Source organism: Abramis brama, assembly GCF_963993115.1.
Source record: "Abramis brama genome assembly, chromosome: 16".
Lineage (NCBI taxonomy): Eukaryota > Metazoa > Chordata > Actinopteri > Cypriniformes > Leuciscidae > Abramis > Abramis brama.
Window position 1 is genome coordinate 33,823,694 of NC_139978.1, and position 144,179 is coordinate 33,967,872.

The 144,179-nt window shown below is 37.0% G+C and overlaps 6 protein-coding genes and 1 long non-coding RNA gene across 8 annotated transcripts in view; 6 read left to right on the forward strand and 1 right to left on the reverse strand.

The window, feature by feature from the left end:
• The first annotated feature begins 1,248 nt into the window (after positions 1 to 1,248).
• Positions 1,249 to 14,050, forward strand: ppp2r2aa (protein phosphatase 2, regulatory subunit B, alpha a). 2 transcript variants are annotated; one of them, XM_084087189.1, is made up of 10 exons: positions 1,249 to 1,497; positions 1,858 to 2,030; positions 3,381 to 3,478; positions 6,900 to 7,065; positions 7,414 to 7,526; positions 7,608 to 7,785; positions 8,633 to 8,797; positions 8,880 to 9,049; positions 11,447 to 11,538; positions 12,731 to 14,050. In XM_084087189.1, exons 2-10 carry the CDS (start codon positions 1,910 to 1,912, stop codon positions 13,008 to 13,010), a joined length of 1,383 nt encoding a protein of 460 aa, XP_083943315.1. In that variant the 5' UTR covers positions 1,249 to 1,497; positions 1,858 to 1,909; the 3' UTR covers positions 13,011 to 14,050. The 2 variants fall into 2 exon arrangements, with proteins under 2 accessions (XP_083943315.1, XP_083943316.1); XM_084087190.1 differs by having other exon boundaries at positions 1,959 to 2,030.
• A 983-nt stretch (positions 14,051 to 15,033) lies between these two features.
• On the forward strand, positions 15,034 to 29,256 carry bnip3la (BCL2 interacting protein 3 like a). The gene is made up of 6 exons (XM_084086643.1): positions 15,034 to 15,146; positions 19,606 to 19,864; positions 20,622 to 20,703; positions 20,819 to 20,925; positions 22,114 to 22,269; positions 26,491 to 29,256. Exons 1-6 carry the CDS (start codon positions 15,092 to 15,094, stop codon positions 26,537 to 26,539), a joined length of 708 nt encoding a protein of 235 aa, XP_083942769.1. The 5' UTR covers positions 15,034 to 15,091; the 3' UTR covers positions 26,540 to 29,256.
• A 4,784-nt stretch (positions 29,257 to 34,040) lies between these two features.
• On the forward strand, positions 34,041 to 63,061 carry dpysl2a (dihydropyrimidinase like 2a). Its single transcript, XM_084138451.1, has 14 exons — positions 34,041 to 34,375; positions 48,208 to 48,296; positions 48,405 to 48,589; positions 51,235 to 51,399; positions 52,739 to 52,800; positions 53,057 to 53,137; positions 53,600 to 53,668; positions 54,112 to 54,232; positions 55,760 to 55,916; positions 56,823 to 56,964; positions 57,777 to 57,947; positions 59,891 to 60,070; positions 60,188 to 60,353; positions 61,137 to 63,061. The coding sequence occupies exons 1-14, from the start codon at positions 34,334 to 34,336 to the stop codon at positions 61,226 to 61,228; spliced, it is 1,722 nt and encodes a 573-aa protein (XP_083994577.1). The 5' UTR covers positions 34,041 to 34,333; the 3' UTR covers positions 61,229 to 63,061.
• Positions 63,062 to 66,186: 3,125 nt separating this feature from the next.
• LOC311066437 lies at positions 66,187 to 67,776 on the forward strand. The gene is made up of 2 exons (XR_014603076.1): positions 66,187 to 66,597; positions 67,372 to 67,776. It is a non-coding gene; the product is annotated as an uncharacterized lncRNA (long non-coding RNA).
• A 12,552-nt stretch (positions 67,777 to 80,328) lies between these two features.
• On the reverse strand, positions 80,329 to 106,244 carry adra1aa (adrenoceptor alpha 1Aa). Its single transcript, XM_084138452.1, has 3 exons — positions 106,027 to 106,244; positions 96,666 to 98,388; positions 80,329 to 82,882 (listed from the first exon to the last, which is right to left on the reverse strand). The coding sequence occupies exons 2-3, from the start codon at positions 97,588 to 97,590 to the stop codon at positions 82,371 to 82,373; spliced, it is 1,437 nt and encodes a 478-aa protein (XP_083994578.1). The 5' UTR covers positions 97,591 to 98,388; positions 106,027 to 106,244; the 3' UTR covers positions 80,329 to 82,370.
• Positions 106,245 to 124,112: 17,868 nt separating this feature from the next.
• tmem230b (transmembrane protein 230b) lies at positions 124,113 to 130,100 on the forward strand. Its single transcript, XM_084138715.1, has 4 exons — positions 124,113 to 124,345; positions 124,530 to 124,610; positions 125,886 to 126,011; positions 129,112 to 130,100. Exons 2-4 carry the CDS (start codon positions 124,530 to 124,532, stop codon positions 129,250 to 129,252), a joined length of 348 nt encoding a protein of 115 aa, XP_083994841.1. The 5' UTR covers positions 124,113 to 124,345; the 3' UTR covers positions 129,253 to 130,100.
• Positions 130,101 to 131,232: 1,132 nt separating this feature from the next.
• Positions 131,233 to 144,179, forward strand: part of igsf9b (immunoglobulin superfamily, member 9b) — a 43,606-nt gene continuing 30,659 nt past the window's right edge. Inside the window, exons 1-2 of the mRNA XM_084087191.1 lie at positions 131,233 to 131,742; positions 142,764 to 142,858. Of these exons, the coding sequence (XP_083943317.1) occupies positions 142,798 to 142,858 (61 nt within the window). The 5' untranslated portion in view covers positions 131,233 to 131,742; positions 142,764 to 142,797. The remainder of the gene's footprint in view (positions 131,743 to 142,763; positions 142,859 to 144,179) is intronic.

Sequence of the window (144,179 nt, forward strand, 5' to 3'; positions counted from 1 at the left end):
TTCCTGGAAGATGATGTCATCAAGTAGGCTAACTGGTTTTCTTAGCTGAAAGGATTTTACAAAAGATACGAGTTAAAGATACAAACATTCCTAAAAATAAAAATAAATAAAAAACATGTAAATAGAGAAAACTTTCAGTCGAGAAAGGAAAAATAAAGACACAACTGGAATATTTCTTAATAAATAACCAATATGTTTCATCTCAGAAATGCAGCACCCAGAGACAATCTGCCAAAACAGTTGAAAATCTATATAAATTCATACTTTAAAGTGTTTCAATGTTTCAAAAGTCATATAAAATCTGGACCTATCATCACACCACTTGAAGAGACTTTTGCGTTTGGATCTAGCATAAATTACACACATGAATACTAAATTCCAGAGGGAACTGATTATCATTATTATTAGGGGTGGAGAAATCAATACGGTCACGGTTCCGAATTAAGTTCTCTTTCACAGTTTATTGCTCTTGAATGGTCAAATACACACACAATTATGTCAAAATGCACATGGTGTGGAGTTTTCATGTAAACACAGTCTGTTATGACCTACGCGAAAGTAAACAGTTAGGAGCAAATCGGATGTGTAACAGTATATTAGGTCCGTGCATTTGTTCTTAAAGGGACAGCAGCCTCATAAACAGTTGCCATCCGTTTCATTAAAGGATAGTTCACCCAAAAATGAAAATTCTGCCATTATTACTCACCCTCATTTAGTTCCAAACCCGTAAGACCTTCGTTCATCTTCGTTCAACTCAAATTAAGATATTTTTGATGAAATCCGAGAGCTCAAGAATCGAATCGTGAGATACCAAAAGATTCCCACATTATTATTATTATTATTATTTTCTTTATAACTCAACTATTAGAATATCGAAAAACCTTCCGTTTCAAAGTGTCATCACGACTTGAAGGTCCAGTTCATCCAAACAACTGTGGGGGCCATATTGATTTCCATAGTATTTTCCCCCCTACTATGGAAGTCAATCGTTCAACACAACTGTTTGATTACCCATATTCTTCAAAATATGGTATGTTCAGCAGAAGAAAGAAATTCATACAGGTTTGGAACAACTCAATATTATCTATATCTATGATGACAAACCACTGATCTATATAATGTCATTCTATATAGATCAGTGTGACAGACTTTTCATTTAGGGTGAACTGTCCCTTTAAGTATTTATCAAAATATCAAAAGTTTTTGGATGGTGGCCGCGCGAGGTCGCTGTCGGGCTTCGCCTTCTTTGCGTGAGTCGTGACGTCACCGGATCACGCACAACCAGCGCGTGTGTGCGGAATGATAGAAGAGCTAAACACGCTTCTGTACGGAGGGAATTATGAAATCAAACCGTATTCCAGCACTGTGTTAAGAAAACAAACATTCTCTTGTTAAAATATCTTTATGAAGTAACCGAGTCAGAGGAAAAGACGCTTGAAATCAACATCGAAAAATAAACAGGCCCAGGACTGATTCAGATCCAGCCCAGCATGGACGGTATATATAAGCAACTTTAATTTCGCTATATTAAATATGATTCATGCAGTCACGTAATGTTATGCGGTGTGTTGCGTCGCTTAGAAAGTAAAGCTGATATTCCGACACATTTTGTGGTCTGCAATGCTTGGAGATTGTGAAATGTGTGTATGTTGATTGTGATTTAAATCTGCTCTTGAATTGCGAGTCATGGTGAAGCAGAAATAAGGTCCCACCTCTGTGTCTGATGCATGTGTAGATCGTCAGATGTTTGATGCTGCTGTGCTCAGATGTTTGGCACACACTGCTGGACACTGTCCTGATCAACAGCTCGTTCTCAAATCCATGTGAACTCACTGGATATGTCTGTGTTTCATGAAGATTTCTCGATCAGAACTGTTTGTTGAAGTGGACACAGATAAGGGGGGTTTTAATGTGGTCCTCGTGTTGGACATACAGTGTGAATTTGTCTTCGGTTCCAGGAGATGGAGACGGCCAGAGCCGCTGGTGTCTGTCCCAGGTCAAAGGAGCCGTAGATGATGATGTAGCTGAAGGTAAGACACATCCCTGACACCACAAGAAAACCACAACCCCAAAACACCACAGTTACTGCTGTAAAACAATAATAAATTAACATAGGATCTTCAAAGCTGCTTCTCAGTATCATTTCTTGTGACAGTGCTGGATATTATCCCAGTTAACAAATCTGTAGTTTTGTAATGAAGTTGTTATTATTTTTCTATATCTTTTACCATCTTTGGTACTGAATTTTATTAAAAGAAATTTGATATATCATATTATATCATAAACTTGACGACCAAAGACAGTAAAAGATAAAGAAAAGTAATAACGAATTTATTAGTGCTTTCAAATCGATTAATCGCATCTAACATAAAAGTTTTTGTATACATAATATATGCGTGTGCATAAGTATTATTATATTTTTATATATATGTGTGTGTATATGTACCGGTATGTATATATACAGACACATGTCATGCACACACACACACATATAATATAATAGATATATACATAATATATATACACACACGCATACATTATGTAAACAAAAATGTTTATGTTAGATGCGATTAATCACGATTAATCGATTTGACAGCACTAGAATTTATACATTTTTCATGAGTATGCATTATGCAAACGGTCAAAAAATGGTCATGGAAACACATGAGCAAATTGTAAAAGAGTGATTCATATCCATGAAATATTTATGGAAATCTGTAAAAACTTGACATTTAAAATGAAATGTAACATGACAAGTGGAAATAATATTATATATATATATATATATATATATATATACAGATAGAGATTTGTATATAATTTTTTATTTACTATAAAATATTCTATCAGCTACAAATGCCCTTTTGAGTGCTATATTTATCAAATAATTTAGAAAGTAATTCTGAATTAAACTTCAAGAGCTCTGAGAACGATGTTCTGTAACAGTTTTGGAAATTTAGTGGCGTTTCAGTTGTGAATTCGGACCGTTCGTGTCAAAATATGTTTCGTTATGTTTATATATATTTTATATATGAGGTTAAATTGTTGTAAACATAAAGGATTTGTTCTCTGGATTGAGTCAGAACATGGCACAGCCCAGCACCACACTGTTGCCCGTCACAATAATACGACAGACAGACAGAAAGAGAGAGAGATTGTTATTCTTGGGGAATGCTGGGATGGGGGGTTGCTGGATGGCACTGCGTGTGCAGATGCCTGAGATGCTTTTAATGCCAGGCTCTGCATGTGCCCGCCCACACACGCACAAATACAAGAGTCACTTATATTCTCAGAAACATTCAGCGAAACAATATGGTCTCATAGTTGATCTGGTCAATTATTCATTATTGTGTGTGTGTGTGTGTGTGTGTGTGTTGCAGCTGACATCATTTCTGCGGTGGAGTTCAATCATTCTGGGGAGCTTTTGGCCACAGGAGACCGGGGCGGAAGAATAGTGATCTTCCAGCAAGAGCAAGAGGTGAGATGGATTACTGGTCATTACGCAGAACAATTAAAGGGTGGAGCATAAATGGGCTTGAAATTGTTATTCAAAATGCAAAAGAAGGCCATATTCAACCCTGGCAACGTACAGAATGTTATTGGTTCTCACGTGCCGACACGCCGTGTTTGAATATGCAATATTAAAAGCTTGATTTATGGATGGATTATTCCTTTAATAATATGCAACTCAGTGGTATTTTAGCGTTACTTGTGTACCATTATTACACGGCTCTGTGGAATACTTGATTCTGATTGGTTAATCGCATCCAGCAATATTTTATCCCCCTATAATAACCGGTAAACACTAATAACACAGGCTCATCTGGGTAACTGAAGTTGGCGCTTTACGCTTGCTAGGAACGGTTGTTCCTTGTGGAAATTTTGCGTTTGGTGAGCTAATAGAATATTAGAATTCAAATCAATATTTTATATTTGTAATAATTTATTTAATTATGTCATATTGCGGATTCACTCTTTCTTACGATTGTTTTGTACACTGTAATGGATTATAATATAACAAAAAAGTACGATTTTAAAACAGTTTCATTTCAAATCAATATCTCTTACCCTCATGATTATTTATGTGGTGAAATACCATCCGTCTAGTTTGAGCTTGCCGCTTGCTAGCAACTGCTTTTTACATGGAAGCTGTGCTTAAAAAGCTGATAATATATTTCAACTCAGATCAATATTTCTTATTCGTAGGCAACGGTTTTATTCAGAGGCTGTTTAACTGATTTATTTTAAAAAGTATCACCTGAATTTATTTCTGTCTAGTATTAACCCTAAACGCATAGTTCATCCAAAAATGAAAATTCTGTCATTAATTACTTACCCTCATGTCGTTCCAAACCTGTAAAATTTTCGTTCATCTTCGAAACACAAATGAAGATCTTTTTGATTAATTTAAACGTGCTGCGTAACACGAGAATGAACCTCATTGGTTCTTGCAGAAGTTCAAACGTGCTGCGTAACACGAGAATGAACCTCATTGGTTCCTGCGGAAGCTCAAACGTGCTGCGTAACACGAGAATGAACCTCATTGGTTCTTGCGGAAGCTCAAACGTGCTGCGTAACACGAGAATGAACCTCATTGGTTCCTGCTGAAGCTTAAACGTGATGCATAACACGAGAATGAACCTCATTGGTTCCTGCTGAAGCTCAAACGTGCTGCGTAACACGAGAATGAACCTCATTGGTTCCTGCTGAAGCTCAAACGTGCTGCGTAACACGAGAATGAACCTCGTTGGTTCCTGCTGAAGCTCAAACGTGCTGCGTAACACGAGAATGAACCTCATTGGTTCCTGCTGAAGCTTAAACGTGATGCATAACACGAGAATGAACCTCATTGGTTCCTGCTGAAGCTCAAACGTGCTGCGTAACACGAGAATGAACCTCGTTGGTTCCTGCTGAAGCTCAAACGTGCTGCGTAACACGAGAATGAACCTCATTGGTTCTTACTGAAGCTTAAACGTGATGCATAACACGAGAATGAACCTCATTGGTTCCTGCTGAAGCTCAAACGTGCTGCGTAACACGAGAATGAATCTCATTGGTTCCTGCTGAAGCTCAAACGTGCTGCGTAACACGAGAATGAACCTCATTGGTTCCTGCTGAAGCTCAAACGTGCTGCGTAACACGAGAATGAACCTCGTTGGTTCTTACTGAAGCTTAAACGTGATGCATAACACGAGAATGAACCTCATTGGTTCTTGCGGAAGCTCAAACGTGCTGCGTAACACGAGAATGAACCTCATTGGTTCTTACTGAAGCTTAAACGTGATGCATAACACGAGAATGAACCTCATTGGTTCTTACTGAAGCTCAAACGTGCTGCGTAACACGAGAATGAACCTCATTGGTTCTTACTGAAGCTCAAACGTGCTGCGTAACACGAGAATGAACCTCGTTGGTTCTTACTGAAGCTTAAACGTGATGCATAACACGAGAATGAACCTCATTGGTTCTTGCGGAAGCTCAAACGTGCTGCGTAACACGAGAATGAACCTCATTGGTTCTTACTGAAGCTTAAACGTGATGCATAACACGAGAATGAACCTCATTGGTTCTTGCGGAAGCTCAAACGTGCTGCGTAACACGAGAATGAACCTCATTGGTTCCTGCTGAAGCTCAAACGTGCTGCGTAACACGAGAATGAACCTCGTTGGTTCCTGCTGAAGCTCAAACGTGCTGCGTAACACGAGAATGAACCTCGTTGGTTCCTGCTGAAGCTCAAACGTGCTGCGTAACACGAGAATGAACCTCGTTGGTTCCTGCTGAAGCTCAAACGTGCTGCGTAACACGAGAATGAACCTCATTGGTTCTTACTGAAGCTTAAACGTGATGCATAACACGAGAATGAACCTCATTGGTTCCTGCGGAAGCTCAAACGTGCTGCGTAACACGAGAATGAACCTCATTGGTTCTTGCGGAAGCTCAAATGTGCTGCGTAACACGAGAATGAACCTCATTGGATCCTGCTGAAGCTCAGACGTGCTGCGTAACACGAGAATGAACCTCATTGGTTCCTGCGGAAGCTCAAACGTGCTGCGTAACACGAGAATGAACCTCATTGGTTCCTGCTGAAGCTCAAACGTGCTGCGTAACACGAGAATGAACCTCATTGGTTCCTGCTGAAGCTCAAACGTGCTGCGTAACACGAGAATGAACCTCATTGGTTCCTGCTGAAGCTCAAACGTGCTGCGTAACACGAGAATGAACCTCATTGGTTCCTGCGGAAGCTCAAACGTGCTGCGTAACACGAGAATGAACCTCATTGGTTCCTGCGGAAGCTCAAACGTGCTGCGTAACACGAGAATGAACCTCATTGGTTCCTGCGGAAGCTCAAACGTGTTGCGTAACACGAGAATTAACCTCATTGGTTCCTGCGGAAGCTCAAACGTGCTGCGTAACACGAGAATGAACCTCATTGGTTCCTGCGGAAGCTCAAACGTGTTGCGTAACACGAGAATGAACCTCATTGGTTCTCGCAGAAGCTCAAACGTGTTGCGTAACACGAGAATGAACCTCATTGGTTCCTGCGGAAGCTCAAACGTGCTGCGTAACACGAGAATGAACCTCATTGGTTCTCGCAGAAGCTCAAACGTGTTGCGTAACACGAGAATGAACCTCATTGGTTCCTGCGGAAGCTCAAACGTGCTGCGTAACACGAGAATGAACCTCATTGGTTCTCGCAGAAGCTCAAACGTGTTGCGTAACACGAGAATGAACCTCATTGGTTCCTGCGGAAGCTCAAACGTGCTGCGTAACACAAGAATGAACCTCATTGGTTCCTGCGGAAGCTCAAACGTGCTGCGTAACACAAGAATGAACCTCAATGGTTCTTACTGAAGCTCAAACGTTTATCCTTTACATGTGGTATTTCTGTGTCCTGTCAGAGTAAGAACCTGCCACAGTGCCATGCGGAGTATAACGTCTACAGCACGTTCCAGAGTCACGAGCCAGAGTTCGACTATCTGAAGAGTCTGGAAATCGAGGAAAAGATCAACAAGATCCGCTGGCTTCCTCAGAAAAATGCTGCACACTTCCTGTTGTCGACAAACGGTGAGCTAACCGATGAAGTGAAGTGTTATTTCAGTATTACTTGGATACTATTATTTATTAATATTTTGAATTAACTTCATTTTAATTTCAAAAGTTGTAACAATTTTGTTACATGCATTTGTCATTTTTATTCCGTTTTTATAATTCTATTTAGTTTTAAAGTCATTTTAGTCCTTCAGGTTGAACTTAAAGTTCATTTCCCAAGATAACATTTCTCATTTTCTTTTAGGTTTTTCATCCAATATTTATATTTTATTTGAGCTTTAGTTCAATTACTGAAAATTGTTTTAGTTTAACACTGGCGCATTTATACATGTAGCCAATGCTTCATTATTTTATTGCATACAGATAAAACCATCAAGCTCTGGAAAATCAGTGAACGAGACAAGAGACCAGAGGGGTATAACCTCAAAGAAGAGGACGGTCGCTACAGGCATCCGTCATCACTCACAACACTACGGGTGTGTTCAGACTCACACACTCTCAGGATTATGTTAATGCGTTAACAAACCCATTGGAGTAACACGCTTTGCTCTGCACAGGTTCCCGTGTTCCAGCCGATGGATTTGATGGTGGAGGCGAGTCCGCGGCGGGTCTACGCCAACGCTCACACCTACCACATCAACTCCATCTCAGTCAACAGCGACAACGAGACGTATCTGTCCGCCGATGACCTCAGGGTCAACCTATGGCACCTGGACTTCACCGACCGAAGCTTCAGTATCCTGTTTATACATTTTTGTTTATTCCCGCACTACTGTCAGTAAGATTTGTTTTTATGTTTTTAAAACAGTAAAAACAGTAATATTGTGAAATATTATTACAATTTAAAATAGCACTTATTCTATTTTAATATATTTTAAAATGTAGTTTATTCCTGTGATCAAAGCTGAATTTTCAGCACCATTACATCGGTCTTCAGTGTCACATGATCCTTCAGAAATCATTCAATTTCTTTATTCTGAAAGATAAGTCTCACCATCTTTGAGAGAAAAAAAGCATAGATAAGTTGCGTCGGTGTGTCACACTTTATTATTGCGGGTCTTAAAAAGTTAAATCAGAGCTGAAAATCTTAAATTCATAAAGGTATGGCATGAAATGCAAAAAAATGTATGTCTTCCTCAGTATTTTTGTTCTGTTTTTTTTTTTAATATATTTATATATATATATTATATATATATATATATTTATATTCTTAACATCTTTGATACATTTACTTGAGGTGTATGTAAAATGAAGTCTTGAACAATTGAACAAAATGAAGTGAGTTTATGCTTAAAACAAGAACAAATGATCAAAAGTTTCCCTTTGAATTGTCGATTTTCTGCAGATATTTGTTCTTGTTTTAAGCAAAACCCATTTAATTTTGATCAATTTCACAGAAAACAAGACTTCATATTTCATGTCATTTTGCATCTCCAGTAAAGGTATCTTGATGAATGTTTCATAGTAGTTAGCAAAGCACTGGTGATTGGGTGATTTACCTCTTCCTTTGAATTGTTTTTCATGTTTTTTCCTCATATTATACACTGTCTTACTGAAGTTTAGCCCTTAACCACTGACTCAGACATTGTTGACATCAAGCCGGCCAACATGGAGGAGCTGACGGAGGTGATCACGGCTTCAGAGTTTCACCCGCTCCAGTGCAACACGTTTGTGTACGGCAGCAGCAAGGGCTCAGTGCGCCTGTGTGACATGCGGGCGTCCGCTCTGTGTGACCAACACTCAAAATGTTAGTCTCTGAAGTTTCACTTGCCTTTCTCTGATCGAGCAGTAAACCCTTCAGAACTCATTTATCGTGTGTTTCTGTGTAGTGTTTGAGGAACCCGAGGACCCCAGCACACGGTCCTTCTTCTCTGAAATCATCTCATCCATCTCAGACGTCAAGTTCAGTCACAGCGGCCGATACATGATGACCAGAGATTATCTGACCCTCAAGATCTGGGACCTTCACATGGAGAGTCGGCCGGTGGAAATATACCAGGTAGGCCTGTAGAGATCGTGAATTTTGTGCTGACGATTAATTGCCATTCCAGAAAATTGTGATTAATGATTTAAATATGTTTTGTTTACGTCACAGTGTAGGCCTAACACATTATATCCTCCTGGGACCCAGGAATAGACTTTTGTCCATTATATTTTAGTGAATTTCTCTGACACCATACATGTCACATGTCACAACCTGGGTGTCCTGTAAAGAGCACATTCAGGACTTTTCAGAGATACCAAATGTTTGGAGGTTTCACTATGAAAACAACTTCTTGGTCTTTAAAAATGTCTGACATTAATTTAGTGATCAAATGTAGCACTCTTATGGAAATATGATAATATATTGTAATTGTAATTATAATTTAAATCGGACTACTTTTCAAATTGTATTTCATAAACCAACATCTCAGGAAAATGTTATCGGGTTTCAAATTAAATGACCACTGTAGAGGATATCAGGACTTAAATCATGTTTATCAGGCATTTTGGGAGACACAACAAGTGAATATGGAAATAAGTTATACATCAATATTCCTATGAAATATTAGATATTATTATTAAAATGGCTAATTATTACTTTTATTATTACTATTATTTTTCATTAAATGTTGCTCCAAGAACACATTAATGTGCAAATTAGATACAGTGTATTGAATGGGAATATTAATTTTATGGCCATTTTACCCACATATTGCATAAAGTAAAATGGTGTATCAATTCATTCCGTTATATCTTTCATAACATAGTTGAGAATTATCTTTATACAAATTTAGTACACATTATACATGTATAATTCTCTGAAGATTAATATAATATAATGTGGTCTGATTAAACACAAACCTTCATTTTGTATGAAGGCAGACTTTTGACTATCTTTGGTACTTAACAACAGTTTTTTTTTTTTTATGTTCTTTGGCAAAATTGTGATTTGAAATTTAAACTGCACAATTATCTCAAAGAGTTGGGATTAGATCGAATAACCAAATGTTGTAATAATGCATATTGCTTTGATGTACTAAAGCAGTCATACAGTTGGAAGAAATAATAGGAATAGTTCACCTAAAAATTATCATGTTCCAAATATTCTATGCAACACTAAATGAGAAATTAAGAATGTCCTGCTTTTATTCATGCAATTAATTTGGACTGGGGATTTTAAATTTAGAAAAGCACTATTAAAGTCGCTTATGGTAAAAATGGTTTAAAAAAAAAACCTAAATTTCATGTTTTTAGAAGTCATACCTTGTTTGAGTATTTAAATATTCCCTAATTATCTTTAAATTCATATTTGGCATCTTAATAAAATGTTGCAATGCCCAGTTTGTGAACCAGTCGTTCTGTTAAATTGGATCTTTGTAAAAGATTAAATGGGTTGATCCAGTTCACAAGACTTTAGTCTGAGAGTGATTCGTTCTCGCATCGTGCCGGTCCAGACTCAATGATCCACTTGCAGCAGTTAAAGACTCCCTGGGTTATTAACGAGTAACAACTTAAATCAAAGATATTTTATGAATTCAGAAGAATTGGAAAACAGCTTATGAACCGATTTTCTAATATGTTTGTTCTTTTTAACCGTGACTCTACATTAATTGTAATTACATGGGAAAAAACAACTAAGACATTCTTTAAAGTTTCACCTTTTCCATGAAAGAGGCTTGAAACTAGTAAATTATCATTTTCTTTTTGTGTGAATTACTCCTCTAAACAAAATACTGATTTAGTAACATTGACCACTAGGTGGCATCAGGAATTTACTTTTAGTTCAAATTTAATATGGTGATTTTGCATTCCTTGAAAATATAATTGTTTCCATAATGAAAGTCTTTTGGCTCAGAATATTCAGCAGTTAATAAAGGAGAAGCCATCAGGATGTAATTGGATTATGAAAAGTTGGCTTATGATGCACTACATTAATGATATATTTCAATTAGTTTTATTATAAATTCTGAGCTCTTGCACATTGTTTTAGAAATAATTAGTTTGCATGTCAGTAGTCATGATTCCAAAATGAATGCATGGTCGACTTTAATGTTAATTAATTTTGTGTCGTTGGCTTATTTTTAAATTGAATTCAATTGGCATTTACACTACGAAAGCAATCCGGTCGATTGTGTTTTCGACTACCTCTGGAAGTGGTTGAAAGTGGACAAGCTCAAAACGTTTTACACCTGTATTGGGCGTCGTCCACTTGATCGACCAAAACGCATCTTAATATCAGGTGTAAACAGGACCTGAATCAATCAAGCTTTCTTTGCTGACATGTCCTTAATCAGAAGCACTGAAGTACCATCAGCGTGTTGTGTGACTTTGATCTCTCTCTCTCTCTCTCTCTCTCTCTCTCTCTCTCTCTCTCTCTCTCTCTCTCTCTCTCTCTCTCTCTCTCTCTCATCAGGTTCATGGTTATCTCAGGAGTAAGCTGTGCTCTCTGTACGAGAACGACTGCATCTTTGATAAGTTTGAGTGCTGCTGGGGGGGCGACGACAGGTGAGGAGATGTTCTGAGATGAGACGTGACTCGGGTGCTGCATCATTATGACGCTCCCACACATTCTTTTAATGACTAAAGCATCTTCGGTTTATGATAAAAGCAAATCCAAAACAAACCTTGAATAGGCATGAGCTGTGTGTTCTCACTGCGGGGTCTTCCCTGCCAGATCACTGTGAACAGTTTATCAGACTCGAGCTTTTATCTTTGACTAACAAATACAGACACACACAATACTGTTTCAGAAACGTCCTGATTTTGAGCTTAAGTACATGAAACTACATTATATAGAATATTTATGATAATTATGGGGGGGGGGTTGCAGATATTAAAGATAACAATTTTATATTTATAAACGTATTACTACCATTGAAACGTTTGGGGTCAGTACTAAGAGGTTGTTGTTTTTGGTTGAAAGAAATTGATACTTTTATTCAGCAATGATGCATTAAATTGATCAAAAACAATGACCATAAAGACATTTATAATGTTACCAAAGATTAAGTAAAGGCTGTAATTTTGAACTTTTTATACATCAAAGAATCTTAATTAAAAAAAAGCAAAAAAAAAAGAAATGTTTCTTGAGCATCAAATCATCATATTAGAATGATTTCTGAAGGATCATGTGACACTGAAGACTGGAGTAATGATGCTGAAAATTCAGCTTTGATCACAGGAATAGATTACATTTAAAAACAAGTTATTTTAAATTTAAATAATATTTCACCATGTAACTTTCTTTTTTTTCTGTATTTTTGATCATATAAATGGTGGGCTGAAGAGGCTTCTTTCAAAAACATTAAAAGATCTTATCGACCCAAACATTCAATGTCAGTAATAACTGCTGAAATGGAGTGAATGAAATGAAACCCTATATTTTACACATTTATTCCATTCACATTTGAAAACAAAAATTGTCACAATATTTTTACCTTAGCTTAGTTATCGAAAAACATGGCTAGATGTTTTTTAACCAAATTTTCACTGTACTTTACTTTGCAGCAATGGCTTTTTGGCTGAGATGTACACACACACACACAAAAATTTGCCCTACATTTAATAGATACATTTTGCTAGTAACAGTTTATTATTATTTTTTGCCATTGCCATACAGACTTTCTTTGTTTTCCTATATATAAAAATAGAGAGAGATCTGCCTAATTACTCTCTTATTTTTCATCTCCATTCTCAGTGAGGTCATGACGGGGTCCTATAACAACTTCTTCCGGATGTTCGATCGGGACGCCCAGCGTGACGCGACCCTCGAGGCCTCGTGGGAGAGCGGCTCCCCCGGCCTCCCGCTCAAGACCTGGCGTGTGTGTGCGGGGAGCAGACGCAAGAGGAACGAGATCGGCGTGGACTGCCTGGACTTCAGCAGAAAGATCCTCTACACCTCCTGGCATCCTCAGGATAACATTGTTGCATTGGCGACAGTCAATAACCTTTACATATTCCAGGAGAAACTGAATTAGGAATTTCAAACTGCTTCGTCCTCATTCCTAGCTCCAGGAGTAAGGCGGGATACATGCTAATCTGGTATCCATGCACAACCTCTCTCCTGAAACTCATAGTCTTAATATTAACCACTGTAGTACACGAAAAACCTTTGGATTCTTCTATTACGTTAATTGATACACTGTAGGCCGGAGAAGGGATTTTTAGTTGTATTACTGTATTTGTTTTGTTTTGTTTTTTTATTTTGCACATTTTGATCTGTCCATTTTAGCTTTAATCAGAAACCCCAAGCACTGCTGGGTTATTTTTCCACGTCTCGAACACGCAACCAAAACCACCCTCAAGCAACCCACAAAATCCTGTTTAATAAGTTTGCATAATCATGATTAACACTGAATCAGTTGTGCAAAACCTCATGCTCTGATCGCTCCCTTCTGGCCTGGTGCAACAGGACGTTTCCTTCACCTAACGCTCAGTCTAATGCCTGACATTTATCCACAAGTGCAATTGACTTGAAGTTGCAGGGTTCCCGAATAGCTACATTATTCCCTACATTAAGTCCCTAATGGGTACAACTAATTGTGGCATTAATTTTATGCAATATATTAGTCTTTGTGGGAAGTGAGACTTTTTATCTCTTTTAATAGGGACACACAAATATTTTAAGTCTTAAGTAATTGTTTGTGCAGATGTGCATGTTTTATAATGTCTTATGATTTTCGGCATCTTACGATGTGTGTCGTTTTATTTGCGGCTTTTTAATACAGAATGGTTCCTATGAGGTAAAGAATGCTCTAGATATTTTTATATAAATTTTCGAAAATTTAAATCATGTCCTTGACAGTATTCAGTGTATTAATGCAGTCATGTGACTGTCTTTGAGCTGTTGATTGATTGGTGCAGAATGATTCTATATAATGGAGTGCGTTTACATGGAAATCAGGCCTGCTGTATATGAACAAACCCAGAACTATGTTCCCTTTATCTTAATAGTTGTAAAACCCAAATGTAAAAATAAAACTTAATTTTAAGACTGAAAAACTAAACTTCTTGGGGTCATTTTTCCAGAAAAGGAGAATCCATTAAAATGTAATTTTATTATAAAGCAGGTAAGAGAAGATTATACAGAGTAGAATCACTTTTCTTTGAACATCTGCCCCATATTTAGGTTAGCAGGAACAAATAGGACATCCAGAAATGAATCTGTGCCTGAGCTATTTTAGGTTTTGGTGATCTGTGAACCGTACTAGCGGGTTTTTAGGTTGTCATTATTGCAGTACATATAGACATTATGTGTTGTCTTTCAATTTAGGGGCAACATCCGTAATACGCATATAAAAATATAGACCGTCACTGAAAGTAAATAACATTATTTTCAGGATTTCAGCATGTTTATATCAGCATTGTACATTTATCTCTATCTATCTGTCTGTCTATCTCTATATGTCTGTGTCTATCTGTCTGTCTATCTCTATATGTCTGTCTATCTCTATATGTCTGTGTCTATCTGTCTGTCTATCTCTATATGTCTGTGTCTATCTGTCTGTCTATCTCTATATGTCTGTGTCTGTCTATCTCTATATGTGTGTATATCTGTCTGTCTATCTCTATATGTCTGTATCTATCTGTCTGTCTGTCTCTGTCTTTCTGTCTACCTGTGTCAGTCTATCTGTATCTGTCTGTCTATATATTTATCTGTCTGTGTTTATATCTGTCCTGTCTGTATCTATCTATATATATGTCTGTCAAACTATATATGTCTATAATTGCATTTGTATCTGTTTGTCTGTCTATTTAACTGTATTTATCTATCTGTCTATTTATGTATCTATCTTTTATGTTTATCTGTATCTGATTGTCTGTCCATCTATGTCTACATCTACTAAATAAATTAAAAATGCACAAAACAGAAGTATAATTTTCTGTTGCCTATACTTCTGTTTTGTGCATTTTTAATTTATTTAGTAGATGTTATTGAAATTAATGTTCTGAATGTGATGACGTCGCGCCTGCGTTCAGGTGGAGCCATTCAGGGGCCGCAGATGAATGAGCACGCGCGCGTTCCCGAGCAGGGGACGCGAGTGACTGGAGAGGCAACATGTCCACCACAGCCGCTGCGCAGCTCAACAACAATGAAGAACAGGGACTCAACGGTAAAACCCCGTCCATGTTTCTGCAGGGAAAAGTCGGGAGGGATCCTAATGTCGCTTTAAATCTGTTTTATGTGCAGGTTTTATTTTTCTATGGAGCTTTAAAACGCTGTTATGCAACATCTATTGTCTCACTTGGCTCAATGGCTGGAATTTCCTCCTTTCTCTTAGGGGAGGGGTTAAAGGGCGGGAGATTAAGATGGCGTCATAACGCGAGAGCGAATGAGAATGAATGATGTGGCGTTACTTGGCAACTCTTAATGATTGATGGAACGTTAGCCAACCGTTAGCTTGATTTTAAGTTCGAGTGCCGTGGAGGCGGGGCTACGTTGATATCAAAACAAAGCGAAGAGGGGTTCTGAGAAAAATGGAGGCGGGGGCGTGTAAATAACTAATGAAACTGTAGGAGAGCTTAATTTATTTCGGCTTAATTTAACTGGCTATGGCGTTAATATTTTACTGTTCATTGTGTGCTCCATTCTGTTTTAGTTTTAGTAGCTGGGTTATTCCAGTTAAGCATTACTTCATACCCCCATCATATGGGTTATTACATATTGAATAAATTATATTTTTATCTTTTTAAAAACTGAAATCTCATTAGTTGGTTTCTTTTATCAGAATACCACAATTAAGTCAACACAAATGTTAATTTGAAATAATTTAGTAAATGTTGTGTTTGCCCGCCCTGTCCTGAAAACGGCAGTCTACATTGAGACATTTTCCTGTGTTGTTTCCCCCTCTTATTTCATCTTTGTGTATTCAAAGCGGTCAGATTTACTGGTCAGATGACCTCAAACCTCAGCACATTTTCTTCATTTTCACATTCATTCTGTACCTCTGAACAATTCCATTGGTTGCACGTGCAACCCATATTTCCTTATTTTGTTTGTTTGTGCATAACAATATATGTTAGTGCAGTTGCATCCTCTAGAACCAAATATTAACTCTTAATTCTTGCACAAGCATTGTAGATTTGAATATAAAGTAGATGAATCTTCATAATGCATTTATGCATATTTCTGCAAATGTTATAGAACGTTAAGAATGTATAAGTGTGCTCAGGCTCAATCAGTGCTTATTTTTGGGGTAATTTCTTTGGAAGAATGCTATTGTTAGATGCTATTAGTTAGCTGAACGCATATTCAAATTCATATTTAATGCATAATATGCATTATTACGTCACTTTACAACTAGTGCAACCCAACCAGTGTCACTGGTTGCACTAGTTGTAAAGTGACGTAATAAAGTAATTTAAGGTCCATCATGTGATTTGACAGGTGACAGTATCTCTGAAACCATCTGGAATCTTTCAAGAAGCCCCAAGGAACATGTCCAAACAAGTCAACATGATGTGTTAAAAAAAAAAAAAATGAAAATGTAATTTTATTACACCTTTAATACACGTTCATGCTCTTGTCGTGTAAATTCACCAATGCACGTTATTCTGAAAAATATATATATATTTTGTGAGATTTTCCTTTTCAGCTAATATCATCAAGCCCTCTCATTTTTCAGCCCCTCATATCAAATCTCACTTTTCACAATCAATTCCTGACGGATAAAATCAAGTCCCGTCCTACAATCATTCTTCTTGAATATTCTATTGCACTCGGAAATTTGTCACATTACAGTGGTAAAATTATTCTGGCTTTGTTTACCTATCCGATTTACACTCATAAACCTAGTGTTTTACCTACCTAGACAGCATGTATACATCCTATGATGCCCAAAATGCTGTCTAGATAGGCAATCCGATAGCTTTTGAGATGCACTCTGTCTTCTCTTACATTCTGTCCTCTCTTAGAGAGCTTTCAGATGGTGCAAACGCATTAAAATGAGTCCTTCTGTTTACTAGTTATCATTTAGTGGTGGTGAATAGTAGGTTTCTCAGCGTCTGTGGCACACAGACAGATCTGGGTTACAGACACAGTGGGGGGATGGGAGAGGGAAATCAGCGAGTGGTTTGATGTGCCAGAGATTACATAATCCTCCCTTCCTCCCGCTCCTGCCCTGCAGTGAATTCCATCGGAGCTGCTCCAGGATCAGTGCAACTAGAGCTGGTGTGTTTATAATATCTGTGCATTCATTTGAATATTTTACCACATCGATAGTCAGCCATTCATCACTTTTTGGCCTAGGATGTGGCCAAGTTAGGTTTTTATATTTTTTTTAGAATGCGAGTTGAGCTCGCCCATGCAAAACTCGTCAACACGTTGTCAAGGTGTTGCTATGCAGTTGTTATGGTGGTTACTACGTGGTACCAGATATGGCTTGTTGGGTCCCTTCTTCAATGCAAGTCTGTGGGAAGTCTGAGGTTTGTTGTGATGCAGTGTGACAACAAGAGCTGGTGGAAAATAGTCTGCCATGGCAACATGCCCATAACTGTGGGGAAATACGAGAGTTCATTGTTGTGGGCTGGCCTCTAGTGAAGGATTTTGTCATAATAAGATGATCAGACAAGCTCATTTAAACAGCATGCTGGCTTATTAGTGCTGCAATGTTGTTGATTATTTCCCTTGATGTTTTAAAAGGTTAGTTGTGATAATGATTAAATTAAAGGGCTAGTTCACCTAAAAATGAACATTCTGTCATTAATTATTCACCCTCATGTCGTTCCAAACCCATAAGACTTTCGTTCATCTTCAAAACACAAATTAAGACCTTTTTAAAGGTAGGGTAGGCATCTAGGCAATTTTTGGAGAGGCTAGCAATAGCTTTGAAAGCATAAGAAAGCATAAGCCACGCCTCCTTCAAAACATCAAGTCAAGTCATCTTCATTTATATAGCGCTTTTAACAATGTAGATTGTTTCAAAGCAGATTTACAGAGATAAACGTATAATTTAAGGTAACAGAGATTGTTTTGGCTTTATAGCGGTTCTTTAATAAAGTTATATTATGAATGCGCACAGCAGAGTTTGCAAAGCGTCATGAGACGAGAGACGGCGTTAAACTACCTCATGTCTCAAAGCACATAACATTACAATAATAATAAACATAAACAACTTAAAGAGCACTGACCTGTCCCACCTGACTGCTGCAGATTCATTTCGACGTTGATAGTGTTGGCACAGAAACACTTTATGGTCTTTTGCATTCCACAGATTATGTAAGGGTTAATGCCCGACGAGGTGTCCATTATCAGGTTTTAATGGACGGTTGCCTCCGCCGAAGTCCATTAATACCTGACAATGGACACCTCGAAGGGCATTAACCCGCTTATACCATGGTCACTTACGAAAGAAAGAAATATTTAATCAATTAATAATACTTTAATGTGTTTTAGAGTAAAAATCGTGAGGGTTTTTATTTATTAAGTCGAGCGCACTATTTAATATCTCCCGTATACAGGCGTTGCCAAGCAACGTGGCCACAGCGAGCCGACCGCAGCAGTTGATCAGTGAGTTTGAGCCAGCGCAATCATTTAGAACTGTCATCAGTTCCTAGGTGTACATTATCACTTTTTAATGGACACCCTGCAGCCAATCAGAATCGAGTATTCACCCAGACCATGGTATAAATATACATATACATACTTAATGATTGCTATCAGGATGTAAAGAGACTTTCAACCAGCATAACAAAAAATCTTTCTGGAACAAATCGCCTACCCTGCCTTTAATGAAATCTGAGAGCTTTCTGTCCCTCCATTGACAGTCTACGCAACTACCCCTTTCAAGCCCCAGAAACATAGTAAAAACATCATATTTTTTTGTAAATAAAGTGGTAAATTATGTTTTTTGCACAAACAAAGAACTCGCGTCACTTCATAAAATTGGTGTTAAACCACTGGAGTCACATGGATTACTTTTATGATGGTTTTACTACGGGTTTGGAACGACATGAGGGTGAGTAATTAATGACAGAATTTTTTTGGGGGGGTGAACTATCCCTTTAATAGAATTTACTTCTATTTTGTTTGGAGCAACAGCAGAAACTTAAAACCAACCACCCATAACACCATAGCAGCCACAAAACAATGCCTAGCAACATCTCATCACTCCATCATGTTATTAAAGCATCATGGGACCCGTCTGTGGATCTCTGTGTTGCCTAGCAACAGTGAGGTTCAAGTGGGACGCATACGTGTCTCATGTTTGCACCAGGTCAACAGAGGATGTGTGTTCTTAGAAGCCACTCTCATATTCACTTTTGAGCAAAATGTGTGTGTTTTTGGCTCACATTTGCTTAAAATGCAGGCATTCTCTCATAGCGTACACTGTCCTGATGTCAATCCCACAATCCCCTGAATGAGTCTGCCTAGAGAATGAATTGAAAACGCCCGCTCAGCTCCACACCAGCGGACACGTACACTAAGGGTTAGAGAGAGGTTAGAAACTCTCATGAAAGACTAAATTATTTCACTGGATTTAAAAAAATCAAATAAAAAAAATCAAACAAAGCTGGAATGCAGGAACTGTGGAAGAGCAGGAGCTGATGCTAATGACTGTTTTGTCTTTTTAGGGTCCTGGGTGGAGCTGGAGATGAACGGAAACACTCAGCAGCAGAACGCCAGCTTGCCCTCGCTGCTTCTGCTGGGGAATGGGAACCAAGGCGAGCCCCAGGCTTCACAGGCCCTGGAGGCCGTGCAGGAGGAAGAGGAGGTCCTAACAGGAGGACTGGAGCACGTGCCTTCCTCCTCCTCCATCCATAACGGAGACATGGAGAAAATCCTGCTGGATGCCCAACACGAGTCCAGCCCTAGCAGTTCATCCTGCAATAGGTATGACAGGTTTGTTCTTCAAACTCAAACAATCAAAATGACTGACAGGAAGAGAATGTTTCTGATTGGCTAAAAATGACTGGACTACTCCCCAGACCAGGGTTATTATAGTGCATTAGCACCCGCCCCCTTTTTTAGCAGCTCTGGTTCCGGAAGTATTTTTTCCATTCATTTTTAAAGAGTCTTCGTTAATGCTTCATAAGCCATGATATATATGCAAAATATGCATATATATTGAAATATTCTGAGAGTGTTGGGAGACCAACTCAATTTACATTTACATTTCGACTCTGATTGGTGGAATGTTCTGTACAGCATCATGGGTAATATAGTTTTTCACCACGAATTCTGCTGTTAAATGCAATGATTTTAAAACTAAGTTGAAATAATGCAGGCTGACATCTTCTTCTGTAGCAAATGCTATCGATAAACAACCCCTTTGCTCACAGTAGGACTGTCTTTGAAGGTTTAGAAGTTATCATTCAAAATCCATTTCCCTATGAAGAAAATTAATGGAATTTTTATTTCTGAAACCTGACTTTTTGCACTCTATTATAGTTCACTAAAACTAAAATATATATATATTTTTTTTAAAAGCTCTGTGTTTTTCCACATGTGCAGAGCTTTGATTTAGCTCTTTTATTCTTAGATCTGCAGCTTTCAATACGGTGTGATTCACTCCACACATGATTCAGGCGTCTGATTTGGTTTGTTTTCTCTGATCTGTATTTTACATTTCTTTGATGTGTGTTTACAGCCCACCACGACCACACAGTCCTGACCAGGATGAGGGGCAGATCATGTTTGATGTGGAGATGCCCAGCGAGAGAGACTGTCAGGTACACCGTAATCTAGAGTCATTACTGAACTACTGTTTAACAGTGATCTAGCGTGATAGTACTGTTATTTAAGGAGCACACCTTAATGAGTGCTGTCTTTTCTCATCTCTTTCAGTCAGATGATGATAGTCTGGAGAGGGACAAAGAGGATGATATCCTCATGAATAAAGGGGAGAGTTGGGTGGCAGACTGGTCCAGTCGACCAGAGAACATTCCCCCGAAGTAAGAACCCATATTAAACCATTTTGTGTCTATGTTCACAGTTTCATCATATGTGACATATTGCCACATGGAAAATGTCTTCATTTCTAAACAAATCCAATATATATACTTATTTTATATTCATAAAACATTCTATTTTTTGTGAAAGTGAAAATTTCTCTTTTATTTTTATCATTTTCAATTTAAAATATTTGATTGATTGATTGATTGATTTTAAATAATGTTTCTTAAAAATAGCTTAATTTCTTATTTATTTATTTTAAAGTCCCCGTGAACCAGAAAACGCTTTGTGACGTATTTCCAAGTGAAACGTATTGAATAGAGGGCGGGGTTTTACTTTAGCGCACGGAAGCAAATTTTCAGATTTTGATTAATGATTATCACAACAAACTATTTTTATGTGTATTATCTTGCATGGATTAATTGTTTACCTTAAGTGTAGTAATGTGCGCTAAGAAAGTAAATAGGGTCAATTTTGATTTCATGACGACTTAAGAAAAATAATTTTCTCAATAAATATTTAGTTTTATTTTATTTATTTTATATTTATTTATTTTAAATATAATGTTAAATATTATAATTATAATGTTATATATTATTATATATTTAAATATTTATTTATTTTAAATGTATTTTTAATTTAAAGAAAATGTTTTTTTATTTTATTTATTTTTTATTTTAAATATATATATTTTTTTTAATATTTTTTTACATTTATTTATTTTAAATGTATTTATTTTATTTAATCCCTCAGTAGGGTACCAAGCTCACAACAAAAGTATTCTGCAGTTTAGATAAAAGTATAATTGTCCTTTTTGACCGCTCAAATGGAATTCCACCTTTTTCTTATTCTATTCTTTTATTCTATTATTTTTTATATTATGTATTAATTAAAATAATTGTATTTCTTATTTATTGAAAAAAATATATTAAAAATGTTATAATAATAATAATTATAATTTAGATTTTTATTCCATTTATTGTTTACTTTAAAGTATCATGTATTAATTAAAATAATTGTATTTATTTAAAATGTATTATTTTATTTGGATATTTAATTATTTAAATAATATTTTCTTATTTTAAATATTTAAATACAGGACACCTCGACACCTCAGTAAGGTGCTAACAATAGTGTTCTGCAGTTTAAGTGAGATTAGTATAATGGTTCTCTTTGACCGCTCACAGGGAATTCCACTTCCGCCACCCGAAGCGTTCTGGATCGGTGTCTCTGAGCATGAGAAAGACAGGTGCTATGAAGAAAGGAGGCGTGTTCTCCGCTGAGTTCCTCAAAATGTTTATGCCCTCGCTGCTGCTCACCCACATCCTGGCTCTGGGACTGGGGTAAGTGCCAACACACACACCATATGTGACCCTGGAGACACAAAACCAGTCTTATGTTGCACGGGTATATTTGTGGCAATAGCCAACAAAACATTGTATGGGTCAAAATTATAGATTTTTCTTTTATCCCAAAAATCATTAGGATATTAAGTAAAGATCATGTTCCATGAAGATATTTTGTAAATTTCCCACCTTAAATATATAAAACATTTATTTTTGTGAATGGATGCAGCACAATCGCCAATAGAAATGGACAAATTTAAAGGCGATTTTCTCAATATTTTCTGCACCCTCAGATTCCAGATTTTCAAATAGTTGTATCTCGGCCAAATATTGTCCTATCCTAACAAACCATACATCAATGGAAAGATTATGTATTCAGCTTTCAGATGATGTATAAATCTCAATTTTAAAAAAATTACCCATAAGACTGGTTTTGTGGTCCAGGGTCACATATACTGCACCATCTCAACCTGTGCGTCTCACAATAATCACTTCAGAGCAACATATGAATATAGCTGCAGTGTTGATGCTTGCTGATACTATTAAGAAATGATATAACTACATGGTCTTACATGTACAAGTAATTTAAGAAGTAAAAAACATTTTGGCAGGTAAAATGTATTTATTTGTACATTAAGCTTTAATGTTCAATGTTCAATTTATTTATAAAGCACATATTAATACAACGAAGGTTGACCACAGTGCTGTACATGGGACAAAGTAAAATAATCATAAAAACACGTTCAAATTCTATAACATTGCCACAGACAATCACAAAATAAAACCTCAAAATCAATGCGGCATTAATAATAACCCGTTACACCACTAACACAGCACTCATGAATGATCAAATGGCAATATGAAAAAATATGCTTTTAAATGTCGTTTAAACTCTCTAAGAGAGGAACATTGCCGGATATAATGAGGTAAACTATTCCACAGCCTGGGAGCAGCGGCCGCAAAGGAGCGGTCTCCTCTCATTTCCCGGTACGTCTGCGGGACCACCAAGAGATTTAATGACTCGGAGCGCAATACTCTCTTTGGTTTCTTCACTTGGATCAGATCAGCTATATATGTTGGGGCAGTGCTATGAAGTGCTTTAAAAACAAATAAAAGTATCTTAAAATTAATCCTGTAGGAAACCGGCAGCCACTGCAGTTCTCTTAATACAGGAGTAACATGCTCATTTTTCCGAGTGCCTGTCAGAAGTCTTGCAGCCTCATTTTGGACCAGCTGTAATCTGTTTAAGCTTTTGTGTTGAACACCATAGTACAGTGCATTACCATGGTCCAATCTTGAAAAAATAAAAGCATGAATTACCTTTTCCAGGTCCTTCCGTGTTACAAAGGGCTTGATTTTAGCGATTAGTCTCAACTGGAAAAAACTAATTTTGGCTACTTCATTTATCTGTTTATCGAATTTCAGTGCACTATCACAAATTATACCTACGTTTTTTACATGAGGCATCCGAAAAGGGGATAGTGTACCCAATTCAATTTTGGATATATCAGCAGACTCAGAAGGGCCAAATAAAATCAGTTCAGTCTTCGATTCATTTAGACACAGAAAATTAGCAGACATCCACCTCTTAATCTCCCCAAGACACTCTACCAGCCTTTCTACAGCAGTAGGGACAGTTGGTTTCAAGGGTAGATACAGCTGGGTGTCGTCTGCGTACACTGAAAAAAATTTGGAGTAGGATTTACTTGAAAAAAGCTAGGCAACTTTTTTCACTCAGAAAATGCTAGTAAATTTACAAAGATTTGCCAAGTAAAAACCTAAACATATTCATCAGTAGCTTTAATTAGAAATCTTTAAGTTAAATTTACTTGGAATATGGAATTAAGTAAATTTTACTTAACCTAGTTAAGTGAAAGTAACACAGAAAAAAAGTAATTTTAACTAGTAAAAGGTTGATTAATATCGATTTAGTTGAAATTTCCTTTGCATTACATTTCACTCAAACAATAATATTGAATTATACCAATCATTTATAGTATGTGCTTTACTTAGATTATCTAAGTAATTTATACTACAGCATGTCAGATGTTAAGCATCATGTGAATGCAAAGACCTCAATACTTGGTAGACAATACACAATGACGGTAACATTTGATGGATCGTTTTTGTGTTTGAATGTGTCATTTTGAGCAGAAAATTTACTCGAAATGTCACAAAATGGCAAGTTACTAATCCTGACAACAAAAGCAATGATAAAACAGTGTAAATACAGCTGGAAACCAGTGAAAAATTAACCTCATTAATTATTCAAGGTCCAGTGCATGATGGGAACCCCAGTATCAGAAAAGCTGAGTAATTTTTACTTAATTTTATTGAGTTGATATTTACGCTTTCATTTCTACTCGCTTGAATTAAGTACTGATATGGAATTTACTTCGTTTTTTTAATTCTTGCCTGAACTAACTTTTTCATGTAAATTACATTGTTGTTTTTTTCAGTAGTATTTACTTCACCAAAAAATCTTTTTTTACAGTGTAGCAATGAAAAAACACGTCATATTTACTCATGATCTGACCTAAAGGAAGCATATAAAGTGAAAAAAAGACTGGTGCTAAAATAGGTCCTTGTGGAATACCACACGATAAAGGCGCTGAGGTCGACGTACATTCTCCCATCTGAACAGAAAAACTTCTGTTTTGGAAATAAGACTTTTTCCAATTTAGGGCATTTCCTCGAATACCTACGTAATTTTCTAAGTGCGAGATTCAAATATTATGGTCAATTGTATCAAACGCTGCTGTAAGATCCAATAGCAGAAGTAAGGTCACATCACCAATGTCTGTGGCCATAAAAATGTCATTAAATACTTTCAATAATGCAGATTCTGTACTATGTTGTTTTTTGAACCCCGACTGAAAAACTTCACCGATAGTATTGTCAGTAAGGAAGGACTCAAGCTGAATAAAGACCAAATCTTTGCTAGATAAGGAAGCTTTGAGATTGGTCTATAATTGCATAGCACACTCTTATCTAGGTTTGATTTCTTCAGCAAAGGATGTACAATGAACAATTCCAGAAACTCTTATTAATTATTGATAATACAAATGGACCAATCAGCTCAAAAACTTTCTTAAATAGCGTTGTAGGCACAATATCTTGAGGAGAGACTGTCGGCTTTAGCTTACAAACAATATCTAAAAGAGTGGATAAGGAAATAGGCTCAAAATCAGACAATCAGAGTTACAGGTGTATCCATAGGCTCATGTGAACACTGTTGTATATTCTTTCGGATGTCTGATATACGTCCGACAAAGAATTCCAAAAGATTTTCACATAAATCCCTAGGTATATCTCCAGGCACCTCTAATCTAGGGTTCTTTAAGTGCACTTATAATGTCAATCAAGGTTTCCTGCACCAGAAAGTCGTAATTTAGTTTTACATGCCCTGACCCTCTGTTTTGGCTACTGCACCTGTACGACTTTTACTTGTTAACCAATCTGAAATGAGCAACAACATCCCCACCAAGATGCCAAATATTGAATATGCGTTATGTAAATGTGGGTGGTCATACACTACCTTTCAAAAGTTTGGGGTGGTAAGATGTTTTTCAAAGAAGTCTCTTCTGCTTACCAAGATTGTATTTATTTGATTAAAAAAATACATTAAAAATGAGAAATATTTTGAAATATGATTACAATTTAAAATAACCCTTTTCTTTTTATAATGTAATTTATTCCTGTGAATTTTCAGCATCATTACTCCAGTCTTCAGTGTCACATGATCCTTCAGAAATCATTCATCAATTTCCTCATCTAAAAAGCATATCTTATTATCATCAATGGTGAAAACAATTGTGCTGCTTCATAGTAATATATTTAGTATATGTATCTATTATATTCAGTTTTATTCCAGTATGCATAATTATATATGTACAATACATTTATATCCAACTAAAAGCTGATGAATTTACTGAATGAACAATATTACTTGGCACTGAAGACTGAATAATGATGCTGAAAATTCAGCTTTGCATCAAAAGAATAAATTACATTTTACAATATATTCAAATAGAAAACAGTTATTTTAAATTGCAATAATATTTCACAATATTATTGTTTTTACTGTATTTTTGATTAAATAAATGCAGCTTTGGTGAGCAGAAATCTTACCGACCTCCAACTTTTGAACGTTAGTTTGTTTGTATTAAATATGTACTGTATTAATATTATATTATACAAATATTATGTTTTTTTTAGGGTCTACATTGGGAAGAGGTTGACTACGCCCTCCACCAGCTCATTTTAAACCGGATCAGACCCCAGTGCCTGGACGCCCCATCATGAGCAGTCGTGGCACAGCGGTGGCCAATCGCGTGATGATTCCTCCTCTCTCTCTCTCTCTCTCTCTCTCTCTCTCTCTCTCTCTCTCTCTCTCTCTCTCTCTCTCTCTCTCTCTCTCTCTCTCTCTCTCTCTCTCTCTCTCTCTCTCTCTCTCTCTCTCTCTCTCTCTCTCTCTCTCTCTCTCTCTCTCTCTCTCTCTCTCTCTCTCTCTCTCTCTCTCTCTCTCTCTCTCTCTCTCTCTCTCTCTCTCTCTCTCTCCTCATTTCCCCTGTCTGTCTTTCTCTTTTCTTTGAATCCACGCCCCTGGTTTCCCATCACCCCCTCTGACCTTTATCAGTGTCGCAATTCCTTGCCCTCTAACGCCGTGGCTTACTGACATGTTTTATATGTTTTTATTTGGACATGTTCTGATTTATTCACTGATGCAAGCTAGAGCCCCAGTTACCACTCCATCACTAAAACCACGGCATATTATCTTTTATTTCTGCATGACGCATTTCATATGCAACTAATATGGAGTCTCTGTGTGCTCCTGGGTGTGGCCAGGAATCTTGGGAAATTGTAGGTACCACTGGACTGATACACAGTATAGTGCCATCTTTATATCGAGTTTATTGACTCCTAATAGGAAATTTAGTGAGGTTTCACACTAGAGAAATCATTCTAGAGAGATAATTCTGTGCATTTGAGTTACTTCCCTTCATGTGCGACAGAATCATAAACGCATGTTAGTCATTTCGATGACTTTTATAGGAGAACGACCGCTTCATGAGACTGTTTGAAGTCATTCTTTACATAATGTGCGCTTGCTGCATTATGTTGGACTGTTACAGTTATTTTCAAGACTTATTTCATGTAGAATGTAAACCTTTATAGGTTTCTCTCAGTTCTGTTGTTGGGAGTTTCTGAATATTCAGTTTGCTCTTCCCTTCCAGAAAGATCCAGTATGACAGATACAAAACTCAAGCAAACTTTATTTCACAGTGTCATTGTTACTCGTTACATGTAGTTACTGTTGTAATAACTATAAATTATGCACAATTACATGCAACTAACCCTAAACCAACCCCTATTCCTAACCCTATAGTAAGTACATGTGGTTAATTATTAATACTCGGTACTTCAATGTATAATTACAGTGTAACACGGACACCTTAAAATAAAGTGTAGCCCAGCAGAGTATAAAAACATAAGAAAATCACAAATTTACATGTTTTTCTAATCAAAAGACCTTAAGCTAAAGAGATCAGCATGGACGTACATCTGTTTAAGAGCCAAACTGGTCCGGTTATAGTTGTTTTTAGAGTTTCTAGGAAAGCTACACACACATACAAACTTACACTCTCTTCTTTGCCTTGATGCATATCCTTCTCGCAGCATTTTCTGACTGTGTATCTCAGTGCCAAAGGGTTTCCACCGCCAAACCCAACACGAGTCCCTCGCACTTCTCGCAGACTCTGCCTGGTTTGAGTGGATTATTTGTCTTCATTTTAACAACACCTTACAAGGCCTTTGATTTTACTGTGAACACCCTGTTGATATTAGTCATAGTGTTTCTAAGGTTGTGTATAATACGCTGTTGTACGTACTTTTATCAAAACAACACATCCACACTCCGTCTACATATTTTTAAGTTTCGTTTTACATATGAAACTACTCGTTTAGAAGACTTACACTTGCCGATATACAGATGAAATCTGTTGTGAACACGTCCGGCTCATATTTCATGCCATGATTATATTCTAATTTATAAAGACCTAAGCCAGGTTTAAGATACTGAGGTATTATTTGCATGACAATTAAGCAAATGTTCTCATTGCCATATTGTGAAAAAAAAAATACATAACTATGTATTACACAAATTTTTATTGTAATACAGTAAAAATGTCATGGAAATAATGTCATAATTTAACACACACATATATATATATATATATCCCCAATTAGGGGAAAAAGATAACCTGGACATTTTCTAGACCGGTATTTCACCCTCACATTATTCTAGTAGCACTTCTACTAAGCAAAGTGTGTTTAAAAGACCTTGAAACCTCATAGTTATAGTCCAGTGAGAGTTCTGCTACTTTAACCAGATAACAGCTCACCCTTTGCATTGAGGCCGTCTGTGTCTGTGTCATTGTGCCACACTTTACTTCTTTACTCTGTTTTCATGCTTTTCATGCTGTCTCGGAGGGGGAGTGGAAATACAAGAGGCCAATTTAGTGTCACTTCAGCCGTGCCTCGAGTTTTGTTGTTTGCACCTTTTCTGAGCCCCATTGCATGCGTGTGTTCAGAGAATCCACGTCAGGACCAGCGGCGGAGGTCAAGTTAGTTTTCCCCTGCGTGGGGCGGAAATGACGACTGTGAATGGAATAGCTGTAGCTCATGTCAGATACGATAAGCTAGCCCTGCCTGGTCTATGTTGGGTGGGATCACCATACGAGATGTTTTACGCACATTATTATGTTTTCTTTCTCTGTTATATCTCTTGTTGTTTTGAATTTTTGCTTTAATCATGAGTATGGATACTGGAGGGCGGGGCCCTCGTGATTGACAGCTCTACAATGTGTTTCGTTTGAATTCCAATCGTGACTGGAGTGATGAAGCAAAGAACATGTAGTTTCTTGTATTTCGCTGGTATTGGAGGAAAACTGAACTGATATTAAAATATAACCCTGACATTCATATTTTCTTTTGTTGTCTTTCCATTGTTGGTTTGTGTCCATGTTGAACATTTCTCATTTGTTTTGCTTTTGCCATGTGACAAGTAAGGAAGTGATATGAAACCCATTAACTTTTCCTACAATATTCATTCATCAAATATTCTTGCACTAATCTACATGTAGAATTAAACAAATAGTCAGTTTGATGCTGCAGAGATTCCCAACTTTTTTTTGTTGTTGTTAATATCAGTAAATGTTCTCGTAAAATGCAAGTAAACTAAATATTTTTTCTTTTTTAGTAATTGTTTGTTTTTATTTTTTACATACACTTCTAGGATTTAATTCATTTTTAGCTTTATATCAATTCACGAAGCCTCTGCGGTTTCTTAACTCACCGTAAGAGTGCTTTAATAAACCAGGAATTGTTGACAGTCTCAAAAGCTTCATATACTGTAGTCCAAATTCAAACCAAATACCATTAAAATCAAAAGGGGACATGATGGTGGCCCCCTAACTGAAACACACTCTTTTTTTTCTTAAATTGTGACTGGTTTATTAGAATGCTGTTCCAGGATTTCTACAGTTCAAACAGTAGACCATGGCGCTAATGCCAAGATCATGGGTTTGATTCCCGGGAACTAATAAAATTGACCTTAAATGCAATGTATATAAAAGCATCTGCCAAATGGATAAATGTGAAAGACCAGCATGTGTCTTTAGCTTTATCATTTAAACCTAATGGCCTAGAAAAAAAATGTTATTAACTTCCGCCAAACTAGATTTTCCATCTCTCGACAACTTTGCATGTTGGTCAAACCATGTAACAGATCAATGAATTAACTAACCAGGAAAGACTGGCTGTATTAGCATGAACACCAAATAGCATTTTATATATGATTGCCAGAATGACTTGATGCATACAAGTCAAATTTGAAGACTATGGTGAACAGTTTCTCTGGATTCACTCTATAGGCTATTTAATGGATTTTTTGCACCTTTTTGTTCACGGATAATCCTTCTAAATTTGCCCAATCTATGCCAAAATTGGCTCAAATCCTATTCAGATCAAGCCTCATAAAAGACACCAAATTAATGTTGGGTGTTCAGTGCGATTCTCCAAAAACACCTTAATGAATTTGTCGGTGAAGGCACAAAACGGCAAATTAGGAAGTACCAGAAATGGTGTCCTAGTAATTAATTTGATTACAGTTCTGAGTTCATGTCAAATGCTGTTATTAAAAATTGAAAATCTACACTTGGCCTTTGAACTACTTTTCCTATGACTACCACTTGGAGGGCTGTAACCAATCCACTCAACGTGGCATTGATGCATTTGTCACTGCATGCAATTCTTAATAAATCAATGGCAAACACATTCAAGCATTTTCCATTTATCCGACGTTTATATTTATCCATATTTCTTGCCATTTCTGAAGGTAAGATAGTAGGCTACCACCATCATTAAGTTCTCGATGGACTGAAAGCTAATTTACTGGTGCACGAGTGTGTGTGTGTGTTTGATGGAATAACTCGCGCGTGAACTGTGAATGCATGTGATTGTTGAGCACTATGAATGTGGGGTTTTGTGTGTTTTATTTGGTGAAAAGTCTCCACAGACAGGCAAGCATGCGACCTGCGCTCTGATTGGTGGTGTCTCCTGTCCTGATGCATGTGTTACAGGTACAGAAAACCGCATGGTATACTGTTACGTGCAAACTTTAAATATGAAAAGCTAACAAATGCTTCAGCGAGAGATACAATCAACATGGCGTTCTTTTTAAAGAGATAGTGCACCCAAAAATGAGAAATCTGTCACTCGCTCTCATGACGTTCATATTTGTTTGACTTTCTTTCTTCTGTAAAACATTAAAGTCTTCACAAAGCTCTTTTCTATTAGACAGCTCAGTGACCACATGCAAACAAAATTATAATAATTAAAGCGAAGATGGCTTAAATATATGGGTCTGTTCCTCACAAAAAGTACAGAAAACATCAGAATTTAGCGCATTTTTGTCTTATTTTTATGGTTTCTCTCTGCCAAAAGAAAAACCTCTCCCCCATATTTCCTTCACTTGCCTTAATTATTGCATGCTGAACTTTTATTTTGTTTATTTGGATGGTTGGTCTAAGCACAACCAGCGTTAGTTCTCATAAGTCACTCACTGTGAATAATTTTCACAACAGATTCAGTAACATTTAGATCTGTATCTGTTGATTAGCTTTACTTAAGTCTGTTTAGTGATTACTGTGATCTTTCCATGTGTTCTGAACCTGTTTTTTTTTTCTCCTAAAATCTGTCCGTAGATGGACACAGAGCTGTAAGCTTTCTTTTGCCAAAGCATTTTTGCCTGCCTTTGTAAAATATAAATTCACGACACTTGTGTATATCATGTCTCGTGTTTTGTTTGCATTAAAAGTAGATAAACGATGAACAGAGTTTTCATGTGATTTCCGAACGTGTTTATATTTCTTAAAATGCAACTGAATCTCATCTGCTAAAAGAGCATTTCGAGGTAATTTATTCTCACTTTAACATTTGTGTAACATCATGTCTGATATTTAATATTAGAATACTGCATATTACACTACGTAACAATGAACTTAGTGGGCTATATTGTCACATGCAGTGTTGGGGAAAGTTACTTTTAAAACAAAGTAATGTTACATGATTGTGTTGCTCCCTGAAAAGTAACTAATTGCGTTACTTACTTTTAGTAAAAAAGTAATATTATGTTACCTTTGCATTACTTTTTCTCTCCTAGGCTGGGTTTGCTTGTTTTTAATTAAATAAAAATGTATTCTAAGGTGACGTAGTTACACTTTACTGCATGTAATAACAGTGAATTATGCATAATTACAAGTAAATAACCCTTAACCAACCCCTGACCCTAACTCTATATTAAGTGCATGTAGTTAATTAATATTACTCTCTACTTATCTGAGTAAGTACAATGTAACTACGTCACCTTAAAATAAAGTGTAAGCAAAACAAAACAAAAAACAGTTCTGTTTTTGGCTAATGTAAAGGCCATTTCACACCAAAAGTGAAATGAATAATGAGTAACTTGCGTTACTTATTTTGAAAAAGCAACTCCGATATTTTGTTGTAAATGTATCAGTAATGCATTACTTTACAAGTTACTTGAAAAAGTAATCAGATTACGGTGTTACTTGTAATGCGTTACACCAAGAACTGGTCACATGACATGCATAGGAATCACGCCCATAAAATAAAAAGTTATTTTGTATTTTTAATCTGAATTGTCGCCTAATCGTATGATAAATCAATAAAGAAGAGTAAATATTGCACATTATTTACACTGATTCTAGGATTTTTTTTTTAAACTAGAGGTGCATAATTTAGATAAATTGTTCCTTACATAGTGCAGGAACAGTATGTTAGTATGCTATTCTAAATATAGTCAGTGATAATTTGCACATTACTGCCTCCTAATGGCTGAAAAGCCAATGGATGGTAAAAATTAAACACTGTGGTCATTGGCAGTAAACAAACATCCTTCCAGATCCACAGATACTACAAGATGCACACTGTGATTTAAGACACTCAGAAGAGCAAGTGGAGGTTTATAACATGCTTGTAGTTTGCATGCTGGAGCTGGTTTCAGCTTGTAAAGCAGCTCACTGGTTGTTCCTTATACACAATCACATTGTCTTATTCTATTCAACAATATGAGATGCTTACAAATAGTGTGTACACTCATTTTGCTCACATTGATAAAGAACGATTAGCCATGCAGTGAGAACTAGGCCATGAAATACCAAATGATCTCACACAAGAGCAGGATCCATTGTGCTGCCGGTGGTCTTCATTTATGGATGACAGGCGTAGAGGACCAGCCTATGCCCAGTTACCCACGGCAACCATAGAAACTCAGTGGGAGGAGCCTGTGGGCTTCCATTCACGTGATTGGCTGCTGGCAGGTGTTCTGAGGTTTCATATGCTGAGGTGGAGGGGCTGTGTGTGAAGGAGAAATGCTTAATTCATTATTTGTCAACATATTCACTTGTTATCATTTTCCCCATAATAGGCTATTTAAATATGAGATCTCTCAAAAGAGAAATCCTTAAAAATCTGACTTATTGACCAGTAGGCCTGACACTTTCAAATTCCTCAATTTATTTTCATTGACATATAAAGTCACACGTATTGTTTAATACAACAAGGTACAAAGAATCAAATAATCTTCACCTGTATTATACATTAATTGTATTATTAGTCCTAATCAAATATATTATATTGCTCAATGGTTTCATCATTTGAAACATCAGACCCATAACTCACTATGCTTTATCCCACTATAATAATAAATGAATCAATAAATTAAGCTGCTAAACATAAAAAAAAACAGCTATATTAAAACTTAAAACAATATATTTCCCAACAGCTTTTATTTTATTTCATAAATTTAATTAGGTCTTTAGGGATAGACCAGGCCAGAAGACTGGTTTGTATAAATGCTAATAGTTTTATTTTATTTGACTTTTGAATTGGGTTGAATTGTTTATCTGAACAGCAAACAAAACTAAACAAAATCTGTGTAGTTTTTATACAAAATGTATAGGCTATTATCCCCCCAAAAAGACTATCAACAGCCAGGGATATGAAACATTTTTATCAGTTCATTTTATACAGAAAATGTAACTCTTCTGAATGCTTTTATGTTTCACACAAGTGTATCATCAAAATAAGTTTGTGATTGTATAGGAATACATAGAAAATCTATAGAAATAGAATTGATTCCTTAACGTGCGTGTGTGTGCGTGCGTGCGCGTGTGTGCGTGCGTGGATCAGGGTGGGGTGTTGCGCTGCGCATGCACGGTGGCTTTGGCCGCGTAAATCTCCATCGGTGTCTGTCTGGAACGTCCTGCCGCTGCGCCGGAACAAGAGAGAAGAGCCCGTCTCCTGAAACCGAGGGGAAACTTCATCATCCACCTTTAGAATCTCTGCAGGATTGTCTGGAAACATCCCACCATCGCATCCGGGTTGTTTAGTGCCGACAGCGGCGGGTGTCATTGAGCTTCTCCAAACGCGCATCGGGAACCATTACGCGTGCGGATCTCCAGCCATCAGCGCAGAGATGTCCGGATACCAGGGCAAAAAGAACATCCCTCGCATCACTGTGAGTACAGATCAACACGAATGATGGTCTGACAGCACTCGCGATTATGAATATGAGGTGATGAGGTGATGAAACGATGACAGCGACTCCTAACAGGAGCGGAGATTCCTATAATGGCATTTCAATGCTGAAATGATCAAGTTAAGCCTAATATGTGCAGTTTGCGGTTTTGTGCTTTCACGGTGGTCCAGTCATGCCAATACCTTTACATCAGATGTTGGATTACTGTCACCTCTCATTTCAGTGTCACACACACACACACACACATTCAGACCCACTTATCAAACGGGGTTCTTTGTGGGTCAGATCCATTGAAGCTCCGCTGGGTCCCACTGGATGAATATTTTACCTTATGGAAAGCTGTCGTGCATGCGTTATAAAACAGCCTCGTTTAAATAGAATATAATGCATTATCCCAAGCCATGAACATTGCAATACTTCAATTTATTACATTCAATCCTATTTTGTTGCTAAAATGTGTCTTATAATGTTGCTATATCATGTCACAAATGAATATACAGTAATTAATCACTGGTGATTTTTTTGTGACTAGTGTCTCTGTATGCATTGAAATCATCCGCCATCAGAAGTATTATTATTTTTTTCAACATTAAAAATGACTGAATGCAAAGCTGTTCAGCCTTCATGCATACATGTATTATTTTAAGATCCTAGGAATATGTCTCATCTACCTAGGAATATCTTATCTTCAGTGAAGCGTTGCATCATTGCAGTTCTTTGGAAATCTTTGTGAATTATGGTTTCGCATGCACTGAAAACTTGAAAAACTAGCTTGTGAAAAGCATGCATACATCCTTCAGGATATATCATAGCCTCAAATCAGAGAATCGAATCAAGCATTATTCACTATTCCAACTGAGCCTTCAAATGTATATATCTATTGCAGAAATGTATCTTACAATATAGGCTATATCTTCAGTGAATGATGACTTTGTCAAAATTCATTAATGTAAAAAGCAGCTTCGGTTTAAATGCCGGAGCAATGGCCTCCTCGTACACCCCCGCTGGTTTGATAGCCGTGGCAAATGCAGAAACCGTCTCCAGAGGAAATGGATGAAAATCCTCTTCTGAAAAGTAGGTCAGTGAATGTAAAGTGTATGTCATGGTATGTGGTGACACTTTCCTCTGTAATACATGTTCCGTTCACCACTGGCCTATCACAGTGCAAAGACAGTGTGCACTGCATTCGATATTCTCTGGGATTGTTTTAGAGGCGGTGATCTGGTTGCAGAAGGCCTGCAGGAACGGACAGATCTGGGACAGGAGGGAGAAAGAGGAAAACTCTGCCTTTGCCGGTAGATCTTGCCTTTAGCTCTTAAACGTCAGCTAAGCTTCAGCCATCTTAAGGGATGGTGATAAGACTGCCAGTGGGTGGCAAACACTGATACTATACTGCACTACACACTCAAAGACTTAAAGGACTAGATCACGTTATGTCATTGTTCCAAATCTGTATGCTGTTCGTTTTTCTGCGGAGTGTTTGAATATTAATACAGCTCTTTTGCATACAATGACAGTTTATACTGAAATCAACTGTCAGGCTCTAACAGGAGCAAAAAAGCACAATACAATAACCTACAACTAGTCCATATGACTGATGTACTATATCTTATGATATTGTTTATCAGCTTTGATGAGGAACAGACCCACATTTTTTCTTCGCAAAGATTTTAAATCTCATTTGCATCCATGTGTTTAGAATCAAAAGCTGCCATGTGCTATTGTAAATTAAAGCCGAATGTGAATGGCACCCCAGTTAATATACGTGGAAATGTGAATGAGATTGTATGGGAATGATCTGCATGAAGATTCTTAACCATGTAAAGCCTGATTTATGAAATAATAGGCAAAGAAAAATCTATTGTTTTGAAACAGAAGAATAGTGAACCTTGAGACAATATATATATATATATATGTATAAAAGTTTGCATATGTGTTTTATGTTTTGTGTCATATCTAATACATCAGGCTTTTATGGATCATATATGATGATATAGTGGGAATATGAAGCTCATACTCGAGGAGTAAAAAACACATAAATTGTGTTGGCCCAAACTGAGCAAAAATATGCAATTTGGTGCAAATGCTGCTGATATTTATAAGGGAAAAAAATAAGATGACATTCTGATGCTTGTAATGTAAATCAGTGAGATATTTATAATAGTACAGCAGATACTTACATAAAATGCAAATATCAGATCTCACTCTATATCTGCCAGTCTTTGTAAGATGATATTTAAATGCTTAGTTTTATGATCAACGCTCTGTAGTTTTAAAACATATAATGCAATACAATATAATGATGATTGAGAGATGAACAAATAAACCTTCATTAAAAGCCTGATGGATCATGTTTCGATACTCACATGATTTTTCTAAAAAAAAAAGATGTATAATCAAGTAAACCTCAGTTTTTACCCTGAAATATTACTTACTATTTGAAAGTTATTCTTATGTTTGCTCTATAAAAAATTATTTAAAAGCAAAAAGACAAGGGCTGAAGGGGGACGTTTTTACAATTATACTAAAATTATACTTCTTATACTTCAATCTCATTTTATCATTGTCCGGCAGTGTCACATCGCCACACCACTCATGACAAACATGGCCTGAGCACTCGATCCTTTCCCTCTGAACACACACACACACACACACACACACACGGCCCACATTCTAGGCATGTTTTCTGCAGCAATCACATTCCCACAGCCCAGACAATGTTCTACTTCGCCTGACTTCATCATCCGCAGCGTATCGAATGTCTGAGGGATCCGCTGGTTTTATGTTGTTCTCTCTCATGCTCTCATTGTCTTGATAAAAGTGCAGTCGTTCATTCCCTTTGACCCCCATTTGAACTGGTGACAGCAGTGAAGCTCACCTTAAAAAACTCAGATGTGTGTCATCAACCCATCATGATAGATGCTCTGAAACTTTAGGTGCATTCACACCATGTCGTAATTTCGAGATTTCAATCAGGTTAAAGCATTCAAGGCCTAGGATTTACAACTTGTAAGCTGGGAATATTCAGAGAGCTCCTACTTGTACCATGTGACCGCTGTACCACCTTACTGCTGCAGATTAATTTAGGCGTTGATTGTGTTGCCATAAAAAAGCTAAACTCGAACAGCTCAGAGTAGAACATCATGTGTTGTCATCTCGAAATTACGGTAATCATGACATGGCGTGAATGCAGCATTTTATTGTTCAATGCTCAGCAGTTCTGATAGCAGTCTTAGTAGTATCAGAGTTGATTGGCCTGGACCCAGAAGACAAGTTATAAAGACTAAATGTTCTATTAATGTTTAAAACGTCCAATGTTTTTTCTTGGTTATGCGAATGTTAAGGGAACGTTCCATTTTATCATTTTGCAAACATAATGGGATTGTTATTTTTCTAACCACACATCTCTTCTGAAACCCCAAGACCGAATGTTAGATTATCTGAGAAACGGGAGACTTAAACAGTTTGCTCTCCATTTAATCTCACAACAACCATCTAAAACACATGATAGCTAGAAATCTCCTTTGTGATGTTTTATGTTTTACATATAAATGTAGTCCTGGGGTCCTATCTTTCACCCAGCGCAATTGACTTTGTACACCGACGCATGTATCATTCCTATTTTGCACCCGACGCACAGCGGACTTTTCCCTCCACAGACGCACGTCGGTAAATTAGGAAATGAACTTGCGCTCCCGGGGGCGGTTCAGCGAAAAGAGGAGGCGTGTTCCGGCACAAACGTTCCCTGGTGCTATTTTGCAGTTTCAGAAAACAATTCCGTCACAGACCAGGAGAAACCTAGTCTAAAGTCAGTGGCGCGTTATTCAGATGCTATTTTAAGGGCGCATGCCTGGCCATAATGTAGTGTGTGCACAACGCCATACACTTTGCTTCTCTCATCTACACAGACGCAGCAGTTGCCATTTTTGCAAACCATACATAATTACAAGGAAAAATATTCCACACGAGGGAAATCATTGTGGTGTCCATGAAGATGTGAAAAAATAGGCATAAATCTAGCTTACACATTTACCCAAATTATCATACGCCTGTTTAATCGAAGCTAATTTGGGTGTGTTTCTCCCATCCCCAATGTAACTTCTCTGTCTTTTACGGCCCTGACAAGAACGGGTGTTTGGTGTTTTAAGCCCCCAACGGCGCCGGAGGCTTGGGTAGGTTTAAGGTTGAGGGTAGGGTTAGCTGCCTCTAAGGAGCCATTGGAGGCTTAAAACACCATCGAGCGACGAGAACGTCGGTCTCCTCGGCTGTGAACCGCTCCTGGCGTGCGCCTGGCAAATGTGAGATGTCGCTCTGATTGGTTTATTTCACGTTACGCCCAAACCACACCTATGAGTAATGAAGCTACTTCAGACCAACCCATTTTAGATTTGTGTCGGCGCAAGAGTCATTTATCCCGCCGGTATAATAGCAACAGCGCCCGAGATCCGCCCACAAAGTTACTTGCGTTTCGTGTTTGATACTTGCGTTCCAGATCGTTAAAATAGGGCCCCTGGTGTGTGTGCTTCAAATGTGTGGTTAGAAAAATCACTGAAGTGAATTGTTGAGTAATAGCACGTAATGATACGTCTTCCTGAGAACAATGTCGGTGCCAATAAACTTGGTTTCAACACCTAATGTGCTTTTAATTGCTGGCAGGTGTCGACAAACTGCTCGCTACAATTTGACACGTGTTTGGTTAAAACTGTGACATTGTTTTGGCCTCAATTGTCATGATAAAGATAATTTTCCATCTTTGACAGCACACTGATCCTGTAGATTACACTGATTGTTAGTTCAGAACCCGAGAACGTCATTCTGGTTTGCAGCTGAACTCACGATTAACCCTCTGGATCAGAAAGACTCCAGATTTCCAGCAATAGCGCAGAGAAGTTGAGCTCCTGGAACACAGCAAACTCAGACTTTTCATTTTCACTCAGAAATTGCAAGTACATTTCACAAATAATTACAAAGAAATTGCAAATTCCACATTGAATTAAAAGTGCACAGACTGAATAATCTGTGCTCCAATAATCAGTGATACAGTGATAGTCAACTTGCTGTTATTTAGGAGGAACTTCTTGACCTGGAAATAGTCTGCTGTGGCTAGTTTGGGTGATATTGTTTTTCTGTGACTGAGATGAACAGAAAAAGGCCACATACACCATTGTCCTAGTGTAAATATTCACGTATGGAGTCAATTTTGTTGTTTGCATGAAGCTCTAGCAATCTCAGTGCTGAATAAGGATACAGAGACCCCTTTAAACCATATGTGCAAGCTATAAACATCAAATAGAAGAAAACAGTTTATACTATTGCTCGTTGTAGCACCTAATGCTGAGAGTGCAATGCATACTTGCATTTTGTTATGCATATTGTTATATGTTTTGTTATTTCAAACACAATGTTCTGCATTCATGTAATTGCGTTAAGTATGATTCTTACCACTCAAAATACTGTATATCATTTCAACCACATATGTGACCCTGGATCACAAAACCAGTCACATGTCGCACGGGTATATTTGTGGCAATAGCCAACAATACATTGTATGGGTCAAAATAATCGATTTTTCTTTTATGCCAAAAATCATTAGAATATTAAGTAAAGATCATGTTCCATGAAGATATTTTGTACATTTCCTACCGTAAATATGTAAAACATTTATTTTTGTGAGTGAATGAAGCACAATCGCCAACATAAATGAACAACTTTAAAGGAGATTTTCTCAATGTTACGATTCCAGATGTTCAAATAGTTGTTCAAATAGTTTCAAATATTGTCCTATCATAACAAACCATACATCAATGGAAAGCTTATTTATTCAGCTTTCAGGTTATGTATTTAATTTTATTTATGTGACTGGTTTTGTGGTCCAGGGTCACATATGATCTATATTCACCAACACTGTCTGGACTTTCTACAAACACAAATGTGGAAAGATAAATTAAAGATGGGCAAACCAGCTTTAACCTGATTAAATAATTTGTCAGTGGACATTTGTGAGGCATTACTGAAATAATTCTACAATGTCTATGGTCTCTGTTATTTATTTTTTTAAAGCCGCAGCAAACGGAGCAGAACAGACCCTCAAAATGTTGTATTTTTTGTGTTTAGACCTCATGCATACATGCATGCATACATGTTATACTTGTGAAGACGTGAAACACAAACCTGATCAGCCACATAAACGCTTCCACTATTGCTAGATGTGACCGTATACCTTCACCAATCTGAGTGTGTTTGACCCACTTCTCTTAGTTCTCAGTGCACATTACTTTCGGAAAGGCAGTTTTTCTGGGAGCCCCCCTGGTTGTCAATTTGAGTAGTGTGTCTTTAGGATAAAAGTATGCACTGGATTTGCTGTAAGTGGGTCGCGGGGATTTGGTCTGGTATGGATGGGCTCTCTGGAAGCCATCATTAACAACCTCTCACGCTCACTGCACTACACACTACGTGGGGGAAAAGAAGAGAAAATGACTAAGTGCTGCTGCATTTGTCTCTTTACTCGAAACAGAGCGGCACTAGGCACTCTTAGCTGTCGGAAATTTAACCATAACAAGCGTTTAGTTCAACATTTTAAGTACACGCACTATTTGCACTGCTTGATCTACTAGAGTAGGGATCTTTTTGCTGTTACGTAATGACCAATTAAGCCCATTCACAGGCTTTACAATGGATTAAAGGAATATTCTGGGTTCAGGATGAGTTCAGTGTGATCAACAGTATTTGTAACCACAGAAAAATATTTTTACTTGTTTTTTTGCAGTTTGAGTAATACACTTTAGTAAGCAGTGTCAGAATCCTCAGGAATTATGAATTGAAATATGAGCACTTGCATTAAAATGTGTGTTATTTGAGCTTGTAAAGTTGTTTTTGGTGGGTCTGCTGTTCTAGATTGGTGTCAGCTTTTGTTTTTTGTGGCTGTTTTTTTGTTGTCAAACGTCATAAACATGTAAATACATGTAGAGATGAGTTTACGTTCTTCTGCAGATTCAAGACAACATTCTTAAAACAAAGTTGCGTAACCTTTCTTCTTGGTATTCTTGCACAGAAAAAAATGTATCAGGATTAGCAGGTTTGGAATTTTACACAGACAAGATCACAGTCTAGTATTAATTAGAGGCCATATACTATGTGATTTTAATGTTTATTTTGTTTGTATAATGTTTATATTTTTTCACTACATTGTACATTGTCCATGTCTTACCATAACTGTGTTTTTTGTTTTTTATTAGAGATGGGTAGAACTATATTGTGTTGTAGACATTATATATATTTACATATCTATTTATTTGTACAATAGTTATATCTGTCCTCCATTTGATGAAAGAATACCTTACAAAAAAAAAAAGTTTGATTGAGATGATGATTGTCTCAGATGTGCCTCATGATAATTGTATGATCTGATTCTTCCCCAAGCCATTTACTCCTTTAAGGGTTAATATGTGAATTGTAGTTTTTTATATTTTATTTAATAGATTTTTCCCACTTACTACAAAAAAAAACTTATTTTGGCAAAAATGAAACATAATAAAGATCTAGTGATGAACATAAGGTCTGATGCTTTATCTTTGCATTTTTTCATAGCTGGGAAATTTAGTTTTCGTCATGCCATTCTGACGCCTCATAAACCTGGCAAATAAGTGCTATTTTCTATCAAACTTCATTGCTAGTCATCAACAGTTCTCAAAATGTGTACACACTAAATTGTAAAGTCAACATTGACAATAACAATTTGTTTCTTCCACTGTTCTTTTACTAATATCTCTTAAATACACCATATCCAATGGTAAATACGCCATTGTTGTACCATGCCTCTTAAAATACAAGATTCTGATATGATTTTAAAGCATTTTAAGCTTAATCTGCAGTCTTGAATCTTAAGTCATGGTATTTCAGATATTATTTATACAATACAATATTTATATCTGTCCTCCATTACACCTTGAAAAACTCTGAGGCCAAAATATTGGTGAATAATTTAAAAAATAATTTGCATATTACAATTATGCATATTTTTCCTTCTTACATATTTATACTATTAATTTGCACCTCAAAACTTGTATGGTAAAAGGTGTATGTTTACTTAATTGTGTTTTTAAAATTGTGCCACAAATATGGTCAGCAGAGCTGAAATAGCTGCCATTAGTGAGGTCGAAACCTGACAGTAAAGAATCAATGGACGGGTCATCTAGCACAGGGTCTGGTTTATACACTATACGTCTGTTTGTTCCTATACTGATCTACTTTACTATTAAAAGCAAATAGCTTCATATTTCACTCGTGTAAAGCTCTGATTCTTTTTAGTAAAGGTGCAGTCAGAGTTCAGCGTGTCATATGTATCAGCGGAGGGTATTTTGGACACAAGGTTTATCCAGATCAGATCTAGGGTCATAAAGGTCATGACATGGAAACCTCCTGTCTTTGCCAAGCACGGATGGACAGCAGCTCTCCAGCTAACAGGGAACCTTCTCAGAACTTCAGCTAATGTTCTGGCAACGTTCTCTCAAAGTTAAAGGCAAGCGTTCTTGCAGTAACATTAATAGAATGTTCATTCAAACTTATCTGGTCTTTAATAATGATCTCAAAACATTATTTATACATGGGTTTTTTTTTTTTTTATGAAATGTTTTAGTTGGACGTTCATCTGACATTTTTTTAATGTTACTTGTTTTAGAATGTTCAGAGAACATTCAAAAGTAACATTTCAAAAAATGTTTGAAGAATGATAAAATGGAACGTTCACATAACCAAGAAAAAAAACATTTTGAACATTCAGAGAACATTCATAAATAACACAAACAATGTGAACCTTAGCAAAACGCTCTTGGAATATATTTTTGTTAGCTGGGTCATTCACTGGACTTCAAGTTTTCCTTGGGTGATGTTGTTGATGCTTCAGCTGTGCCAATTATATCTTTTGATTGAGCATCCAGGAACATAACCATCCATTTAGGTAAATTTGAAATGCTGCCTTTAAATCTATAGTGTTTAATCATATAACTGGTCAGTATTCATTAGAACATGAATGCATTAGAACATTAAACTACTGCTGAATAAGCCGAGCGCTCAGCAGGTCAGCAGATGTAAAGGTCTGTTTTAATGAGCCTTTAGGCTGCAGATTGAGCCAGGGTTTGTCTAGACAGCACTAGTAATGGATTTGTGTAGAAGAGTGACCAACAAACAACTACAGAGCACAAGTCCTGTCACGGTTGAATAAAACGAGTTCATCTTGATCTCAAGCTCTGTATAAACATCACAAATAGCCCACGTGATCGCTGGAGTCCTTCCACTGTGACTAACAAAGTTAAGATGGTTTTGATGTCTGCGAGATGTTTTCGGCTAACAGCATGAGCGAGCGCTTTGTGGCACAGCCGACTATGAGGATACATGAGGTCTGAGCTACTGTGTGTGTCAAAGCAGTGAACAGAGAGGCTTTGAATCAGAGACAGATGAGGCCTCATTTCCGTTTACATGTTTAAGGAAAATTATCATTCTTTCTCGAACCGTATACTCTTTAAGAGTTGATATGCTGTATACATCGATTATGTTAGCTAGCTGATGTGGAAAACTTTTTATTTGGGGGGGGGGGGGGGCATTTGCAAGGTGTGTTCAGGGTACTTTGGTCTGAATAAAACAATTCTCTCTTTTCCACTTACTAACAACAATCAAAAGTACATATAGGCTATATTTTAGCAATAATGGTTGGGCGATATACCGGTAGACAGGATGAACCGGAAGAGATTTGTCATCCGATAGAGGTTATATTTATTTGTGCTGTTGCTTGTAATTAGTTTTTTATTATTATTATTATTTTTATCTTAGTAATAGTTTTTTTCTTGTTTACTTAGATTAGGCTAGTATTCATTTTTTCATTTGATATAGAAATTGGTGTCAAAAGTGGTGAAATATCAATTATATCTGATATCTACTTTGTCAAATTAATATTAGAGTATGTTTTACAAGAAAATACTATTTCAGTTTTTCAACTTCAAAATTTCTTATTTTACTTGCCATTTCTTTGTACTTTTTGTGTAAAAACTACTGTTAGGGTTTACTAAAGACAAACCGTGAAAAATTAGCACTGAAAAGGCGTGGACAGGGTGAATATGCATTTGTAGGATTTTCCCTTTCAAACGCAAAATTTATGAGAGGAGAGTATTTAAATGAATCACGCAAGCTGATTTACGTTTGGGCTAGTCTATTTACTGGTATTTGCACCATGATTTAACGCCCCCAAAAAAGCATGTCTTAAACCAGATGCTGTGTATTTTATTGTTTATCATTTTAACTGTGTTGCTACAGAGAATGATGGGAAATGTAGTTTGTTGTGCCTCTAATAGTAGGTTAGTAAGTTGTATTTTCTATCAAACTTCATTGCTAGTCATCAACAGCACTAAAAATGTGACATACTGTACTAAATTGTAAAGTCAACATTCATTTGTGCTTGTTTCGTAAAATAAAACCATTCTGATATGATTGTAAAGCATATTAAGTTTAAGTGTGGTCAATCATAAATATATTATTTTATCTATAAATCCATATCTTTTTATCAGTCTTTCCAGCAATGTCTTGTTCTCCACAGCACAGGCTCTTTTCTTACAGTAAAATCTTGAACCACGGCTCAACGATAGCTACTCATTAGCAGTAAACCAGTGACAGAATAGGACTTCTATGACAATTATCTCTTCAGGTCATTAATTACAGAGCACAATGCAGCTGAGATCTTCTTAAACCCCCTACAATCCCCATCATGCCTTTGGAAGTCACTATCACGATGGGTTAAATTGGCAATACTGTGGCATTCAATCACTTAATATTGATTGAAAAATAATTGAACTGTGTGTCTGCACAGAAGGAAAGCATGTGGGCTGCAGTCAATCACGGTGTCCTTAAATAACATTTGTGCCCATGATCGCGTGTCACAATCCATTTAGCATGATAAGAATCACTGTGTTTTTCTGATGTGCCTTAGCGATCTTTATGCTTCATCTGTGATTGAACTCCATGTCCAGTGCTTGTCTGTAAAATAAATTAGTGCACGGAGTGGTTTATAACAGGATTGTTATAGTCTCCAGTTGAAGAGATCTGCATCTCATTTAGATTTTTCCTACAGTGACCTTGTCATGCAAAAGCATTTATCAAATCACTTCATTGTCAACAACAGTGGTGACTTTTTACAGCAACATACATCCTCCAAGGTTTATCAATTGCCTTAAAGTGCCCCTATTATGCTTTTTCGAATATTACCTTTCATGTAGTGTGTAATAGAGCTGTTTGTGAATCTAAAAGGTCTGCAATGTTTTAAAGATCAAAGTGCAGATAAATGGAGTTATTGGGCCCTATCTTGCACCCAGCGCAATTGACTTTGTACACCGACGCATGTATCATTCCTATTTTGCACCCGCGCAAAGCGTGCTTTTCCCTCCACAGAAGCACGTCGCTAAACTAGGGAATGAACTTGCGCTCCCTGGGCGGTTCAGCGCAAAAAAGGAGGCGTGTTCCGGCGCAAACGTTCCTTCATGCTATTTTGCAGGTTTAGAAAACAATTGCGCCACTAACCAGGAAAAAATAGTTTAAAGTCAGTGGCGCGTTGCGCATGTTATTCATATGCTATTTTAAGGGCGCATGCTTGGCCATAATCAATGTAGCGTGTGCACAACGCGCATACACTTTGATTCTCTCATCTACACAGAAGCAGCAGTTTTCATTTTTGCAAATCATACATTATTATGATAGATAGATAGATAGATAGATAGATAGATAGATAGATAGATAGATAGATAGATAGATAGATAGATAGATAGATAGATAGATAGATAGACAATTTATTATAAAAGCATACATCTAGCTTACACATTTACCCAAATTATCATACTCCTTTTTAACCGAAGTTAATTTGGGTGGGTTTCTCCATCCCCAACGTCCCTGACGAGAGCGTTGCTCTCCTTGGCTGTGAACCGCTCCTGGCGCGCGTCTGGCAAATCCGCCGTTATAATAGGAATCCGCTTTAGAACAAAGCGCGTCTGCTCTTAAAGGGAATGTGAGATGACGCTCTGATTGGTTTATTTCACGTTACGCCCAAACCACACCTATGAATAATGAAGCTACTTCAGACCAACCCATTTTAGATTTGCGCCTGGCGCAAGAGTCATTTATCCCGCTGGGAAAATAGCAACAGCGCCAAGACCCGCCCACAAAGTTACTTGCGCTTTGAGCTTTGACACTTGCGTTTCAGATCGTTAAAATAGGGCCCATTGTCTTCCAAAAGAAAGAATCGATTCTGAACTGCCTGAAACGAGTCGTCAGTAACTCCAGTCTTACTTCCTACTCAAACCTACATAGGTTTTTTAACAAATTTGCATAATGCCAGTGTGAATTTTGTCCATTCGCTGTAAGCGATCGACCAATCACAACAGACTGGGCATCTGACCAATCAGAGCAGAGTAGACCAATCGCAACAGACTGGGCCATCTGACCAATCAGAGCAGAGTAGACCAATCGCAACAGACTGGGCCATCTGACCAATCAGAGCAGAGTAGACCAATCACAACAGACTGGGCCATCTGACCAATCAGAGCAGAGTAGACCAATCACAACAGACTGAGCCATCTGACCAATCAGAGCAGAGTAGACCAATCACAACAGACTGGATCATCTGACCAATCAGAGCAGAGTAGACCAATCACAACAGACTGGGCCATCTGACCAATCAGAGCAGAGTAGACCAATCACAACAGACTGGGCCATCTGACCAATCAGAGCAGAGTAGACCAATCACAACAGACTGGGCCATCTGACCAATCAGAGCAGAGTAGACCAATCACAACAGACTGGGCCATCTGAACAATCAGAGCAGAGTAGACCAATCACAACAGACTGAGCCATCTGGCCAATCAGAGCAGAGTAGACCAATCACAACAGACTGGATCATCTGACCAATCAGAGCAGAGTAGACCAATCACAACAGACTGGGCCATCTGACCAATCAGATCAGAGTAGACCAATCACAACAGACTGGGCCATCTGACCAATCAGAGCAGAGTAGACCAATCGCAACAGACTGAGCCATCTGACCAATCAGAGCAGAGTAGACCAATCGCAACAGACTGAGCCATCTGACCAATCAGAGCAGAGTAGACCAATCACAACAGACTGAGCCATCTGACCAATCAGAGCAGAGTAGACCAAACAGACTGGGCCATCTGACCAATCAGAGCAGAGTAGACCAATCGCAACAGACTGGGCCATCTGACCAATCAGAGCAGATTAGGATTTCGGAAAGGTGGGGTTTATAGAGACTGAATCCTTGATTGAACCGTTTCAGACACTGTGAGAAAAGAGCTGATGATGCAATGTATATATGAGAGAATTAAAGTGTTTTTTGACCTTGGATGCAGGTAAACCTATTGTAGGAGACCTTCAAAACAAAATTAGGAGCCATTAAAATAACATAATAGGGGCATCCATGTTATCCATGTGTGTATGAAATGCAGGAGTCACTCCTGAACTTACAGTTGTTTTGAGATATATATACTGTATATTAAACTCAGTAAATGAGTGAAACCTGTATTGAGCAGCAGTGGATATGTGGCCTTTAAGAACCGCCAGTGAAGGAGATGTTACTGTGAAATATGCACATGCATTTTTGTTTTATTGTTCATACTATGCAAAACAAAGTGTTTCTGTGCTTAAACTGAGAGCATGTGAGACCTATTGAGTTGCTGTCAAATTATTGTATAAATAGTTAGCATACAGCTGCTGGGAATAAATGCAGTTTTTGTATGACTCTCTGTCTCCCTTTCTCACAGAGTGACCGTCTTCTAATCAAAGGTGCGAAGATAGTGAACGATGATCAGTCTTTCCACGCCGACATCTATATGGAGGATGGAGTCATCAAGCAAGTGTTTTAATTATTATTTAATGTCATTGTTTTTGTAGTCTGAGTATTGACTGACAGTAGAGATGACCTCTGTTGACCTTTGTGACACATATTTTCTCTCTCCAGGCAAATCGGTGAAAACCTCATAGTTCCTGGTGGTGTGAAGATCATCGACGCCCATGGCAGGATGCTGATCCCAGGTGGCATTGACGTTCATACCCGCTTCCAGATGCCCGACCGGGGCATGACAGCGGCTGACGACTTCTACCAGGGCACACGAGCTGCTCTCGCTGGCGGCACCACTATGATCAGTACGTCTAAAAAAATTAATAACAAGACCATAAAATAATTGATATGTGCTTTCCTGCAGCTCAAACAGTAGAGCGCCTGCGCTTGCAACGCCAAGGTCATGGGTTCGATTCCCAGAGAAAGCCAGAACTGATAAATATTTAAAATGTGTACCTTCAAATGCAATGCAAGTTTTTTTGGATAAAAGCGTCTGCCAAATGTAAATATGTAATTTATAAAAAATAAATATGAAATTGTATAATTATATATAAATATTGTTTGCATATATATATATATATATATATATATATATATATATATATATATATACATATATATATAAATATATACATATATATATAAATATATGTACAGTTATATTTATATACTCAGTATACACAATATTATATATATATAATTGTGTTTAAATATATATAATAACAAAAATAAATATAAAATAATAATTTATATGCAATTTAGTTATTAAAATTATGAATCATAATCTCAAGATTTTTTGTATTTAACAGGATTAATTTCTTTTTTTTCTTTTCTTTTTGTAATTTCAGTAATTTGCCCCTAATTATAAAGTTTTGTTTTCAAAATGTAATACAAAATGATTCATATCTAATATGTTTTGGATGATAGTCAAATTTCTACATAAAAAATGTACATTTTATCTGAATTTGATTTATGAATAAATTAGACATAGCAGCTTTATAAACTGATCATATTGCTTTATAAACCGATTAAATAAAAATGCAAAGTTCATTAAATTATGAAAAGTAATATGAAAAATAATCAAATTATTAAAAATGCTTAATTCAGCTTTGGGTGCTGTATGTAACTTTTTTACTCTACTAAAGCATAAAAATACCATAATATGTTTGCAGAGGAAACATGCTAAGTTCACATACTCGTTTTTTCTGAAAAACACTTCTACTGCCAGTTATTATGACCGCCGCTAGCGTAGCTAGCGAAAGCGGTCATATAGGGATTGTCAAAGTTTTTTTTTTTTTTTTTTTTCGTCATCTTACTGAATTTTCCGTCAACGATAACAGGGACAGCGAAACACCGGGGAACATGAAATTTGGTGGGCATGTAGCCCCACTAGACTTTTACGGAAAAATTTAGTTTGGTCCCCGGGGGCCACTCCCCCCCCGCGCTGGGCCCCCCCAAACCCAAAAAATGCAGTTTTTCCTAAATAACTACCTGAACCGTGGCACCGAGGATGAAGAAATTTTGATGGTATGTTGGTCTTAAGGGCCCACATCAACCTAGCCCATAATCACTCATTTGTGATTTGCGCCCCTCCCATAAAAAATGAAAATGCAATATTATTCTGCTTTAATCGCCCCTATCTTCAGTTGAGATGTTCAGAACTGCACCATATTTCATGTGTATGATTAACTTGACATCCTCTGGGGGTATGCTAAGTTTCGTAGAATTTCATCCATGGGGGGGTATAAAATAAATTCATTTATGTGCACATTTAGTGACTGTACACTCATCGGCCTGTAGATGGTGGTGTTGAGCGAAGGGTTGCTGGTTTAGGATGATACTGTCACACACACACATGCAGGAATACAAACAAACGCAAGCATGCACACACACTGACATCCACACGCACAGACACACACCCATACACACATACAAATCCACATGCACAGACACACACACACAAACACACACGCGCACACACATGTACGCACGCATACATACACGCACAGACACACACACACACAGACACACACATACACAAACACACACACATACACACACACACAGACAGACATGCACATACTACTACTTTTTTTAGGTATATAGATAAACACGCAATACAGCCAAATTGCTCCACGTCATTTATTTTTGTGGAAAGCCAGTGCAGGCCTGAGCGGCGGTCATATTTTGTACCGCCATGCGGTACATCTAGTTTTACTTATTATTTTACACGTTCAGCCGTTTTTTGTAAGAGTAATAGTAAACCCAATAGTATTTTGACACGCCTGGTTGCCAGTCGGCAGAAACGCAGCGTATTGCAGCCTTGGAAACAAGCAAACAAACTGGGTCAGAGATTGCAGATTCCACACAACCTAAAAAGCCTTTATATCCATCTAAAAATCTCTATGAACAAGAGCATATTAAAACGCGGATAAATCATTCATTGTCAATTGCGCTCGTTCCTGTCGCGTGTCCTCAAACTGGCAACCCGCGTGATCGTCGAGTCTGAGGAGGAGAGGGCGGGGAAACAACGATCTCTGATATTTTGAATTTGGACTACAGTACCTATTTCCACCACTAGCTGTCATTCTTACAGACAGCACCTTTTAAGCAGCTTTACAGAAGCCAATAGTGTCAGTTCAGTGTTGATTCAGTTCATTTCAATAACAGTCAGCTGCCTCAATTATGAAACATTCGATTCAGCTATAAAGCAGTTCTATTGAAGACTGTTCTCACTATCCAGCTCAAGTTTTGTTCTCATCCAATAGTGTCAGTACAGTCTGGACAAGTTGATCACTGAATATTAAGTGTCTTTTAAACCCCAAAATGTGTGGGACGAGTTAAATGTTGAAGTTTAATATCCTTCCATTTAATTCTATAGTATATACACAAGTTCCCTCGCTTTAAGTATACAGGATCAATATATTTATATTTTGATGTGTATTTTCAGTGGATCATGTGGTTCCGGAGCCGGGCGTTAGTCTGATCGCTGCCTTTAACCAGTGGAGGGAGTGGGCCGACCACAAGTCCTGCTGTGATTACTCTCTCCATGTGGACATCACGGAGTGGCACAAGGGCATGCAGGAGGAGGTCGAGGCGCTGGTCAAAGATCACGGTATGTGTCGATTTGAAAATCATGCTTTCCCCGTTATGGTTGAATCACGGAAGCTACACCAGTTACTTTGCCAAGAGATCTCTTATTTATTATGTATCATACATACGAGAGAAACAGGCATAGATGAATAAGGCCACAGGCGAGGTGGTGGTCTTCATTCAAGATTTCTCTGTTCCTCATTTCTCTATCCTCTCACCCCATCATGCCAGCTGTAATGGTTTATCTATGTTTCTCCTTCCTCTCACCCTGTCATGCCTTTATGTTTCTCTGGGGTGGTACAGTAAGGATTGAGCTTATATACACCACTGAGTGACTTTCAACTTCCTTGTAAGGTATCAAAACATGCTGCTTATGTTTAAAAATGGAACAGTTTCCCACTGTTTGTATACATTAGTGGTACATTTGCATCAGTTGAAACATTCCTTTCCTTGTAAAGAACATGCCAACTGTACACATTTGACGTATCATCATTAGTGGAACATCTCAGTGAACGCTGCATTGCACACATACCTCTAAGCAAAATATATAACTCTCCCAGCTCCCCTCCTTGTGTCCAAAATATGATCCTTAAACACATGTGTACATGCAATCTATAGTCTAACTCATGCATTTTAAACTTCTTAAGATAATACAACTGATTATGAATACTAATAAAGAATAATACAGATACATAATATTAAATGATGAAATTATATTAAAAGATGAAATTTTAGTCTTCAGTATGTTCCTCACACATGCACCTGGTGCAGATACAGTGGATGGGTTTATTATAAATGAGACAATCTCGTTTGCTCAAGACAGAATGTAGCTACTCAGTTGCTTTCTCTCATGACACATTGAAACACAGCTAAAAGTATTTCTAATATGTTGGACCTTTTGAGACATGCCTTCACAAGTACCCGTAAGAGCGGTGATTGGGATGTTTGAGTTGGGAGAGGCGCGACGTGCTAAAGAGGTGTTTGTAATTCAGCTTAAATATGTGCAATGAAAGTGTAAGCAAGATTTTACTATGTTATTACTACAGTTAAAACTCAATTCAAAATTCACCCAGAACGTACAAGGTATTATAATTTATATTAAAAAAGTATTAATTATTAAGTATTAAGTATTAATCCATTTGCAATGTTTTGGGAATTTGTTATGCACTGCTTCTGGGTGAAACCTGGCCCAAAGATTAGGTTTATCCACCTAGTACAGTATTCCCACATGAAAGTGATGATTTAGGCACTTTATGGCTCAAATTACACACATTTTCGAAAGGAAGAATCATTACAAGACTCCGCTCTGCATGTGTGTCCATGTCTGATGATGTCTAACATCCTGGTCTTTTTTCTCCCAGGTGTCAACTCCTTCCTGGTCTACTTGGCTTACAAGGATATTTTTCAGCTAAATGACTCCCAGGTATGACTGTAAAGCATGATCTCTCATGCATATGCCTTTAATTATGCTTATAAAGTTGGATTAAACACTGTTTATTTAATTGATAAAGTCTAAATCTCTGTGTTTTTGGTGCATTGAGAATGCAGTAATGATGAGTTCTACATGCACTGATGTGATTTGAGAGAACATGTTCACCACGTTTCCTGAAGCCGTAGATCCAGAGCAGATGAAAAAACACAGAAAACACACCAAACGTTGTTTCTCCTGTCTGTTATAGATGTATGAAGTGCTCAGTGGGATCAGGGACATTGGAGCCATCGCCCAGGTGCACGCAGAGAACGGTGACATCATTGCTGAGGTGAGCTGAACATATATAAACGAAATATACTAACGGTCACTTCTGCTCACCAAGGCTGCATTTATTCGATCAAAAATAGAGTAAAAACAGTGATATTGTGAAATATTATTACTATTTTAAATTACTGTTTTCTATATGAATATTTTTAAAATGCAATGTGATGGCAATGCCGATTTTTATATTGAATTTGATCTACAGTACTGTATATCACCTCAAAAGAAGGAAAAAATATGTATATTTTTGGGATCATTAAGATTTTTTGAATTGTGACATTTTTAATGACATTTATCATCCTCCCTTCCACATTTCATGCAGATGAAAAGAGATTATATAATATTAAATGTAGTATTTGTAAAAAGTAAAATGTCTGCATTGCTGTAATGATAAATTGGGTTTTATTTTTTGTTTTGTTTTTTGACGTGAAATCCATATAAATCTCTTTTACTGTCTTTTTGCTTTTAGGAGCAGAAGAGGATTCTGGGATTGGGTATCACTGGTCCAGAGGGACACGTTCTGAGCCGCCCAGAGGAGGTAAAACGCTTCAAATGCACCTTGACTATAGTTGAGCTATAATCTAGAGCACATCACACCACACCAAATACACCATCAGAACATTCATACTGCAAAATTACAGCTGTGCACCACATGGATGGAGGTTTTTATCACTTCATTGGCCTTACACGTACATCGAGACCCGAGAAACGCTTCCAAAATAACCTTCAAACATTCTGCACTAAAACACATTTATGGTTTGTTTCCCTTTAGGGATCAGGGGAGTTCAGACTTTCCACTTTCCCACAGTTTTTGCTGCCAAAGTCATTGATCATTGGTATCAGCCTTCCAGAAACCTTTAGCCGAGTCCGTTGGCGCACATAAAGTGCAGTCAGCGTTCAGGAGGTGCTGAGCAGCACTTTACCTCGGCTGCGTCTGTAATTTCAGCTGAAGGTCAGTGAGTGTCGGCCGATGTTTTATAGGTGGAGGCCGAGGCCATCAACCGGGCTGTGACCATCGCCAACCAGACCAACTGCCCGCTCTACATCACCAAAGTGATGAGCAAGAGTGCTGCCGATGTCATCGCCCAGGCTAGGAAAAAAGGTACATCAGATGTTTGATATAAAAGTCCTATGAATTGATCGACATCCGACTCAACCCTTGGATGAGCTTGGAAAAAGCTGTCACATGGGTTTTATTCTCACATTATCAATAGACTCCTACCTAGAGGCCATTTGACACTGACGATGTTCCAAACACTATTGACCTGCCAACCCAGACAACATTTTTAAGCAATTTCCAACACAGATGCTGTGCCAAATAGTAATACTAGTAAGCCTCTGCTGAAAAATATCAGAATAATATATCAGCCTAAGCTTAGCTGGTTTAAGCTCTATCTAGATGGTTTCCTTAAATATACTCAAATGTATTTGAAATACATTCATTTCATGCTAAGTATACTACAAATACATTTAGATATTTATGTACTTAATGTAAATACCCTGCAATTATAATTTCGGTATACTAAATTGATATACTTAAAAGTCTGCTGAATTGGAACAACTAATTTTAACTTAATGCATTTTAGTTATCCGGAAATAGTGCTGAGGTCCAATTAAAGATATACTTAAGTATATTTGATTGTGCTAAAGTGGAACTATTGCGAGTATACTTTAGGTACACTTTAAATATCTTGCATTTAAAGACTGATATTATACAGAGATCATACTATCCTTACTAAACGTGATATAAAAAAATATACAATTTAGGCTTAATATTAAGAAATGTGCATTGTGCAATAAAATACTCCACATAAAGTTGAATTATAATTACATCAGTAAGTCTCAAGCATATGTTAATGGATTTGTAGTATAGGCCTACTTAGTATGAAATAAATATATTTTAAATACATTTTGTTATAGCTTTTTTTTTTCACTAGGGATAAGATCTGGTCTCCCAGTCTGAAATAATTGGCCAAAACCCCTCTAAAATAACCCTGTTAAACCAGGGTTTTAGCTTTAGTTTTTGTAAGGTTTTTTTTTTCCAGCAGAGCAAGTACATTGCCTTATGATGTATCTTTTCAAATATTTTTTTGTAATGAAAATGTCATTTTAAATATTTTAATCAGTATCTATAATAAGTGCAGTGAACAATTAACTGTTAAACTAACTGTTAGCTTAGCATTATGCTAATGTCTGTCAGAAGGGAGTTTTTATTAGTCTTTTTTGACTTGGTTTCCAGTAAGGGATAATGACAATGCTGAAAAATAAAACAACAACAGCTAAAACCAGCCTAAGATGGTTTTCCAGACTGGTCATTGCTGGTATTAAAAGGGTTTTCACACTTCTTTAGCAGGTAAAACCAGCTTGAAGAGCTTAAACCAGCTACGTCCAGCCATCCTGCATTGACTGGTTTTAGCGGTGGGGGTGGGGGTGGGAGAGAGAAGCATGAAGAGGGAAGTTAGCTAGAGGAGAGATGTCCTAGACAACGACTGACAATACTTCGAACGTCAACAAGAAGTGACGTCACCCAACATCGCTTAGAGCACCTTTAAATCTAGTGTGCTCACTGAGCAGCAAACAGCTCTTCAAACCATTGTAGCGACCTTGACCCTGTGCTTTCCCTGCTCAGGTACCGTGGTGTACGGAGAGCCCATCTCAGCCAGCCTGGGGACAGACGGCACTCACTACTGGAGCAAGAACTGGGCCAAAGCTGCAGCCTACATCACATCTCCACCCCTGAGCCCCGACCCCACCACCCCGGACTATCTCAACTCCCTGCTGGCCTGGTGTGTGTCCTAGTGCATTATGGGACATAGATTACAGGGGGTATTTGGATCACAGTGAGTGTGTGAACATTAATGGGCTGATCACTAGAGGGCACCATTATACAAAGAACGGCCGACTGTGAGCTTTTCTCTACACAAACGAAGATAAAATACAAATGATTATGAAATGATTTTTTCATGAAATGAAAGAAACAATAAAACATTGTCTTTAATTAAAATAAAAGTTAACTCAAATAAAAAATGTACATATAAAAAACTTAAATTTATTTTATTTCAGCTAGTTATCAAAATTTCTTATTTTCATTTTAACTTGATGTACTAAAATAACTAAAACTAAAATTGTTATTAAAATGTATAAACATTTTATAGACATTAAAAAACTTTATCTAAAATGAAAATGGAACATATCAAAATCAAATCAAATTCAAAATATGATTAAAAAGCTATAATATTATCTTAACTATATTAAAATAACACTGCGGATAACATGGTACAGCAAAGGTATCTGATGGTTATATCAAATGGGTTTTTGATATAATTCCGCTGACGTGTTTTAACTAACAAATATAATAAAATGTATATGATTTATAAGGTATTTCACATTTTCACCATTTTTAAACAACTTGTTGCATTTACTAGTTCATTTTAAACGGTTGTGTTGTGACAAGAAATCATATTTCTCAATTAATATGCAGTCATAAAATTGCATGCATTATTATAAAATAAGTTGATGCATGTTGATGCAAGTTCACATGGAGTTTAGCAACACACAACAGAACATATTTAAATACCATAGTATTTGCATGGTATTCAAAGGTTCCTCAAAGAATACCTTGGTAATATATTGTCAAAAAAACATTATATTGCCATGTTTGTCGTTGTTTTAACCGGCTGTTCTCTGTGCAGTGGTGATCTGCAGGTGACTGGCAGCGCCCACTGCACCTTCAACACCTCTCAAAGGGCCGTCGGCAAGGATAATTTCACCCTCATCCCGGAGGGAACTAACGGCACTGAGGAGAGAATGTCCATCATCTGGGACAAGTGTGTGGTGAGAGACGCTGTATCTGCTTTATATGTTCATATGGTTTGTTACAGATCCAGATTAAACGGGAATTTGCTGTTCAAAATCATTTGTTACTTTTTATGGGCATATCTTTTTTGATTTATTGCAGCCAAAATGTGTATTTAATAATCAATAGTTTCATCTGATTAGATGAGCCATATTGCACTGTTTTGATTATTATAAATATAATAATAATTATTGTTATTATTATAAGGTAGCAGGGTATTTACAATAGTTTCATCTGTAAAATCAGATTAGATAAGCCATGTTGCATTTTTTAAATGATTATAATCAATATTTTTATAAATAATAAATTATTATAATTATAAGGTACATACATTTTTTTGTATTCATGTTACTTATCAATCAATAGTTTATTCTCTAAAATCTGATTGGATAAGCCATGTGACATTATTTAAAAAATTATTATAATCAATATTTTTATAAATAATAAATTATTATTATTAAAAAAAAAGTTATTTATCAATTATTAGTTTATTCTCTAACATCCGATTGGATGAGCCATGTTGCATTATTTTGATTATTATAATTATTATTATTTGTATAAATAAATATTCTCATTATAAACAATAATACATGCCAGCATAATTTATAATAATAAAAGGTACTTTTTATTGCATTTATTGAAGTGATATTCTGTTTCATGGCGTGCACTGCACAACACACTATACCTATACTTTGGTAAAATAAAAAAAAATCAATGTAACTTTCATTACTGTGTCATTCCCGTAATACGTTTCTGACCTTGTCCTTAAGATGAATGTTCTGCTTCACAGGTGACAGGTAAGATGGATGAAAACCAGTTTGTGTCTGTGACGAGCACCAACGCTGCCAAGATCTTTAACCTGTACCCACGGAAGGGCCGTATCGCCGTGGGCTCTGATGCCGATCTGGTGCTCTGGGACCCCGACACCACCAAAATCATCTCTGCTAAGAGTCACCACCTGGTGAGAAGAGTTTGGGTGGATAATGTTGGTGGACTGAGAAGGAAGCTTTCGGGGTCTGAATTAGGGCTGCACGATACTGAAGAAAAATGCGATATGCGATAACTCATTAAATAATGCGATATTCGATATGCGATACGATAATGCTTAAAGTGTGTAAAATAAAAATATATTTAAAATTATATAACCTACACACGTGTTTCACATAATTTTTTTGACAAGAAAACATCCCTACAACTTCTGAAACCACGGGGTTTAGGGGTTCAGGTTATCCTACATTAGGGTTATTTAACAACAGAAACTTAATAATCAAATGTAAAAATAAACACTTTTTAGTTATCACTGTATGAATTAAATATATACTGATTCTTATTAAAGCTACAAAAGTTATTCAGCCAAGAGCAGTGAGTGATTTTCTCTTTGTTTTTTGTTTATGACCCAAATTATTGCAAGCTGTTGCGATATGCATATGTTTCGATAATTTCGATATATTGTGCAGCCCTAGTCTGAATGTTACATTAGTTACATCATCACAGGCTGTTTGTCTGTCTGAGGGCTCTTTAAATGAACCGTAATGTGGGCGACACCATTAGTTCTGGACCAGCTCTGACTCCCATGATCCTCTGCTCTGAGCTGTTTTAATATTCTGCTGACTCGCTCGCTCTGTCCGCTCATGTTTGTCAGCGAGGCCGATCCTGCGGTCTACACTGATTTCATTTGACTGGAATGAGATGCTGATGCGGTCAGATATGGAGAGAGTGAACTATCATGAGGTCACACTTGCTGTCACTGAGCGCTGGTGACCTCTGAACAGTTTACGGTCGGTGGGATTATTTTTGGAAAGAAATTAATACGTTTACTCAGCAAGGATGCATTAAATTGATCAAAAGCGACATTAATGAATGTTACAAAGGATTTCAAATTAAGATAAATTCGACCGATCAAAAAATCCTGGACAAAATGGTTCACTGTTTCCGCAAACGTATTAACTATTTTCAACATTGATAATAATCAAAAATGTTTCTTGATCCGCATATCATCATATTAGAATGATTTCTGAAGGATCATGTGACACTGAAGACTGGAGTAATGATGCTGAAAATGCAACTTTGATGACAGGAATATATTACAGTTTACAATATATTCACATAGAAAACAGTTATTTTACAAACCAGTTATTTTAAATTGTAATAATATTTCACAATATTACTGTTTTTACTGATCAAATAAAAGCAGCTTTGGTGAGCAGAAGAGACTTCTTTCAAAAACATATACAAATCTTACCAACCCCAATTTTTTTAAGAAATGACTGAATGTGACTGAAAATATTTTTAGTATTGGTCAATATAATATGAATCAATAATACAGATTTAGGAAAAAGTAGTTTTTACATTTATAATTGTTTTTATACAACATTTAAATAGTTTTGCTCAAAAAATCACTTGAAAATATCTGAAATGAGAAAATGTACAGTACATAATCCATTGTTGGTAGATTATATATAATTTGAACATAATTTTGATAAACTCTGTCATGTTGAGAGTGATTTATTCATGAAAATATGATAGAAAAATGTCATGATGCCAGACAGAATAAATGCAGCGGTAACCCTTTATTTTACAGTGTCCTTGTTACAAATTTTACATGTACTTACCATAGTAATAACAGTAAATTATGCATAATTACATGCAACTAACCCTCAACTAATCCTACTCTAACCCTATAGTAAGTACATGTAGTTAATTAATAATTCTCAGTACTTATATATATATAATTACACTGTAACAATGACGCCTTAAAATAAAGTGTAACCCCATAATGTTTTAATATGTAATTACTAAAGGGATGTGCTACAGATTCTGTTGAAAGTACACAGACTAGACAGACATTTGTAGAACGTAGTGTTTAAAGATCTGAGCGCTTTACCCGTGTTCTGTCGTTCTCAGGCGGTGGAATACAACATCTTTGAGGGGACTGAGGTGCGTGGAGCTCCTCTGGTGGTGATCAGCCAGGGGAAGATCGTCCTAGAGGACGGGAATCTGCACACTACTGAGGGTTCTGGACGCTACATCGCCCGTAAACCCTTCCCAGACTACGTCTACAAGAGGATAAAGGCCCGCAGCAGGGTACCTACACATTATATATAAAGAGAGATGCATATACACACATAAAACTCCCAGTTGAACTCATCACAAGTGATTAGAGATCATGATTTGGAGTATTTAAGGCGTCTCTCTTCACAGCTTGCTGAGCTGCGCGGGGTCCCGCGAGGTCTATACGACGGCCCCGTGTGTGAGGTCACTGTGACACCTAAGGTCATGACCCCTATCACTTCTGGTAAGACTTCTCCCATCAAAACTGCTTCTCAACCAGTTCGCAACCTGCACCAGTCTGGATTCAGCCTGTCTGGTGAGAATACAACTAAATATTCTACACTTAATTTACAACAAAGGGACTTTTCATAATGGCATACTACCATTCTACTATTTTTGTAATGTGCAGTATATATAGCATTTCATGTCATGTGCAATATACAGTACAACCAGATCACACTGTATCCCACAATGCATTGCGCTCCACATGATCTTCCATTCATTTCCAGTGTGACGAATAAAGCATTAGCAGCCATTATTCTTTTTGGCTCTTTATTTGATCACACTGCCAGATAATTTGACATTTTTACATTAAATTAGATTGAAAATGCATCTTATTTTTATTTATAAGATACAAACTTAGTAATTAGTATGCTCACATAAAGCACTATATAGCAAATCTCTGATTGTTTATATCCTTGCAAAATGTAAACTGTATTACCTCCCAGCTCTCTATATATAAAGTTGGATATAAAAGTACTGTACGTCCAACTTTATCCGCATGCATACAGAAAACTCACGTAGGGTGATATATACTGTATACTGTATATTTTAAATGCTTGATTGCCGTCACAAAATGTAAACTATATTACCGCCCAGCTCTAATCTGCTGAATGCAACAGTAAGGCATGAAGACATTATATACATTAACATCATGATTTTCTGTAAAGCTGCTTTGAAACAATGTTTTGTGAAAAGCGCTATACAAATAATATTTAAATTTTGATAACTGTTCAACACTCAATTTTTATTGTTGCATACTCCTTGTTTTATGTGTGCTCCATCAAAGCCCTGTGTTTTTTCTTGCTCTGTTTCACAGGGGCTCAAATTGACGACAACGTCCCTCGTCGTCCCACTCAGCGCATAGTGGCGCCCCCCGGTGGCAGGGCCAACATTACCAACCTGGGATAAAATCATTTACTCCACAGAGAAAAAAAAGAAGGGGTGGGGGGGGGGAGGTATGTAAAGAAACTTGGGCTTTTTCTCCGGGACTGATCCAGTCATCTGGACATGCGTCCCAACAAGCACACCTCCACGTCCGTTCATCCACCCCCAAACCTCATCATTCTAGCGTCCTGTTCTTTGAGTGTGTGCTACTTTGATGAATACGTTTCAGGATGACTTGGCCTTATGTTCTGGAATAGTTGGCATATGTTGCAATGTTCGGAAAACACTATACTAGCATACTAATTTTTCAGTATGTATACTGTTCATAGTATGAGTTTTCTGTGTGCGCCGAACGACCTACTACATTTTGCAAAATGTGCAGTATGCAACAGAGCATATTGCACTGTGTACTGTATCCCATAATGCATTGCAACCTTCCATTTCACATGTGACGAATGAACTGGAAATAATAGCATTTGTTTCGTAATTTTCTTCTTTGATCAGTGACTAAATTAGGATTTTTTTATTTTATTTTTACATGCAATTAGATTAAATTGCAAAATAAATAATTTATTTCCGCCTTGATAAATGACGTAAACATGCTTCGAAGAAAGAAAAATTGTGTTTTTTTGCCAAGTGTTTCTGAAACTTTTCCGGCTAACCAAGTAAGCTTCGTTCAAAGAACAGGAACTAGTACTGTATCCGTCATTTGCCTCCATACTTAAATGTTTTTATTCGTTTGCATTCTGGAAAAGAACGGCACAAAACTCTGTATCGTTTAGTATTAAACGTGCTGTTGCCATTTTGATGATTTGTTGTTTTTCCTTGTAGGAAGAGTCGATGAGTTATTTATTGTTTAGGATGCAAACCACATTTGTATTTTACATTTTTGCAAAAGTGTCAACTTTTCCACAAAAGCCTGATTTGTTAAACGTTTTTAGAAATGTTGTTTTAAAATTAACTTAATAGTTTGATTCTTTTTGTATGTATGTCATGATTTCGGTTTCAGGTCAGCGTTACACCGCTCCCTGAAATCCCTGACGTTTGTCTTCCTCACGTTCTTTGCACTTTTTTATTTTCTCGTTATGTAACTGCAGTTCTTGAGACGTTTTAGAGCAACAACAACAAAAAAACTTTTAAAAAAAAAGAGAAAAGCCTAACAGTGGTGTTCTTGGCCGTGGTGCACAGTCATGTGGGGTCTTGGTGTGATTTGAATTCACTCATTTTTCGCTGTAAATGTCAAACTGTCCGTTCCTACTTTGTCCCACTGTTTACACAAAGGGGGTCTCACCAGAAAGAATAGGCCCTACAACAATACAAGTGGAAAATAATAGAAAACCCCCTGGGCGAACAGTATATCGAGAGAGAGCTGCTGTTTTTCACCCTTTCATTTGAGTTTAGGATGAAGGCGGTCACCATAGCAATGGTCCCGATCGCTCGGCATGGATGCTGATTAGATACGACAGCCGTGCCGTGTTGGAGCATTGCCCCCGTTAGCCTCTTCTCACCGGGGATTTTATTCATACCCGTTTCCCGTGACTTCACAGCCACAACCCCTTTACCGTGAGGACATTTTGAAGGTTGCAGTGACTCTGTCTCTCAAACGGATCGTCCGGCATGCGTAAGGTTGATCAGTGTTAGTCTGAATTAAACGTTTGGTCACAATGATTTTCTTACGTTGCAGTTCTGCTTTGTTTTTATAAATCGTCTTGCCTGCCTATTCACCAAGTGATACAGTTCTTGATTAATGTCTGTGAGTGTTATGACAAGCTGAACATTTCTCATGGAAGATATGTACAGAATTCTCCATTCTTCATGTCTTTGATTGTTACAATAAAATGCAGTTGTTGAACAAAACCTGTACAGCTTGTCCATTGTCTAACACATTATTTACATACATGTAATATTTGTACTTCACCTTCCTCATTTATGGTATCAGATACTGAATACTGTAAATACTGAAAAAGTGTGAAGTTAGTAGAGTGCTTATATAAATTCCTGCATACAAAAAGCAGCAGTGACAAAAAGCATACTGATTTTTATAAATTATCCTGTGTTTGCTGTTTTAATTAAAGGGTTAGTTCACCCGAAAATGAAAATTCTGTCAGTAATTACTCACCATCATGTTGTTCCAACCGCGTAAGACCTTCGTTCATCTTCGGAACACAAATTAAGATATTTTTGATGAAATCTGAGTGCTGGATCACTTCTCCATAGGCTGCTAGGTGACCAAAACTTGCTGGCCCAGAAAAGTTATTAAAGAGATCGTTAATATAGTCCAAGTGACTACAGTGGCTCAATCTTAAGTATATCAAGCGACGAAAATACTTTTTGTGCGCAAAAACAAACAAAAATAACGACTTTATTCCACTATTCATTTCCTTCTCTCTGGGCCTCTAGTTGGTTCACGTAGTGTTTTTGCGCAGCGCGTCTGTGTTACACGTCACCACGTAGGCTCACTATTGGCCGACGCTGGTCATGTGTGTGATGCGTGTTGACGTGCAACACAGACGCGCAGCGCAAAAACACTAAGAGGTCCAGAAAGAAGGAAATGCATAATGGAATAAAGTCGTTATTTTTGTTTGTTTTTGCGCACAAAAAGTATTCTCATCCCTTGATATACTTAAGATTGAGCCACTGTAGTCACTTGGACTATATTAACGATCTCTTTAATAACTTTTCTGGGCCAGCAAGTTTCGGTCACCTAGCAGCCTATGGAGAAGTGATCCAGCACTCAGATTTCATCAAAAATATCTTAATTTATGTTCCGAAGATGAAAAGTTTTTAAGAAAAGTCATGTTGTGATCTCTCGTGTGCATTTGTGAGAGATTTTGATACTATTTTCACTCCATATGTTACAATTATGCTGATAGATAGATAGATAGATAGATAGATAGATAGATAGATAGATAGATAGATAGATAGATAGATAGATAGATAGATAGATAGATAGATAGATAGATAGATAGATATCAGTTGCATTTGAAACCGCATTCTCTCTTGAGTAGGTAGGGTGAATTGCCCTAATGTGGGACACCTAAGGTCTAGTGTTTGTAGGTCCCCCATAAATACATGAATGACAGTGAAACTAAGCTGTTGTGTCATGTGATCAAAATCACATGACCTATCAAATGTCCAATCATATTTGAGGGTGGAGCAATCATCAAACAGGAGGCACCTTGTGTGAAGACCATCCGAAGGCCAGTGACATAGAGTTTTAACAAATTTGATATTAAGGAGTTAAATACATTTTAAACAAAGCAATCCTGCTACTTTTTTGCCTAATATGCTTATGAAATGTTTGTCCATCAAAAAATAGTCTAACTTTGTGTGTATAAACTATATATTTTAGTTTAGTGTGTCCCACATTTTTGGGATATTTTATTTAATTTTATCAATCAATAAATTCCACTAGAAACAAACCTTGTTGTATTATTTTAATTTAATACTGTGAAGCTGCTTTGATACAATCTGTATTGTGAAAAGCGCTATACAAATATACTTGACTTGACTTGACTTGACATTAGGAAATGTGGTTTCCAAATCCGGGACAGCATGTTCAGCCTAATGTGGGACAGTACTTAAATGAGTCAAAAATGTGTGGTGGGGCATGGTTTGTGGGACAAACATGGTTATTTACATGGTTTTAGTCTTGTAATGCAATATCACAATACTGTTAATGCAGATTTTTACAGTCATGTGAATTTTTTATTCTTGGAGGGCGGTTTGAAGGCTCTTTTTGTGTGTGTGTGTGTGTGTGTGTGTGTGTGTGTGTGTGTGTGTGTGTGTGTGTGTGTAAAAGGTAGGTAGTTGACTTAAAATGAAAAATAGCTCTGAATTTTAAAACGCAGTAGAAAACCAATAAAGCCATTCCACTTTATTTTATGCATCTGATTAATTCAATGAAATGTATTTCAGATCACAATGGCAAAGGTGAGAAAGACAGGGACAGATTGTCATACGCAGAGAGAGAGGCAGAAACAGGGAAAGGATAAGAGAAAGAAACTTGATCAGTGGAGGCAGGACAGGATGAAAAGAGCCATAGAGGAGTATAGGCAGATGTTGAGGTCCCTCAGCTGAGACTGTTGGCCAGGGCATGGAATGTCCCTAAATCTACTCTCCAGTGAATCTAAAATAAAATAAGATTTTACTATTCTACATGTATCTATGTGATTTTTGGTCTTTTATCATAGATTTTTCAGTATCCCACATTGGGGACACAACTGTCCCACATTAGGAAGCTGCAGATTTTCTCAGACGACTTTTTTTTAAATGGTATTGGGTGTGGATTTAATGTTTAATCGCAATATGTCACAGAAGTCTGAAGTGCAAAAAAATTTCCCACATTAGGGCAATTCACCCTACTTATTTTGAACAAATAATTACTTAATGACCGTTAAAAAGTGTTCGTAGTATGAATGTGTACTAGATACACCATGTGACTTAACGGCGTCAGTTGCGTCACTTCAGTGCCATTCACAAATCATTGTATGCGCACTTCAGAATCTAGCCAAAAGTAGTAGGTCATCCGAGCACTGTTTGACTACTCTTATGAGTAGTACTGTAAATTCGGACATACTTCTTTTGTCACATACTGTTTTTCGCCTACTATAGACCTTAGCCCCGCCCCTTTTCAGCGCTGTGCTCGTTGTCTTTTGTCTTCCGGTCTGTATTTTCACAGCGATCTTGCGTGTTTATTAATGAACGGCTCGTTTTAAAATCTTTCAGGTCGACTGACATTTGTTAAGTCATCTGCTTTAAACATTACAATCCTCATGATAACTTTCGTTAACTTTACATTAAGTAAATCCACTTCAAAAGCTAATTACTCCTGGACAGCAATGCCATAGGAATATACAGAGCGACCGCAAAAACGGAAGTTCAAAGACAATATTCTAAAGATGGCGGCGCCCTCGTTTCTCTGGCGCATAAGGTCTATATAGTAGGGAAGTATGCGATTTTGAATGCAGCCTTCAAGTATAAGGCTGCGTTCGAAACCGCATACTTCCCTACTATTTAGTATGGGAAAAAGAGTAGGCGAGCGAAAAAGTATGTACGAATCCAAAAGAGTAGGCGAGAATTACCTGGGCGACGTACTAATTATCGCGAGATTCGGACTTAAGTGCGTTCGAATATGCCTACTTTCCTACTATATAGTAGGCGAAAACAGTACGTGAAGGAAGCAGTACGTTCGAAACATCGATATTCATAAAAGAGTAGGCGAGAAGTTCCCGGATGGCTTACTGATTCTGGACAGATTTTTGAGTGCTCAACCGATGGATACTCTTCTATCCCAGGAGGCCACGCGAGAGGATACGTCATAAAAAAGAAGAAGAAGGATAGGTCATACTCGAACGTGACGGAAAGGATGACGGACGAGACTGTTTTCAAATGTGAGTTTTACAAATCAAATGATCGCATGTGTTGAACTACTGTACAGTAAACTGTTGAATTGTTGAAGGTGTAAAGACGCTATATATTTGTGATTTTGCTGTAAATCACATTTTATTATGGGATAGGATGAGCAGCTTACATATAGCTAACAGAGAAGCTCCAGTAAGGACACATACGTCTCCAAAGTGGATTTGCATACATTTTAAACCGTATACATCTTAAATACAATTACTAAATGTCTATTTAATATCTGGCAAGAAACTCTTCTATAAGAATTGCAGATTACTACGTCTAATAGACATGAAATAGGCATCTGAGTGATGTGTGCTATTATGTAGAACCAATCTATAAAGTAACTAAACATAAGTTATCTATTTTATTTGTCCATTAGTACTGTTGATAAATTAAGGAACATTTATGTAGGATAAAAGGTTAAAACAACCTCAACATGTAAATGTAGTGTTGAGCTCATAAATCACAGAGGTATGTGAGTCTCATGAAGCTGAATGCTGCCATCAAAGGCTTTGTGACATTACAGAAATGAATAACCACAACTATTTAAATATTAAGTTGTAGTTTATTTAAATTATTGTAATTTCAAACTGAGCTACTACAGCACTTTTCTGATTCTTGATTTCTGTGCATTTGCTGCACAGCTGTTGTGGTGGAGCAGGACCTGCAAGGAAAGATGATGGCGGCATTTGTGGAAAAAAAGCATTTTTGTCTTCTAAAAATAATGACTGCTTTTGTGTTATGTTTGTGCATTTTTGCAGCATCTGAAATGTCAGCAGACTGGTGTGAGTACTGAGGATGAGGAGCCCAGAGCTGAATCCTGGAGATGGTGCCATGGATGAGACCCTCCATCACTCCACCTGCCCTCATGAGACCCTCCACCTGCCCTTACGAGACCCTCCACCTGCCCTCATGAGACCCTCCACCTGCCCTCATGAGACCCTCCATCACTCCACCTGCCCTTATTGCCTCAGATTGTGAAGCACAACACATCACGCAACAACCTCCGGCACGAGGGAACGGCTCACCTCGGGCGGTCAGCTGATTCATCAGAATAAAGCCGCAGAATGGGAACCACTGTGTTGAGACGGGAGAAGGATGTGGGGTTCAGCGCCTGTAGTCTACATACATGATTGTAGTTTGAATAAAGCTTTGTTTCATGTGTTGACTTGTATATGCATTTGTTTATTGTGTGATGGTGACTTTGATTCATTCTTTAACTAATTTATTAATATTTCTCATTGTTGTCAGTAAATAAAATACAATTAATTCATGCTTTATTTATTGTTTGAATGAAAATGTAGGTATGTTCGCTATATACACATCTAGAGTGTATTCATGCATAGCTATTTCAAATGACATACATTACATTTTGTTTGTTTTATTGAATTATATCATTTTCAGTAAAAAGTAATATAATTAATTGGTCAGCATTTATCGTTGTTATTATTGTATGTTTTAGGGTGGGATAGCAATGCAATTCGTTCTGGGGTAATATTAATTTTTAATAATGATACTTAAATTTTTCGAGTATAAAATCAACAGTTTTCTCCAATCTTCGCACAGCAGCCCTTTGTGCAGACATTACAAACGCTGAGGAAAACCGTTCTAGGTAGGGCTGTCGAGTTACTGATGTTATGAGGTATATGTGTATATATATCTATCTATCTATAGGCCTATATATATGTATATATATATATATATATCATTCATGGGTTTGCAAACATGAGATTTTATACACAGGAAAAAACCTATAAGGTTGAATATCTAAATATATATTTTCTTAAATAATTAATTATATAATACATTTAAAAAATGCATTTTCTGTTATTTATAGGCCTGAGGGATGAAACGAGAGTTAAATTTAACAAGAAAAAGAGGAAAACATAAAGCAGTAAGCCACTTTTGCTTATGGATATAAAATAAAGAAATTAACAACATTTAAGAGATGACAATTTTGGGATTTCGTAATAAAAATAAATATCGTTAAGGATAAAACGGTGGGTCACATTTGTAGGGTATAAGAACTTAAATCAACCCTAAATGTACTCACAAAATAAATGGGCAGCAGTTTCTTCAAAAAGTCCACAAAAGGAGCAAGTTTAATCAATATTATGATATTTACAGACAGATTAATTAAACGTGTCGTTCAAATCTTTTAAGTTGTTGCGCTTGTGATAACGCGTCGTAGGTCACATGATAACGTCAACATGGCAGATGTCCGGTTCTCATTCATACTCAACGAGATCTGGCTATAAAGTACCTACTCTTTTAGCGCTCGTTAAGTAAGTACTTATTGAAATTAAGTACCTACTCATTGAGTATGCGGTTTCGAACGCAGCCATAGTATCGACATTATTGGCCACCTGATCACTCTCTGATTGGATGATTGTTCTAATCTCCTCCCACTCCAATCAGAAGGTATGATAATATAATGGCTGCCTCCGAAAACTGATAAATAGTGCCTTCCGAGGTCGGAAGGCATCAGGGAACATCCGAATGCAGTGTTAGTTTCACTTCCAGTCTCCTGAGATCACTGCCTTTGATATCCCACAATCCTGTGCTTTCCATTCTGTTAGAGTTCAGCTAGAAAAATAAAGATGGCGTCTGAAAGTTGCAGCTGGTGGCCGGTTTGTGTGTAAATGTACATTTTTGATCAACGTTTTCCACTTATGATGTAATTTGCGAGAAATTAATTGTAGTCATTAAATATTCACCAGCTCGCTCTATTTTGCTGTAGATCATTAAACCATTACACTGCCTCAGATGTCTGTCCGAAATCATTTTCGTGAGGAACCTCTGTGTGGGCAAACGCTGCCTGCAAAGTCATTACCTGATAAGGCAGCGAGGCAATAAGTCAGCAGCCTTCGTTTTCCTCTATAACCAACTCTCCTGTCATTTTATTTTTATATTTTACTTAATTTATTATTAGGCCTCTTTAGTTGGTGTTGTTTCACCTTTTTCTCCACTTTCACAGTCTTTCTCAACCCTGTTCCTAGAGGTTCACCAACAGTGCACATTTTGAATGTGTCTATTTCTGGTCTTGGACTCTTTACTAACGATCTGATGAGTTGAATCAGGTGTGTTTGGTTGGGAAGAGTTGGAAAATCTGTAGTGTTGGTAAGCCTCCAGTAACGGGTTGAGAAACACTGATCTACGGCACAATGCTGTCAAGTCAACATTGCAATGTCTTTTATAGTCTGGATATTCAGAGCATATACAGTGCTATGCATAAGTTTAGACACCCATGCTAAAGTTGACTAAAAAGAGGAATAAAAAATTTGGAAATTGAACTTAATGCCTTAATTAAAAAAATTAGGAAAAATCCAACCTTTAAGGACACCAATTTTCTTTGTGAATGAATAATGTATCATAAATAAATAAATGTTCTTCCTTAAAATACAGGGTGCATAAGTCTGGACACCCCTATGTTAAATTCCCATAGAGGCAGGCAGATTTTTATTTTTAAAGGCCAGTTACTTCATGGATCCAGGATACTATGCATCCTGATAAAGTTCCCTTGGCCTTTGGAATTAAAATAGCCCCACATCATCACATAGCCTTCACCATACCTAGAGACTGGCATGGTTTTATTTCAGTTAGCCTAATAGCTGGTTTGATTTGCATTGAGAGATGATCTTATGGAAAGTACTCCATGCCAAAGGCCAAGGGAACTTTATCAGGATGCATAGTATCCTGGATCCATGAAGTAACTGGCCTTTAAAAATAAAAATCTGCCTGCCTCTATGGGAATTTAACATAGGGGTGTACTCACTTATGCACCCTGTATTTTAAGGAAGAACATTTATTTATTTACGATACATTATTCATTCACAAAGAAAATTGGTGTCCTTAAAGGTTGGATTTTTCCAAATTTTTTTAATTAAGGCATTAAGTTCAATTTCCAAAAGATGATTTTTTATTCCTCTTTTTAGTCAACTTTAGCATGGGTGTCTAAACTTATGCATAGCACTGTATATACTACAAAAATGTGGTATGCTGAACAGCCAAAGTGTTGAAACTCTGTGTGTTATACTCGCATTAGAACAGTAGGAGGTGTTGTATGTCAGAAAAAGAGCCGTACACTTCCTTCACATCTGGCGTGTGGATCATTATAAAAATACACAACCAATTATGAGTGGATAATCAACACTTAAAAAATAGTCAAATCAATTCAACCTAAATACATTTACACCTACAAAACGAATTTGTATGGGTTAAATCAGGTAGAAATAGCTCTTTGAAGGAAACAATTACAGGCTGCAAATTTTGGCAGTACAGTATCATATGAATACCATATTCATAAATCATGATATTCACATGCTACTTCAAAGAATATGGTACTATAATTTTCTAAAAACCATTGTGTTGTCACAGCACATGTCCAAAGAACATATTACCATTGTTCAAAAAGCTATGATTTTATCATAGTAGCCTAATGACCACTTGTTAGACAAAGTTGTCTTTAAAAATGTGGTAATGAGTACTTTTGGTACATTTTGCTCGTGTGTGCTCAATTGAAGGCACTTTGCAAAGGGAGAGTGAAGGGGCACGAGGGGATTTCAGCCTCCCACATAAGAGGGCATCAGAAATGTGATGCAAATGTACATGAGCTCCCATTTAAAGTTCCTGTCGGGTGATGTTGAGCAGGCGCTGTCTTCCCCCGCAGCTCCAGGACTACAACACTAATGACCCTGACAGGTCTTTAAATTCTCCTCCGCTGTCCTGCAGCAAGAGCCGCTATAGATCATTACATGATGGGCTATTGTCTGATCTTCTGCATACAATATTCATTTATTAGCAGTGGAGGTGGGTGTAAGCCAGGAACTTTTCTTCAAAACGAGGGGCCGCGTTTGCCCCCAGAACTGATGTTTAAGAGCTTTTTTTTACCTTTAATGAGGATCGTTTTGTCCTTGAGCCATTTTTCTAACATTCATGTTGTCCATTTTATACTGAATTGCAATTCATTAAATTCTGTATGTGAACCATGTTCGATTGTTAATTAGTCTACACTGTAAATGATTTATCAAATTTGTAAATAAAAGAGATTTTTATATTGGAGTATATTTTGCAAAATAAAAGTCTCTCTACTTCAAACCTTTACGTTTAATTCAGTGTGTTAGTCTACTAGCTGTTTCTTTGTAATTATCTGTGATTTTTCTGAAATATATAAATAAATCAAAGATTTTTGTAGTACATTTTTATTGTAGTTCTTAAAAAAAAAAAAAAAAAAATACTTTCACTCAAAGTGTTCTACATTTCGGAATTATTTGCACTGTGAAAGAGAAAATTGTTTCAAAGTAAATCCAAAACCTTTTTTAATCTATTTTAAATAATAATGCACCATAACAACCATTAGTAAGTGGGTTTTATATAGGCTAGTTGTGAGGCAGATGCATTATAATGATAAATAATGATGATAATTGTTCAACATTTTTATAGACCACATCTGAGAAGAGAGAGTGACGCTGATTTAGATTTGCATTTTCCAGAAGAAATCTGGTGTACGGTATCCAACACATGTGTGGCCGAACAGTCATTTGCAAGGATAAATCTTTGACTTCAGTAATGTGCATGTTGAGATTGATATATACAAACATACATTTGTACACATAAATCACACCATTCGCAGAGCCCATGATCATCATCATGGAGGTAAATGGTGCCCTGGGGTCTAAACACACAATCCCTCGAGCGAGGGTTGGAATTTTAAGCAGAGATTGTCATGTTGCCATGTTTCTGTGGGCGATGGCTTTCTCATGTGCTCTATGTTTGGAGCGGCTCTCACGAAGGCCTGAATGAAGCGTATCTCAGTCCCGTGAGAACGCCGCGTTACCCAGACCCAGGAAATGTGCAACCTTGGTGTGTCAGACCAATGACAAATTCAAGACAGACTTGCATGAAGAAAAAGATAAGAAAAAAATTCCCTGCTTTCCCTTCAGATATACAGACAGATTTATATTGGGCTGTTTTATTGGTCCCCTTCTTAAGCTACATTTTTATTACCCTTACTAAAGTTAACCATGGTTTTACTACAAATAAAACAAATCAAAAACATAAGGCAGAGTTTAATGGTAACCACAAATTAACAATAGTTTAACCATGGTAGGCCTATTAAAACTGTGGGTAATCAATCTTCCAAAAAAAAAAAAAAACATGGTTAGGCTACTACACTTTTACCATAATAAAGCCATGGATAATTTTTATAAAACGTTTATTTATTTAATCCAAAACACGTAGATTAGAATTCAATTTCTTTTGCATGTCCACATATACAAAGTTGATTTTTCGTGAACTAGTGCATGTGGTGATTTAAAAAAATAAAAAAATAAAACAAATAAAATCACACAAAGATTTCATAAGACTAGTGCATAAGTCGTATGACCCATGCACTTGTTATTAGCGACACCGTTGGCAAGTGAACTGTAGTCAGCAATCTCGTGCTCGCAGTTTCGCACTCGTCCACACGTAACGTACAAGAGACTGAAACGTGATTCAGTGTCCACATATAATCAATCACGGTGAAGTACTTTGTAGTTTTTAGGGTTTTTTTTCGCTTAGAGTAAAAAGAAGTTGGAAATAGCCTACCTTTGCGGCGATATACTTTAACGAACATAAAGACGGCGCGACGTTTAGATGAATATGTAAATGTGCTGCAGGCTTTAGGCTACTCTCAATAACAACATAATGACAGGATAAAAATGACAGCAGTGAAGAAAACATCTGATCGTAGCGATGTGGATGTTTGCACCAGCTCTGCACCGGCATCATGTCGAGAGATGAGGTAATTAAAATTACACTGTTATGATAGATTGATTATAAATAGAATAGCCTATATAGATCTGGCTGTGTGAAACTACAGTTTGAATGAATATTTTTTCTTTGCACGACACCACATGACAGTACAGAACAGCTCTTTTGTCATAATCCTCCTGAACAACATTAATTTCATGCGTCATTGAACAGAATTGATTCTCGCGGGAGCGCTCCTAACTGTCACAATATTTTGATTTTCCCGGCAAAAACGTTCTGAGTTCTTCCTAGGTTGTGCTACAGGCTTTCATAGACACCCTATGAAGTTGGTGAATGTCTCGTTTTTTAAGTTTGTTACAAGCTGTTCGCACATTGGCAATATAAAAAGATTAATACATGAAAACTTTTACATATAGCCTCTTTAACGTCTATGGAACCTGGAAGGTTCTTTGTAATGAAAAAAGGTTATTCAGACTGTTCTTCTCACTAAGAAAACTCTTACTTTTCTAACTTTAGTTAGTGTGTAATGTTGCTGTTTGAGCATAAACAACATCTGCAAAGTTAATGCTCAAAGTTCAAAGCAAAGGGAGATATTTGCTTTTAAAGAAATTGCTTTTTAAGGACATTCCTCCAGGGTTAGTGACATCACCAACAATATAATTTACATAAACCCCGCCCCCTGAACACGATTTATAGATCATCAAGACAGAATATGCTAATCAATGACTAGAAGATAACTATACATCAGCTATACATTCATCAACTAACCATTCAGAGATGTCTTATTGCATCATTGACTCCGTTGACATCATCTGACTCCGGTTTGAACATAAGAGTCTAAAAGTTTTTGAAAATGTCTGAGGTAAAGTGTGAGGTAAAAGGACACAAGCTGTTGAAGCTCCGCCCTCTGTGCCGGGAGCATCAGCTCATTTGCATTTAAAGGGACAAACACAAAAACGGTGCGTTTTTGCTCACCCTCAAAAAGTGACAACTTTAACATGCTATATAAAAATATCTGTGGGGTATTTTGTGCTAAAACTTCACATACACACTCTGGGGACATCAAAGACACATTTTACATCTTGTGAAAAGGGCATTATACCACCCCTTTAACTGAAATGTTCTTTATGGAAGCAACAATGGTTGATCTTAAAATCTTAAAAAGCTTAAATCTTAAAAATAAATCTTAAAAATAAAACTGCTTTTGGAACATTTTTCTAAGAAATGCAATAGCTCAGATCTTCCATGCACATTATTCCAAATATAAAATATACCTAGACAGCAACATGTTGGCCCACATCTGGGCCCACATCTGGGCCTTGTGGAATCCACGTGTACCAGATGTGGGCCGGATCTGGGCCAACACTATGTTGCTGTCTGGGTAGGCTTATATCTCTTTTCATTGAATGTTGTGTTTTACTCATAAGTTGTTATGGAATTTGAATGGGTCTCGAATGACATTTATTGTTGACTTTGGTGCCTTTGGACTTTCATCGAATGCAATGGAGTAATCATAGATGGCCACCATTGAAAGAGGAGTAGACAGGGTTAGTATGACATGGATTAGAAAGTCTCTGTCTGTAATCAAGATCGCGCCGGGCTGTTTGCTGGCTGGCCGTCGGATTTCATCCATGTCATTTGTTCTATATGTATTGGTATGGGCGATTTGGTTGTGTGTGTTAGAAACCACCGCTGTACTCGCCTACGATCGTCAAGTATCTTGATTTACGTCTCTTCTTGATTTACGTCTGTCTTCGGCGGACTGCTGCAGACGCATCCCTATTGAGGATCACTTCTTCAACTCACGGGCTTCTTCTATCTTTCCTCTGATCAGCTGTTACTCGACGGGCTGCTGTCTTCATCGTAAAAAGCGTGTCAGAAAACGAGGAAAGCGCAGTGGACTAAAGAGATGCGGGGGTTCATCGCCACGGTTTATCCCGGTCTTGTTCCAGTCTTTCCGGGCTAATTGACCCCCTTTCGCCAATCATCAAGACAATGCTGCGTCAAGAGAGGTGACGACTTTCGTAACCTTTGCACTTTGGAATATGTCAAACCACCTGCTGTGCTCACGTACACCGATCTACGACATATGAAACTGGCGCTGGTAAACGTGAGATCCATCTGTAACAAATCGTTTATTTTAAACAATGTTTTTACATCTCATGACTTGGACTTCTTATTTTTGACGGAAACCTGGCTCAATTCTGGGTTGGATTCATTGACAGACTTATCTCCAGTTGATTGTGACTATTTCAACTCTCCCAGGTTAGTGGGCCGTGGCGGAGGCGTGGCTACAGTTTTAAAAAAACGCTTTAAATGTAGACTCTTGCCTTCCACGCAATATCGTACATTTGAGTTGCAATTATTTACAATTCAACTACCCGGCCCGGTGACTTGTGCCCTTGTTTATAGACCACCAAAATATAATAAGGACTTTATGCAGGAATTCGGGACTTTTCTGTCTAATATAGTCCCTACTGTGGATAAATTGTTAATCCTGGTTTTAATATCCATGTCTGTTGCCCTTGCCATCACTTGGTGAAGGAATTTCTGCAACTTATTGACTCATTTGACCTCCTTCAGCATTCCAACGGCCTTTCTTGTTCTAACTTATGGCTTTTCAGTATGTAACATTGATATTAAGCAAAGCTGCCTGTCGGATCATATGTCTGTCATGTTTAATATAATAGTTCCATATCTACCTCCTAACGATCAGAAGGATGTGCATTATTCTTGTGTGATAATTCCCTCAACTGTAAAGGAGTTTTCTAATGTCTACACAGAGTCTTTAACGAGGTCTGTTTTTGAAGCTCCATCGCATAGCCTCAACACTGAGGAAATTACTATGTTGTTTAATGGGACATGTACAATTATTCTAGACTCACTTGCACCACTAAAATCAAAGGTTTCTAAACGTAGCTCACGTCCATGGTTCATCCACCATACCCGGCTCTCAGGCAGGAGTGCCGTAAAGCAGAACATAAATGGAAAAAAGATAGGCTACAAGTCTCCTTGGAGATTTTCAAGAACCGCCTGTCTACCTATCAGTGCCCATACACAAAAGAAATGTATTTGAAATATATTTTCAGAATATATTTTTGGAATATATGCAAATATTTGAAATTGGCCCAATAAATATATTTTAGTTAAATATATGTAAATATATTTTGAAATTTAAAAAGTCAACATTTTCACAAACAAACACCACTTTTTCAATTTATTTTTTAGATAGACCACTTCAGCCATGGATGTGGGCATGGGAGAGCAGTGCTCTACTTCACCCACCCACATTTTTCCTACTGGTCGGGGATCGAACCGGCAACCCTTCGGTTACAAGCCCAAAGCCCTAACCAGTAGGCCATGGCTCCCCCTTTACTGACTTTATTGGCCTAAAATGACAATTTTATGTAGGAAATAACACACAGAATGCAGAGTTTTTTCCCCCTATTTTTACAGATTTGAATACAGTTATTTAATAGTGTGTGTATGCAGTGTTAGACACTGAGTTCTATCTATTGTTTAAGTGTACTTCACTGTTGGAGTGTCACTGCTATACGTACTTGCATCATACATATTGTGCATATTTTCAATATTTAAATGACTTCAGGAAAGATGTCAATAAAACAACAATAAATCTAATAATTGCACTTAGTGTTAGATACGTGCCACCTAATATGGCCCAATAGTCCTAGGAAAGCAACTATCTGTCATTTTACATTGCTGTCATTTAAAAGTAAGTACAGTATTTATTATAGCTGTGTGTCATAATACAGTAGTGAAATATGGTAGCCTACTGTTGTGTATAGGGGAAAAGGTAGAGGAATTACTATGATCAAAATACATTTTCAACCCTTCTTTAGCAAGCTAAACATTTTATGACCATATATTTTATCATATATTTTATATTACATGTTATAAATGTAAATATATTTCACACTTAACATCATATATTTTTGTCATATTTCAGAATATATTTCAAAATGATAAATATAAGTGGACAACATCAATGTATTTGGAATATATGCCACATATATTTTTGACACTTTAAAATATATTTACATATATTTCTTTTGTGTATGGGTGTGCTGTCAAAGCAGCTAAAATTGAATATCTCTCAGATTTCACATAATCCATTCACATAATCCAAAAGTACTGTTTAATACTTTGGATAAAGTGATTAACCCTAAGCCTTCTTCACATCCAGATGCTACGGTCCATCCACTTGATAAGTCCTGTTCCAACCTTGTTAAGTGTCTCGATGATGTAAAGTGCTGGATGGCTAAGAATTTTCTCCACTTAAATGAGAGCAAAACTGATGTTGTTGTTTTTGGCCCTCTTAGCTCTTCGCCACTTATCTCTAGATACTTGGGGCCACTCTCCAGAAATGTTCACCCATGCACAAAAAATCTGGGTGTATTTTTTGACTCTGAATTGAATTTTGCAAAACAAGTTAGTGCTGTGGTGAAAACTAGTTTCTACTACTTAAGATTAATAGCTAAAATGAAACCTATGCTCTCATTTAGAGATTTAGAGACGATCTTTCATGCTTTTCATGCTTTCATCCAGACTGGACTATTGTAATGTGGTGTATTTAGGACTCTCTCAGTCATTGGGGAATCGATTGCAGCTGGTTCAAAATGCTGCTGCTAGAATATTGACCGGTATGAGAAAGAGGGACAGAATTACCCTGATTCTAACATCCATTCAATGGCTACCGATCAGATTTCGGATCGACTTCAAGGCCTTATTAATAATTTTTACAATTTTAAATGGTCTCACGCCCTCCTATCTGTGAGATCTTAGTATTCCGCACCAGCCAGTAAAGAATCTGAGATCGGCAGATAAATTATTGCTCCAGGTACCGCGGTCCCGACTCAAGCGAAAAGGTGATTGCGCCTTTTATAGCTTGGCCTTTGACTCTGACCCAGGAGAGTACTAAATATTCATTTTATGTTGTTGTGTTTTGTATTCTCTGTGTTTGGTTTTATCAATGGCTTTGTACAGCACTTTGGGCTGCACTTGAGGCAGTAGAAATGTGCTTTATAAAAAAATAAACTAAAGAAACAATTGGAAATTCTATAAAACTTCTGTTTCATTTTACGGAAGAAAGAAAGTCATATGACCTTTAATATCATGAAGTTGAAAATGATTCATTTTTGCATAAAATATTTCTTTAAGACACTGAGATCTCCTATGACAGAGGCTCAAGTTATGAACATTTTGTCTGATAAACCTGCCCTCACATTTGATGCTGAGTTCCACAGTGATTGTATTAATAGTAGCGTCCCGACTGCGTTTGACCTTTTATGCCTTGGTAATATATTAGATTGAACTAAACTAAATGTACATTCCGAAGTAAAATTTTGGCCTGATGCCACATAGCAACACAGGGATAAAGAGCTTGGGTGACGGTGAATATTACAATAAACGTCTGCTTGAGAGTAAGTGGTCAAATGTGAGGCGCCATTAACAGTACGAGACACCACTCGAAGTGATCTGAGATGCTCTCTGTGTCTCTTCATCTTTAGAAATGCTGTGAACGGTGCTGATAAGATGTTGAAGATATAGGGCTGTTTGAACTAGCCACAATTATACTCCTACAAAAACAGCCTTCCCCAGATGACTCGGTTTATGCTTCCGTAGACAGGATTTTTTTGAGCACTGCCATAAATCAAAAACAGCCATTCTGAGATGCCACAAGACCACAGTGTGCTCACCATATTAGTGCTGAGACAAGCCTCATGATTGCTATTGCTGAAAATCAGAGTTCGTCCTGAATTCAGGCATGAATGACACCTCAAATTGTGCAGCTTGTTGAGAAGTATATTACATCTCAAGGCTTACTTGTGATTTTCAGACAATAAAGCAGGCTAACAATAAAATGAAACAGCAAGGACCCGAGCCATATCTATTGACCAGAATATCAAACTGACTTGTGGATGGACTTTTGACTAAATAACCACATAGCAACCACCCAGAAGACCTTAACAACCACAAAATTCAACCACAAAACGGAATTGTGTTTGTAAAGAATACATATTATGCTGATTTTAAAGGCCAAAAAAAGAAGCAAGACCTGTTCTTCCTGTTGACTATACTATAATAATAATAATAATAATCAAAATATGTTTTTTTAATGAGTATTTAATAGTAATTATTATTATTAATAATAATTATTATTATTCAAATATTTATATTATTTAAATTAAATTATTTAATTTTAAATTAATTGAATTATATAAAAAACAAATTAAATTAGCAAAACAAATGTACAAATTCAATTAAAAATAATTGTATGATTTATTTGAATTTTATTTTACAGATCAACAGTAAAATTGCAATACTAATATGTATAACTGTCTTAATTTCTTTGCCTTCAAACATTAAATCATACAGCTTTTATTCTGGTAAAAAATTGCAGCAACAAAAGATTTACAAACTGTTTTCATCACACATTTGGGAAGATAGTTGGTGTGTGTGTCGCGTTTCCAAATACCCATTATAAATGACTCAGGGAAAAAAATGTGTATAAACATGGAAAAATCACATGCTTGCTAAAATTATATGTGGACTTAAGGGAAAAATTACATGTTGTGAAAAAAACCAAAACAAAAGTACAGTCATAACTATAAAACACATGGTCTTGATATAAGGCTAGCGTCCCATGAGATCCAGGTTTGAACCCAGACTGCATCGTTTCCCGAACATCCCCATCATCTCGTGTACTTTCACAGGCATATAAACCCCCAAAATATTAAAAGTAGACACAGTTCTTATTTATTTCTCATCCTTGATGGTTACAGCATGACACATTTCCATGTAATTGTGAATAGCCGCCCGTCACTAGGGGAATGTGTGTGTCCACTGCAGGAATGTCATAGAAACCATGAAAACATTCTCATGGTGAGTCATTCCGGACGCTATGCTATAAGTGGGACGCTTCATCGGAAGTTATTCCCAAAACGTAATGATTCAGTATGTTTTATTGGATTTTATCCATATTGGAATCACATGATTTTCTTTCATTTGAGAAACAAACACAATAATAGAAGTGCCACTTGTTATAAGGCATTTAAGCAACATAAGTTGGTCCTTTTGAGGTCATTACATATTCATTGTTATCGTCAAGTATCAATATCACATGGAGATTTGTGCATTTTCCAGATCACAGTAATAGAAACACAAATTTTCGGAAGGGTGACTGTTGGTCCCACGGTGAAACACATGGAAAGCCGTGTCTGACACTCGTGGAGCCATCTTTAACGTAGCAGGTGTGCACAGATAATAAGGCGACCATGCAGGAATACCAAAAATACACACTGAGGATCAATTCTCTGTTCACAAAGGTTTCTGTGCATCACAATTAATCATGGTCACATGGGTTTTCTGTAAGACTTTCTGATTATACTCAATGCAAACAACCAATGGCCATTAACTGTATAGTGCAATTTCAGAAACTGAACTGGTGAGCGAGCATTCGAAAATATTCTTTTCTTTTTTACATATATAGAAACACTCATCAAACATTGGTAAAATAACTGCAGTCAATAATAATAATAATAATAATAAAAATTGCTGGTATTTATCATCACAGACCCATGCAGAATGATGTCCACCATAATTTCCGAGCAAACAAACACGTGCACTGCCTCCTTTTAAAGGAATAGTTAACTCAAACATGACTTTTCTGTCAGTATTTGTTCATGCTCATGTCAATCCAAGCTTAAAAGCATAAAACAATGTGCCCATGTTTGTCAAACTCTAAAAAAAAGACAATAAAAGCAGCATAAAATAGTCCGTAAGACTTGTGCGTTATATATTCAACATCTTCTGAAGAACATGATAGCTTACTGAGTTTAACCCTATAAAGCCTACTGTATCATAAATGTCTAAGGCCTCTTAATCATCAGCATGATCAAAACTGCTGTAAAACCTGTTGCACACAATCTACTACATGGCTTCTGTCGTCTGATTGATCGTTTGTACTTTTTGGCAAGAAGAAGGCTTTTTTGTATAGCCTACATTTAAAAACGTTCCCCTTTTGTGTCTTTTTGCTGTGAAATTACTGATTATTTTTTTTTTTTTATCAAGTAAACATAAGAATATCTTTAATATTGTTGGTAATATTTCAAGATGAACACTTGCTGGACTGAAGCAACTCAGGTTTACTTGATTATCCATACATTTTCCTTTAGAAAAATCATGTTCAAATGTGTCTCAAATATGATCCATCAGGCTTTTAAGGAAGGTTTATTTGTTGTTTTGCATATGTTTTAAAACTAAACGGAGATTGATCATAAAACTAAACATTTAAATATCATCTTTCTAAGACATTACTGGCAGATATAGAGTGATGACTGATATTTATATGCATTTTATGTAAGTATCTGCTGTACTGTTATAAAGATCTCACTGATTTACATTACAAGCATCAGAATTTCATGTTTTTGGTTATATAAATATCAGCATCTGCACCAAATTGCATATTTTTGCTCAGTTTGAGCCTCTGAATATTAAGAAAATTACTTATTATGAGCTCAATATTCTCAGTATTAGCCATAAAAGCCTGATGTATCAAATATGATACAAAACATAAAACACATGCAAACTTTTTTTTCCCCGATTGTGTTCAATAAACTGTTCCATTGCAGTAATTAAATTTGTTCTGACTATTATTTCATAATTCAGGCTTTACAGGGTTAAGACATTATGCATTTCCCTCCGTTGAAGCTGCGAAACCTCATGCGTTTTAATCCACTGACTGTCAATTGACAGGTCTCGAACAGCATGAGGGTGAGTAAATAAAGACAGTTTACATTTAATGGTAAACTGTCCCTTTAATAAGCATCAACAGTGTTGCATCAGCTTTCAATATTCCCCGCGCAGATCGTTTCAACCCAAAGCGTCTGGCTTTTCTTCATCAGTTTGTGTTCTCGAGTCTGAGACTCAAGTGGCATCACAGTCAGAGTGAGTCTCCTTAAAGAGATTTCCCCAGCGTGCCGCTCATTCACACCGCATCCCCGTCCTCACACAGCGAGAGCTGATGGATTTTGATGACGGGAAGCGAGTTGTGCGCTGGCGGCTCGGGCTGTGGTGAATCCATTACCACCGTGCAACACGTCCTCAGCAGGTTCTTACCACACATTCCCGCCACTTTGGCTCCCACGCTGACCCCGGTCGTTCCCACCGACGAGGTCCGGGACGGGGCCTGCCACTCCCTGGAGGAGGGGCTGCGGGACAGCACTATAGAAGAAGACGGGCTCAGATGGGACGGATTGTCACGGCTCGACAGGCCGAGGATCTGAGACTGGCCGTGCCGAGGACTGGTCTGGTACAGCGGGTGGGACGGCGTCGATCTCTTGCGGAGGCAGCGCGCACCCAACACACTCAGGAAGGCTTTCTTAAACTCCTGACTGGAGCAGGGGTAGATGATGGGGTTGATGCAGCTGTTGAAATAGCCCAGCCAGAACGTTATCTTGAAGACTGTTTCCGAGGGTCTGTACGTTGGGAAGATGGAACCTAGACAGACGAAGAAGGAATTTTACATCATTAAATGTTTTCTTGATATTTTCAATAATCGTTTATAAGTTACTGTGATGCAAAGCTGAATTTTCGGCATCACTACTTCAGTCTTCAGTGTCACATGATCATTCAGAAATCATTATAATATGATGATTTGCTGCTCAAGAAACATTTCTGATTATTATCAATATTGCTGCTTCGTATCTTTGTGAAAACTGTTGATCTTTTTTTTTTTTTCAGGATTCTTTGATAAACAGAGAAGTTCAAAAGAACAGCATTTATTTGAAATAGAAATCTTTTGGAACATTATTAAAGGGGTCATATAATGGTACATGCACTTTTACAAGTTGATTGTACTGAAATGTGTGTTGGCAGTGCCTGTACACAACCATCACAAAATGATAAAAATCCATCCAGTGTTTTTTTTTTTAAATCTCCCTATATGTTCTCAAATCAAGCCGTTCGATTTTGTGACGTCACAAAATCGACGCCCCTCCCACGATTGTTGATTGACAGCAGCGTTTCAACACAGACCCGCCCTCGCTCGTGAGCGAGCTGTCAATCATAGTCCGCGCGTCATTGTTGATAGCTGGAGCACTGTCTATGAGCAGAATGGCGTCTAAGCGATTGTGGTGTTCTGTTCTTGGGTGTAATAAGGAACACAGCAGTCATTTTGATGTTCCTAAATCCGAACCTCTGAAGACGCAGTGGCTGAGTTTTGTTTTCGAAGGGAATATTCCCCACGATCAACGTCAATGCTTTCATGTTTGCGCAAATCATTTCACACACCAGACTGCTTTACAAACGAGGTCAGTATAAAGCTGGTTTGCTAAGAAGCTGCTCCTGAAAAAAGGATCGGTACCAACTATTCGTGTTCCTGCTGCACCTCCAGAAGAAGTGAGTGTAACGTTTAATTAACCTTTATATTAATATTTATATTAATCTTTGCAAATCGCTAGCACGCTTCACGATGAATGCGGCTAAGGTTTACACTCAGGGTACATTATGGCATGTTTTCTATGTATGACGTTCTCAATATAATTCATAATCCCACGTTTATAATGAACAACGCGTTATGGTTATTGTGTTACGGTGTGCGCACAGAACAGAGGGGCGGGGTGAGCAAAGCTCATTATCATTTAAAGACACATGCACTAAAACGGCGTGCTGAAAACAGAGCTGTTTTTGACCAGGTAAAATGAGTGTTTTCTTACAATACTAATGAGAATTTTTAATTAAAGTGTATTACAAACTTTTCATTTAGACCTTAAAGAATCATAATAACTTGTAGAAAAATGGCATTATATGACCCCTTTAATGTCTTTACCATCACTTTTGAACAATTTAATGCATCCTTACTGAATAAAAGTGTTCATTTCTTTAAAAACAAAATCATACTCTACCCAAACTTTTGAACAGTAGTGTACAATCAGTGTGTTTACATGAACAATAAAACAATCTGATAACTGTTAATCTGATAACAATGATCAACCATCATTGTAAGTCAATTAATTTTTCCATTATCTGACATATTTCTAAGTGATACGTATTCATCAGTATTTATCGATCATGGATTGATTATGTGTCTCAATATGGTAGATGGAGAGGAGACATCAGTTGAAATGTAAATGCCTATGAAAGAACAGTTTCAGGTGTTTCCATGTCTCTACACTGTCTGCATAATAATCTGAACACAACCAGTAAAATTCATCTGGATTCGGATCATAATGGATTACCAATCGATAAATTAAATAAGGCTCTTAAAAGGTTTCAGCTGTTTCACTCTCTGTGAAAAAGATGGGAACGATTAATGGGACCTGAAATGAATAGATAAGGAGCAGAAAATGAGAAAGGTTATGTCTGGAAACGAGAAAAACGTGTGAATGCTTCTGAAAGCATCTTTCTCACCACCACCGTCTCCGTCCGTGTGACAGGACAGATAACTACGTCATGCGTCACAATGCCGGCCAAGTCTTTTTATAGAATCTGATCTGATCTCTCGCTGGAACGTTCCTCTGTTAATCAAGGTTAATAGTTTTATTCAAATTGCCTTCATAAATCCGGCTCAATATGATCAGAGAAGGACCCTTCAGAGGAAAGGAATTGTTCAGTGGACACAGGCACAGAAAAGAGAATTTACATGGGTATATATTTAACCGTTCACACCCCCAATGGATTTTTCTAATGCAATGTCGGCCGTACATTAAAAGAATTAAAGTGTCTAGCAAAGCCACTTGGCCTAGAGACGAGGCATCTGTCTTCAGAGCGTCTCGTAACACACTTTAAGAGCGAGTCTAGAGGGGCTTTTACGCACACAGAAGATAAAGGAGAGCCAGAGACTGTTAGACGGGGCCATGGGGAGAGTCTCTGAACGCCACAATTTAATCATTACTATCTGCAGGCTAAACAAGAGGAAGAGCTTAAACTGAGCTTCAGTCATCTACATTTCAGTGACTGTCCACCAGTGCCGTAACGTTACATCTTTCACCTCGAAATTAAGTTTATTTATTTTGCATAAAGAAAATTAAGCCTACTTTTATAGGACCATTAACACTTTTGGGTTTGTGAAATTATTTGACAATTAAGCCATTTTAAACAAATTCATAAATTGAAAAATGTATAATCATATTAATTATATAATAAATAAATATATTTATAATATTTACTTAAATTATAAATAAATGTACATTTTATTCATTAAAAATATTTATTTTATTATTATTAAAAATTAATATGAAATGTAACCTGGTGCTTAAAGAATATTTTGCATCATGTTTGAAAAAAAAGGTCAGAAGACAATTTGTATTAAAAAAGGATGAAAATGAATGATCCTTAAAATGCCCCATACATAGATAGATAGATAGATAGATAGATAGATAGATAGATAGATATTACCATACTTAGAATTTAATTTTACTTTAGTCTCTTTAAAAATATTTATATATATATATATACATATTAGTCTTGTGAGATTCGTCCAGCTACTGATGGTCCTCGCAATTGTTGTTCAGGAGTCACAGTGTGTTTTAATGTACAAAGAGAGAAGAAAATATAAAAATGGAAAAATTAAATGACTGATGTTCTATCCCGAGTGATGCTTGTGGAAATATAAATAGTGGATCTGACTAAATGATGCGTCAAATTGAAGGAAGTCAAAATGAGAAAACAAAAGCGATTTTGTCCGAGCCCATAATGATAATGACTGAAACGCAAACGCTTTCTCCTGGGAAAGTGTGTTTCCTCGAGTCAGACCCTGAGACTTTCTGTGCGACTGTGGCTCTCGTAAAAAGCCTGAGCAATGAAAGTGGTTGTTTATCAGGTCAGATTCCATCAAAAGTTATGTCCTCAGCGCACTGAGGTGTGGTTTAAAGCTCTTTACGAGGCGTAGAGGATGGAAAGAAACAACCTTTCATCTGATGCTAAATCAAGCCACCAGGTCCTGCTGAAGCATCACATTTCATATGCATAACAGCACTGTCCTTGACTGCTGGAACGACTGTTAGTCATCATTAGAAAGGGCCGCTGGGTTTATCTGGTGCTGTCAAACATTTCTGTGAACAACACACAAAGACCTCTGACACGGCCGCATGTTGCAATCAGTGCAGGAATTGACTGGGATTGACTGAGGAAACTGTGCCATTTCTGTCTGGACATTTCTGCAGTTTTTCGCAATAATAAGACTCAAGAGCCCCTTTCACACAGAGATTCCGGAAAATACACGGATAAAGTGACCCGGGTTCATTTACATGGTTCGAATTACGTGGGAGCCAGTGGGAGCTGAGCTCCCATAGAGAGAGGATGAGCTCCCATGAAAGCAGTAAAATCATACACCTGTGGGGGTCTCTAAAAATCATCAGCACCATTATTATTATTATTATACAAATAAAGCACTTTTTCCTTCAGACTACTGTAGCGTGACTTAAAAGATAGGACAAGATGGAACACATGGATCTCGCGGGATCTCGGATCGTCGTCACACTACATCCTTATGCTTCGCTTTCTGCCAGGACTTTTACTGACTTTTCTCATCTCACAGAAGTGACGTCAATGTCCGATCTAGCAGTAGCATAACCCATCAGGCAAGTGTTATGCCCACGTGTTAAAAAATAGTCGGGTTTAAATCGGGCTCGGGCTCATAATTACAGTTAATGTGTCGGGCCGGGCCGGGCTCAGACATAACGTGCACATGCACGCGCTCAGGTAGGGTCGGGCTTGATTTTTTGGGCCCGATCTTAACTCTTAGTAGGTTCAAAGTCTCTGTGCGTGTGTATGTGCGTCTCATGGCAATGCATATCCCATGTTGACTGCTTTAAAATGCAATGTTTGAGAGATGCTTCTGGTGTTACATCTAATATTAGGGCTGGGAATCACTGGGTACTTCACGATACGATATGATACGCGATACATTGTTCACGATACCGATAATATCACGATATGGCGATACTGCGATAATCGATATATTATCAGTAATAACTCACAATATATCATGTTTTAAGAAATAAAAAGTTTTTTTTTAATTAGGAAAATGAATCTCCATTTCGTTTTTGGATGAAACACAATAACAAAAACAACTTGTGTCTTATCAGTTGCAACAAAACAGTCACAGACACTATTTTTGTTTTGCTGCAGATGATTTTTTTTCACTCGGGAGAAATCGAGTGGAATCGGTGATGCTCGCATGGTCGCGGCTCGTAGCGTGTGAGAGGAATTACAAGCCGAGCCGAGCACGTTACAAGCACCTCCCGACCTCCCGATAATTTTTAAACATGTTTTTTCACCAGCTGTCCCCTATTGCCAAATCATACACAGCCACGTCGATGGGGCTATACCTCAGTGGCAGCAACCATGCAGCGTGCGCATACACTGTCACACACACACACACACTTTTCTCTCTCTCTCTCTCTCTCCCATTCGCAACATGACGGTTTAGCGCGAAAGCCCACGTGATTGCTGCCGGCTCGGGATAAAATTCATGCAGGACAGTCGTGCCTTGTACCAGCTGCTTTGACGCAATTATCAGTTAAACTGATCTCACGACCTCCCGAGTGTCCGAACTCGCACCGTGTACGCCCGCCCTAACGGCTTTTAATATCGATACTTGGCAAGAGCGCATCGAGAATCGATCGCGGGAGAAAATATCGCGAGATATCGCCATATCAATATTTTGGCGCACCCCTATCTAATATGTTGTATAGTCAAGTGTTTTATGGATATTCATAACATTGCTTCTATGTAATGTGGTGTAGGCTACAGGCTACCTGGTCATATTGCTGTTGGTTATGTTTAACGTGATGATTGCGTGCTGCGCGAATAGAGTATACGATTATTATAAATATACGTACTGTCGGCTAATAATAATTGTGCCCTCCCATGCATTTCATATGCCCCCCTTAAGACTGAGGTCTGGCGACGGCACTGCACACACCGCGCCTGCTCATAGGCTACTTTTTTTTCTTTTTTTTAAAGAGACCCCCACAAGATGAAATCATAATTCGAACCCTGTTCGTTTAATTTTGGTTCATTCACACTGCCAGTGATTTTCCAGCAATGTCTCAGCAGCGTCTTAAGTTTGCTTATGAGCTGCGATTTCTCTTTCGAGAAACAACGCTTGTGCATTTTTTTTCTCTGATTCGATCATAAACTTGCGCTTTACGTACCGTTTCACTAGCTGGCGAACGATCCCGGCTTCAGCGCCATCACTACGACACGGCATTATTACGGCTTTTGTTCACACAGCGCGCAATCCGGGACTGAACACGGTAATGTTACTAGGTCCCCAACCCGGCATTGATGCCGGCATCAATCCCGGGTCGTGTTTGCGTTTGGCAATTTCCCGGCAATTTGCCGGGATCATCGCGCTGTGTGAAAGGGGCTTTGGACTGAAGTCATCGGGCCCATGTATTTTTTTAGAAAAATCATGTTCAAATGTGAGTATCAAATATGATCCATCAGGCTTTTGAGAAACGCTTATTTGTACATCATTGTATTGCATTGCATTATACAGTGAGGAAAATAAGTATTTGAACACCCTGCTATTTTGCAAGTTCTCCCACTTAGAAATCATGGAGGGGTCTGAAATTGTCATCGTAGGTGCATGTCCACTGTGAGAGACATAATCTAAAAAAAAAATCCAGAAATCACAATGTATGATTTTTTAACTATTTATTTGTATGATACAGCTGCAAATAAGTATTTGAACACCTGAGAAAATCAATGTTAATATTTGGTACAGTAGCCTTTGTTTGCAATTACAGAGGTCAAACGTTTCCTGTAGTTTTTCACCAGGTTTGCACACACTGCAGGAGGGATTTTGGCCCACTCCTCCACACAGATCTTCTCTAGATCAGTCAGGTTTCTGGGCTGTCGCTGAGAAACACGGAGTTTGAGCTCCCTCCAAAGATTCTCTATTGGGTTTAGGTCTGGAGACTGGCTAGGCCACGCCAGAACCTTGATATGCTTCTTACAGAGCCACTCCTTGGTTATCCTGGCTGTGTGCTTCGGGTCATTGTCATGTTGGAAGACCCAGCCTCGACCCATCTTCAATGCTCTAACTGAGGGAAGGAGGTTGTTCCCCAAAATCTCGCAATACATGGCCCCGGTCATCCTCTCCTTAATCCAGTGCAGTCGCCCTGTCCCATGTGCAGAAAAACACCCCCAAAGCATGATGCTACCACCCCCATGCTTCACAGTAGGGATGGTGTTCTTGGGATGGTACTCATCATTCTTCTTCCTCCAAACACGTTTAGTGGGATTATGACCAAAAAGTTCTATTTTGGTCTCATCTGACCACATGACTTTCTCCCATGACTCCTCTGGATCATCCAAATGGTCATTGGCAAACTTAAGACGGGCCTTGACATGTGCTGGTTTAAGCAGGGGAACCTTCCGTGCCATGAATGATTTCAAACCATGACGTCTTAGTGTATTACCAACAGTAACCTTGGAAACGGTGGTCCCAGCTCTTTTCAGGTCACTGACCAGCTCCTCCCGTGTAGTTCTGGGCTGATTTCTCACCTTTCTTAGGATCATTGAGACCCCACGAGGTGAGATCTTGCATGGAGCCCCAGTCCGAGGGAGATTGACAGTCATGTTTAGCTTCTTCCATTTTCTAATGATTGCTCCAACAGTGGACCTTTTTTCACCAAGCTGCTTGGCAATTTCCCCGTAGACCTTTCCAGACTTGTGGAGGTGTACAATTTTGTCTCTAGTGTCTTTGGACAGCTCTTTGGTCTTGGCCATGTTAGTAGTTGGATTCTTACTGATTGTATGGGGTGGACAGGTGTCTTTATGCAGCTAACGACCTCAAACAGGTGCATCTAATTTAGGATAATAAATGGAGTGGAGGTGGACATTTTAAAGGCAGACTAACAGGTCTTTGAGGGTCAGAATTCTAGCTGATAGACAGGTGTTCAAATACTTATTTGCAGCTGTATCATACAAATAAATAGTTAAAAAATCATATATTGTGATTTCTGGATTTTTTTTTTTTAGATTATGTCTCTCACAGTGGACATGCACCTACGATGACAATTTCAGACCCCTCCATGATTTCCAAGTGGGAGAACTTGCAAAATAGCAGGGTGTTCAAATACTTATTTTCCTCACTGTACATTTTAAAACTACAGAGCTTTTGATTTTTTTTTTATAAAATGATCACTGACTATAATTTCATATGTCAGGCTTTACAGGGTTAAACTATTACCCTCTAAATATGTGGTTACAGCCTTGCAAAGTACCAGTTGCTATCATTACTAACCTAAAAGCACTACATGATTTACTTCAGTAAGTTTGTAATATGCTTCAATCATTTCAATAGATAACCAAGTCAATTCTGATGGTTTTATTCACATTTGAAATGATAAAGGGTTGAAGGTCAGTGCAATAACAGCCTTATGAAAGTGTTGTAACGACTGAGACAATCAGACACATAACTATTTGTTACATTTAACAAATAAGCTTCAAAGCCCACTCTTAGGAATGAAACGTCCCCCCAAAAGAGACAAGAGAGCAGGAAAGGTTTCAGTCGCCAGGGTGAAGATCATATAAGATCTTTATTGCTGTGAAAAATGTGGTCAAGACCTAGGCCATAGGTGTAACAATAACCAGCTGGAGTGCCCTTGAGAGCCACCAGAGGGCACTCCACACCTGACTCTCATGTTCACTCACAGACTACATCTCCCATCATTCTCTGCCTGGACTCATCAGCACTCATTATCACATTCACCTGTATCTCATCTTCTTGTTTAGTTCACCCCATATAAGCCTGGTTCACCCCATCACTCACTGCGAAGTTTTGTTAAGTGTTACACTGCATTTCTGAGCGTTTCCCTGGTTTTCTTGTTTCTTGGTTTTTGATATCTTGCCCTGTTCCCTGGATTACTCTCTTGCCTCTGGTCCCTGCCTGTTTGTTTGTTTTGTTTTGACTGCCTGCCTGTGTATGACCCTAGCCTGTACATTGGATTACGCCTCTGGATTGCCCCAGCCAATAAAGCTGCATTTGGATCTAACCTTTGTGTCTCGGAGCGGTTCGTAACAATAGGAAAGACCTACAGACCTTAAAACAGACTTTCCTGCATTAATTTATCGACGAACATGCATCCCAGAACATTTTGTGAATGATTTACTGTCTTGTGTAATGTCTTTTAATACTATTATTTTTTTGATACTGTGTATTTTACAGTAGAATCAATGGTAAATGTAACCTCACTTATACCATGTTTGGTCTCTATAAATTGGTACTTTGAAGATCGAAATGATAATGTATACGATATGTTGTTAGCTGCACAACATATTAGTATTACAAGAATCTTTCATATTGTCTTCATCAGCAACCAATCCAGCTGCACATGCAAATGAGCACGATTGAAACAAAAGATCCATAAATTGCCAACAGAGGAATTTTCCCGCTTGGACATTCCACCTTTCTCATTGGTCAAGCAAACCCGGAGAGGTGGGACCTTTCTCAGGCTTTATTAGAGACAAATTCACAGTGACCCTCTCTTCTTTTCCTGGTTTCTACTGCTGCTTCTTCGGGTTGATGTCTGCTGGGAATTTCTTCATTCCAACTCAGAAGAAAACTGCAACTTTACCATCACTGAATGGACAACCATCAACTCTTCCGACTTTCTCCCTTCTCCTGGTTGCTCTGCGTGGCTTCCCAGGGCCAGCAGGCCACAATCTGCACTCCAGCCATGTGCTCATGGAGAGAGAGAAAACCTTCAACCAGAACAGAGTCAAACAAACCATTCAAGTTCATCACCATTTTTTTTCTTCAACACGGAAGAAATCGTTTGAAACTCATGGAACCATCAAAATCCTTCTTCAGGAACTTCACGAAATGCTTTCACTGCAAAGGCCATGCAAGTATACATTTAATGAGGTGCTCTGAAAATAATATGCTGATGGATCTTTTCCATAGTCCCATTTCCTGCTTCCGGTTTCATACTGTCACTTACCATTTTTGTGTGTATGTGTGTTTAGATTAGTTATGTTTGTAATTTAGTTAATAAAACTTGTGCACAATACATATTTGGTTCTGATTCTCTGCTTGCAATAAAGTTTATTTTACGATTTACATTTTGACTACAGGCTCTTAGTAGTACTGTACAGTAAGAAAGACATATCCCTTCCCCAGAAATGAACATTTCTTAGAATTAATAAACAATTAACACTGAGTGTTCACGGGTTGATTGATTGTAATATTAATTTTACTACATTAAATTAATTCAGTTAACAGATCAAAATATTCATAATTAATTATTACAAGTTATGATTGATTATTAAAATTTATTTTGAGCTAATTTGCTACAGTGTATATCACTGCACCACACCACAATAGTCAATCAATATTTTGTATTCTGTGCCATGAAAAAAAGTCTCAAATTTTTATTGCGATTTTTTTTCCATCCATTATTATATAAACAAACTAGTGAGCTTAATAAGGCCAATTTACACAATCATAATGAAATACTGATCAATTGTAAAAAATAAAATAACTTAAAAATATTTTTATGATCTCACATCCTCAAATAAATATGATGTTTGAAAGATGCCACAGAGAAAGTGGAATTGTCATAATTGTATTATTTAAAAAATTCACACTTTTTGTATTCCTGAAGTTAAATCTGTCATATAATGTGACTTATTTTAGCACCCTGTTCATTATATCAGTATAAGTCATGGATACACAAATGCCACTGTTTGAGATTGATCCGACTGCTCTCAAAAACTTGTAGACATAAAATGTTTGCCTGTGCTTTTCTTAATGTCAAGCCACCGCTGCTCTTTAATATTAGCTCTAATGTAATATTAACCACAGTAGATACTGATGCCCATTATTTATTAAAGTCTCACAGATCCCTACTGCATTTTATGTATCCACTGTGCAAATGCTTCCAAAAATACAGGATGACTGAGCTCATTTTCAATTTCATTTTTTCAGCCTGAGCAGTTTAGTACCTCCCGCCTCATTCCCCGTGGTTCCTTGTCAGGGCAAATGATCAGAGAAAAGAGAGAGTTTAAGCCATGTGAGAATTTCAGACATGAATTCAATGTTAAAGATTGACTCATGCTGTCTGACGTAGGTTTAACTGGATATATACGGCAAATAGAGCACAAGTCTAGGAGTCTCTAAGAGAGCTTGTTCACACACTAACAAACCCTGAAACAGACTCGGCTACAGGTGATAAAAACATGCAGGGGTGCGTTTCCAAAAAGCATCGTTAGCCAATAGCCATGGTCGCAAGTTCTGTCGTTGCCAACGTAGGCTGCGTTTAACTCCACTTTTAGACATACACTCACAAACTTCTCCTCAGGGAATCCCCACCGCCATTTTGAAGTGTGTTCAACTTCGTCAAATGGCCGAGGGAAGTGTATTTGGACCGACCGAGCGAGTCTACTCAACATGTGCACTTCAGGCAGATCCATAGACCACAATTCAACATGATTGTAACTTCACTGCAGATCAGGCTTAATTTCCACCCCAACACTCTAGAGCATGATACTGGAGTCATTTTGACATTTAAGCGCATAATACTTGTAGCTACCTGTAGCTGCTGGCTGTTATAGTTTATTGTATTGTTATCATTTTTGTTTGTGTAATTTTTTATATTTTCTCCAACAGCAAAAGCATACAGGCCTATAGAATTGTCCGTCAAATAAATTCATAAGGAAAAAAAGGTAAATAATAAATCATAAATACTTATTATTTGTCACATTTGTGCAAATTCTAAGTGAATTTGTTTTCAAAGCATATATATATATATATATATATATATATATATATATATATATATATAAACACACACACAGTATATATAAGTTTTAAATGAAATAACTTTTTTTAGGGATGCATAGTAAAATTTGACACGATTATGTCACAATTTAAAATTTGTATATATATATATACTCTCATATATGACTCTCATAAAGACTCCTAACCCTTGATAAAAATCCATAACTATTGTGCATGCACAATTATTATATGGTAGACTGTTTACCATGGTGATTTTTCCCTGGCTGCTATATATATGTCATTGTGTTCATGCAGTATTATCACACTGACTTTAATGCAGTGGATGTTCTTGAGACACAGCCAGGCTTAAAAGGAAGAATGTCTGTCCGAAGGGCAAATCCGTCATCCTAATACCCACGTTTGTCAGCAAAATCCCCCCGATAATATACTATACAGTATGTCTCCACCTCACAGCAACTACATGAAATCTTTCTGCCCCGGGCGTCCAGTGGATTCTGTGATGAAAATAGCATGTAATTACTTTACTGGGAAAACAATTAACTTGTTGTTTTTAATTATCACAGATTAAACTGCGACTTCATCATGAATGCAAAATGTCTCTCTGCTCCACCGTGAGATGCTATACATGCAAAAATAGAGTCGCATCGATCACCGTAACATTAAACGAAACAACTTTCCTATTGAACGCAGTGTGTTAGATTTCACTGCTACAAATGTGGTTGCAGAGCGAGAGCGCGGACTGAGTCATGCTTATAAGGTCATTGAATCCCCTGAGCTTCATTAAACACTCTATTATATGCAATTTAATGCCAGTTAATTAGCAAGCATTTCAGAATCGTGCAAATCATGTTTCTTACAAATCGACATGCAGATTCATAATCATTTTTGTGTGCTTTTGAGTTAACAGACTCCCACAGATTCATAAAACTATGCTTATTTGTTTGCATTGGCTTTCCAGTAATACCATTTACTGGATTCTTTGTTTTTTTCCTGACCGACTCTATTTTGTGGTTTAACTCGGACTGACCTTGAACCGAAAGGTCTGACAAGAGCCCCATTGCAGGGGTGGGAAATATAATAACAGCGCTAAAATTCATATCTGGGGAACTCGAGAAGCTCTGCAGTGCATTAAGAGAATTACTGATTGTTCTGACTCTCTGTGAAACTCATTTCTGGAGCCAAACATATTGCGTGAACATTCGTGACCCTGTTGTCTGAGAGAACGATCGAAAATGAAGGTTTAAACAAACATCTTTTAAACCACTGGCATAACAAACACTTCAGCTGCACTATAAGATTTGTGGAGCCACAAGCGAGTTGATTCTTTCGACCTGTATACAGGCTAAAATTGAGAGATTAACCATGAGCATGCATGCTAAATATTTTCCTGATCTTCTCCATTCTCCACATGGCAGCATTTTACCCACTTGAGGCAATTATTTTCCCATCTTCTAGCACTTGGAAAAAGTGCATCTCTGTGCATCTGAATCTCAGACAGGAAACCTAAAAAATGTCCCTGTGCATATCTGTTAACTTACTTCTGTCAAGAAAAATCACACGTACAGACCAGATATTTCACACAATGCAAAGAGAATCTCAGCTCAGGGGTATCTAAAACTCAATCTTATCTTAATTCAAACCACACTGTCCACTGACAAAGTCCTTTTTGAGGTAAGTTGGTTCACTTGGTGGCCATCTTGGAAACGCAGTGCACAGTATAACTCCTATCAATCTGAACGGGGAAATGTCGACATCTCTTAAACTTTGCCCTGCTTACATTTCAATAACACAATTCAAAATCGGCAATACAATCAGGCAAAAATGATTTCATTATTCTTCCGGATAATACACATGCACGTTCTAGATCAAAAAGAACAGGCCGTCGTGCTTTTGCCAAACAGTCTCTTTTAAAGGTCATTCTAAAAATATGGTTTCACAAATAGTGAAGAACAATTGCATATAAATTGCCTCATTAAATAATTTCACTCTATATTGTTTCGCACATTGTGATAAAAGCAAAACTGTGAAAAGAGAAAAACAAAATAATTATAATATCAATTATTTTAAAAGAAAATTGTCACTTTTTTTCAATGACTTTATCAATGTTAAAAACGTGTTTTGAAAAAATACAAAAGCTGTGGAAAAATACTTACAATGTCAAAGTTCAGAAGAAGGAAATAATGGGCTGTTTAAACGGTGCACATGGTGGTTTTTGCACAAATGTTACTAATTTATGTTTAATTTAATTTGCATATGGTTTATTTAAACATGTCATTGGTGTGACAATGTTAGTAAGAAAAATTCTAATTGGGAAAAAGAAGATTTAAAAGTCATCATGTCAAAAATCATGTTTATTTTGTAGAATGATCCTTAACTGAAAGATAGGACTTCCTTTTTTTACAGGAAAAAATCTTTTATTTTTGTGTCAAAGACATTTTTGGCTTAGATTTTCCTCAGTCAGAGATATTTACACTTCCCAAAAACTGGTATTTGCCTATAATCAAATGTAAAAAATGAGACACTTACTGATTGGAAGAACCAGGAAAAACGGAAGCCAACAAAGGATAAAGCATCCAACAACGATGCCCAGGGTCTTAGCGGCCTTTTTTTCCCGTGAGAACTTGAGCAGACGCAGTGTGAAGTTTGTCCGGTTGCGCAAAGCCTCGTCCTCGGACACCGTCGCGTTCCCTCTGTGTATCCGCAAGGTTACGGCCTCGGCGGCGTGATCAGACTTTTCCGTTTTCTGTCCACTAATCAGTCCTCGAGTCTCCCTCCTTGCGACCACGTACACGCGGCAATACATTGACAGAATCACCACCATTGGAAGGTAGAAGGACCCCAATGCGGAGAAGATGGCGTAGCCGGGTTCCTCGGTTATCTTGCATATGGATTCGTCCTCTGGCGCCGGTTCCTTCCAGCCGAAAAGAGGTCCAATGGAGATGGTGATTGATAGAGCCCACAGAACAATGAGTGCAAGCAATGCCCGTCGCTCCGTCATGATGGACGGGTACTGCAAAGGATAGCTAACACCAATATAGCGGTCCACCGAGATCACGCACAAGCTCATGATGGACGCCGTACAGCACAGGACGTCCATGGCCGCCCAGACATCACAAAAAGTCCGTCCGAAGACCCAACGACCCAGCATCTCAAAGACTGTGGAGAAGGGAAGAACCGTGGTGCTTAGCAGAAGGTCCGCGACCGCCAAGTTCACGATGAAGTAATGCGTAACCGTGTGTAGATTACGGTGGCATGCCACAGAGAGGATAACCAGGATGTTGCCCAGAATGCCAAAAACGATGAAGATCGCCAACACCGTTCCCAGAACGACGGCTTTCGTGACGTTCAGCTCCGGGGCGAGAACTTGGCTGCAGTTGCTACAGTTCTCAGATAATGACTCCGGGGTCATGTTGTCTTTGAGGGGAACCATCTGTTCAAGACTTCCAGGCATTTAATAACGGTCTGATTGTGAGCCACGTGGCATCCAGATCAGTTTGCACCTTAATATCGGATTCTCTCCAAAAACAACAGTGCTACTGCATTGGCCGTGGTACAAGAAAATCAAGGCATTTCCAGTAGAGCTGTGAGGGAACGTAGTGAAATTTAAACTGTCTCATTTCTCATTTCTCAATGCCCTAGATGGGCTTTTAATGATTCGTGGAAAATCGCTGTGGGTGAAAAAACAAACATGGGGGAACTAAACATATTATGCTGAGGAGAACATCAGATTCTTTTGTCATGAAGTCATAAATTCGAAGGATGTTTTGACATGTTCATAACCATGCGCAGCTGCAACATCTTACAGAACAATGAAAATGACACAAATGGCATTGTGCTTTCCAGACATCAGGTTTGATGCATGAGCGATCTGTTTTAGATGTGCATCAATGCATCGATGTGTGAAGGTGTCAAAACGCTCTGCAAACATCCACGTCGCTTTCATAAAGCACTGTAAATGTGAAGAAAGGCTTCTCATCTTTTTTGCGCACATCTGCGATGGTTGGAAACAGTCCGCATGGTTCTGGCGGTCACTCGTAGATTCACACTGAAAGTCTGGCTGGCGTTGTCACTGAGGTTGCAAAGCGGAAACCAAGGACAAAGCTAAAAGCTCTTTGGCATGTGCCGAGAAGATATTTTTAGCTGAAGAGCAGTTCTTGGTGAGTCACACAAATTTTAGGTGAACAGCTTCAATCAGAATAGATTTGGTCGTAAAGCATCCATGCTGGTTCGGTTTGAACACTGTTGAACCCTGAAAAACAGAGAGAGAAAGTTTTATCAGTAAAGTGAATCCATTTATCAGACAGGGAACTTTTAAGCCATTACTCATGCATTATAATGAAGTGTGCAATCTTTTGGCATAAAATTATGAACCAGTTCCAGTGGATGATATATAGATTCATTAATTCATATTTCTCTGATAAAGGACCTGCAAATGGATTTCTCTCCATGAGAGATCTTCATCAAAACAAATGCTTTTATTTATATATTTCTCCTGAAATTATTCATGATGTCAAATGCAAAATCAAATTGGATAAAATAAAATGAATGGTCACTGTTTAATAGAATAGATGATCAGCCCACGTTTTCGTAGGCAGTACAAGACAAATAACGTATATTGACAAAGCAGTTTAAATAGGGCATATTTAATTCATAACATTCACAATGCAAACTTCTCGTTTCAGCCCATCCAGATATTTTTATTGAAACTAAACTGCAAAGACAGTTCAAAATTATGTGTTAAACAATGAGCTCATTAAGATATGAACACCCACATTTACATACTGTATTAACATCTGTTTAATATTCAGTGACTTGGCCCATCGTGAACAACAAGCGTGCATTAGTGCAATCATAATAAAGGTAATTAGTACCAAACAGCCTGAGAAAGATAAAATGAAAATATGCCAAGGTGCATTTAATGTTGCAGTCATGATGCATTTCTGTAGGCAAACCCAGAAGTTAGCAATAGCATCAACCTGGTTCCCTTGACAAAAAGCCAATAGGATTTTTCCATTGACCTTTTGATAATAAGCTTTGAGACCAGGAAATTGTTTGATTCATCAAGATAATCTTCACAAATGAACAACTTTTGAAGCCTAAATACAATCACCAGAGGTAAAAAATAAATAAAAATGTGACTATAAAAAATTGCACCATGGTTCAACATCACCATAAGCTTCCAACAACTTTTTCCATCAATATTTAAAATCTACAAGTTGGAGAGTTTTGAGTTAAAATAGTTTGCAAGATCGCACGTATTTAAACACAACAAGGCTGTGAAAATGTAAAAAAGCGAGTTTCAGATTGTCTCTGAGGGAAGGAAACCACAGATGCAGAAAACAACCTTTCACAGGGGTTTTAACAAGATTGTGTCCTGTGAGACTCTGGCCAGTTCAGAGCGAACTGAAACAGCAACACATTTTTTTTTTTTTCTTTTTTTTTTTTTTGTACATTACAGTTGAGGAGAAAAAAGCCTGCGCCCACTGGGCAAAAACACAGACCGACTCAAAATCAGAGAACGTTTTTATGTTTGGCGTTTTCATGCTCTCTAATTCCCACTTTAATCAAGCCAATTCTTGCTGCTTGCCATAAGACACAGAAAAAGCCTAGTAAGTTAAGAAAACATATTTAATAACATTCAAATATTTCATGATTTCAGGCAAATCCCTCAGCTGCACAACCAAATCTGTTTTCTTTTATTTTTCTGTCTGTTGACAAAGATGTATTGCTTTGTTTCATTTGAGAGATTTCTAACTTCCTGACCTTTAGAATTTAAAATATTATGTTCTGTTCTGTCATTCTTCCTCCTTTAACCAGTGTTCTGCCAAAACACATGAGCAGAATCAGACAGACAGGAAAGTTAATATTTTTTGCCATCTCCATTTATAATGTTGTCAGAGTAAATTCAGCTGTGCAAAGCTGTGACAGTAGAGTCTGCACACATGCGGCAAACTGATCATAAACCGTGCACATGCTTCATTAAAAAAAAAACTGATCTTTTTCATTACTATGCTATTATTTTTCCAGATTGACACTAATTACTTCTAATGAGATCGCCTACCATCCGTTTGTGACTCTATCAATTAACTTTGAGAGGAGAAATGCACACAAGCTTAACACTCCTACTCAGGCGCTCGCGTTTCCGACATTAGTCAGAATATTGATCTGATTTCCAGCCTAATGAGGCACAGAGGTGACTCTCGCTGCTGGCTGGACGCTGCTGAGGTGTCAGGACACAAAAATACTCCTGCTGTTCTCGACTGTGAACTGCCTTTTAGAAAACACACGCTGTGCTGAAACACAAACACTACATTGTTTTCTTTTGTATTCTATTTTGAAATGGTCAAACTATTGCACTTTAAAGCAAACCTATTAAAACATTCTATTTCTTCTATAAGACATAATGAGGCATTTTTCATTTATAAGCCACAGCAAAGTAAATTGGAAATTAATTAATCAATTTGAAAATGACCAGCATTGAAGTCTGTAACTGCATTTATTGATACTACCGTTCAAAAGTTTGGGGTCAGTAAGATCTTTTTTTTAAAGAAAATAATACTTTTATTCAGCAAAAATGCATTCAATTGATCAAAAGTGAGAGTAAAGACATTTATAATGTTTCTATTTCAAATGAATGCTGTTCTTTTGAACTTTCCATTCACCAAAGAATCCTGAAAAACAGTCACAGTTTCCACAAAGATATGAAGTAGCACAACTGTTTTCAACATTGATAATAATTAGAAATGTTTCTTGAGCAGCAAATCATCATATCAGAATGATTTCTGAAGGATCATGTGACACTGAAGACTGGAGTAATGATGCTGAAAATTTAATGTGTTTTAATGGGGTTTTTTTTCAAGCAGCAGTTAATTCTGTCATACTCATTTATACTAAGATATACTTGTCAGACAATTCAATGAATTAATATTTTTGTGAATGTTATAATAAATGTTAAAGTTATGGTTTATTTGTGCTCTGTTATTCCAGAATTTGTTTTAACAAAAAAGCTTTTGTCATGTTAAGTTGTGTTGAAGTTGACTTAACTCATAATTTTAAGGCAACCGTGTAAACTTCTTAGTTAATTGTTACAACAAACTATATGTAGTTAAGATTAAGTTGAGTGAACTTAAAATAGTTTGTTCATATAATAATAAATTAAGTTGAGTGAACTTAAATTTGTAAGTTAACTTAATCCCTTTGATTGCTTGAATAAGTTGATACAATATTCAATCTTAAGTTATGACAACAAAACAACGTTAAGTTGAAAAATAATCTTTGATTCAAATAACAAAATAATAGTTGAAACAACAAAATCACTTGTTGTAAAAACTCACATTTTTAGTTTCAATGAACTCAAAATATAATAAATGTTAAAGTTATGGTTTATTTGTGCTCTGTTATTCCAGAATTTGTTTTAACAAAAAAGCTTTTGTCATGTTAAGTTGTGTTGAAGTTGACTTAACTCATAATTTTAAGGCAACCGTGTAAACTTCTTAGTTAATTGTTACAACAAACTATATGTAGTTAAGATTAAGTTGAGTGAACTTAAAATAGTTTGTTCATATAATAATAAATTAAGTTGAGTGAACTTAAATTTGTAAGTTAACTTAATCCCTTTGATTGCTTGAATAAGTTGATACAATATTCAATCTTAAGTTATGACAACAAAACAATGTTAAGTTGAAAAATAATCTTTGATTCAAATAACAAAATAATAGTTGAAACAACAAAATCACTTGTTGTAAAAACTCACATTTTTAGTTTCAATGAACTCAAAATTTTAAGGCAACCAGGTAACTTACTTTTTTTAGTCAAACTAACAAATCATTTTTTACAGTGATTAAAAGTATACATGTATACTACAAATGTCTTAAACCTTGGCAGTCAGATCAAATAGTGAGTTGTTTAAAATCATGGATTCTACTTCTGATCTGTTCGTCGTCACACTGGAAATGGAAGCTCTAGTCGAGCGCATTGCATTGTGGGATACAACATGCACTGCACATTTTGGCACATCGAGGTATTCTATGCATACAGAAAAGTCATATGCTAATGTACGCATTTAGATCAGGATTTCACTTCTCAGTGTATGTTGTGCTCTGAAAAGATTATTATTTCTCCCACTCTCCTGGACTCATTTCAGCAGAACTTCACTGTCAGAGAGCGTTATTGCATTTTGATGAAAGACTAAAGAAAACAAACAAACGAATCAAATGCATGGATGAATCACGCACAACAATGAATTCATGTTGCCTAAAAAATATGTTTTTAACACAAATCCCCTTGCATTATCTCCCTTCCTCTTCTTTGTGCATGCCAGCATTCATTTCCTCTGTTCATAAATGCAACTGCCTTATAATCCACACAGGCGAGAGAAACAGAATCCCTTCCTTTTTAACAGACCCAGCGTGATAATAATAGTCAGAGGAATGAGATTGTGGAATGCAGCGTTCATTCAACGGCCTCTCCGTCTCTGATCTCCCCATCACAACATCATACGGCGTCTGACATTTGGGCCTCACCGGAGTGCCGAGTGGAGCTCCACGCTGACAGACCAGCTGTTCAGAGCCTCATCTGGATGGCTTCGAGCTGCCATGCTGCACTGCACACCAGCCCTCCTGCCTGCGCTACACCGTCCTCTCCTGAGCCGCTATCAGTTCACTTATACATATTAATGAGCATCGCTCAATCCCATCGACAAGACTCCTAGATTTAACCTATAGTGAGGGACGCGATTAAAGCACTTGTTGTTTTAGTCCGCCATGCAAACCGTAAATAAAACTGACAGCCAGATGATTCCCACTAACGTCAGTAAGAAACCTTGAGCTTCGCCAGACTGGCACCCATATGGTGGAGCACAACAATCGATTCGACAACACAGCTCATCACCTCAGCTAGCAAAAGAACATCAGCGAGTACTAAAACACATCATTCTTTAATGTAATCTCTCTCCATCTCAATTTATTTATAAAGTAAACACAACAATAGTTGACCGCTGTGCTGAACAACATCAACTAAAAAAGCTGAAATAAGAGAATAAAATCATGAAACACTATACAGGAGTAAACACAACGCAAACACATAAATGATGCATAGACCAGCCCCATTACACTTATTGACAGATTATTGATTTAACCCATAAAAAAATTTGGTTTGTTTGTATAAATTAATGTGTTTAGGTTGATTCAGCGATGTTAAATAATATTTTTTGATTTTAGTTCATTTAGAATTTAAGCATTTCTTTTAATCTGCAGAACACAAATGATATTTTGATATTATTTTGTTTAATACTATATATTTCTTTATTATTTTATATTATATTTTAAAGGTTTAACTGGTTTTGTCCATGCACTGGAAGTCAGTGAGGTCCAGAAAATCAAAAAAGGACATAAAGGAAGTGAAATTAATATCACTCAAATCAAAACAGTGATCAATGCGTTCATACATATAAACAACACATAATACATATAAATGTAATGTTTAATTCAATGTGTTATTTGCTGTATTAAAGTGTTTTTTCACTACTCAAACCTCAGTTTTTCCGTGATTTCAACATGATCAACATCTTTGTTGATCCTGGAACAACAATCCAATCAACCAATCAGATTTGAGGGACAAGTTTACAGGTTATATTAGGTTTAGGCTTCTCTAGTGAATCTACATGACTGATATTTCACCTATCATTTCCCTCTGATTTTAGGGATAACTTATGTTAAGTTTAGGGGTAGGGACAGGGTTAAGACTATACATATTTGGGACAGGAATGTTGTTCCAGGATCAACAAAATTTCAGTGATCACAGAATCATCAACATTTGCAAAGTCACGGTGACCGTTCTGACACATGACTGAATATTCCTCACACAAATCAAGCGCACGAATTCTTCAGAAGACATGGACTATAGCATGGAGTACCCCCTCCCCCCCCCCCCCCCTTCAAAAAAAGTGCACGTTTCAGATGTCTCAGCTGTCTCATTAGTAGAGACTCAAAGACCTGAAATGGGTGTGTCAGACAAAGTAGATCCTCCAAATGTGTTGGTGGGGGGGAACCAGGACAAGAGAACCACAGAAGAGTCTCTACCATTCATTAACAGATTGTGAAGAAATCAGGGCCTGCGGGTGGTCCGAGAGTCTCACTCATCATGGAAACAGTCGATCCGTTGAGTTTGAGCTCAGTGGTCCCTCCACGGCTGTATGCCACACTCACTCCGACTGAGATTAAATCACAATTATTGGTCTTTTTTGCCTAGTACTTATCACAGGCCTGCAGGGGTGAGCAATAACCGGAGCCGCAGCGCTCTCTCTGTAATCGCCAATGCCACTGGTGAAATGAATGGATACGGTTGCCTGCTTTTACATAAAGAAAGGCAAATATTTAGGCTTCGCCGCTGAAAGGTAATGCCAGTCGAAGCGTACTAATGTACAGGCTTCAAAAAGACAGAAATGAGTCCCGTCACTGGCTCTGTGTTTATGTAGCATCAAAGCGTGAGGGTGAAGAGGGCACGCGGGCAGTGCCACATCTCTGCCGACTGACAGAGCTCAGGCTCTCTACAACACGTTATTCTTTCCTATCTGTCATGAGCGAGAAATAGCGGAATTATTCAAATTGAAGGCGGTCTATGGAAATTTGGCAACTACTTTGCAAATATGTATATTTAAGAATGTTATCTAATTATAAACGTTTTTAAATGTCTTATAATGAAATATAAGTTTCTTGTCATTTATAATCATCTTGTTTTTGCTTCACTGGCTTATTTAAATTGTGTGTGTGTGTGTGTGTGTGTGTACATTATTAGGACAAAATGTCTGAAATACTTGTCCTTGTGGGGGCATTTTTTGGTCTCCTTGAGGAAAACAGCTTATAAATCATACTAAGTGATGTTTTTTGAAAAAATGGTGAATTGCAGAGTTTTCTGTTCCCATAAAACATGAAAACACAATGTGTGTGTGTGTGTGTGTGTGTGTGTATTGTTTTAATATGGGCAGTCAATGTGAAACATTAAGAGGCGTCTATGTCTGCATATTAATTAAGAGACATGGAATATTTGTACTTTTGAAAATGTATTGTTACACTGAAGTACCAAAATAAACCAGCAGAGTAAAAATGTGATTAAAATTAGAGAAACTTTCAAAATATATATATGAGCAGGACCTTAAAAATGATTAAAAAATATATATATTAATGTAAATCTTAACCTAAAATTTTAATATTGCAACAAAAAGCGTATCTTATTATAAAACAAGAATTGTTTACTACTAATAAAATCAGAAACTCATTAGAACACAATGTAATTAGAATTGGTCTATTTAAGCGTTAACCATCTGCTCCATGATTAGAGCAACAACTGTTCAGCATATAGTTGCAATTCTGACTAGTCTATAAATGAAAAGCTGCAGCATCTTTGCATTTATGTTTGTTTATCCTTCTTTTCAGAATATGCACACCACCACATTTTCAGATTTTTGAGAAGACAGTCTAACGAGATATTCTGCTTTACAATCAAACCATTTTTGCCCGTTAATGCAACACAACACGAGTATCCTTTTCATGTTGCCCGTCATGCATAAATCATTCTGACAGCTGGAGAGGACGCAGAAATCTCTGGAACACAGCTGATCGATGCATTACATCAGTATGCACCAAATACATCCGTTAAACAAGCAAACACACTCAATCCCTCATTTTAAAGAGCGTAATCTGAAAGCGACAGCATATTTTGTGAAGTTATCAGAAGCAACCTGTAGACTCACTCCAGCGCACATCTGCCTCCGTTACATCACACGAAGTTTGTGAACGAAAAAAAAAAAAAAAAAACCTTTTATTCTGTGATGCATAATGATTGCCTGTTCAATACAGTCTAGCAGTTGTACGACTGAATGGACACTCACCTCAGCAGCGTGTCAGCGAACGCGAGGACTCGATCCGGAGGTGTTTGAGTAGATGGACGCGCAGCGCGTCTCCGGTTCGTCGTTCCACACTCTCCTGTCATCGCTGTGCAAACATCTGCAGAGCTCAAGTTCAGCGAGTCAAGTGCAGTTCTGTGTTTCCACACGCATGTTTGAGCGCAAGGGTCTTCGGGACATCAGTATTTCTCAGAGGAGGTGACAGTGAGTGAGTCATGGCGCCGCGCCGCCTCCTTTACGCACAAACTTTGCTGCGCTCGTAGCTCGTGGATGTGGACGTGGCTATTGGCCAGCACTGGAACATCACATCAAAGACGAGTGAATCAGCTTCTGACGCGATATATGGTTAAAATAGTCTCCGACGTAGAAATGAAAATAGACATGAGAAGGGTGGTTTCCCAAAACTTGTTGGATCAAACTCCACAAGGTTCATGAACTGTTCTTACTGTGATCCTAATTAAGTGAGACATGTTTCACTCCAACATAAAAAGAAAATTATATTTCAATAAAGTTAATCAGGACAGGGTGAGAAATGTGCTTAAATGTCATAGAAGTGCAACAAAATCATCATGTTTTTTTTCTTAATGTAGGCTAGATATGGAATGAAATATAACCCAGACATTTTTGTGAGAGTCGCCCGTGAAAACTCGCCCTTCTGTTTTCCCAAACGGTTACTTCTCTGGGACATAAAAGGACAAATTTTGTAGAGTGTCCTGCTCCTGTCCATAAAATAGATGCTGATTTATACTGCCATACTGAAAAAACACCATAAACGTATCAGAACTGGTCCAAATGACTGACTTGTTGTTCACTGATAATCAATACCTCAGTAACTGTGTGTGTGTGTGTGTCTGTGTGTGAATTATATATATATGTTCACTGTTCACTATTAAGAATTTGTTGTAAGAGTTCTGCATTTCAAACAATCAGTTTTAGAGATTATGCATGTAGTGTATACTCATCTGTAAAAGTTTTCAATTCACAGTGTTGCTTTTCAATGCCCAAATCTCTCCAAATCAACTTTACAAAGACTATAGCTTTACAAAACCCCAGCAAGCAAACTTTTATGCAAACATTCATGTTCAAACTAATTTTCATCTAGAAAATATAAAAAAATTAGGAAGAAACCAACACAAACTGACTGTGTGACTGGCATTTAAACAAATGTACATACAAAGATTTCTACATTAAGAAATCGATCTCACTGCCAGCTGTGGAGGTGTCATTGTATTTAATGTGACCATTTATAAATCCGCCTACAAAGATTTATTGTATTGAATCTTGCCTTTTGGATCAATATTTCAAGGAAGGCATTCTAAAACCATAAATAATTGATGTCTGTTAAAACATTTAAATCTAAACCTTTGACTCTTAAAAACATTCCTGGAACAAAGTGCTTGTGTTGGGACATGAATATGAGTATTTTGCATACCCATTTATAGCTCAAAAAAGAAACTGAAAAACTCGCTGTCACAATGCTATAATGCTATGTTGTGCGGTTGCTATAGTGTGTTTTGGTACATGTTTACTGACCCAATTATAAAAAAATATGATATTTTGGCCTCTAGATTTAGATTTATAAAGTCCCTCCTATGGGACTTTTTGGCCTATGAGACTTCGGAAGAGCCTTCGTGCCCGGAGCGCACCTGTGATGTAGACAGCTCACTTGTTTTTAGAACAGAGCTTTATAGTGACTAATGGAGTGGGTGGACAGTTATCAGCATCTGTGGCTCAGGTACACAACCACTGCTTTTCTCTCACAGTGATGAACATTTCAGAATGACTGCCTGGTCATGCGTATACAGTATATACTTATCGTTTCACTGAGTGATTTTTAGACCTGTACACTGATACATCTACTGACTTCTGTTATTGAAGTGTTTACTAAGAAAAGTATTACTATAACTATTGCTACTTAGATTTTTTTTAAACATTAAATTCTGGACAAATTGTAAGGAAAAACCGCACATCCTTCACCGAAAAGGCAAAAATGCATTGCGATAAATGAAATCCATTCAAGATGCCAGCTAGAATCAAGAGAAAGTATTATAAATATATTGCAGTAAATACTAACATACATGAGATGAAATACATGAGAATTGTTCCGTTGGAATGTATTTACTTTGTGTTGTTGGGGAAGATGTATATATTGGTGGTCTAGTTTTCCCTGGTGTGTTTCTCTCTCTCTCTCTCTCTCTCTAACTGTAATGACTCACAGGTGGAGCTGCTAACGAGTGACCTGATTGGTGACGGGAGTGATTGCCACTGTACTTATGCCGCGTTCCAGGCAACCTGTAACCCGTGTTTTTCCAACTCGTAACTGGGAGTACATCGATCTAGTACGAGTTCACTGGTGGGAAGTCACGGGTTTGACTGCCGTTCCAGTGCACTTTCACGGGTATAAGGTTGGAAAAACACGGGTTACAGGTTGCCTGGAACGATGTACTCCCAGTTACGAGTTGGAAAAACACGGGTTACAGGTTGCCTGGAACGCAGCATTAGTCTCCTGAACCATGGATCTACAGCTCTCCGCTCTCATGGCTTCCTTGATGGACAGATGTGTTCATTGTTTATGCAGTATGGTGTACATGGTGTACATGGTGTACATGGTGACTGTTAAAGGACTGGTACACGAGACATTTGACATTGTAAACCACTACCTTTTGCTAATTTGTGATTTGTTATGTTAAGCCTTATACTTCATCCTAATCCTTATCGAATCGGATAAGTACAGTTTTTTCATTAGAAATGTACTCGAGTTCAAGTATCCACATTTAAATCAACAATTAAAACAATTTTACCAAAAAAATACTCAAGTAACAAAGTAAATGTACTTCGTTACTACCCACCTCTGAAAGTGTGGCAATGATAATCTCAGGTACTGTTTATGTGCTTTATTTAATGTTAAAAGTGTGTAATGTGACTTTGAATATCATTTAGTGTTGTAAAAGCAACAATGGATAATTCACCTCAGATCTTGAAATTAAACAAATGGAAACAAGAACGTCCAAACTGTGAACAAACAAGTGTATTATTAAATGAGCTTCCGTTTACCACAACTGATGTGTGAGTTGAATGTTTATATGTGAATAAAAGCCTAAATTCGATCTCATATAAAGTGATTGTGTCTCTTCAGAAAAGTTGGACTAAACCGCTCAAAAAGTATCTCTTTATGAACATTCTGAAGCGTCAAAGTGTTAGGTTGCGTAGCTGTAAATGGAGGGACAGAAAGCTCTCAGATTTTATTAAAAAGGTCTTCATTTGCATTACGAAGATGAACGAAAGTCTGACGGATTTTGAACGACATGAGGGTGAGTCATTAATGAGTGAATTAATGATTAATGAGTGAATTTGAATTTTTGGGTGATCTATCCCTTTAAGCTATACTTTCCACAAAGCCTGCATAATGAGTTCAGCTTTGATAATGAGTAAAGCAATAAGTGGCATCCTCTTTGACTTCAAGGCATCTCAGTTGTTTTTGAAACCGACCTTCTATATGTGTTTTCTTATTCTTCATATTTCACCTTCTTCCTTTATCACAGTCAATCCCGGGGGACCCGAGTCAGTCTTCCTAAAGCTCAGGTCAGGCTATGATTGGATTGACAGGCTCGTGTTCAGGAGTATTGAGTTTGGCTTTTGCAGGGTTTGGTTCAAGGCTATATTTGTCTGTCCTTCTCTTTGTGATTCATCGACTGCCCTTGAGACGATTTACATTAGATGATTGTGAATCTCTGAAGATGTATAAACTAACTGAATGAGTGCAAGCGCTCTTGATCTCAAGTGTCTTTTGCTCTATTGTTCAATATTTGAAAGGGTCAGATTGTCAGGAATCTTATCAAGGATCCACACATTTATTTGTTGTAGTTGAGCGCTTCACTCTCGGGTAAAGGAAGGGCATTTTTAAATGAGTCTTTCTCATAAATACGCCACTAAAGGTGACGGGACGTATTCAAAAGCACTTTATTAGACAGCTTCTATTTATCCAACGGAGCATCTATCTTTTCTTCATGTCAAGTCGTTCCCACAGTCCGTCTCCCTACCCATCAAAACGCACACACAAACCCATTCTCACTCCAGCCGTAATGTGCTATCACCATTTGTCCCGCAGTTTCGTCTTAGAGGGAAACACAAACTAATCTAGTGGGTTTCTACACACTACCATGCCCTCCAGCAACGGTATTCCGTGTTCTCTTTCTCTCTTTCTTGCGCTCGGTGTCTCTCATCCTCCTCTTTGTCTTTGTCTGCGCCCTCCTCTGCCTCAGGAAGCGTCTTATCGCCACCTCCCAAATCTAAATCACCATGACAACTCTTAGGTTGTATTTATCTCCTAAATCACTGGTCAGGAATAGCTTTAGATATGAGAGGAGAGGGAGGGTGATATGAATCTTAAGAAAATGATTGCAGTCTGGGGCCCGCATACAATCGATGCCCCCACCCACACATCCCACTCCGCATGGATATCCATCAAGGGTGGCGCGACTCGTCCTGCAGTCGAGGAAAAGATGGCAAGAATGAAACGTATTCGGCGTGGAGTGATTTGAATAAACAAATGTCATGGGTCTGGATTTCCAACATGAGGACCGGTATCATCGGCCAGTGTGGAAATAAGGTTTAAATTGAGTTTGAAGAGATTCATAAAGGAATTGTTCAGGCAAAAAATATAAATCGTACAATTTGATCGCTCTCAGGTCGTTCCAGACAAATCAACAAATGAAAAAAGTCCATCCACTATATAGCTTTGTGTGAAGAACAAATTATTATTTTTAATTAACAAGCCTTATTTATTCTGCTAAATTAGAAATAAACTGATTTATTTAGTAAATTGCCCACCAAAAATTTATTAAAAAAATCCAAATTAGTAAAGGAGGATCTGCAAATTACTACAGATCAAAATATAAGTTTTTATTTTGTTTATTTTTACCTTAATATGCTGTTAACTAAATAACTGTGCAGAAATTTGTCACACCTTATGGGGTAAGTTGTCACAAACAACTGAAATATGAAATGAAGTAAAAATGCCATAACATATTTGTATTGAAAGGATTGGTTCAACCAAAAAGAAAAGTTTGGAAAGACATCAGTAAATGAGAATTGTTCTTTTAAAATGTACTATAGGCTTATCAGCCATTAAACAAATATGTAAAACAATGAATATCAAAAATGTCATATAGAAAAAATGTCAAAACATTGTTCTAATAAATATATTTGTTAAAAACTACAGACAAAAGGTCCACCTTGCAAATTATTATCATCTGCACATTAGTTCAGTTTCCTGTGTTTCGGTTAGTTTCTATGGCTTTTCATTGATTTGATTATCAGTTGCACCTGTTTGTCATTGGTTTGGTCTTGTGCTTGTGTTCAGTCATTCTTTGTTTGGTATTTGCAGTGTAAAGGTTGTTGTTCCGTTCATGTTTGTGGAGAACAGGGGTGGTAAGAACAGGTCGTATCATGAGGTACCCTGTGATTCCCACCCCTAGTGGAGAAAGTGTTAATAAAGTCTTAAAATAACATAGGCTGCATGCGAATAGAGTTTTCATCAGCACTTCATCCAGCTGTGACAGTGCTTTAATGAGTCATTTTTTAAACCTTAGCTTTTGCCGCATGGAAAAGAGCAGTATGGATATTCAAAATGTATCCTTCTGTGTTTCACGGCAGAAAGAAAGTTAAATTAATTTGGAACAACATTTTCATTTTTAGGTTGAATTATTCCTCCACTGCATTGAGATACTGAAGAAATAGTGGCATTTTCTCCAAAACATAGTGAAATAGCATGGATCACTGGGATGAACCACGGTGGACCTTTACTTTGCCTACAGTGTTGTAATGAAACTGTCCCAACTGTGACCTCTGCAGATTGAGGGCTGGTCTTTTGGGTGCATCTCCGCTTCAGAATTGCTTACTTTACGAAGCCCTACAGAATACATACATCTTTCCAAGTGAAAAAATCTACAAAATCCTCACTGACATTTTCATGTTTGGTGGAGAATGCAAGCAGAAAGGCAACATGTTGAGTGAGCATGTGCAAGAATATCCACTCCTGAGATGCTTGTCAGATGAGCAATTATCTGAGGTTGAAGTGTCTTCACGCAAGAAGCGGCAGAGGCAGAAACTTCAAAGGGCTCCGAGAGAAATGAAAATCAATTTCAGGGTCATTTGACTGTTAAAAGTTAATGAATGGAAAAGCATGCAAAGTCAAATGCTGCTGAGCAAATTAATGAATTCTCCTCTGTGGTGGAGATGTTTCCGGTGGTGGACCTTCCAACCCAGTGCAAAACATTCTGACTCAGAGTTACGATCACAAATGAGCCCTTTTCAACAGTCAATTGTCTGGGTAAACAAACATTTAACATTGTTTTGCAGCAAAACTGCTATCTCACATCAAATGCAAACCAGAATACATGATAATAGTGGAGGCTGGAGTTAGTTGTCATACTAGTAAATTGGTATTGCCACACCATGGCCTGGTTTCAAAGACAGGGCTTAGATTAAGACAGGATTAGTAATTAGTTCAATTGGGACATTTAAGTAGCTTTTATAAATGTGCAAAAAAAACATGCATTTTAGTGTAGGACTAGACGTAAGCCTTTTCTGTGGAACAAAAACCTGCTGTTTGAAATATGAAATTGTGATGGATGTTGGGCCGCTTACAAAATACTACCTAAATTAAAACCAAGACACAATATATATTTATATTTAAAGGAATCTTTCACCGAAAATAAAATAAGGATATTAATTTAAATGGTATTAAAGGCTAATCACCCATTAAACTGTTTATGCAAAAAACATTATGAAGTCCATAACATTTTATGAAACAGCAAAAATATTAAAGATAACTTACAAAAAAGATTATATAAAAGTGTTATTTTAAAAAAATCCCCCCCCCCAAAAAGTACATTTTATGAAACATAGAATTTTAAAGTTAAACTACAATATATATATGTATATAATATATATGTACTACACAGTATGTATATATATATATATATATATATATATATATATATATATATATACTGTGTAGTACAGTAGATGTTGAAACCATCATACAAAACCACTGCTATGGAGAAAACAAAACATCTAATATTTTCCAGAAATATTGCCCTTGTGATGACTTCTCTATGTGACAACTAGCCCCGGGCTCCCCTAATTGTTTCTAACAAAGTGATTTTGTTTAATCACTAGTTAATGGCTCAGAAGGCAACAGATCAGATTAAGTATACGATGTCTGAGAGAGAGTAGTTGAGTAAATTACAGCGTGTAATGTCCAGAAACGTTCTTTGTACCTCAGAGAGCCAATTATAGCTTTCACCAGCAGAACAACACACAAACACACACCTTTGACCGATATCACTGTGTACATCCTCAAAATACGGCTGTGTTCCTCAAATGATCAATAAACCACTCTGGCAGATAAAAACAGAAACTTTGGACTCTAAATTGTTCAGAAGGGTTGTGGACTTTACGAACTGCATTTAAACTGGTATTAAATTAGTTTTAGCTGCATGTGGTTCTGTGTAAATGTGCATGGGTGAACACTGCATGAGATGTTGCATAAGATGTTGCATAATAACATCCAATGCCTATAGCACACATTGTAATGATCATCGCCAAAATGTTTTCACTTCTACCCTGTCCCAATCCACCAATGGGCAAGCAAACAGACAGTCCCGCCCCAAACTTTACCTTTCGTTGTGGCAGAAGTCGCCATGTCAGCCCACTCAAACAAACAGATCAATGTTTTGAAAGCATCACAGTCACGAGCTTTCACTCTTCACAAGGTCAACAGTTTGTTAAACTGGGATGGAAGAAAGTATTTTCACATGAAAAATACACATAGAAACTTTGAAAATAATTCAAAATGATGCAGTGAACTGTTGTAAAGTTTTCTTTCATCGACGCAAGACCAGGACACAGTTGGGATCGCGTTCAACAGAAGTTATTCTTTATTGAGAACTCCGCTGTACGTTGCTGCAGTACTTCCAACATTATCCGACTGAGGGAACTTTACATGGTATCTTATAGGCAATTCAGTGGGCTGTCCTTAAAGGTGCTGAACTTACACACAGCCTTAGAGATGACTACTGAATCTAATCATCTAAAGACAATAGAGGCAATTACCCCCAACTGAGATAATGGTACCCCCCAAATTGTATAAACAACACATGGTCACGAGAACTAAGACTAGGTAAACATTCACACATAGTTCAACTCTTAGTAGAAAGATCAAAGACTAACAAAACCCCTTCAAAGGAAACTGTTAAATCTAATCAGTAAATGGGTGCCCTCATGTTCACCTTGAATGCCCAATACAGTATAGTTCACCTTAGTTTTTTATGTGATGTTATGTAAGGAAATAGGATAAGCAGATCTAAAACATATTTGAAATAGATCTTAAAATGAGTTATTCTTCAGAACCCAGTAATTGAGAGCAGCAGGAACATGAGCCAGTGTAACTGCTCTGAGAAATACTGTATGTGACCTGCAGGGCAGCGGTTTGGGTTCAAAGTCACAGCTGTGTCAACTTATACACCACACACACACACACACACACACACACACGCACGCACACACGCACGCACGCACACACAGATTGCAGCTATCAAAATAATGACAAAAGGTTTCTACTTTTTAACCCTATAATACGTATTGCATTGAAACATACACTGCCCAGCTAAAAAAAAAGAAAGAAAAAAAGAAAGTTACTTTTTGGATGTAAATAGGCAAATGTTTAAGAATATGACTGGATCATTATTGAAGTGATTATGTTTCTAGCATGTTATATGTTTGGCAACAGTTCTTCTAACCCTAATTGATGTGTGTGTGCAGCTTTTTATTTCTTAAACGTCATGTATGAAGACGCATCATGACCATATTCCATGATGACAATGTCTGGATTCATCAGGCTTAGATTGTGAAGGAATGGTTGGGAGGAGAATGAAGAATCATTTACACACATGAATCCAGATCTTAGTTCCTCTGAGACCAGATCTTAAATTCATTGAGAGTCTTTTGGGATGTGCTGGAGGAGACTTTACAGAGCGCTGGACTCTTGCATTGACAGTACAACATCTTGACCAAAAAATAATGCACCTTGTGATGGAAATAACATCATTTATTTCCATCAAGACGTGCATCAGTTTTGGCTGAGCAATATATATGTAAAACATTTATTTAAAGTATATTATATTAATATGATGATATATAATAATCTTTAAAATAGAAAAATAAATATGATTTATTTAATAATAAATAAATTAATATTATTACAAATATTATTATTATTATTTTTCTTACTTTATTTCTATATATGCATGTAATACACCTGTTTGAAGGAAATATATTATGTAGCATATTAATATATGAATAAAATGTTTAATAAATAAATATTATTATTTAATAATAATATTTTATTTACTTATTTTCTTTCTAAAAAATTGTTTATTTTTTTATTGAGGACATCCCCAACACGAAGTCAGATTTAACTCAGTTCTGGGGACACATTTGTCCAACTAAGCAAACACACATTCACACATTGAATCCAATAAATAGCAACACTCTGACAACATAAATATGCATCTACATAGAAATAACAACAGGCATTATAACTGTTTCTCTATCTGTGGTGTTTTCATCAGAAAAAACAGATGAGTAATGTTGTTTCACTGAAGCATCAACTTTCTCTAAGATGTTTCTCTTAAAACTCCTAAAAAGAAAAGTGAGCACTGAGTCAAATGTTTGCATACAGTTAAAGTACATAGCTATAATCAGACTGCTATCTTGGCAAATCTAAGCACAATCTGAGACATTTACAACCTGCATCCTGATGTTGTCCACATGCACATTGAAAAGACACATGTAAACGCATCTGTGATCGAAACGTTATCCATGCTATCGGGTCGAGGACGCATTGTGATCGGATCTCAGTGTAATGCCTGCTAAAAACTGTGCGATTTCAGCAATCCTATAAGATCATTACAAATCACATTAAGATATGGATCTAATAAACTTGGATACGACATGTATGTAGACTGTATGATAATGATGAATCTTTGGCTACGACACTTTGGCAACTGTGGTTTTTTTGTGAGCTGAAAAAAGAGGAGGAAGCGAAAGAGGAGAATATGGATGCAGTCATGGGCCTTTTCAGGGAAAAGAGGCTAACTTGGCATGTTCATTTTGCAAATGGAGCTTGAGGTAAGTAGGTTGAAGTTCAATACGCCATTTCATGTTGCATTTTTATTGGCTAGTCAGTGGACGCACTTTGTCACTTTGGTCGCAAGTCCGTGCACTGGGGCATTTTTTTCTATTATGTATTTTAAATATTGTGCGGGACACCGAGATCCGATCAGTTATCCTGATACAGGAGCCACTTACTGACAGGTGTAAACGTGCCGTGTCCTGATTGGCTGATCGTATATGTTAATGTCGTTAATTCTTAAAATAGACGTGAAATTAACAAGGTCTTTTTCTTGGGATAAACATCTTAGAAGCAGGAGACTTTAGCAGAAGTAGGAGATGTTAAAGAGTGACTTTTTTTATTATTCCTGTGGGAATCTTTAATGAAGTATTTTTGAGCATGTGTGTGTCATCAGAAGGTTTACATCTAACACCTCGCCTTCCAAACCACCCCTTCATTTTCATTTTTCATTTCAACCTTCCTTTCTCTGTCTCATAATAAACTCAGGCTTAATTACTGAACCCTGGATATCTCCCAGAGTTACAGTTAAGCCCCCTGTGGGAATGTGTGTGCGTCTGTTTATGTTCATTTATTTCTTTTACGTAAAATATCAAAGTATTCAGCCCGTCGACGTCTGCTGCTTTTAAACCGTGCTCTCCCTAATTACTTCAGATAAATCCATCAGGCTAAATCAAATCAAAGCAGCCCATCAATTATGAAATACTTTACCAAAACAACAATGTGCCCTCCTGTACCTCTGAATCACTTTTATCAGCGAGACAAGATAGCACGCATCGACGCTGCCTCATTACGATGCCGTATAGCATCTCATGTGAAGACAATCTGTCATCCACCACAAAACTGAAGAGGAAAATCAGGTTTTAAACCATCCTTAACTGCGTCTTTTACAACCTCTGGAGGAATTGCACTCAGGTTACTTGCATTTGCTCTAACAACCAATTAAATTCCTGAAATTGGTGTGGGATCCCTGCTGATGTGGGCCGTATATGCACTTAGATTACAGACTAAAAATATCACCACCACTCAAATCTATGACATCAATTACAGCAGAACACTTCGTTTTTACATTTAAAAATAAATAGTGAGTGGCGTTTGTCTGCGCAACTTGCTGCCATGATATTATAATGTTGTCGGTGGTTTCGAGGGTGTTGCTACGTGTTTGCTAACTAGCCCAAGTCTAATGAGCATTCACATCCTCAAGTCCTGGGGATCTCGGGTTTGTCCTTTAATTATCGAAGTCAGGGGGATTTTTCAGCTGTTTCGGCCTCCATATGAAAATCATAAGGGCTGATTCACACAGAACGCGTTTTTGCTTTGAAAAATGCAATACATGGTCAGTGGAATAAGGGAAGCAAATTAGCATATTCGAATGATTTCTGAAGGATCATGTGACACTGAAGATGCTGATGCTGAAAGACGCTGAAAATTCAGCTTTGATCACAGGAAAAAATTACATTTTACAAAATATTACAATGGAAAACCGTTGTTTTGAATTTTAATCGTATTTCACAATATTACTGTTTTTACTGTATTTTTTATCAAATAAATGCATTCTTTCAAACAAATTGGATTTTACAAATGTTTAGTCAGAATGATTAAAGTTGTTGATAGAGTTTAAGTTGTATTTAAGCCAGAACATTTCTGTAACGTTCCTGTCAATGATTTCTAATGGAGTTTAGCACTGTTGTCCTACAGGCGAGTGTCTGCAGGGGGCGATACATTGGTCCACGTGACAGGCTAATATTCTCAGGCAGTCTCAGTGGTCCAGTCGGTGGGACTCCGACAGTTTCCCTTCATCAGTTCAGAGTGCATCAATTATTCATCAACTGGAAGTTGTGGACCTGGAGATTAACTTTTTGCTGTTGTTTTTATTGCTTTTTACCCCACTTACCAAGAGCGCAGCACACATTCAGGTTATTATAGGGCAAACATATAGACATACACACACATTCATTCACTCCTACAAATGCACTCATGCACACACAGAAAGGCTGATGAGAATGGGTTTATGTCCTAATAAAGAATAATGGATGGATGAATGGATGGATGGGTGGATGGGTTGATGGATGGATGGATGGATGGATGGATGGATGGATGGATGGATGGGTGGGTGGGTGGATGGGTGGGTGGGTGGATGGATGGATGGATGGATGGGTGGGTGGATGGATGGATGGGTGGATGAGTGGTGGATGGATGGATGGATGGATGGATGGGTGGGTGGATGGATGGATGGATGGGTGGGTGGGTGGATGGATGGATGGATGGATGGATGAGTGGTGGATGGATGGATGGATGGATGGATGGATGGATGGATGGATGGGTGGATGGATGGATGGATGGATGGATGGATGGATGGATGGATGGATGGATGGGTGGAAGGATGGATGGATTGATGAGTGGGTGGATGGATGGATGGATGGATGGATGGATGGATGGATGGATGGATGGATGAGTGGTGGATGGATTGATGGGTGGATGGGTTGATGGGTGGATGGATGGATGGATGGATGGATGGATGGATGGATGGATGGATGGATGGATGGATGGATGGATTGGATGGATGGATGGATGGGTGGATGGATGGATGGATTGATGGGTGCTTTGCTTTCACTGACTTTTTACACTATTTTTGAAGTCTCAATGTCAATTTTGGTGATTTTAAGTGATCCATTTTGGTGATCCATTCACAAATTTCACGCATTAGCTATCAACATGTTACTCAAACCAAAAGCAAACATAAAGTCACAAAATATGTTTTCCTTTACTCTCTTTCATTGCAATAAACAACACTTGCTTTATCATTATCTAATGCAATGACATTCTGACATTTCTATGTGTGGTCCACGTGCCCAAATATGCCTCTGCATAATGCTTTTTAAACACTATTTACAGAGAGCTAGTCATCTGTCAATGCACGTATCTCTGCAGATATTCTCTAAATGATGACACAAACTCTTTAAAATTAAATCACTGTTATATATTGAGTCGTGCCCTCATTTCTGCAGCCAAGAACCTGAGAAAATATGACCTACACATTACAGAACACTGCCAAATATTCATTACTTACTCTGAATGCTGTTTTCAATCCCATTCGGTGTGCAAATTAAATGGACCAAACTGTGTGCAATTAGTTATGATAAGACTTTATAAAGCAATAAAAGAAAAAGACAATGAATATCATTATTTTGGCAGCCTGAAACATACTCACACAAGAAAAAGCTCTCTTCACAAAACTGGCCAAGAACATGTAACAGTGTTATTTCAACTCACTCTAGTATTTTGTCTAGCACTGAGACATTATTTTAATGACATGTTAAATAAATAAATTAAAAATATATAAAGAACATTTCCACCCCTACATTTTACTGCACAAAAAGAATCATTACTATAATGAAAGAAAAATAATGACATATATATATATGTTTATATATCCTTGTTGTATTTGTTATACCCCCTTTAAAAGCGACTATATGTAGAATTCAGAAACCCTTCTTATTAGTGACACCGGTGGCCGTTAAGTGAACTGCAGTCAGCAACTTAATGCAAGGTCCCGATATACTCACGGCAAAGTACTTTTCGTTTTTTCACTTAGGGGTAAAAATAAGTTGGAAATAGCCTACCTTTGCAGTGATTTACTTTTAACGAACATCCAGATGGCGTCCACGCTGCTGAAAGCGACGTTTAGATGAATATGTAAATGTCCTGCGCACTTTCCTCTTAATGACAAATGTCAGCGGTGAGAAAACAGCAGTAAAGAAAGCATCTGATCGTATATATGTTTGCACCAGCTCTGCAACGGCATCATGTCGACTGATGAGGTCATTAAAATTACACTGTGATGATAGTTTGATTATAAAGTGGCCTATAGGAATATTTGAGTCTAGTCTCAGCCTCAGACGTCACACCCACAGACCTCTGGCTGAACGTCTGATGTTATGGCACACAAAATTGGACACACTTCAGGAGTTTCGAAGTCACCATCTGATTGGTTGAATTCTACAGGATTTTCAGGAGACGTGTGTGTCGCGTTCTTTAACGGTCCGCCTGCAAACAAAGATGCCCTGATGCCAAACCCCCTTATGAAAGAAGCAAGCCGTTGTGTTTATAACTGTGACAATGAGCGCTCATTCATCAGGATCAACTAAACGCTTTATTTTCAAAAGAATGTGATGCAAAGTTCGTGGCATAGACTCTTTCAAATATGTCCAAGAGTTTTACACACCGGTCTGTTATTGTGGGGACATCAACTTTACATTCTCACGCTCCTAAACATGAAACGGAACAAAACGAACGTGATTGGTTGCTTCACATGTCAGTCAGACGGCCTGTGGGCGGTCCTTGGCCAATGAAAGCTGCGATGGAGTCCAGACCGACAGTGAGACTCATTATAGACTATAGACTATATAGATCTGACTATGTGAGAGTATTTAAAATTAAATTAAATAATAAAAAAAGTGATTAATACATGAAACATTTTTACATATAGCCCCTTAAATTTAGATTTAAATAAAAAAATGTTTTATGAAACTCAACTGAGAATAAGAATAAGCACTAACAATTAGAAAAATAAAATGTCATTACAGTAATGAGATTTTGGGTATTGAATGTGCTTAATTGCCATGAAAATAATAATGAAGCATGATGAAAATTAGGCATAATATCATGATGCAAAAATCTAAGTGTAATATAATAACTTGTTTTCTTCTTTTGAACAATGCTTTGTGAGATTCACACCTCTCTCTTGTACCATTCATTAGCTTGAATACCGATACATCCGTCTAGAAGCAAAAACTAGTGATATATCACTTTAACTTTCACAGTGACCATCCAACAGCAGCATTCCCATGAGAAAAGCGTGTTTTGGACCATGTGAATGTCACAGGATCACTGCTCATCATGAAGGTGACGCGAGCAGCAGAGAGGAATCATTTCCTCAACCCTGTGCTTTCAATCGACCCCTTAGATAATTAACCGATGCTTATCACAGGAGCTGAAATCATGAGGGCTTAAAGCAGTAAAACCACAGCTTTTCTCTGACCTCCATGAACTGGTATGATTTTATGTACAAAAATTGCATATTTAAGCAATAAGTACAATATAATCATCATTACAATACAATCAGCATATTAGAATGATTTCTGAAGGATCATGTGACACTGAAGACTGGAGTAATGATGCTGAAAATTCAGCTTTGATCACAGGAATAAATTACATGTTACAATATATTCACATAGAAAATAGCTATTTTAAATTGTAAAAATATTTACAAAATTTTAACAATTTTTTTTAACAAATAAATTTGTCCTTGTTGAACATAAGAGACTTCTTTAAAAATATATATATATATATATATATTATTTCACACTTTTGACAGGTAGTGTAGTGTATATTTAAGGCAATATCTTGTATTTCACTCTATCCTGTATTTTAGCATGACTGGAAGTCTGACCAATCAGCATCCAGAACCTAAAATAGCTGTTTTATAATAAGATTTAATTACTCTAGTGCTTTGGATTCCCTTCCTAAAGCTTTGCCTGATCAATGTTAATTCGACACAACTCTGACTCCAAATGTTAAGCAGACATTTGCTGATCCGTTAAACGCGGTCAAGACAATAGACTTGGAAGAAAAGCCCAGACCACAGACAGCGCCCACAGTGAAAGATGTGATGGATCAGTGGTCCAGCGTCTGAATCGATATACCTCCACCACCCCTCCACTTTGAATAGGACCACAGCACAATCCATATATTGACTCCTGTTGTGAAACCTTTTTTTACTCTGGTGCAGTGGAGCGTTTCAGGGTGATGGTGGGGTGAGGCCAGCGCCTACATGCCGTAATTAATGCTGAGTGGGGCTATTACCAAACTCATTGCTGATGTTATGTGTTATGAAATGGTCTGTCTAAGAGGAGCTGTACATCTCTGTCCTGGAACCAATCCTCTTAATCCATCTAAAAGAGGACAAAACAAGAGGATGGAAGCCGTAAAATGTGTTGGATCAACCTTTATCCCTCACTGTCTAGACTGGTGCTTCTCAAAAAGTTGTGTATAGTAGTAGCAATAGTAAAATGTTGTGAAAAATTCAATTTTAATGGTTTCATGTTCTTGGCAGACAATAATTCATAGTGCAAAACACACTGTGGTCACCAGTCATATTATGAAAAGCAACATTGAATTAAATTCTGATTCACTTGCAACAAGCATGAAATGGCTTCTAGATGCAATTTCTGCAAAAATGCACACAAGTTTTATTGGATGCACAGCCTTTCACATCATTAACAAAACATATATGAGATGCATTTTCTCTTGAACTTTTACATGCATTTTGCTTTCATAACTATGCATGATTATAAAGTTTGTTGCATTCTATTATTGTAAATGTATCATTATTTTTGATAAAATAATTAACAGACCTGCAAATTTGAGTGAAATACCATGGACCCCCAAATATGATCCTCCTCATGCGAGGGACCCTCATCCCTCCATTACTTCATGTATAAAGCCCCAATTTAGACTGTGAAAAAGGTAAATGTGTCTAAAATATTATTTGGAAGATATTAAGTTTAGTTTTTACTACTCATTATGGAACTATACTATAAGAGATGTATTTATGCACATTTTTTTAAATATAATTTAGTTCTTTTAATCAGTTTATTTACTGTTTATTTTTATTTTTAATAATATTTATTTATAAAAAATATATAATTTATTTATTTTATTTTTAATATTACTTATTTATTTTTACACTGTTTTTCTCTAAACTTTCTCCCTGTTCTAGAAGACAGAAGACAGACAGGGGAAGATAAATAGACATGGTCTCCCAGCAATAAACATGCAATGCCGCTGATTCTTTACATTCATGAGGGATTTAATTATTTCAGAATTGCTAATTAGTTGAGCTTGTTAGATGGAGGGCGGTCACTATTTTTATTTGGTTATTTACTGCGGGCTATATGCATACGTACAGTATTTCTTGAGATTACTGTATGTGTGGTTTTCAAACATGAGTAATTTCTCTGCTTTCTGCTCATTGTCAGTCTTGTCAACCTTCAACACAGTTGAGCAAACATCCGGAAACAGGGGAAAAGAAAGAGCCGCATCTGCTGTTGCATCGTTTCTTTTAAGCAAGCCAGATTGTTCATCATCAAGTGATGATGAACTGTTTCTATAGTGATTTGACAGCATTCAGAGACATATTCAAAGGCCTGTTCGCTTCTGTCAATATGAAAATGTGTGACCTTACAAGCTAGTTTCACATAAATTAACTTTCTTAGGATATGACACCTATAGGCCCACAACCTGTAACACCATTTTGTAAAAAAAAAACTAAAAAACTAAAAAAAAAAAAAAAACCTGTCAATATTCCATTTTAAGAAGAAAAATATTTACTGCATTTTGCACTATTATGTATAATATAATTGAAATAAATATAAAAAATATTTTTATTTGCAATATTTATGAAATTATGTGTCCTGGCATACTAATTTCAAGAGTAAACTTTAACATACTTTGGAAGTTTCTTTCTAAGGAAGAGATCACACCTAGGCCAAAATCATGTGCCTTTTGGTATAAATATATAACCATACGTTTTTTTTTTCCTGACATTTTGAACAAATTCAAATGAGTAATTGTAAGCGTTTTTTATTGGATGATGTGTAGGCCTACATTATAGGCTATCACGTGCATCTAGATGCTATATTACTTTTACGTCTGACCTTTTTACAAGATCTTCTGATTTTAACAATAATCACCAAATCCTTCATGTAAATATATGATTTATGTCTTCAAAGACAGGTGTTAATCAATATGAGAGAGCTCCCTCTTGTGGTTTTGTCTTGTGAACGGATTAAACGCGCATGCGTAGTTTGAACCCGGAAAACACCAGTAGAGGGCGCATGCGTGTTGGTGTTTTACATCCGGAAGCGTCAGGTTTATAAACAGAATTTCATGTGCGACTGTCACAAACTGGCATCAATGACGTTTTTAATAAACATCAGCTTAAAATGACTTTGAAAACGGAAATATAAAGATTTCTTGTCACTCGTACGAGGGAAATCGTCATAAGACGATTCTATTCTATTCTGAGGCTGCAATATCAAGTCGAAGGTAATTAACGTTAGTTAAACATGATTATGTTGATAAGTTGACATGTAACATCTCTGTATTTCTCCTACATATTATCATTAAAAATGTTCGAACTAACTTAATAGTTTAGTAATAGATAACAGCTTATGCATTGATTGTTGTTTTATTCGTGTGTGTTTATTATGTATTAAATATGCTTTTGAAGATGCCAGCTCGAAACACTATCAACAATGGAGTCAGATACTCCAAACTAGCGAGTGATGATGACGGATACATTGATCTCCAGGTGAGAGAGAGAGGCTTTTAAAGCACTTAAATGCATATATCAGTGTTGCTCACTTTAATATTACATATCTATATACTACATACATGTCTATTTATTAATATGCATGTGTTTCTGTCTGTCTGTCTATTTGTACAATGCCTGTCAAAAATTTGGAAACTTTACTATTTTTCATGTTTTTGAAAAAAGTCTCTTATGCTAATCAAAAAATACAGAAAAATGTAATATTGTGCAATATCATTACAATTTAAAATAATGGTTTTCTATTTTAATATACTTTTATAAAAAAAAAAAAAAAGTGATCAAAGCTGAATTTTCAGCATCATTACTCCAGTCTTCAGTGTCACATGATCTTTCAGAAATCATTCTAATATGATGATTATTATCAATGTTGGAAACAGTTGTGCTGCTTAATATTTTTTGGAACCTGGGATTATTTTTTTAGGATGTTTTGATGAGTAAAAGGTTAAAAAGAACAGCATTTATTCAAAATAGAAATCTTTTCTATTAGTATAAATCTTTAATTATATTTTTATTATCTCTTTTTATCAATTTAAACACATCCTTGCTGAATAAAAGGATTAATTTCTTTAAAAAAAAAAAAATTACTCACCCCAAACTTTTAAGCGGTAGTGTATATTGCTACAAAAGATTTTTATTTTAAACAAATGCTGTTCTTCTTTTAACTTCTTATTCATCAAAGAATTCTGAAAAAAGTATCACAGGTTATAAAAAAAAAAATATTAAACAGCACAACTGTTTCCAGCATTGATAATAAATCAGCATATTGTAATGATTTCTGAAGGATCATGTGACACTGAAGACTGAATGAGTAATGATGCTGAAAATTCAGCTTTGATCACAGGAATAAATTACATTTTAATGTATATTAAAATAGAAAACAGTTATTTTAAATTGGAATAATATTTCACAATATTACAATATCATTTATCAAATAAATGCAGCCCTGATGACTATAAGAGACTTCTTTCAATAACAATAAAAATAGTAATGTTTCCAAGCTTTTGACCGGTACCGTATGTCTTTTTATATATCTGTGCATTTATGTACAGGTATTTATCCCATAATATTATATGTATACATTAAACTATTTATCACACATAAATAATAATATAATGCATTTAATATTATTTTAATAAATGATACATACTGTATATCACACAAATTGGCTTTTATTGCAATGTCCAGTAGTTAAAACTTTCTGCAAATTCTGCACGAGTGCATCGTAATATTGAGCAATGCTCTTTGTTTTCTCAGTTTAAGAAGAGTCCACCTAAAGTCCCGTATAAAGCGATCGCCCTGGCAACCGTTCTCTTCCTCATCGGCTCCATACTGATCACCATCGGATCCCTCCTGTTAGCAGGATACTTCCAAGTTGATGATGTGAGTGTCGTCGCACATTATTCTAGACCTTATTCAGAGCAGCGCCATGACGGGTATCAAAGTGAGGCTGTGAGGGATAGACTTGCCGTTTTTCCAATGGCATCCGCTGTAAAAAGCTGTATAAAGCTCCTAGATTACTTACAGTTTTCCACAGCTTAGTTTTTTGTCAACTGAAATTTCTTGGAAATATATTTTCCCAGTGTTTCATGAGCAGAACAATCCAAAAACACATGAAATAACAGTACAGCCCATTGAAGAGATGCATGTCTGTCCCTCACAGCCTCGCTTTCATTCCCATTAAAAATCAAAGATGGCGCTACTGTGAATAAGGTCTATAGCTCTGCCTTTACTGATTGCTCCATCATTAGCTTCTCATTCAGATAGAAAAGTGCTTCATGCATTTGTTAGTGTGCATTAATGCATTTGATTTCATTTTTTATTAAAAACCTTTCATAGGTTTTTTATTTTCACAATCCTACTAGCCTCAGGAGCATTTGCAGCGTGAACGCATTTACTTTTTTTATTTTCAGTTTTCATTTTAGTTTAAGGTTGTGTGCTTGTCATTTTTATTGTTATGTTTTAATATTTCAATAACACTTTACTTGAAGCCTTCATATATAATGCATTAAAAAAGTATTTTAATGTATTAATTATGCCTTGTAATGCACCTCATAACTCATGAATAATTGTAGCAGTCATAGTTACATTATAATAGACGGTTATAATACATTATAATACTTATCTATTCATTGTTACACCTTTAGAAAGTATAATTGATTAAGATAAATGACAAACAGCCATTTTTAGATGTAAAAAGAAATCTGCAAATATTACAATGCATTATAACTTTGCTTGCAATTATTTATGAAAAGAGATATTTGATTAAATGCAGTCCATTATAACATACATTATGAATAGCTTTATAATGCATTATGCATAAAGACTTTTAAGTGTTACCTTTATTTATTTTTTCAGTTTTAGTAATGTTTAGTAAAGTTTTTCATCATTCATATATATATATATATATATATATATATATATATATATATATATATATATATATACATATATATATATATAGTCAATAAGTGGTTTTCTGAGGACTTTAAAGTCTGTCATATACTAATCAATAGTGCAAAGGGTACAAATTCTCTTTTTTTGTCAAATATATATATATATATATATATATATATATATATATATATATATATATATATATATATATATATATATTGTTCAAGTGACCCTTTAAATGTGGCCCATTTCAAAGTATTTTGTATTTTAATGCATTGATTTATTCATTTTAATAGATTCTTTATAGTGCACATTTATGACAAATGGTATATATATATATATAGAGAGAGAGAGAGAGAGAGAGAGAGAGAGAGCTTAATTTCAATCAAATTAATTCACTTACTGAAAATGATTTTTAATAGTTTTAGTTAACAATAACAACACTGTAGGCTTGGAAATATCTTGGACATTTCCAAAGTGAATATACAGTTAGCTAATTATGCTCTTGCTACTTTATTTAAAAATGTGTTCAAAAGCCGTAGAGATTTTTCTTGAATTGTTCTTTTCAATAGTTTTCAATAGCTTGAATCAAAAAATCTTTATCCAGTATTCACAACTTATTTGAAAAGACATGAAATGTATCGGTCAAAATGTGAGGAATGTGAGAAGGACATTCTCAGTGAGAGAGTTGAATGGCTAAATGCGTGAGCATAAATGAAACGAGTCAGGTTATCTACAGTAACTGCTCTTCTGTGAGTGTGTTATCGAGTGGCAGACTGCTGAGATTACACAGCACCTGATGTGGAGGTTAATCCTCCAGATTTAGCAGCGCTGCTCTTAAGAAACCCGTCCGTCTGTGGCCTGTCCTGTTTCTTCAGGTAGTTTAGCTAATGCAGTGAATCTACACTACAGCTTCATGTGGAAACAGAAACATTTACATTCAGTCTCACAGGATTTATTATTCTCCTACTACATTCACACGGCTGTAGAAGGACTGAATGTGAGCTGGATCTGCGTTTATATTGAATATGACCTTTTAAAATTCTGATCTAAGTCACATATTTGGAAATAACTCTGATTTTTCTAGTGACATTTTAGAACGGTTTGAACAGTCCGGTTACCTTCCTACCATCCATCCATCCATCCATCCATCCATCCATCCATCCATCCATCCATCCATCCATCCATCCATCCATCCATCCATCCATCCATCCATCCATCCATCCATCCATCCATCCGTCCGTCCGTCCGTCCATCCATCCATCCATCCATCCATCCATCCATCCATCCATCCATCCATCCATCCATCCATCCATCCATCCATCCATCCATCCATCCATCCATCCATCCGTCCGTCCATCCATCCATCCATCCATCCATCCATCCATCCATCCCAGACTTTAAAGTCCTCAGACCATCAGTTTTTGACAATTAAATATGACCTTTTTAAATTCTGACCTGTGCCACATTGATATTTTGATATAACCCTGATGTGGATCTGATTTTTGTAGTGATGTTTTAGAACGGTTTGAACAGTCGGATTGAAATTTCTGTGATTCCTTTTTTTTTTTACTTGCCATTTGTCATAATTGTGCACTATAAAGTATCTATTAAAACGAATAAATCGATGCATTAAAATACAAAACACTCTGAAATGGGGCACATTTAAAAGGTCACTTGAGAAAGTAAATAAATATATATTTGAGCATAAAATGAGAATTTGTACCCAGTAGATGACAGACCACCTATTGAATATGACCTTTTAAAAATTCTAATCTGGGCCACTTTCATATTTGGGAATAACTGGGAATAATTTTTTTTTTTTACCGTTTTAGACCGGTGGGAATTAGTGTGATTTTTAACTTCACATTCTATGAAGAATCTATTAAAATGAATAAACTGATGCATTAAAATTCTCTGAAATACGCCACATTCACTTGAACAAAAAAATAGTATTTGAGCAGAATGAGAATAGATGACAGGCTTCAAAGTCCTCAGAAAACCACCTATTTTTGACAGTTATTAATGAGTTGTGCACTTGTTTGAGCACTTCAACTCAACTTCCCTGTCTCTCTGTCACTCACAGCACCGGGATCGCACCATCCCGGTCCTGATTATTGGAATCCTGGTCTTTCTTCCTGGGTTTTACCACCTGCGCATCGCCTATTACGCCTCCAAGGGTTACCGCGGTTATTCTTACGATGACATCCCTGACTTTGATGACTGAGCGTCTGGGACGTCCTGTCAGTCTGCTGATGTGACAGAGATCTGAACCTCGTCTTCCTGCCGCTGATGTCCACCACGTCACAATGACTGACAGGCTCTTTTAAAAAAATATATATATATATAATTCCCATAGACCGAGAAGGTGGTTTGAATTCATGAACTACCTGTAGTATGTTTCGTGTGAGGAAACTAATTTCATCATGGATTTTATGCCATTTTTTTGTAATGAAAACAGGTCATAGTTCAGTTGTTAAATCAGTGTGCTGTAGTGAGTTGCTGGTCTTTGGAACAAGTAAAGCCTGAGGCAAGAAAACCTACTCAAAACACACTGTTTCATATGAAGACTTCAGATGCAAAAAATGCATCTGACATTTTTCTTTTAAATGAGCATTTTTATCAGGCTACTATGTTTTATGTTCAGTAATTTCACTTAAATGGAAATGCAAATGTTGTTAGTCAGTTATTGAAATGCCTTGTTTTCAAAAATGTCACTGATAAGAGTCAAATTAAAAACATAAAAATGGTCATTTACAAGAAAAATGTCAGATGCATATTTTAGTCTTCAGCGACGTTTCTTCATAATGTACAAATATTTTGATGAATTGCCCTAAGGCTGAAACACATTAACCAACTTAACATTACCATTTCAAACTGTGCTTGAAATTAAAAGCAAAAGGGTTTCATTTTTAAATTAAATCATTAAGTGTATGACGTGAAGAATACATCATTGCAAACTTTCCATGTTTATGTTTGATGTCATGCCACTGGATTTAACTTATTTTCTTTTATGTGATCATTGATTGCTTTTACAGAGAATGCTTTATGATTAAATTATTTGTTTTAAACTGATGTCTGATTGTTTTCATGATTGCGCAGTTTTTGTAAACCTCTGAATTGGACATTGTCAGTTTTTCAGTAAAGAAGGTGATAATAAAATTACATTTGCTGTAGTTGTTTTTGGTGGGTTTACTTGCGCCCCCGTGTGGGTCATAAATGAACTTGTGGTCACAATAACTGCATTGAAATTCTTTTGTTTGGGAAGAAAAAATAATAATAATAATACCAGCAAATGTTATGCTATCAAAAGCGTAAGATAATACGTATCTTTTCTAATCTGAATAGCATGTTAGATAGCCTACATAATGTTGAAATACTCAGATTTACATTTATTTAGTATGAAGTGAATGAAATGGTCCACCAAAAAAAGACATTTTAAATTCTAAAATATTTATAAACAGTAAATAGTACTACCTAATAGCTTGTCTAAAATGTAATCTTATGTTATCTTTTGTTATTAAATCCCCAAATGTTACCGCAAAACCCCACATTTGTTTTCTCAATGATCCATCAAAAAGAAATTTAAAATTAAAAAAATATATAAAAAGCAGATTAAAGAGACCAAAGAAAGAGAGAGAGAGACTTTTGACTTTTAAAACTCTTTATTTAAACATGTACTAAACCACTAAAATACAATATATTCTACCCATGCAATTCTACAGTGTGCATGTCCAACACAAATCTCAAAAATATTAAAATTGACCATCAGACATCACCAGTTAAACACTATAGTCTCATCTTCACATATGGTCAATAAAGCACCATTTAATCTAAAATTTTAACCAATTATTTATGATTTGATAAAGTTTATATACCAGTCTGATCCTCTGATTCAAACAAAACAGTACAAATTTGCAGTGCACTTGTTTTACTACAAACTTTGCCAAGGTACACTGCTCTCGTCTTAATCTCTCACATTGCATAATAAAATGAAATATATGGACATTTATCTTGCACATTTGAATTCAACACTGAGATAAAAGTTCTAGTCTTCTTGAGAGAGAGAGAGAGAGAGAGAGAGAGAGAGAGAGAGAGAGAGAGAGAGAGAGAGAGAGAGAGAGTGTGTGTGTGTGAGAGAGAGAGAGAGAGAGAGAGAGAGAGAGAGAGAGAGAGAGAGAGAGAGAGAGAGAGTGTGTGTGTGTGTGTGTGTGTGAGAGAGAGAGAGAGAGAGAGAGAGAGAGAGAGTGAGCGGCAGCAGCGCTACGATGTTTCAACGTGTTTTAAACCGTCTGTGTTCGTAACGATAGAATCATGTGAGTAACTGCACAAACTTCACCGCGGGAAACTTCACACACACACACGAGGATATTCACTTCAGTTTGGAGGAGATTCTGCATGGACGCCGAACAACGACAGGTTTAACGTGCAAACAAACCCGCGGAACTTACATTTGCGTCGCTGAAGGTTTCAGACTCAGAGCTCTGGAAGAACCAAAGCTATCAGAGGAACGAAGTTTTAAAGAGCCGCTGGATTCACTGTAACACTGACCATACTCAACACTCTTAACATTTTCAACTGCATTCTGAAATATGCTCAAGAATATTTTAAGTGTTTTGGGGGATATTAGTTGCAACTTTCAAGTGGAGGAAAACCCGTAAAGCCATCGACGGAGTGACACCTTCATTTTATCATCACAGTCAAGTGCCTCAAAAAGGTAACATACACACACACACACACACACATGCATATAGTAGACGACATATTGCATTCGTTTGCGCCAGCAGATGTTATCCTGTCAACATGCATAATTCAAAAATCAGGGCTGCCATTCATATGTTGGAGCTTTGTTTGAATTATGATGCTCTTATCTTGCATCTGAAGATGTTGCAAGTTTTTATTCTTCATGTCAGTATTTGTGTTTAAAACAGGCTGCACATGAGGTTCAGTGTTCCTCATGAGAACAATGACCAGCACACACACAGTCTCTCTGACCACAGCAGAACACGCTGGACATCAGTCCAGTCCAACACTGACACCTTATTCAGAGTAGACTTCATTAAAGTGCATGAGAGATTGCTTAAAGCTTAAGAAATCTACTGCAATATACACAAGACGAAAACTGCTTTTTATTAGTGTTATTAGTTGGACTTTTGTATTTAAAAGGGCATTTTGGATGTTAAAAAAAATGAAAAATGTTATATATAGAACTAATGTAATATATATATATATATATATATATGTGTGTGTGTGTGTATGTCTGTGTGTGTGTATATATATATATATATATATATATATATATATGAATGTTATTCTAATATATTATAAAATATATTATTGTAAAATCTAAAAAATATTAATTTATTTAATAAACGCTTGGTTTCACATTCTTATATACATATATATATATATATAGAGAGAGAGAGAGAGAGAGAGAGAGAGAAACCTATGTGAAACCAAGTTTAATAATAAATAAATAAATATTTAAAAAAATATATTACTATATATATATATATATATATATATATATATATATATATATATAGTAAAAGTAAAATTAAGATACATAAGGTATAAGAATATTATTTTAATATTTACTTATTATAGTATTATTCTATTAGCTAAAAATATGATTTATTTATTTAACATTGGTGTCAACATCTGAAAAAGACACAAATCTCTGAATTAAAATTAAAATGTTGTGTTATTTTCATGCCTTGTTTTTATTTTAACCATACTTGAATCATTATCTGGAGCACATTGTGATGTTCAGTGAGATTTGGTTATGTCATTATAGTCATATGTTCATATGACCTATATCATTTGACTCCTGCAGGTATTTCAGGGTGTGCTTTTTACATGTCAAAAGATAAGAGATCTGTATTTCAGAGCAGAGAAAGCGTGCTGAGCTGTGTGAATATAAATGTCTTTAAAGTTACTGTTTGCCAAACATGTGCTTGCGGAAGCTTACTAAAGCTGTTTAACCAGTCTTGCTTGGATTAGTTTGTGGGATACTTCGGTCATTGGGTCATGACTTCCATTGTCAAAATGAATGGCTTAACCTGGAGTGACTGGAGAGCATCAATGTCAGTCCAGCTTCAGCGCTGAGATTTACTGACTTACCTTCTGCTCATGGTCTCAGACTCTCATGTTCTCAGACTGTGTTTATGCAGATATTACTGACCCACATCAGACAGTGTTTTGATACACAGCTGCTGTAAGATCAAAGGTCGCAGGAGAAACAAATGGTTATCTTGATACCTTTAAGCATTTTATTATCCTCTTTCTGTTTGTCGTGCACCTGACAATCAATGTATTATATTCCTGAGACAATAATTGGAGGTGTTTGTTAAAGCAAGTATCACTATAGAGTTATAGATCTTTCAGTGACCCTGATTCTGGAAATATTGTTTCCATATAGGGCTTTTTAAAAAGTCTCTGTTAAAGGTGGGGTATGTGATTCTCTTTTTTGTCCATTTTTTCAAAATCACTTGAAATCCTATTCCTAACCCACTTACAGCCACTGAGTTAGAAGCACTGAAATGAAAATTGAGCAATTTAATCATCTGTGGAACGGGCAGGACTCGAAAAACTCCAGCCAATCATTTCCAAGACCACCTAGAATCATTGGACAGTAAGTTCGTCAATCAAACGGTCGTACCATACCCCCCTCCCCCCATCATGTCCATGTTCTTCGAATGGGTGGAGTCAGGGCCAGCATTGGAGGAAAGAAGGTAGGACCATTTGAGTTGTGTATTTTCAAAATCTGCCGGCCCTTTTGCAAATCCCATACCCTACCTTTAAAGAGGTATAAGCCATGAACCAAACCAGCCAGCTATGAGGTTAATCACAACATTAGGACCTATGATTTGAAGCAAATAAATATTTGAAAATCATACATAAAGACAAAGATACAAGTCGGAGTACTTTAATGAGGGAAAGAACTACAATCCCATCAAGCATTGCGAATGACAGTCTAATTAAAAATGTATTTAAACGCATTTAAAAATGTATTTAAAGAAGTTGATTACATGTCTAGTTCAGTCATGAAACTCTAGAGCGCACAGGTTGATTTACTTTACATGTAATCTGCAAGCAATCACATCATTGCCACATGGCACAAGCTGATTGGCCTCTGCTGATTCTGCAGCCAATGAGATTGCTTGCTCAACATTTACATAGTCTGATGGTTCGATTCTCTGATTGGTGGAGATTTCTCTGCAGAATCATGATGATTTAGTTTCTCACCAGAATTCATGCTGTGAAACACGATTCATTTAAAAACAAAAGTTACAGTTTTGTTGGTTGATGGCTTCAACAAAAGCATATAGCATTGTTATATGCATGACAACCTTGTAGCTCACAGTAGATCTGTCTTGAAAGGTTTCATATTAATAATTCAAAATCAATTCCCATATGGAGAAAATTAAAGGGATAGTTTACCCAAAAATGTAAATTCTGTCATTAATTACTCACCCTCATGTCATTCAAAACCCATAAGACTTTTGTTCATCTTTCTGACTGCAACGCAACGTAAAAAACACTTTCAAGGACCAAAAAGGTAGTAAAGACATTGTTAAAATAGTCCATGTGACTACAGTGGTTCAACCCTTATGTTATGAAGTGACGAGAATACTTTTTGTGAACAGCATCAGAGACTGTCGTTATTTTTGTTTTGTTTTCGCACACAAAAAGTATTCTCATCGCTTCATAATACGGGTCTTACGGGTTTGGAATGACATTAGGGTGAGTAAAAATGACAACATTTTTATTTTTGGGTGAACTATCCCTTTAATGGGATTTTTACTTCTGGAACCCGATTGTTTCATTCTATCACTGTTCCTCATACTTAAGAACATGGACCAGCATGCAACTCAGAATACCCTAGCAACGCCCTGGCAACAGTTTAGCAACTAGGAATCATGGCACTTTTGCATGGCCAAACTCCACTTATAAATGGTTGCATCATTACATGTTCATTTGTAGATTTTCTTACTTTGTCTTTGATGATTTAATTTAATTTAGTCAGTACTGTGTGTCATCATCATTAATTTTAGTAAATTTCAATAAACTTCTTTTTTCCCTATTTTCATCAATAGCATGTTTTATAAACGTATAATGCATGCTGTAGATGTCTTCGTTATAATTGACCCCTGATCAACTAGTTTTATTTAGTACCAAACCAGATTACTGGCAAAAGAATAGCTTGGAAGAAGATTATGTTCGTTACTGCTACTACAGTCTATAAATGGAAGCATTGTGAGGCAGCTCAGGGTAATACTGAGATCATGCCTTGTTCATGCATGGGAAAGTCACAAGACCAGGTTTGGGGTTTTTTCCTCACAGATCTACCTGGGTGGTGGTGGTGATTTTATTGCACTTTTGCTCTGGAGAGAAATCAATCAAAGCTGAAGCTGTTGCAGAACCAAGTCAAAAGCCACTTGAGCTGTGTTTGGCAGCAGGGCTCCACGGGTGTTTAATAGACATACAATGTCATCAAGTTATATTTCCTGACTGATTTTGCACCTGGTTCATGCCAAGATGCATGCAATCCCAGATGTTGTGCTTCACTGCCACTGGCTGGTCTGCACATGTCAGCAGCATCATCACTGTTCGGTCTGGTTTTTGTGAGCATGCATGTGATTCTGCTGTGGTATTTGAGTATCTCAACAGCAGGTACAAATCCGGATAAACCTTCCCTGAGGGCTGCTAATGTGAGAAAGGTGGTACAAATGAGAATAAGATCTAATGAGCCCCTATTAACTGTTTAAGTGATTACCGAGACAGGAAGTTGTTTGATGATGTTTCACTGTGCAAAGCTTCGATTAAATCAGCAATCTCAATGTAACTTGATATTGTCGCCTGAGGGAAGTAACAGGGAAACTCAACCACAAAAAGATTTTTAATTAATTTTACAGTGATTAGTTTTTTGTTTTTTTAAATAAATGTTGTGTTCTGAAGGCAATGTGTGTGGTGTTTACCATCAGTGTTGTTATTGTTAATTAAAACTTAAACCATTACAAATCATTTTCTTTCATTAAAATAAAGCTAAAATAAAATATAAATATTAGATGAAAAACTTAAAATTAGATATGTTGCAGAATTGTTGGCAACTACATGTCATTTTAAAAAGTTGAAGTACCTAAATTAATAAAAAGCTGACAATTCTTTTTTTTTCTTTTTTTCTTTTTTAACAGAATGTGCCAAAGGCACAAAACTAAATTACTAAAACTAAAAAGAAAACTGAAAATATAAAAATAAAATAATTAAAAAAATTACTAAATGCTAGAATAGTGCTATAATGCTATAATATAATAGTAGTAGTATGTTTTATTGTCCTAAACAGTAAGTTTTGATGTATTATTCTTTTTTTTTCATGTGTCTCATTTACTTATATTACATTATATTAGCGCCATTATATTGTCCATATTGCTCTCTAGATATAGCTGAAGCCAGTATCAGTCGAGCTCTACTTTTTTTCATCTATTGTTGATTTTATGAAATGAAATGTGTGTGATTGTTAAATGCAGTGGCACACATTCTATTTGTTAGCATGATATTTCCACCGTTAGCATCCAGCCATCCCTAGAAATGCCACCGTAATGCCACAGGAAGTTTGTTGGTTTACTGTCCTTCCTCTGACCAGGGTCATCCTGTTTGACCTGTGCTGTGGCCCTATGGCAGCCCGGATCATCCAGGATTAGCTGCCGAATAATACAGCTGCTAATCAGGCTGTCTCTGCGACTAGCTGTCCACGCTGTGCACTCTGTTAAAGAGCAGATGTACAGTGCTTTACCTTTCATCTGCCTGTAGTCCAGATACACACACACGAGCTGCTCTCACATGCTCCTCAGTGTTTGCGTGATGCTTTCCAATAAAAATGCAGTTACAAGTTTGACAAGTGAACTGCTTTTGCTAGTCAAATGCATTGCTCATATTTTTTTTTTTACAAAATTGTGAAACGTAATCAGTGTTATTTTAGTATATATATATATATATATATATATATATATATATATATATATATATATATATAAAATAAATGTATACAAAAATAAAATCTAATTTAAAATAAATTATATTTATATATATATATATATATATATATAATTTTTAAATCATTTTTAAATTATTATTGTTATTATTATTATTATTATTTTATTTTTTCATTTATTTTAAATTAGATTTTATTTTGTATGTTTGCATCCTATATGCCATTGAAACTGACCATGCAGAAGCTTTCAGGAAAAGTTTTTAATATGCAGTTATGAGTTTGAAAAGTTGACTACTTTGTCCAGTCGAAAATGCATGTTTTCATATTTGTATATCTTTGCAGTCATTTTTGTATATACTATTGCAGTTTTTATTTATTTTAAATTTAGGTAAATGTTTAGAACTTTTATGTGCTTTTTTTGTTCATATTATCTTTATGTATTTATTTTAACAACACTTGTAATGAGTTTGTTTGATAACTTTTGAAGTGGAAAAACTTTTATCAAACTTTGTGCAATCGAGAGGGGCTTTTGGACATCAGTGGCTAATATAATCATATTTCTTTATTATTTTTCATGTGCTCTATTAAAAGCTTTAGTAGTTGTGGCATGTGTTTTTAATGCATTTGTATGATGTACGGTAAACACTGAACAGGTGTTATCCTCACATTTGACTTTGAATCCCTGATCAAGTTGGATCAAACTTCCGTTTCTGATCACAGGTCACCTTTTAATACTCTGAATCGTGTTCAGGTCATCACTTCTGAAATATACACCCAACACTAACACCTCTGCCAGCGTAGCTAGAGTGACGCACCGCCTATGGTGAGGATAACTCAAACCTAATGCGATCAGCAGACAGCTTTAGCCGTTACTGTTAAGTTAATTGAAGACATGACAGACTTGATCTGGTGAAAGCTGAACAAAACATTTACCAGCATGTAAAATGAAACATCAGTGATATATTTGCTTTAGCAGAATGATTGTTTTCATAGTCAGACTCATTTGATGAAGATGGTCACTGGCATGTTACTTAATTCAGTTTGTTGACTAAGGCTGTGAACTACCAAAGCAGATCAGCCTGAAACTCCAGAGGTGTGCCAGCTAGATTGAGATTGTCTGTTATCTGCTAAAGCTGGTCCAGGTGGACACACTTGGGTCAAAAACAGATGGTAACAGGTCTTAAAGGGGTGGTATAATGCGCTTTTCGAAAGATGTAAAATAAGTCTCTGATGTCCCCAGAGTGTGTATGTGAAGTTTTAGCTCAAAATACCCCACAGATATTTTTATATAGCATGTTAAAGTTGTCACTTTTTGAGGGTGAGAAAAAACGCACCGTTTTTGTGTTTGTCCCTTTAAATGCAAATGAGCTGCTGCTCCCGGCACAGGGGGGCGGAGCTTCAACAGCTTGTGTCCTTTTACCTCACACAGACACGCACTGAAAATTTCAAAAACTTTTAGACTTATATGTTCAACCCGAAGTCAGAAAGATGGAGAGACTCAAAAGAAGAAGTGACAACATGTAGAAGCAACAGGACATTTCTGAATGGTTAGTTGATGAATTTATGTAGCTGATGTGTAGTTATCTTTTAGTCACAAATTAGCATATTCTGTCTTGATAATCTATGAATCGCGTTCCCGGGGGCGGGGTTTATGTAAATTTTAGGGTTGGTGATGTCACTAACCCTGGAGGAATGTGGTGTAGTCCCGACCAGCCGTTTGTTGTAGTCCTTAAAAAGCGATTTCTTTAAAAGCAAATATGTCCCTTTGCTTTGAACTTTGAGCTTTGAGCATTGTAACTTTGCAGATGTCAGACAGCAACATTACACACTAACTAAAGTTAGAAAAGTGAAATCATAATCAACCACCCCATTAACTAGTTCAGCACGAAATAGCAGGTGGCAGTGTGATTGTTTTCGCTTCGGATAGTGTGCCGGAGATTTTTTATTAAGCAGCCTTGACAGTCAAGGCCAAGATCAAAGATCGGACGGTTTGCAGAGCACGTCCCATCATGCCCTAGGCCTTAAGCATCTGTTTCAGGCACTCGTCCTCTTGAAGATGTCGTAAAGCCTCGTTTGGAGAGAAAATGAAAATGCCAATGAGAGTAGAATGAATCAGGAGGAGCATGTGAACATCTTTCTGTTTGTAATGGATTTCTTTATATCTCAGTAACAGTAGGCTTATAGATAACAGTTGATATTTGTGGCTTTAAAGAAATATTGTATAAAGTGGTGTAAATAAACCTGATGTGACTTGACTGGATAGTGAGCTGGTGCAAACATCGCTATGATCAGATGCTTTCTTAACTGTTGTCATTTTTGCGATGTTTATTTTGTTATTGAGAGGAAAGTGCGCAGACCATAATTACATACTTTGGAATGTTCGTTAACAGTATATCGCTGCAAAGGTATTTCAAACTACTTTTTACCCCTAAGCAATGAACATAAAAGCACTTCGCTGCGAGTATATCACAAAGTAAATCTTTGCTAACTCAGTTTCTCCACACTCCCTGTTTCAGCTTCTTCTTATTCTTAACTTTGATGCTGTACATTCATGTAACTCCATAACTTTAGACCTATTGCTTATTTCACATATTCTCGAACAAGCATAAGTAACACAAAGGGCATTCTGGGTTGAGTGAGCGGACTTGAGAGGAATCTTCAGAAATGTGTCTCCGTTTTGGAGGAAATATTACTGCTCCGCTCACATGCTCTGGTATCAAGTTGGTTTATCATTTGCATTTTTGTGATTCCTTCCAAAAATACACTAAATAGTAAGCAACACTGATTTACTTTAATAATCAGAAATGTTTCTTGAGCATCGAATCAGCATATCAGAATGATTTTTGAAGGATCATGTGACACTGAAGACTGGAGTAACTGAAGACTGTTTTGGGTCGGTAAGATTAAAAAAAAAGTTTAATATTATTACAATTTAAAATAACTGTTTTCTATTTTATCATATTGTAAAATATAATTTATTCCTGTGATCAAAGCTGAATTTTCAGCATCATTGCTCCAGTCTTCAGTGTCATATGATCCTTCAGAAATCATTCTAATATGATGATTTGATACTCAAGAAACTTTTATTATTATTATTATTTTCGATGTTGTGCTACTTCATATTATTGTGAAAACAGTGATACATTTTTTTCAGGTTTTTTGATGAATAGAGAAGTTCAGAAGAACAGCATTTACTTTCATTTCTTTACTGTCACTTTTGATAAATATAATGCTGCCTTTCTAAATAAAAGTATTAATTTCTTTCAAAAGAAATCCTACTGTCCCAACACTTTTGAACAGTATTGTATCTCTATGTGCCACATAACAGGGCTGTAGACTTTCAGTGGGACAGTGAATGTTTCTACAAATTCATATAAGAGGTCAACCAATATGGGATTTTAACGATTTATTCTTAAATTATGACATTTATTCCCCCCCAATCCTTAACATGTGGTTTCATCCTCACCACAGAACACAAGTTCTTGACTTTAGTTGCGAAGTTTAAATCTTTTGGCCGCAGTAAGACACACCTGGAGTCTTGTGGTGCAGAACGTCTCTTCGCTCTCTGCCTGTCTTTCACTGCTTGCACTCCTCTCTCTGAAAGACACTTTCACAAGGAGGCCTTGTTCAACAGCTTGACGGTGAGAGACTCCATGCGGAGGGACACAATGCCCTGCCCTCATCCGGCACCTCTTAAGGCCGGTTTCAAGATCAGTTCATGTGGCCTGAACCCTGTTTGAGCCTTTTATACAGGCAAGTGAACCGCTGACTCCAGAACTGAGGCTTGTTTTACATGATCGTATGGGATTGTGACTTTTGGATCTCTATGCATGTGTTCACATGACTTTAACAAAGCGGTAACCTGCATAAATGAAACATTTTTCACCTTCAAGTACAATATTTTCCTACACCAAATTAGTTGATCAGTGCTGTTTGCCAAGTAAAGCATCTCATTTGCTGTTGCTCATACTTGTGGTTAATGATTTGAACACGGCTGTAACTCATCCTGCACCATTTGTGCTACTTGTTAAAATGGGATAGGAGAGAATATTTTAAAAGTAACAAAATATACACTTCCCTTGTAAAAAGCATATTTTTCTAGACCCCAAAAGCATTTTCACAGTCTAAAATTTCCAAACGGAGGATATTATTGATGTGGAAACAGCATAAGTGTGGGGTTTATTTCATACCTGTGGTGGTTCTGAGACTGTTCAGCCAATAACTTTCCACTGCGTTGTAGAAATATGTCTTGTGATTTGGGCTGGAAAAAATGGAGATGAGAGATTTGAATTCCCCTCATGAAATTTGACGAGCTTGACGTTTACTTGAACCAGACAGAATGTAGCCGCCAAACCTGTTAACTTTATGAAACAGATGCTTATGTGTTCCTCAAATTTTTTTGTTGCATTCTCTTAAATAAATGTGTGCAGCAACACAAAACCAACCAAAACACGCTTGCGTGCTTTTTGTCATTGCGCATGCCTTCTTAAAATAGCCTCCCCCTCCATCTTTAGCTTTAATTAACTTAAAGTAATAAGCTGGTATTAGTGGCTTTGAATGGTCGACGTGGGAGACGGGTTGGGGAGATTTTGCTGCTCTCAGGTGCTCAATCATACGAGTGGATGTTTGCCAGCGCTGTATTAAACCAACCTCTGCTTTCATTTCCAGGCACTTTGCAAGGAAACTCCTCCACAATACTGAAGAGAAATATTGAATAGAGTGGAGAGTTGATTATTGTAAGCCACGGGTGTTTGCTTTCTGGATCACTGGCGGGTGATGTTCGAGACAACAAAGAGATTTCATGATGGTTGTCTGTACTTTCAGATGAAACGTTTTGAATCTCTGCAATTAAAAGGGTTTTCACTAAAAAATTGAAAACAAACATTAGTGTTGCGCCTGCAGCTCTTAGTATTGCATTATGCCATGTAACTCTTCATGCACTCACATATACATAAAAGAAAAAACAGGTCGACTAAATATGAAAACCAAGCTCTAAAATGACAAAAAAGCACCATAATTATAGTCCAAAACTCTTCTTGTGTGAGGAATACACCCAAATTTATGACGCATGAAATAAATGCTTATACAATGTTCAGGATAATGCAGAAAGAGCTATTCTGTGCTGTCATGTCAATGTGTCATGCAAAGAAAAGGGATTCATTTCAAACTATAGTCTCACATAGCCAGATCTATGTATTCTATAAATAGACTTTAGAATCAAACTATCATAACAGTGTAATTTTAATGACCTCATCTCTCGACAAGAATTGCAGAGCTGGTGCAAACATATCCACATCGCGACGATTTGCTTTCTTTACTGCTGTTTTCTCACCGCTATTTTTGTTGTGTTTTGTTATTGAGATGAAAGCGTGCAGCACATATTTGCATATTCATCTAAACGTCGCTCTCAGCAGCGTGGACGGCGTCTGGGTGTTCGTTAAAAGTGTATCAATGAATGTAAAAAACGTTGCCGTGAGTATATCAGTTTCTTGTACGAGTGTGAGCACGAGCAGTACGTTGTTGACTGCAGTTCACTTAACGGCCACCGGTGTCGCTAATAACAAGGGTTTCTGAATTCTACATATAGTCCCTTTAAATTATAACGTGAGATGTGTTGTAATGAATTAACTGTGCAAAGAACAAAACATGCTTAACCAGAAAATATTCCTCATGTTGTCTTATCACAATGGAGAGCTGACAGAGTTTTCTCAGGACTGACTTCTGTGTGTGTCTTTGTGTTTCAGGTGGGGTATGTGTGATGGTATGTGAGAGTTTACCATGGTACAGAAGAAACTCTGGCTTCTGAATGTCACTGTCGCGGCCGCCCTCTTTTTACTGTGTAAGTACATCTGCCGCCTCCAGTCCTGCTACACTCAGTCCAAAATCAGTATTTGGACACTTTATTCACTTAAATGTGTTAATGTCATTGCATTAGAACAAGCGTCTGTTTGTGCATGTCTCAAATGCTGCATCTCTTCACTAACTTCACATTGGCTTAATTTTTTTTAATCAACATGTTTTGACATTTGAAGGGTTAAAGAATGTCTTTATAATAATTTACACTTTTTTTAATATTTTATGGAATCCAATGACTTTTTAGAATGTATATCACAACTGTTCAAATACTTTTTAGGTCCAAAATTTACATTGTATTTACTTTAGCCAATTATAGCGAGTGTTAAATTTACAGTCGCTGCTCCACTGTAAATGAACGCTGTTCTTTTGCCTCTTTCATCGAGTTTTTCCATCCTCACTATCATTCACACCATCTGTTATCCGTCCATTTGTGTCTGTTTTCTCTCTCTTCATGATTCTTCTGCTGGTGTAGACATGACCAGAATATCACAGCACACCAGAGGTTAAGTTCAGCCTGTTTACTCTCAGATCACGTTTCGTGGAGGGGTTAATTCCCGTTCGTTAACGAACAGGCGACCCTCTATGTTCCTTATGGCACAAAACCTGTTCCGGGGCCAGCAAGAGCGCTTGTGGTGTTTGAGCTGGTATTTAGGAGCAAACACCCCAAACATTTGGGGGGGAAGAGGGATCAAATCCTCTCTGTAAAAAAATGAAATCTGCAAATCCGGATTTAGATCAATCTGGGATTTAGATTTCCCTTCTCTCAAGGCACGGGGTGTGTGAGTCTTAGGGATGGCTGGCCATGTGTGCGCCCCAGGGGCTCTCGGGACAGAGACAGGGTGGGGAGGTTGTGTTTCTTTCAGAGAGCGTCATCTTTGAGAGATTACTGCTAATCGCAGGCGAGACGAGATGCATGGACAAGGGAGGGTGACCGGGGTGCAAAACTGCCCAAGTGCATTTGCATCGTGTGAATTTGAGGGTCTACATACTGACACCTCTCACAGTCTAGATGGGGGAATCTCACAAAAAATGTCCAGGCCACATTTCACCCCTGAGAAAGTGAAATGTTTTCTTAGGACCTTTTTGTTAGTTTTTTTTTGCATTGAGACAATTTCCCCTCCAAATTATCATTACCATAATGCAAAAAGATTGTATTTAAAAAAAAGAATCAAAAAGAAATATTAAAAAATGCTAAACTATTTATATACTATGTGTTGTATTTGTAAAGTACAGTCGTAATAATACATTATGGTAGCATTTGTTGTACTTAAGTTTAATGTACAGGATGGTTTTCAGTATTGTAA

What these genes read in the sequence shown, in the direction of transcription:
- bnip3la (XM_084086643.1), top strand. Translation starts at nt 15,092, where the DNA reads ATGTCCACCACAGCCGCTGCGCAGCTCAACAACAATGAAGAACAGGGA. An exon ending in AGCAGTTCATCCTGCAATAG is followed by an intron (nt 19,865 to 20,621) that starts GTATGACAGGTT and finishes GTGTGTTTACAG; the next exon opens with CCCACCACGACCACACAGTC. An exon ending in ATCCTGGCTCTGGGACTGGG is followed by an intron (nt 22,270 to 26,490) that starts GTAAGTGCCAAC and finishes TGTTTTTTTTAG; the next exon opens with GGTCTACATTGGGAAGAGGT.
- ppp2r2aa (XM_084087189.1), top strand. Translation starts at nt 1,910, where the DNA reads ATGTGGTCCTCGTGTTGGACATACAGTGTGAATTTGTCTTCGGTTCCA. An exon ending in TCTTCCAGCAAGAGCAAGAG is followed by an intron (nt 3,479 to 6,899) that starts GTGAGATGGATT and finishes GTGTCCTGTCAG; the next exon opens with AGTAAGAACCTGCCACAGTG. An exon ending in CTTCCTGTTGTCGACAAACG is followed by an intron (nt 7,066 to 7,413) that starts GTGAGCTAACCG and finishes TATTGCATACAG; the next exon opens with ATAAAACCATCAAGCTCTGG.
- tmem230b (XM_084138715.1), top strand. Translation starts at nt 124,530, where the DNA reads ATGCCAGCTCGAAACACTATCAACAATGGAGTCAGATACTCCAAACTA. An exon ending in ACGGATACATTGATCTCCAG is followed by an intron (nt 124,611 to 125,885) that starts GTGAGAGAGAGA and finishes TTGTTTTCTCAG; the next exon opens with TTTAAGAAGAGTCCACCTAA. An exon ending in GATACTTCCAAGTTGATGAT is followed by an intron (nt 126,012 to 129,111) that starts GTGAGTGTCGTC and finishes TGTCACTCACAG; the next exon opens with CACCGGGATCGCACCATCCC.
- adra1aa (XM_084138452.1), bottom strand. Translation starts at nt 97,590, where the DNA reads ATGCCTGGAAGTCTTGAACAGATGGTTCCCCTCAAAGACAACATGACC. An exon ending in TTTCCTGGTTCTTCCAATCA is followed by an intron (nt 82,883 to 96,665) that starts GTAAGTGTCTCA and finishes TCGTCTGTCTAG; the next exon opens with GTTCCATCTTCCCAACGTAC.
- dpysl2a (XM_084138451.1), top strand. Translation starts at nt 34,334, where the DNA reads ATGTCCGGATACCAGGGCAAAAAGAACATCCCTCGCATCACT. An exon ending in GGCGCTGGTCAAAGATCACG is followed by an intron (nt 51,400 to 52,738) that starts GTATGTGTCGAT and finishes TTTTTCTCCCAG; the next exon opens with GTGTCAACTCCTTCCTGGTC. An exon ending in TTCTGAGCCGCCCAGAGGAG is followed by an intron (nt 53,669 to 54,111) that starts GTAAAACGCTTC and finishes GATGTTTTATAG; the next exon opens with GTGGAGGCCGAGGCCATCAA.